Raw genomic sequence first — 132,708 nt, forward strand, 5'->3', positions numbered from 1 at the left:
TCCTCTTTATCTTCTGGGTGCACTCTGTGAGAAGTTACAGCAAAGAGGCCCTTATCTGTCACAATACTTTTCTTCCTTCTCCTTTTATTTCTCGTGACCTTCTGTCATATCTAGGTCCCATTTTAGCACAGATTTTGTAAATTCTCTTAATGCTTTCTTTGTTGTTTAGTTTTAATAACCTTCTAATGAACCACTAGGTCCTTGAGAACCTTTGCTTGTGTCACATTACTGATATCAAAAAAGTTAGCAAGCAGTTGTTGATTGCATGGTTTCCTTGGTAGCACGGGTTAAAGATAGCATCTCTGAATTGTAGGGTGATTACAAATGTAAGAAATTCCCCCAGGCAGCTTTTTAGTTTCATTAACTGTACAGATCTACATGTCTTCCAGCTTTCCTCCTATGTTCTTTTTGCACACTTAGGGAAGACGTTCCTGCATTCTTGCAGTTCCTATTTATTGCATCATGCAGCACTGCATTTATTGCTGGGAAGGCTGCATAGGATCACAGGTCACGGGGCCTAGATGTGATCCTTAATAAAATGACCAACAAGAGAGGGGCAGGGCTGGGATGAGGTCTGGGGAGTGGGGATGGGGGTTAGGAGAAGTGAATCCAGAGAGGCCAAGTGAGGGATTTGGGGCTGTGGCTTGCATGATAGAGCATGTGATCCAGAAAGAGCAAACAAAATATTTTTGTGTGTTAAAGCTAATAAGGGTGACAAAGTTGGATGTACTGCTACTATTAATGTTATTTCCTGACATAGTGCATAGCTGGAAGGACACAACTATTTATCTGGGGAAGGCAACCTGTTATCTTGTAATGCTGACTCCGTAACAGAGTGCCTTGTGCCTTGATAGTAGTTTGTTAAAACAAAAAGTTAATGCTTTTGCAGAGTTTATTGAAATCTTCTGGTACGTGTTGAAAGATGAATTGCATAGCAAATGTGCCCTAGTCTTGCATACTGATTTCATGTGGAAGCCAGATCAATGTAATTTATAAATGAATCAAGAAGGGTTTTGTTTTCATTCAGGTCTGTCAGGGAGTTGGTGGGTGGACGCTGGCATGGCTGGCAGCACAGTGTGTAGCACGCTTGGAAAGAAGAGCAGGGAGACAGAGGGCCCGTTACACAGATACGGAGTAAAATCCCTCAGGACTGTCCCTCAGGGGCAACAGAACTTTTGTCTAGCGTGTCAGGGAGTTGGAAAGCAGATCCACTTGAGGTAGCGCCATTCAGCAGTGTGAAGGAGATCGGAAGCAGAGAGCTGCACGTCTCATCTCGTGCTGATGGGTATCTGTGAATGTGTAGCGTGCTTGCTGTTGGCCATTGGCAACATACTCTGGAGCAGGAATTGGTTTTTTTTGGAGTTAAGAGGAAGGTGTAGGTGACCAGCTCACTTTTTATTTGCCTAAGGCCTTGTGGAGAGCTGCTGGCTGTGGTGATGGAAGGAGTTAGGTCTTCCTGCAAGCTGGCCAGGCTTCCTGCCAGGGGCAGGTTCTTGCTTTCTGAGCTCTCTGCTCATCGAGGTCTTTTGAGACAGTTGTTGCTTTCTGCTTGGTCTCTTCTGCTTAAACTCCAAGCGCTGTGCCTATCTCCTCCTGAGAGCTGAAGCTATGGGCTTGTGTTACGTAGTGTGGGAGCATGGAGTTATGTTCATGGTCTTGCTGCGCTTCAAACCGTTCTCCATGTCTGACACAAAATGAAGTCTGTACTGACCTCTTGTGCCAGAAATTTCCATTCCTTTAGAGTATGGACAAGTGGCTGATGGTTTGCCACGTGCGTGGATTTATTTAATTGATTTACAGACAACTTTGTAGTTTTGCATGATGTCCTATCTTGGGGTCATTGTGGCCATTGCCCATCTTGGCTTCCTAAAAACCTTTCTGTGTTGAATCATGACGGTTTCCTGTGCTGTCTGTCTTCCTTTCCAAGGATGAAGAGATCCCTATGGGATCAGCTGATAAAAACCAAATGGATAGATGGATATGCTGTTAAGCTTAATTGCTAAAATATCCAAGTGGAAAGGTGCAAAACTGGAGAGTATATAAGCATTTTAGACAAATGTAGGCAGGACCCCAAGGCTCCTGTCAAACCTCTTCGTTCACGCAGAATGGCAGGGAACAGAAACCTTCTGTGGATTCCTGTGGGCTCCCACAGAAGATTTTCTTTCATAGACCTTGCATAAATACTGTAAAGCCCAAAGAAAGGAATTCAAAACAGAATGAAACCAGCTGGAATTCAGGAAATAGGCTTGTGGGTGTCCGTGGCTAGCATAGTGCTTTGAATAAAGGCTTTGTCTAATATACAGAGAATTGGATTAAGCTTGTTACTACCATAATATCTATTGTTCATCTGATGTAGGTGTAAGGTACACAAATTGTCAGGAACATAATACGTTGGTGTTACCGATCTCAGCAAAGATAGCTGACAAGTAGGGGTTAAATACCAGGTTTAAATAAATTCCACTCAAAATAGGGTGGTTTGAGATCCTAATTCTGGCCATTGGCATCATAACAAACTTCATAACTAAGACTTCAGCAAGGCTTTTGACACGGTTTCCCATAGGATCCTACTGGACAAAATGTCCACCATACAGCTAAATAAAAACATCATACAATGGGTGAGCAATTGGCTAACGGGCAGGGCCCAAAGGGTTATGGTAAATGGGGCTGCGTCAGGCTGGCGGGCGGTCACCAGTGGTGTCCCTCAAGGCTCCATTTTAGGGCCGGTACTTTTCAATATTTTTATAAACGATCTGGATGTAGGAATAGAAGGTATTTTGAGCAAGTTTGCTGATGACACCAAACTTGGAGGAGTTGTGGACTCGAATGAGGGTGGAAAGGCCTTGCAGAGGGATCTGGATAGGTTAGAGAGCTGGGCGATCACCAACCGCATGAAGTTCAATAAGAGCAAGTGCCGGGTCCTGCACCTGGGACGGGGAAACCCTGGCTGCACGTACAGACTGGGCGATGAGACGCTAGAGAGCAGCCTAGAAGAGAGGGATCTGGGGGTTGTGGCTGACAGCAAGTTGAACATGAGCCAGCAGTGTGCCCTGGCAGCCAGGAGGGCCAACCGTGTCCTGGGGTGCATCAAGCACGGCATCGCTAGTAGGTCAAGGGAGGTGATTGTCCCGCTCTACTCTGCGCTGGTGCGGCCTCACCTCGAGTACTGTGTGCAGTTCTGGGCACCACAGTATAAAAAGGACATGAAACTGTTGGAGAGTGTCCAGAGGAGGGCTACAAAGATGGTGAAAGGCCTGGAGGGGAAGACGTACGAGGAACGGCTGAGGTCACTGGGCCTGTTCAGCCTGGAGAAGAGGAGGCTGAGGGGAGACCTCATCACAGTCTACAGCTTCCTCGTAAGGGGGTGTCGAGAGGCAGGAGACCTTTTCTCCATTAACACCAGTGACAGGACCCGCGGGAACGGGGTTAAGCTGAGGCAGGGGAAATTTAGGCTCGACATCAGGAGGGGGTTCTTCACAGAGAGGGTGGTTGCACACTGGAACAGGCTCCCCAGGGAAGTGGTCACTGCACCGAGCCTGTCTGAATTTAAGAAGAGATTGGACTGTGCACTTAGTCACATGGTCTGAACTTTTGGGTAGACCTGTGCGGTATCAAGAGTTGGACTTGATGATCCTTAAGGGTCCCTTCCAACTCTATGATTCTATGATTCTAAGACAAAGCTGTTGTCAATTTGCACTCACCCAGGACACGGAAACTAAAGCAATCCTGCATTATAAAGGTGAGTTGTTCTTTAACAACTTTAACTTCTATTTTAACAACATTGCCCCAAGAGTGGTTTGTAGAAGAGAGTGTAGTATCAGCCAGAAACTGAAGCATCTCACTCTCGTTGTCTTCTACAGTTCTCACTGACCTGGGTTTAGGAGCTAGGCTGATCAGGAACTGTGATGGGTGAAATTCGTTCATTTGATACATGCACTCAGAGTACATCATGGAAACATACAGACAGAGAAGCAGCGGCAGCCCCATCCTAGAAAAGAAACGTGCATAGATGAATAGACTAGCACTGAATGCAGCACTGGAAAAAATAGGACTCTGGAGATATGACAGTAACACGGTGAAACGGTAGTAATAACATTTTGAAATGATGCGTAATTTCTCCACAGGCTGTTGGAATTGATCATGTGGAATGGGTGGAATAATGTGATGAGACGGTACTTGAAGTGATGATAATTACGGGGCTCAGCAACTTATTCCCACTTTCCGAAGGCTTCCTTGTAGATGATATTGCAAAAAAAAAAAAAAAAATGAAAAAAGCTGTTTAAGGAAACTTAGTACAGTGGGAAGTCATTTGGGGAAAAAAAAATCAAGTAAAGGAATAATTAATTGTTCTCAGCACAAAAACCCAGTAGTGACAGTGTCCTACTAACAGCTGTTAGAAGCAAAGACATAAAAGTGCTTGCTACAGCAATGCTGTGCAGTTTGCTAATGCTTGCAGAAACTTTTCAAGAGTAAATGTTGGATGCAACTCACAGTAGTCACACCAAAAGCAAATAGGCTTTGAGGAAAAATCAAAATTGTTTGGAAGTTTCCAAGCTCTACGTTGTCAGTAACTCGTATATATATACGGTATTGCATTCTGCCTACCCTAAAATAGCAATTTTGACAAACTTTAATGAAGCAGTTTCATGTTATGATAGAGCATCTATGTTCATTTGATGAATCTTGAAGAACCAGAACTCGAAATGGGAGAACGTGAAGTGGAAAAAAACGTAAGCAGCTTTTAAAATGAGCAAGTCCACCGTGCGTTTTACAGAAAAAACACAGCAGGGAGGTTGTCGCCACCCAGCGAAAATCGCTGTTCTGGGTTTTCCTGCTTTTAGTTCCCAGTAGCCGGGGCGTTTCAGCCGGGACGAGGGCCGTACGTGAGCACCACCTAGAGGAAATATCCTTAAGGGGTTTTCTGGTGCCTCCCCTCTCATTCTTTCAGGTCCGATCCTTGACCCTTACTGCCGAAGAGGTAAAGTGGAAGGAGAAAAAAAGAAACCGAGGCGTTGATTTTACACACGGGGGGGCCGGGGGGTGGCCCAGGCTCTCCCTTTGAGTATGGCCCCGAGGCGGGCGCTGCCTTTTTGTGTGTAAACACAACAGAAGCTCCAGCCAACACCCTCATCTCGTCAGGGGAGGCCGAACCGGAGGGCCGGGCAGGGAGAAAGGGCCGCGGCGGCGGGACGAGGAGGAGGAGGAGGAGGAGCTGGAGCGGCAGGAAGGGTGTTTCCCTGCGCGGCTCCCGCTCCCGGTGACTCAGGCAGGAAACTCCCCGCCCGGCGCGGCCCAGGAGCGGAGCCGCCCGCCTGAAGCCCCCCTCTCGGCCCCCCGGAGCCGGGCCGGGCCCCCCGGAGCCGGCAGCGCCCAGCGGGTGAGAGCGGTGGCGGCGGCGGAGCCTCCCCGGGCTGCGGACCGGGGGCGGCCCCGGGCTGCGGGCCCCGGCGGCGGCGCCTCGGGTGCGGCCTCGCCCCCTGCCCGGCTTACGGGCGCCGTGCCCCTTCCACCCGCGGCGGGAGGTGGCCTCGTTTGGGGGCTTTTAGTTTATTTTACTTTATTTTCGCGGCGTCCCCGTTTCTCGTAGTGCGGCGGGCCGCGCCTGCTGCTCGCGGGTGGGCGCCTAAAAGCCGGCCTTTTCCTCGCTTAGTGCAGAAAGTCCAAATTCTCGCCTCGGCGACCGTGATCCGTCGTGAGGGCTCGGGTTTTGCTTCCTGGGCTGTCCCCTAGCGGGTTGGGTGGGGGAAACCCCTCAGGAGCAAGCAAAAATCGTGTGTAAGTCCACCCTGCTCTTCCCATCAAGGGGGCGATCCCGTCGGTCTGCAGCCATAGGGTAGGGCTTTTGGGGAAGTCGAGCTTTATCCAGTTAAAGGAGTGATGTGTCAGTGAAAACAGCGGCATAAAGGGGTTGCTGGGTGGTGGCGTGCTGCTCTTGGACATCTTGTACACACCTCAGATGTGTTTCTGACAGACGGGGACTGAAACGCATTTCATCCCTTCGAGTATTTCTTTCACCCCATGAGGTGTTCCTCCAGCTCCTCAGCAGCTCCGTGAAGCGTCTGTACCTTTCGGTAAGCTCTCGCTGCCTTGCTTTTTTATTCCTGCGCCGTCTGATGGTAGGTTTGAGTGGCATTTAGACATGTAAATTGTTATTTATGCCAGGGAGACGTGCTACAGGAAAGTCGTCTTGGAGCCTGCCCGGAGTGGTGGCTCCCCTTTCGGGGAGGAAAGCTGCCTGGAAGGGTTTCTCCTTAATTACGCGGTCCTACAGCACGCTGCTGTAAACTGTGGGAGATGCAAAGCTTAGGTTAGGCTCTCTAATGAGCGAGGTCCTTATTGCATTCCCATTATTTGTCACAATTGTATTAACTTACTGAAAACTTCCACGTGCGGTGTCCCTGGTTAGTGTGTTTTTCAGAGCGGAGCTTCTAATAATACCCTAAGATAACTTTTTGTTTCCCGCATTACGTTGGTATCAGTTGCGTGTGTACAAACAGCTTTATGCACAGGCTGAGTCGGTACGCTCTGTGCTCAAAGCCGTGCTGCCAGTCCTCACAAAGGTTCTTGCTTCTTAGTTTTACCTAACTCCTGCTTTTTACCCTTTCAGAAACTCTTCTTGTCTCTTTCCTCCTGACCTAATGTAAAAGACTTTTTAGCATTCCCAAACAACTGGTCCGTGAAGCCTGGCTGGTACGGGCAGCCAGCGTTGCTGTGGCTGCCCAGAAGGAGGAGGAGGAGGAAGAGATATTTGGAAACAGCCTGCAGAATATCGGGGTACAGCAGGAAGGCTCAAGTGCAGCAGCATCAAAGCTTGCTCGAGGAAATGTGCAGTTCAATTTTTTTTTTTCCTTTAAAGGGTAATGATGCAATTGATAGAATATCCCTGTAATTTCTAGTTTTCAGATTGTTGCACCGGATTTTTTTCCCTTAATTTTAAATGAAAAACCTCCTAGAGTCTTAAACAAACCAAAACCAACTCCAAACAACAACAAAAACAAACAAAAACCAACCCAGGGCCTCCCCTGAACTTCATCACTGATGAAGAAGTGTAAGACCGCGTTGTTTGCAGACCTTGGGTTTGGTCAGCTCTTGTTCAGGGTGATGAGGTGGAGAGTGGAGCAGTGTTTGAGATGTGTTCAGACCTCTTCTAACTGAGGTCTGAATATTGTGTTATCTATTAAAGGGATTTGAATCGTGAAACTTGTTTTTAAAAATCCATATGAGAAAGGGAACGTTCCACAAACAATCCATACTCTTCGTTTCTTAACTCCTGAATGCCTGTTTGACTTACAAAAAATTGTAGCTCTTTAGTGCACAATGTACATATGCTATCTAGAGCATTTGTTAACAAAATCCTCATTTTTTCAGTTTGCTCTAGGTGGAAAACTGCCCCTAGGCTTGAACCCACAATCTCTCTTGACCAACTACACAGACCTTAAAGTATAATTAAATAATTAAGAGATACCTGTTCTAGCTGCACGATTATATTAGAAGTTTGTCTGATATGCTGCTCAGTTTTGTTTAATGCTTTCTTTATTCTCTCTGAAAGAGAGGTATCTTGGAAGGTGACAAGTTCCTGAGAGCAGGCGTCATGATCTTTACATAAAAGTCTGATGATTCTGAGAAGAAGGTTATTTTTATTTATTTATTTATTTATTTATGCATGAGAAGAACTTCTGAGACATTCAGATCAAGGCTTGTTTAAAGAGTGGAGACTTCGGGGCAGTTGTGCCGGATCTACAAAGTTACATAAGACAGAACAAAAAACCCTTACAAAGCTCCTTTTCGTGGATTCAGTTTTATTCATCAGTTGGCCAGAAAGCTGCTAGAATCACTTGCAGTGTTATACCAGAGAAAATTAATTTTAGGATAATTTCCACATGCATTTATGTATGAGTCAAGACAATTTCATTTTACAGTCATTGCTCCGCATTCTCGGGGCAAATTCTTAATGTGGTTCCTTTACTGTACCAACAAGTAAAAGTAAACTTTAATGTTGGGCAGTGTGTTACACCGTAGTGAATCAGAAGTCAAGATATGATTGGCTTGGCTTCTCTTGAAACAGCAACAGTGAGAGTTTCTGAATTTTTGTTGTCTATATATTTTTAAACAGCTGTGGTTACTATGGCAAGCCCCAACTCAGTAAGCAGTTGCTCATGAACTGCATTAGGTGCTTGTTTCTGTAGGGGTTCTGCAGGAGCTTGACACAAACTGAGCACAAATGGCCAGCGAAGTGGTTCGGATGGATCCATGCGTGCACATGGGAATGTGATTCATTTAAATGCTTCTGAGTTTCCCCTTGGACATGCTCTCGATTAGATCACTTGGTAATTTGAGAGCAAGAAGTAAATAGAATGGGTTTGGAAACCCCTGATATGCAGAACATATAACTTGTTATAAGTGGCCTCTGATAGACTAAAGGTATTTTGGAGTATTGGTATTTGGGGGTATATTGGGGTATTTTGGTAGTTTTTGACTACACCATTACTTTATATAAATAAAGCTACCTATATTTGGCTTTTTTTTTTTTTTTGTGGATGTGTGCAGCTCTGGCACAGGAACACCAAAGAAGGACATTTCAAAATTGTGAAATGTGATTGTATTCCCACAAAAACGCACTGAGAATTTAGTAGTGGTGCTACTTGTATTTTAAGCTACAGACATCAGCTTAGGATTCTTCCGTGCTATTCATTTGGCCTCAGAGGCTGACGTTTCGTTTATAGGGCTCAGGGGTGTACTTTGCTGCGTAACACTGATAGCTCGCAGTGTGCATTGGTTTCTCGTTTTAAGTGTACTCGCATTAATCAACATCATCTGTCTTTGCAGTGATAAAATGAATGGGTGATGCACTGATGTGACTTGCATCTCTTCTCAGGAGGCGTGTGAGAGAAGTAAAGGCGAATGTGATGGTCCTCGGGCTGGGCAGCTGCTCCCTGGTCCTGCAGGCACATTGCTGGGAGAGGTGCCCTGGCACAGCTTGAAATGCATACCCTTCACGAGAGGTGAAGGGTATTCATTTTACCTACTACCTTTAATGCTTTTCTTATTTCAGATAACTGGGTAACACTAACATGTAAGTAGCTGGGACTTAAGGTTCGACTTTTGTTAGGAGCAAGCGCCAGGCCAGCAGGCTGTGATGTGCCCCGTTGCCCATTTTGTGAGTGCTGATTGCTGACGAAGCCGTGACTCCACTCGTTGTGGAGCGAATCGCACAAGTATGTTGTACTTGGACTGGACACTGGGAATTAAATTTTTTCCAGTTTAGTGGCGTCTCCCTCAGCAGGCCTCTCACAGGACTTGTTTCTGCAGGTCTGCTTTTCTGGAGTGTTGATCAGGAGGTGATAGAACGACCAAACACGTTTTTAAAGCCAAGAATTACTCAATTGGAGCATAAAATGCCTTTTCCCCTCCCCTTACTCCACCCAAAGGCATCTTAATATTTTAGAGAAAGTGTAGACTTACGCTGTTTAGATGACTGCTTCTACAAATGGTCATCAGTGGTGAGTCTCTGTAATGCTTTTATGAACGAATACAGTAGAAAGTGTAAGAAAAATAAATAGTGCTGTTGGTTTTAGAAAAAAACACTAAACACTTGTTTTTCAAAGCCAGCACTATGTTAGGACATGGAGAAGGCTCTTGGGAGATCTCACTGTGGCCTTCCAGTACCTAAGGGGGGCCTACAGGAGGCAGGGGAGGGACTCTTTGTCAGGGAGTGGAGTGACAGGACAAGGGGGAATGGCTTTAAACTAGAAGAGGGTAGATTTAAATTAGATATTGGGAACAAATTCTTCACTCAGAGGGTGGTGAGGCCCTGGCCCAGGTTGCCCAGAGAAGCTGTGGGTGCCCCATCGCTGGAGGTGTTCAAGGCCAGGTTGGATGGGGCTTTGGGCAACCTGGTCTGGTGGGAGGTGTCCCTGCCCATGGCAGGGGGTTGGAACTGGGTGGGCTTTAAGGTCCCTTCCAACCCAAACCATTCTGTGGTTCCCTGACATGAGCCTTAAGAGTTGATGTGCTAGGTAGTGATTCCAGAAGCCGCGTCTGGAAAATGACTTGGAAAGAGTGCATCCCCCTCTCCCTGGAGGAAAACAATGTTTTCTTCCCCACCCCGGCCCCTGATCTTGTGAAATCAAAGCATGGTTCAAGACCTTACATGCTTAAATAAGCGGTTTGTTTAACAAGAGGGGTTGTGTTATTGCTTGGACCGAAATGGAAAGACTCCATCCAGACTCAGTCAGTTGTTCAGTCCTTGTGGGTCATTTCCCTCACCTGTAGCATGGCAGACTGGTGCTCTACCCACCATCCTGCCTGCAACTTTCAGTGTCTGTGTGCAGGTGCACCCTCATTTGATTAAAATAACAGCAACGTGTCGTTGGATAAGGATAACCCACCGAACCTATGTGGAATGGGCACTTCGTGAGCAACGTGTGCCAGCAGTCTTTCCTCAGGACGAAAGGTGCTGTGTCTGAGGAACGCACACCCGCTTTCTCCTCTTCTTTCTGGGGTCATGGTGGTTCTTGCTGTTTTTTTTCTTTGTACTTTGCAGAATTCTTAAATTGGGAATCTTCTCCTTGCTGAGAAATGAGGCTGCTGAGCATGCCTTAAGTTCAGTGCTTTAGTGCGTAGCTGCTGTGCCAAGTTTTAGGTGTTCCCAAAGCAACGCCGAGCAGCATTGCCTCCTAACACATCTGCGTGGCAGAGCAGGAGCTGGTTTACAGAGCTCCTGCAGCAGCAGGAGGAATCTGAAACACCAGCGTGGAAAACACGCAAATTGAGAGTAGCTGCAGGAGATACGGAAAAATGCCCAACGCAGCAAAACAAGAAGAGAAGATCAGACCAACAGGGGAGGAGTGAACTGTGTGAGAGGAAAAGCACATGAAAAAGGGAAGGGGAGTTAGCCAAGAAGCAATCAAAAGAAAGAACTGGAAGTCAAAGGACAGCAAAACGTAAGTTGCGCTTGCTGCAATTCAAAGACGTAGCATCAGAGAGTGTTAAAGGGGTGAGGGAAATGAGTGCAGCAGAACCTAACCTAGAGTGAGAGGATAGAGCTTCAACTTCCTTCTGTCCTGAGGAGGGGGTAAATACTGCAGAAGGGTTTTTAATATGTGCATAAGTTGAAGATTCATTAATTTTTTAATTTCATATTCACACACTCAGCTTGGTAAGAATTAATGAGCAAATCAACACAAGCCTCCTCAGCCATCCAGCCCCACTAGTAGTGGGTATGTATTTTTTATTATTTTTTTAGACAGAGGGGCTTGTATTTTGGGCTTGAGGCGGAGTTACACAGATAAGCCAAACCAAGGAAAACACCTGTGAATTCCTGTCGTGCAAGTGCTGTTGCAGAGCAGCTGCGTGCTGCAGCCCGGGCCGCAGGGACAGGCCTTCCCTCCTTGTCCACGTGCGTGGGATTCCTTCGGAGCGAGGAGTTGCAGGGCTGGGCCCCTGCCGTGCCCTTGTTATGGATTTACAAACAAAACGGGCAGCGATGAGCAGAACCAGGTTCCCATTTTCGAAGCGTGTGGGTCACGCTGCGCTTGAGATTCACGCGTGGGGATAGGATCCGACCCTAGGTTTGATCATCAGGGTGCTGCGTCTCTCCCGCAGGGCTCCAGGATGCGTGGCAGTGCTCGCCGGGCTGCCCGCTGAAACACCCAGCAACTGTGAGCTGTCTGCTGCAGGTACTGCTGCTGTAGGGGCGGCGTGCGCCCAGCCACGCGCTGCTGCCGGCCCAGCGCAGAGATAAGCCTTCCCTTCGGCTGACTTGCTAGGCCGTGAGACCACGGTAGGAGGCTGGTAGCTCTGGAGGGGGGACGCCTGCAATTCCTCCACAAGCGTGACTGATTCTCAGCTGCCTGCTGCTGCGTGTGTCAGCCAGCAGCCGCTTCGTCTCGCTGACCGCGGTGTTGGCAGCGGCGTCCTCCTGACCTTGGTGGTGCCGTGGCGGGGGGGGAGGGAGGGAGGGACGGTCCTGACTCACGGCAGCGTGGGTTTTGGGTTCCACGCGCGTGGCGCAGCGGCTGCTTCCCCGAGCATCCGGCACCGCACCGAGTTCGGTGTCGGTGGGGCTGAGGATGCTGTCGCTGAGCACCTGGACATTGCTTAAAGAAAGGGGAGTTCAGTGGTGTAAATAACAAAGTTATGAGGTATTTACCTGCACGGGATAGCTGCAGGCTATCTTAATAAAGAAGGGTTTGCCCGCTTTTGCCTGGTTCCTCCTCTGCACCCTTGCAATGCCGGGGCAGGAAATGTGAGCCACCCCGCAAGAGTCTAATACTGAATTAACTGCGGCTGTTGTGGGACCGTTCCTCCGGGGTTTGCTGTGCTGCTGGCGGGGGATAATTGTCTTGTGTTTTTTTATTTTTTATTATTTTCCTTTTTACACTTCCTGAGCCTTTTTTATTCCAAATACAGACTTTATGAAAGCTTAACTGCGTGTCAGATCTGTTGCAGAAAGGACTGTCAGCTGCTGTTCGCTTCCTTCTGCCCCTTACTTTAATAAGGTGGGTCAGTAAATGAAGTGAAAGGACTTTTTCTTTGCTCCCTCAGCTTATGCAAAACTGTTGCTTAGGAACGAAGAGGAGCTCCAATCCTGAAAAAAACACCCCAAACCCACACTGCATTAATCCCCTTCGCAAAAAGGCAGATCCTGCCGTCAGAGCACTGAAAAAGAGCATTCAGACGGGACAGATCCAGCATATTGCTGTTCTCTAAAGCAGTTTAGTTATCAATTTGTTAAAATCACTTCTGCTCAGTCTGAATCGATAGATCCACAGTTGATCAGCTGCCAATTTTGAAACATAATTAAGTTAAAAGAAAACTAAAAGTAAAATTTTGAAAGAGATCTTGGAAGTTTGAAAGAAAAGTGAGGATCACAGTTGTTGCTGTACTGTTCTTGGAAGAGAAAATCAGTCCCTTTTGTTAGCTCTTGCCTTCATAAGGGCCTTTTGTGTTCGGTCTCATGGTTTAACTTGTTGGAACATTACGAGGAATATTGAATCAATTTATCTTCATAGAAAAATGATCCAATTGATTTTCTGCAAGCCAATAACATGCAAGAATGGCACAAGGGAACGGAAGAAATGAGAAAAATGTTGCGTTGCTATAGGGATAGAACTGAACACCGGCTGCCTAGAGCCAGCCTGTTCCTGTGGGAGTGTTGTCACTGATTCCTATGGAGTTTGCTGAGGTCCCAGTTCATTAGATCACTCGCTTGTCTTTTTAAGTTTATGCCTATTTTAATTTCTCTCCTACTGTGGATGGTCTGCTTGAATACCTTCGTGCCTCTTTTTTGGAGGATGTGCTTCTTTTCCCCTTCCTTAGCTGCTGCACTTAGAATTATCCGATTTTCATCATTGCATCCTGCCCTGTAAAGTAGGGTAAGCTTTTTTAAGCCTATTTTTAAAAATCAAAACAACTCATGCAAAGGTATTTCAATTCACAGATTGCACTGCAATCGTAATTTTCGGAATCCGTGCTAGGCTTAGTTTAAGACTCCTGGTTTAATTTGCAATTCAAAGATGCTTTTGGAGACTTAGGAAAGAAAAGAGCCAGTGTCAAAGGAAGTGCTGTTTAAAGTGCAGACAGACTTCCTCCTTGTTTTATTTTGAGCCTGGGAACATGCACAAGCACTTGGAGATGCAGTGCGTCTGTTCAAAAACAAAATGAAAAAATGTGTCCAGTGGACTGCAAAAAGGCACAGGGAATCCCCTCCCAGCACCTGCCTTCAGTCAGATATAACAGTGTTCTCGTCTGTGAAATCATAAAATTTTCTAGAGCTTGTGTAATCCAGCAGTTTTTTGATAAGTCATTTAAAGCCACCCTTATTTATCTCAGACTTTTGCATGATTCTTCAGTTTTTTTGGATAAGAAATATTTTTTTAAGGAAGTTTTTATTTATATCACTTCCTTTTTTAAATGCATTTGTGGATTTCACAGCTGTCAGGCTGTTTGAAGCATAACTGTATTTTTGATGGATTCATGCTTTTAAAAGTTCAAGCATGCTCAGAACTCACGGTTAAATGAAAATAAGTACTTTTCTTTCTTTTTTTTTTTTTTTGAGATAAGTCTTTAAGATACTGGTGTAGATACAGATGAGTCCCTGTGGTCTGACTTGTGTAGTTTGTAAAGCCATGCATGGTTGACAGAAATGGTGCAGTATTCAAGCAAAGATCCAGGCATGTTACTGCATCTGCAACAGTTCCTGGAGCTCATGGCTTCGATAGAAACCAGATGCCAGAAAGTGCACACAGGGAAGAGAGCAGCACGTCGACCTCTGGGTGCTCTGGCAACCTTGTTAAACTGGGAGGAAAAAACCTCAGGCAGAAGTGAAAAACAGATACGCTGCACCTCTTGCAGCTCTCTAGCGCAGCTGTCTCCCAGATGCCACGTGAAGCTGCAGATCAGCGAGTGCGTGCAAGCAGCCCGTCAGCGGGGTGGCTCGGTTTTGACCAGGCGTGGAGGTGGTGCTGAACCCCTGCTCGTCACACGTCCTGTGCTGCACACTCTGCTCCTACCTAACAGGCAACGATTTTTATCGAATACTTTTTGCGGAGAAGGGCTTTGTTCTTCATCTGTAAGTAGATCACCAAGCCCGGTTAGGAGGTTGAACTGTTCATGTTGACAGTCAGTGTCCTTGCAAAGTTCAGATGGATAGATCCTGAAGGCCATTAGAGGCTGTTCCTGGGGGAAGTCTTGCCCAAATGTTTTGTGGCAGAAGCTTAAAAGGAACTGCTTGGTAATTTCTGCGCTTACAAGGAGGTCTCAGGAAGCCTACAGTTACTTAAGTTCATTTGCTTTACCCTTCTTTTTCTTTTTTTTTTTTTTTTTTTAAGACTTAGTTGCCAGCTACAAGTTACATCCTCTGGATCTCGGGTGCTGTTGCTGACATGTTTAAGAGCTATCTCCTATCATCTACCAACGTTTTCCTGTTTTAGGTATTTATAGACTATTTGTGAGTTGTCGCTTATCTTCTGCTTGATAAATAGTTTGCCTTGCATAACTCTGTCACTGGGAGAAATCTTAAAAACTCAAAGGTGGTGTTTTTATGTGTTTTTTTTTTCCTGCCTCCTTAATTCCTTAGGATTTGGGTGGTTTTTTGTTTGTTTATTTTTAAAATTTTGAGCTTGAAAGTGGAATTGTATTACAGCAGTCTTCGTTTTTTTCATAGTGATTGTGGAGTTAATGCACTTTTCTCTACCCTCTGATTTCTCAGTCCTTACATTCTATTTTTTATTATTTTCTTCTGGTAACTTCTGATTTGTTGTTGCTGTTCAAAAGAAAGACACAGGAGGAAATTACGGGATTTATTTATTTATTTTTTATTCCAAATAGTTTGAAACTTCAGAAGGGCCTAAAGAGCAAGCTGAAAAGTGCATGCTGGGCATTTTCTGATATGCTTGGAATTAATCTTATGCAATTATGTTATTCTGTAGGGATGGAGATGTGGAACAGGCGTATTGATTGCTGTTAGGATCGACCTCATCTCTAAATATCAGAGCAATGTTGAGCAGGGCACTGTGTGCCATGCCACTGCATGACTGTGAACGATGTACAGAATGATGACACTTAAGATAGATCAGCAAACCTTTTGTCTGAATACGTTGCCGAATAATAAGCAAGTTCCTAAGTCAGATCAAAATGTAAATAATGCTAAAGGAGCTTCAAGGTCTGCTGCCTTTCCTGGTTTTGTTTGTCTTGTGGACAAATGTCATGGAGACAGCACAGTACGCTCTGTAGCATAAGCTTTTCTGGGCAGGTCAGGCCAATGCTTGTCTACTTCAGCAATGAAAGAGAAGAAGCATATCTTAATTAAAGCTAGTCAGTGACCTTGTGCTAGCATACACAAAGTTTCCCTAAAGAAAACCCTGTGATTGATGCCTCTTACCTTTGGACGTGATGGGACTTTGCACTGTAAGACTAAAGCTTTTCTGTACAGGAGACAGAGATTTTTAGTGTGCTGGGTTTGAAATCCAGAAAAAGAGGCTGGGAATCGGCCCAGACGCTGCTGTCTCAGTTAGGAAGCTGAGTGTGCTCATCAGACACCAACATCTAGCTAACCAGCATGTAGGTGCGTGGGAGTCCCTCTCCTGGAGGGAGGATGAAAGGTAATGAATGCTTGTTTGTTTTTATTAAGTTGTATACTTCTAGGAAAACGTGTTCCTGGAATGCATTTTGACTTTAGTGCTGTAATGCTGGGTTGTGATGCAAAGATCACAACAAGGGAAAGAAAAAAAAAAAAAGGATAACTTCAAAAGTAATTCATACATGTCTTCTACTTGAGAAAAACAATCCTGGAAAACCTCAGGTAGGTGCAAAGCTGAAAACACAGCATCACAGGAATGTAGTAAGAAAGTAAACCTCACACCTTGGGTAAATTGACTCGTATAACTATAATTATCAGAGTAACTATGGTGTTTTAATTTGTTCTCATTTAGGTAAACTCCTAATCAGACTGGCTTATGATTTTTTAAGGAGGTCTTTGAAGTTTCTTATGTTCTCTGCCAAAATGCTGGTGCTGCTGCCCGGTAATTTCACCTGTAACTTCACTCAGACTGAATGAGTCTCAAGGAAGCAAAACCATCCAGTTTCGTGTCTTGGGAATTTTAGCTTCCTTAATTTAATTTTCCTGATACTTGAGGGGGGGGAAGCCCAAACCTGTTTTTGCCAGCCATTCGTGTTTGTACATTATAAATAACTTTTGTCTTTTGGAGCTGGTTTTATTAACATCAGCAGGAAAAAAGGAAGTGGGGGGGAAGCAACGTTGAAGAAAATCTTTGCTGCCCGGGTCGTAGGGCTCATGCATCAGGAGCTTTTGCGGCCCTGGCCTTCTCGCTGCTCTCAGGCCTCTGCTGCTCGGTCCCAGGGGCTGAGGGCGAGCAGAGCCGGTCCCTCGCCACGTCTGCAGATGTGTCAGAGATGGGCAGGAAGGAGCTTCTTCCTCTTTCACGTCTTGCTAGATAATAGAATAAAAAAGCGGGGAACTGGTGCGCTGAAATGCTGGCTTGGCCAACCAAGCACCAGGCATGCGGATCAAAATTACCAAATGAGGCCGTGAGCGACCTTAAAACACGGCCTTTGTAACAGTCTGCACGCCATTAGTTACGTTCTCCTGGTTCCAGAAATGCTGAGTTATCTTTGTGAAATCATGCCGAAGGGCTTGGAAAAAATGCGCTGTCCTGTATTTCTTCTCACAGTCCAGGGGCAGCAGGAAGCCTTTGTTCCCCTGCCTCACACGTCCCGCCTGCTGAGAGGGGTTTCTCTAAAGTGTGCTGTTAAATAGGTGGTGGCAGTGTAAGTGAGAAGGGATTTGGGTTTTGCTTATATTTTGGTTAATATTTTAAATTTACTTTCCGGGTATTTATATTCTTGGCTCTCTTCTGTGCTGGGGAACTGGGATGTGTTTGAGGTGGAGGAACACGGAGTGGCTGAGGCTGTCAGGGCCCTCTGGAGGCCACCAGCCCCAAGCCCTGCCCCAGCAGGGCCACCCAGCGCAGGCTGCCCAGGCCCATCTCCAGGCGGCTTTTGGAGATCCCCAAGGAGGAGACCCCACAGCCTCTCTGGGCAGCCTGTGCCAGGGCTCCTCACCCGCACAGCACAGAAGTGCTCCTGGTGCTCAGAGGGAGCCTCCTGTTTGTGCCCAGGGCCTCTGGTCCCGGCACTGGGCACCACTGGAAGGAGCCTGGCTCCATCTTATTTGCACTGTCCCTTCAGGTGTTTGTAGGCACCGATGAGATCCCCGTGAGCCTCCTCCCCTCCAGGCTGAGCAGCCCCAGCTCTCTCAGCTTGCTCATAGGAGAGGGGCTCCAGCCCTTTGATCATCTTGGTGGCCCAGTGCTGGACTCTTTCCAGTACATCCTTGTCTCTCTTGTACTGGGGGACCCGGAACTGGACACAGTGCTCCAAACATCCTTACAAGTGCTGGTGAGGATGTATGGACTGAGTCAGAGCACCTTGTCACTTTTCTTCCATAAAGTGACAACTCCCCTTTATGTGGTTAAGTGGAGTAACTTTTAGCTTGAAATGGGGAACCCTTATTTCTCTATGGGTTTTGAGTATGGGTGGAGGAGGTTTTTGTAGCGGTTTGTGGCTGTTCACCTGTCCCATGCCGCAGCACGGAGGGAGCTGGGCAAGTGGGGATTTCTGCTCTGGTAGTGAGTCTGTGGGGAGGGGAAGTTTCAAGTTGGAAGGAGCCTCTCAGTTAAACTATTGCAGGTAAAGCGCGTTGGCTTTTATTTTAGCTAAGGCTTCATCTATAGATACTCAGAACAAAAATATTAAAATAACGTTTATTTGCGGTGCTCTGACTTCTTAGCAACTCTCATCCATTGCCTTCAGGCTAAAACTGTTAAAGAGTTCAACCTCCTCACTGGACTTGTGCCCGGACATGATTTTTTTTTTTTTGACATTTGTTTATTTATCAGAGGGAAGATGCCATGTTTTTTTACCTGCCTCTCATTGGGAATAACCATGGTGGATGTGAAGAAGCTCAAGCTGGGTGTGGGATGGTGTTGGGCAAGCGTCCCAGGGCAGCTCTGCCAGTGAGCACTCCTGTCAGTCCAGTCCTTCATCATTTTTCAGCAGGGATTGCAAACTGCATGATAAGGATGCTGCTTGTTTATTTATTTTAATGAAACCTCACGTGCTCGGGCTTGAAGCAAAGCTGGAGCGGTGGTTTCAAGAAGCAAAAGGCCTGCAGATCTTTCCGATGGTAGCTGTTTGAATTTGCTGGCAAGCTCTCTCCATCTGTGGTTTGTTGGTTTTGCCGCTACAGCTTCGGATACCGGTTGGTCTCTGAGGGCAGGTAGCTTATCTGTTCTGAGCGTTTCCTTCCTTTTGCTTTGGTTTTTGTTTTTGCTTTTTTTTGGTGGTGGTGGTTTGTTTGTTTATTTACAGCTTCAGGTTGTCGTCACATGGCCTTACGGTTAGATTTGAGGGCAGTACTTCTGTTTTGTGCATTCGAGGTCATTTTTTCCTCTGTTTTTGCTGCATTTCTGGTGTGCAGCAGTGGGGAAGGAGAAACATTTCTCGAATCATAAAAGTAAGGAGGAGGTTGTCAGTCCTAAAAGTCTTTTCTAAACTTGCATGCTAAAACTGAGTTCCAGTTTTACTATTTCCCTTCCATTATGGTGTCTAGTACATGTCTTTATTCATGGGAAACTGCGTATTTCCCCCAACAGTAGGAGTTCACAGAGCTTTTCTACATGTACATGCATGTATACACACACATACACACATATATATATTGTTTTGTTTTAAACCACAGGTGCAAAATGACTGCTCAAGTAACACTGGAGGATGCCTTGTCCAATGTGGATCTCTTGGAAGAGTTACCATTGCCGGATCAGCAACCATGTATTGAACCCCCACCATCATCTCTGCTTTACCAGGTCTGTGGTCATTTTAGGAAAAAGTATTTTTGCAGATCTTTTGCATGAGTGTACGCTATTAAAAAGCAAACAAATGAACAAAACAACAGCAATCGAAAAAAAAACAAAACACAAACATGTTTGTATTTACAATATATATAAATTCTTTTCTCCACCAAGGGTTTGATTCTATCTTTTTTCTCTGCAGCCAAACTTCAACACTAACTTTGAGGACAGAAATGCATTTGTCACTGGTATTGCAAGATATATTGAGCAAGCTACAGTCCACTCTAGCATGGTAAGTAGTTGTTCAGATACGTACTTTCTCTTTTACCTGGAATAAAAGGAGAAGAACATTTCCTCTTGCGTTTCGTTATTGTGGTCACAGAAAATGAATCCAGGTTACCTACAACGCTTTGAGGAGGCAATAAGATGAAAAAGCATGTGGCATTTCTTTTTGTACATGTACTTCTTGATAATTTTAGAATTTACTTTTTTCTTGATCAACCAACGTTGATCAAAAGTTTCTTGCTTTCTCTGTGCATTTTCCCAGTATTCTGAGGCGAGTTAGTTGTGTTTGCAGCTTTCTGTTGTAACTTAAATGAAAAATTAAAAATTTCCATCCTCCCAAATTTCTTCTGCTTCTCTGTCGGGTTAGTGGTGTTGAAGGGTTTTTGTTGGCTTCTTCACTCTAGAGTGTATATGTTAGCGGTTTATTGGCGTGTTTTTGGATAAGGTCTTTGTGGTGAGTGTATATGTTAGTGGTTTATTGGCACGCTTTTGTATAAGTTCTTCTGTGGTTTTTAACAGTTCCACAACAGAAGATAAGCCTTCATACTAGTAATGCCATCTCTGCTGACAGTATTGCTATTGTGGGATACAAAAGAACTTACAGGTTGCAAACACTTGTCTGTACTGAACTTTCAGTTGTTTCATGCACTTTTGAAAAATGAGGAATAATATGTCTTGTAGTTCTAGAAGCTAGTTCACAAACTGTGGAATGGATATGTTAAGCACCTGATTACATGCTACTGAAAACTATGTGAATTTACACCAGTCTACCTTTAAAATTATCTGGTGACTCCTTACCCGTCTTTTGATTGTGTGCATGTTGTCAGTCCTCTTCCTGGACATGTAAATTAAGATACTGCTTTGCATGTTCTGATTCTTCCATCCTTGAACATTCTACCTGCAGTCCCCAGCTTTTATTTATAGATCATAGTGTCTTTAGTTTTGGGAAGAACAAAGCCAAAGATAATTTGATCTGGGGAGATTCTTATCAGTAAGTAGGTGCAATTGCTGCAGTTGTCAACTAGTGATCTCATAGGTGTTTGCTGGCTGAAGTGGTACGAAGATTTTCTCAGAATTAGGTTGGATGGTAAAACGTGACTGAGAATAGATGGAATTTTTCTATCTGTTGGATTATAGGCAAGCTGGGTTTCTATAACTGATTAATTCAAATATGTTTATTTCAGTGGTACAGACAGCTCTGATGCATGTAATGTGCCAGCTGCACCTATTTATTATGGTCATGCTATTTTACATACAGGTAGTATGACATATTCAGTTTGTAATATACATGTGTTTGTACATACACATTCCGATAAGAGAAATAGGTTTGTTTGGAACAATGGCAGACAAGTGGATTTAACCCTTTTGTTTTACAATGCCTAATTATTACTGAATGTCTTTCTTACAGAATGAAATGTTAGAAGAGGGTCAGGAATATGCTGTAATGTTATACACCTGGAGAAGCTGCTCAAGAGCCATTCCACAGGTAAAGGATCAAAACTGAACTGTCATGCAGGATGTGAACTTCTTTCTTGTTTTGAATACATTTTTTTTTTAAACAAGCTCTGAAATTTATGGTGTTCCTGAATTCAGACTCCTGAATTAGCAAGCTTGGCATGCCATAGCGTAGTGTCTTTTATCACTTGGGAACCAGTTAGCCTTTTTTTTTTTTTCTCAAATATTTAAATTCAGAACAGGTTAAACATGTGATATGGCAAGTAATAATTAACATTTAGGTTATGCATTTAGGTTTGTAGATATCCTAGGCAGTCATTTTCTAAATCTCAACTATGCAGTGTTTCCTTGATCTGTATATGAAAACAAACCCCTGTGAATAGATGACAAGTCTATAGGCAGCCTCAGGTATCTGGGAATGGTTGTGCAAGCATGGAGTGGGAAGAATGTTAAGATACATCAGAAGACTGAACAAAATTATAACCTCGAGTTGACAACAGCATGCTTTTTAAGGAATGTGTAATGCAATTATTTTTGCACTGAAATGCAAGGTTTATTCCATAGTTTAAATATTTAGAGTGGAAATCAAGTAATCTGATTTATCTTCTAGTTCTGGCCCTATTTTAGTGCATGACTTTGAGCAAATGGCTTAATAATGTGGAAAGAATATTGTTCTTACCATACAGAAGTGTTTGAAAACTAAATTATTTGCTGTGAGGTATTAGAAAAATCTTAATTCCTTTTTTTTTTTTTAAACATGCACTGTATCTTAGAGAACAATCATAGAATTACCAAACCAAGCAATTTATGCCTTAAATTTGTATCTTCAGAATGATAATATATTTTCCGAAGTTGTTGTTTGGATTCTTAGTTTGTGAGGCTTTGTCAGGGAAAGCTGTAAGTGTAACGATCTCTTTAATTTTCTTCAGGTCAAGTGCAACGAACAGCCTAACAGAGTAGAAATTTATGAGAAAACAGTGGAAGTTCTGGAACCAGAAGTCACAAAACTGATGAATTTTATGTATTTTCAGGTAAAAGGAATGGAAACAAAGTTTGTTAGTAAGCTTCTATGTTTATATTCCTGTTTGGTATGGTTAATAGTATGTGCTCAGATACTCAACCTAATCATTATACTTTTTGGAGAAAAAAAAGTCTCATAGAAGGATAGCATTTCTAACACCTGTCTTAAAAACTTCAGGCAATCCTGAAGGCATAAGACCTTCAGCATAAAATAGAAGGTAATTGCTTGTGGTCCCTGCCCAGCACATGCTGACAGCTCTGGCACTTTAGGAGGAAAGGAAATAGAAACGTAATACACTTCACATGTATCCGTGAGAGTGTTGCAGCACAGGAATCATTTGTTGGAGAGCAAGGGATCCACAAGTCTGGGCATCATAGCAGCTGGTACAACTTTGCTACAGAAATTTGTAGTAGAGGCAAGCTAACCCAGTTTTTCTGACCTGTCAGCTACGCAAACTAAACATGGACTGGAGGACAGCCATCTGTCTTGCTTTCTCCTCCCGTGCTGGCAGCTTGCCGTTTTGTTCAATGGGCTGAGGATGTTTCCAGGCATTATTCTGAGGCAGCCGGAGCAGTTAGAGCCTGCAAGCCCCAGAGCATGTAGGAAGAGGAGAATGAATGCAGTGTGACATTTCCTGTCATCTTCCTGAACTGGTGGATCTTACTGACTACGAACAGTCTCCTTTCATTCAAGATCGTTGCCCTAAACTAAGAACAGATTCCTCTTTACATTTGAAGCTTTTGTATCTTCGTACTTTTAATCTCCATCTCAAACGGCCCTAGTGTGCACTTGGAAATAAGGCCTCAACCACGTGCAAGGATGTTTTTGCAAATTGGCATGTAGTACTGCTAATCACTGGTGTTTTTTTTTTTAAGAGAACATACCTATAATCTGCCTTTTAATGCGTATATGTTTCCTCACTAAAGAATATGAAATCATTTGTTTCAAAGGGATTTGAAAATTGTATGACTTCAGTTTGCAAAGAGTATTTCTCATTGTGCCGGGTATGTTCTGTGGCTAAAATCACTCGTGACACTTGTGCACACAGGTGGAACTGGAAAGCTTGTGCCTGGTGCCTTGTTGGCCTTGCATGCTTTTTTTCTACTTCAGTGGTGCTTTTCACTGGACCCTGTAGATGCACCAAAAGTGGTCTGTTGTGACAGTGAAAGAACCTGCATAGAGGGGAAGACAGACAGGTGTCAGATCTCCAGTTGTGTGATAAAACTTTTTCCTGGAAACATCATGGCTTTCACTCCCTGACTCCTCTTTTTTTTCCCCCCCGTTAGCGAAATGCAATTGAACGGTTTTGCGGGGAGGTGAGACGCTTGTGCCACGCAGAAAGGAGAAAAGACTTTGTCTCTGAAGCATATCTGATCACACTGGGCAAATTTATCAACATGTTTGCAGTTTTAGATGAGCTTAAAAACATGAAGTGCAGCGTGAAGAACGACCATTCGGCCTACAAGCGGTAAGCTGAATGTGCAGGACCAGGGTCTCTGCTGCTGGGAGGCAGACCTCCCACGAGATGGCAGCAGTTGCTCCTTTTTTGGACAGAATTCTCTTCAAACGTAGTCCCTTCACAGGTAAAACAGATAACCTTGAAAGCAGAGGTACGATGACTGCAGCTAAGCAGTTGAGTAAATCTCCTTTCTTTATGCTGTTCTTCAAGCAACAGAAGGTTCTTCTGTCTTTTAATGTAAAACTATGAAATGCTTCTATCTTGGTGAACACTGAATGCATTGAATATACGTTGCTCAATGCAGCTTTTGTTTTCAAGTTTCAGAGAAAACTGACTTTCTGGTCACTTGTGCTGCTCCTATTTTTGGCATCCAGTTTTGATATTTGTTAGCTGAGAGTTGTTCTGAAGACATCTCAGCATTGCTGTTAAGAGGTGGTGGCTGCGGGTGTAGCAGGAAGGGGAGGAGGGCAGAGTATCAGCAGCTGAGTGTTCTGCTGGGACAGCCAGATGATAGCAGTTAGCTTTTGTTGGACACAGTGGTCAGGGCAGCAGGGGAAGATAGTCTATCTTTATGCTGGCTCTAGCATCTGTGGTCTTTCATAAAGAAAAGCATTCAGACAAGTAGTTAATTTTATCTGTGTCGATCCACTTATGTGAGATTTATTTATTTACCCCTACCAGTAGGTGCCCTTTGTAGTTGTTGTGTCTGGAGACCTCTTAAACTTATTTGTTTTGCCTTTTTTTCTTTGGAGGCATGCTGTTGGAGGATAAATTCTGGTTTTGGAGGGCTGCATTTTCCTGGGTTGTTACGTGGCTTGGATCTGTAGAGTCATCGCCACCTGCATCGGTTGGGAAATTCACCAAATAGTTTTTAGTTTGGGTTGAACTGGGTCTTTTAACTAGGGTGCAGTGGGACTGATTGAAAAGCAGTTAATTCAGGATATATTGTATCTGTATATCTCTCATAGGGAACTTTCACCTTTCTTTTCAGCTGTTTTCTTAAAAAGCCTTCCCTCTTTTGTAAAAAAGCCTTCCCCTGTGCCAAGGCTCTTGGCACAGCTTTATAGAATCCATAGCCTGTGTTTGGTTAGTACAGTTTTATAAAGCTGTGGCAACAAAGTAGAGACCATGTCTCTCAGGTTCTCTTTCTGCTTGATTCAGGGGTTTGGAGGTGGGAGATGCACTGATGGTATTGCCATTATACTGACAGGTACAAGTTTGTTGACAACTTGCAGTTCCGCTGACTGTCTGGTAGATATGAAGATAAGCGTGTTTTAATTGAGAGGGGATAAATTTACTTACAAGCAGTGCCACTGAAGGAAAATACTGTTGGTTTTTTTTTTTCTTCTGTTTACAAAGAGCTGCTCAGTTCCTACGGAAAATGGCAGATCCTCAGTCCATCCAAGAATCCCAGAATCTCTCCATGTTCCTTGCTAACCACAACAAGATAACACAAGTAAGCTCAAATTATCTTTTTGCAAAATACTGAATGCTTTACAAAATCATTAAAATCCTTTTAGTTTGGTAGTAACCGTTGATCCTGTGGTAGTGTAACTCTTTGACTAATGCTTTCTTCTTTTTTTTCCAGTCTTTACAGCAGCAGTTGGAAGTGATTGTTGGCTATGAAGAACTGCTTGCAGATATTGTGAATTTATGTGTGGACTACTATGAAAACAAAATGTATCTAACACCCAGCGAGAAGCATATGCTTTTGAAAGTAGGTTTCTTTTCAGTACAAACTTAAAGAAAGATTGAAGCAGGATGTAAATGAATTCCTGTTGTTTTTTGCTTCCTTATGCCAGAACCAGATGAATTGAGTAATTCAGATGATTCCTGTTTTTTAATTCTCCGTTGTTTGTTTGTTTTTTAATATTACATGCTAAATATTTATGAAGTTTCTAATCCATTTTTGTTCATAAATTGAAGTTGACCCAACTGAATTGTAGCCTTGCTAGGAAACTAATTCTATGGAAGTGAGGTCAATATTACCAGTTGCGTGTACTGGCAGTGGAAGAAAAGGTATAGAGTGAAAATTGAGAATTTGTCTCGTGACAAATATTTTCAATCACTTTGGTGTTTAACTTCTAAAAAACTCAATTTATTGTGACCAAACTAAAGCACACAACTAGAACATTTGCATTCTGTCTGTAGAAATATCTGGCATCTTTCATATTTAGGCCTTTTGTTCAGTAAATGTGTGCTTTGAACACACTAAGTTTCTAATGCTCAGCTCTTGTAAATACTCAATTACAGGTTTATGTTAATGAATAATTTGGACAAAATATAAATAGTTGGTTTTTTTTGGATGTTTCTGAGCTCTTGTGCTTATAATTCAGAGAGATACTGAAGGCCATAAAAAGGAACAGCTCAGAGATGTTAGTCCTAAACTTCGGTTAGATATCTGTTTGCACATAAAGAATTTTAATAAAATGGAAGTGGAAAAAAAAATGTGTTAAAATAGCTGGACTCTTGAGGGTTTTTGGTTGGTTGTTTGGTTGTTTTTTTTTTTTTGCTAAGCCCTTTATAAATAAGAAACATCATTTAAGGATAATGAATCAGGCTATTAATGTTGGAACTATTAATATCATAAAAGAACTCTTCCCAATGTGTGCATTTTAATTTTGTTTTTGTATTTAAGTTTGTTTTTCCTGAGAAGGAAGCTTTAAAATATCTTCTATTTAAAGGGGAGTAGTTGTCTCTGGACTCTGTTTTTTGAACTTTTTTTTATTGATATGAAGAACAATGTTACTGTAGCAGGTTTTTACCTCTGAGGTCCTTATGCAGAGAGGTTTGTTTTTTTTTTTCCTTTTCCAGGTTATGGGCTTTGGATTGTACTTGATGGATGGAAGTGTCAGTAACATCTATAAGCTGGATGCAAAGAAAAGGATAAATTTAGCCAAGATAGACAAGTTCTTTAAGGTTGGTTAAGAGAAGCATTTCATAATGTGTAATTTTAAAGGTAACTGCTCTTGCATTTTAAATATGCACACAGTTTTATATAATTAAAAAAAAGATCACTTTGGACTTTAATGTGGGTAAATAACTGTTTCCTTTCACTAAGATTTGTGTTTAATCATTTATTCTGATTTTTTTTCTGTTCCCTGCGTACAGCAATTGCAGGTTGTCCCACTCTTTGGTGACATGCAGATTGAACTTGCAAGATACATTAAGACCAGTGCCCATTATGAGGAAAATAAATCCAGGTAAGGAGAAGAGGGAAATAAAGAAGGGAGTGTCTGGGCTGGGGATAGTCAGATCCCCGTAGGGTATATTTTTATAATCACCTGTTAGTCTGCGGTCATTACTCTAATAGGATTTTCACCTTGGTTTACTTTTTGTTTTGGATATTTCACTATTAATGTACTTCACATAGTGAATGCAACTGAAAGGACAGGTTATTTAATGACCTTTCTATGGTGGTGAACTCGTTCTTGCATCTGTGACGTTGCTTATCACCTGGGTTGGAGGAAATATATTTTATCTTACACTAATACAATTTTTATTTTTTCCTTTAAATATGAAACTTTCTTTAAAAGAAATGAAGGATTATACTAAGCAAGGTGAGCAGTGGTGCATGGGAAAATAGGCATGTATATATTGTATATGGAGCAGCAACTTAGCTTGTGTCCTTTTTTTTTTTTTTTTGCTAGGAGTGCAACACAGCAAAACAGCTGGAGAATGCAGCCAGTTTTTATAGAAATGGTTCCATGGTTTATAGTTACTGCTTTGTTTTTAGTGGGCGTTTCTGTGTTCCTCTGAGACCTTCCCTCTATGCAGTTATGTAAATTTAGAATGTAGTGCTTTGCATTTTAATTCCTGCAGAAAAAACATATAACCTGCATGTAATTGCTAAGAGAAAATCAAGAGTAGCGAGCCTACTGAGCTACTAAAAGTGTGAGGCTATTTAACATGACACTCTTGGTAGCATGTCTTTTGTGTCCCTCTTGATAACATGTTAATAGTATTTAATAATACATTTTTTTTTTACTTGGGAGCGTACTATAGGCTCTTCTTAGTTAAACATGAATAAAGTAAAATACTCCGATACATTCTAAATGTATCTCATGGCCTTTACTTGTCCCTCTGCCCTGCCTATCAGTCCTTTTCGGTCCTGTTCATAAGTGTATGCTCTTGAAGAGAAATGGTGGTTTGTATTTCACAGTAGCAGCCTTAAAAAGCAAACGAACAAACAAAAAAACCCACCACCACCTAATCACATGCAAGAACAAAACAAACAAAAAACAAACAATACCACCACAACAAACAAGCTTGGAAGAAGTGCTTTGAACCCAGAGAGGCAATCCATCACTAATTTGCCATGTGCAGGGTTGGAGGTAGAGGTGAGAGGAGAGGAAAGGCCTCAAATGGACGAGAAGGAGGATTTAAAAAAAAAAAAAAAAAAAAAAAAGCCACGTGTTTTGGTTCTTTCTTTTTAGTAGCCGTTGTACTTTTTATTGCCTAAACTGATTTAGGTGGTTTTTTTTTGTCTTCTGGAACAGATGGACATGCACGTCTTCCAGCAGCAGTCCTCAATACAATATATGTGAGCAGATGATCCAAATCAGAGAAGACCATATGCGTTTCATATCAGAACTGGCTCGTTACAGCAACAGTGAGGTGTGTGGGATTAGAGCTATTTGTGCAGATTTCACATCACTGATAAGCAGCTATTGTTAAATGTCTGAAGACAAGACTAGTAGCCTTCTTTGCATGATATTTGCACTACTAAAATTTAAAATGCTATCCTCTGATACATCATACAAACTGCAGTGTTCTTCTGCCTTTATATATATATATGTATATCCCAGAATTTTTTTCCACGTCTCTTTTGAAATAGGTTGTCAAGCTCTTACTCCAAATGTGTGCTCATAATGCTTTGAATAAAGTTAAAAGTTAAGAGATTAGATAAAAAGTAAAATGAAATGAACATGTGTATATACACACATATATGCATATTTAAAATACATTGTATGAGGTTCATATATTTATATATATATAAATAGAATTTGTGTGTTTGGTGTCATGAATTTGTCTGCAACAATGTGGTTAGGAGTACCAGTGGTTTCTATCCCTTGACCAGAACCTGTGAAATTTAACTAGGTAATTCTCTAGAAGAAAAATGTGATATTAATATATTGTATGCAGGTGTTGATACGTAACGCTGTTTTAATGCTTAAAAGAAATCCGTTTAGAATATTGACTACAGATGCTGGACACAGCACGTTCTAAAGTTTTTTGTTTGTTTAATAATATTCTAGGTGGTGACTGGTTCTGGTCGACAGGAAGCTCAAAAAACAGATGCGGAGTATCGGAAGCTCTTTGATCTCTCTCTCCAAGGCTTGCAGCTTCTCTCTCAATGGAGTGCACATGTCATGGAAGTGGTATGTTTTCTGGGGAATAAAAGCAGATTAGAAAATAGTCTGTTTGGAGAGCGTGGACAGGTTTTGCTTTAACAGAACAAAAAATATATCTTGTGTTTTGTTCCCTTACTTCCTCTTTGCTCTTCCTTTGCTTCTTTTCTCCTCCTGCTCCAAACCATGTTATCAGAGAAAGGCAGCAAATAAGTTCTCAAAGGCTAGGAGTAGTATTGCAGCTTTGAAGACCCAATAGCCTGTACAATCCCATATTCCGCATATAACTTCTTATATTTAATGAACAGGTGATCGATCACCTGTGAGCTTTGGCCAGATGCTTTTGTATTGCTTTTCACATATGTTTTGTAGACTGACTTCATTCATTTTTCCAAAACCTGCAGCAGAGCCTAACCTAGAAATGGTTGAAACAGGTGACATGTATGAGAGAAGCCAGACTTTCTCCTGTTCCGTTTCTGATGTCTGAGGGAGTATCAAGCACTGCATGAATCCAGTGGACATATCCAGAGACCCAGTTTTCTTTCTGTTCTGTATTTTTAACTGCCTCTTTTGAAAACCAGTAGATGAGTTGTACTTTTTCCGAATTTATCCTGTTCTTATTTCGATCACCAGTGTATTTTATGGTGAAAACCTTGTTCTCCCTTTGTCCTTCTTAAGAGATGTTCCTGTCATCTGTTTCTGGCCTCCGCAATTCCCAGACCCATTCCCTTTATTTCTGTCATTACAATTACTGTATTCAGACTTTCTCTTCACAGGACAATGTTCCTATCTTATTATAACTTTGTAGAAAATTTCTCTTTCTTACCTCTATTTTTATCTTCCCAGTTCCGGAACAAACTTTCCCTGACGACCACATCAGGGTTTTTCACCCCTTATTACTGCCTCTTTTAGGTTCATGCTTTTCTTTGTCTTTCTGTTATATATGGATTCCTTTAAGTACTTCTCATGTAAGTTCATCTTCTCCCTGTCCTCCTGCTGCCCATCTATTCTGACATAGATTCACTCAATATGCATCACGTTCAGATAAAAAGTTTCAGCAAATGTTTGTTGTCCAACTTAACCCTGTAAACTTAATGACCCCAAATTACTTCATTTAATAATTTCTCCAGTGTCATCTTAGAACACTCAGATTGCAGGGTGTGATGCTTTTCTTTGCCATAGGGGATTTTATGAAATTATTAATCCACTATAGTAGGTGAATTTGTATTACTGTGTAATCTAGCACTTGTGCAAAGATATCAACCAGGATCTATTATTTGTTGTGAGAAAAATTGTATTTGAATGTAACTAGAATTTTTCACCAGATGTACCCCGATGGATATTTATGCAGGTTTTGAGTATAATACCAAATATTTTTCAGATGTTCTTGAAAACACTGGAGTATTTATAAGTGTATTATTTGTGTTCAGATATGTTTTGTGTTTCTCAGGCCTTTTTTTCCCGTCTTTTTTTTTTTTCCTCTTCTGCCATATGAACTGCAGTATTCGTGGAAGCTCGTGCACCCAACTGACAAATATTCTAATAAAGATTGTCCTGACAACGCAGAGGAGTATGAAAGAGCAACGAGATACAATTATACTAGTGAGGAAAAGTTTGCTTTGGTTGAGGTAAGATAAATCTTTTTTACAGGGATTTTCCAAAGATTAATCCTATCCAAAGGAGAATATTCTCTGTAACATTTTCTATACCGAGTGGAAAAAAGACAGCATGCCCTGTGTTGACTCTGAAAGAGCATGTTTTTCTCTATTTGATACCTAGAAGGAGTGCAGGAAAACTAGCTTCTTCAGAGTGACTTTCTCATTTATTTTTTGAACGTATTAATTTCCCTTTTTTCCTGTTCTGTATTTAAAAAAAAAAAAAAAAGGCTTTTAAAACAAATTACAGACAAAATTTTCAAAAATAGTTTTTTTTGTTTGTTTTTTTTTTTTTTTTTTTCAGGTGATTGCTATGATCAAGGGTCTTCAGGTGCTGATGGGAAGGATGGAAAGTGTTTTCAATCACGCCATTCGCCATACCATTTATGCAGCTCTTCAGGACTTTGCCCAGGTCACACTCAGAGAGCCATTAAGACAAGCCATTAAAAAGAAGAAAAATGTCATTCAGAGGTAACATTCTTGTTTTCATCTCTTCCTGTATTCTTTTCCCCCAGGTCTTATTAAATTTAATGCAGATTGTCCAAGTGACAAATTTTGCCTCTTCTGTCTGTTTTTCCTTTGTAGTTAGCTTGGTTGAATATGTATCGTGAGTCTAAGAAATGAAAAGCCCAGAGTCATAAATGAATGGCTGTCACTATGACTAAGGTGCGAATCTTGGACATCTTGAGCTTCTTAGCTCTACCTCAGGATTTATTCTATTGCCTGTAGTTTATGTTTATTTTAAAGAAAGACTAATTTTATTTTGAAGAAAGGTGTTACTGTCTACCTTTCTTACAATTCCAGTGTTTCCTTGCGTCTCATGTTTCTCTGATATAAAGGAGGAGGGCTCTGAACTATTTGTTATGAGGAAAAAGTGTAGAATGATTATTATGTGGATCAGGCTTTCTTGTAATTGTTAGCAAAATCATTTCTGGTTCCTTGAAGTTATGCTGAGCTCCAGAATCCTAAAAAGTAAAATGTTCCCATCAATGCAGTTGGATGCGTGTGGGTCTGAAGTAGTGTGAATTGTGTTCAGTGTTTTGCAGGCCATCAGGAAGACCGTCTGTGACTGGGAAGCAGGTCATGAACCTTTCAATGACCCAGCTCTAAGAGGAGAAAAAGACCCCAAAAGTGGTTTTGATATTAAAGTCCCGAGGCGTGCAGTGGGACCCTCCAGTACTCAGGTATTTTCCCGTCTAATGGTTGTGATATCCATCAATGATTATTGCATGTCATGTATTCTCTCTGGCCTGAACTACTTAAAAAATGCAGGTTTCTTCTAAAATGTTCAAAATCTACTTTGATTAGATTTGTATTTGCAAAAATGATGTATACTTAAAATCCTCTTTCTGGGATGCTGTCACTTTTTATTCTGATGTGTGATTTTTCCAAGTGTTCCATCTCCGTAATTTGACTCACTTAGAAATGTTTTCTCATTGAGCTCCTAATGTTTAAGATAGTATTTTGGAAAGATTTGATTATTTCTTGACTGATTCCTTTTTAGACTCTCTTTGGTGTGGCTGGTGGATTTCTTTCAGTCAAATCCCATAAATTATTGTTTTAAATGATATTTAAAATTCAAATACTCTCACATATTTAAATTATGACAAGATCTCTCATCTTGTTCAGTAATGAATAATGAAACTGCTCCTTAGAATCTGTTTAATATTGTGCTGCTACTAAAACAACAGGTCATTCAAGTGTGTTTTCCGTGGTAGTCATCAAAATCCCATGCTTAGATGTTGGTTCTGTTACCTCCACGTAATCCCCCCTTTTTATTTTATTTATGAATTTGTTTGGAGAGCATATGGCCTCATATTCGTAATTCAACTGAGCAAATGAGGTACTGAGCGCTTTGGGTGCAAAACCGAAGGCAACTGTGATATGTAAATAAAATATTTTTGTGCCTAAAACCTGTGGGGAAGAGAACACACCTGGATAATGATCTTGGGTAATAAAAGGTTGCTTAAATTTTTTACTCAGGTGGGTTTAATGAAGATTTTGGGTTGAATTCTAATTTTCTAAACAAACAAACACAACCTTTTTTTTTTTTTTTTTAAATATCACCACCGGTGTGCTTCTCCTACGATTGGTATGTTTAAGGGCTTCGTTTCAGTGGCTGGAACAAGCCCTTTGGAGTACCCGTTTGTCGTCTTTCTCTGCTCCTAGGCTGGCACGTGTTTGTCTCGGCTGATGTGAGGAGGGCAGGTCAAATATATCAATTTTAGAAACCTCTTTCTCAGTCTCACACAGCTCTAAAATGGCTATTTATGAATTGGTGGTGCTTGGAAATCTTTGCGAAATGACTCGAGAAGCTAATGGCTTGAGGGCCTGGCTCTGCATCTTCTGAGAGGAATGGGAACTTTTCCCTTCTCCTTTGGGAGCACCGGGTGGCCGTGATCATTCCGAATGAGGAAACCTCTCTGTTTTAGAGCGTACTACCTTCCTTTGCATGCTTACTGTGCTGCTTTTCATTTTTAACGAACTAACACGTTTCCTCTGCTTCTGTTTTCCCTTCCTTATTTACCCGTGTGTTTTTATTAACGGATTCTCTCTCCCCTGCCTGCCCCTGTCTGTTGGTTTTTAGCTCTACATGGTTCGCACTATGACAGAGTCCTTAAACTCTGCCGAGCTGTTGAAGCAGCTCAAGTCTCTGGGACTGGAAAAGCTATTGCATGTGACACACAAGTTTCTGAGGCAGTCCTACATCTATCCGCCTCTTTTAAACTTTGGTGGTAAGACATTACTTATTACTTCTACTACTTTTGTGGTGATGTGAACTGTTCCACGGCAAACGGTCTGCTGCCCGATGCCAGCGGAGGCCCCTTGGCATGGGCAGGCATTTGTGCTGGTGCCTAGGCTAGCGCTGCGTCTCTTCCTCCTGCCTCGAGGGCTTTTACCCACACGGTGCCACAAAGTTTTCCATTTGAAGTGGAGCGGTCGCTTGCTGATAGTAATTCTCAGTGTTGCTCAACTAATGTGCCATGTGTATTTTCCTTTTTCCCCCCCCCTTCCACCACAATTGTTTCCTTTAATGATACAGCTTTACATGGTGAGAACTATGTTAGAGTCCCTCATTGCTGACAAAAGTGGTTCCAAGAAAACCTTGAGAAGTAGCCTTGAGGGACCCACCATATTGGACATAGAAAAATTCCACCGCGAGTCTTTCTTCTACACTCATTTGATAAATTTCAGTGGTAAGATATGTAGATGATCAGTGTCCAGCTTAGCATGTCCTAACACCTCTAACACGACCTGGAAAATGTTTCCGATTGCCTAAGCCAACTTACCTTTGGTTTATTTATCAAAAACCTCGGTCTGGCCAAACTTTTTCTGAGACGTGATACTCAATATTGTGGTGGGATTTTTATTTTGCCTTGTTATACATTTCATTAAAATGGGTCAAATTTCATACTGTTGCCTCCCTTTTATATTTTTATGTATGTATTCATATAAGCAAGGGACAGATAAGTCTATATGCAATGAAACTGTAAAAAGGAAGTAGCTTTTGTATTTTGTTTTGGGGGGGCTGATTTTTTTATTTTTAAATACAGAGCAAATGAGTTCTCTGTTGTGGTAAATTTGATGTCATTTCACTACTCTTACTATTCAGTTAATTGTAATCGGAAACATGCTGTCCTAAAGAATTCACCTACTGACATTGAATGTATTTAGTCTTTGTCATCACCATGCTGTGTTGTCTTTCATTTTTGTTTTGTTACTGGACTCCTTTACCCTCAAAGAAGGGGGAGCCTGTTTATTTCGATGATAATGCTCCTGGTATAGAGCACTTTGGTCTTTGGAAGATTTTAATGTAAAAAGTTAATTTCTGTTTTGGGTCCCAAGCCTTCTGCAAAAGAAGGCTTGTGCTGAGCGTTTACTGGAGATGTGGGAAAAAGCATATCTGTGTCCCCGACAGTGGCCTTAGAAACTTTTTATTTTAATCCCTTCTTCATGTGTCTGTATGTCATTTCCTGCCCATTAAATCAACAGGAATGTGTGGAGTGATTCAGTCCTCCAGAGGGATAGGTGGTCCTGATGGTTCCAGTACAATGTTGTCTCCTTTGCCTTCTACTTCTGTGCACAGCTGAGAGCAGCCCCTAAATGAGAAATTAAGCTAGAAACTCCCCTGTAATGGTGAACATAGTTTTTCCATTTAACTGGTAGTCTCATCCATGGTATCTTCTGTAATAAGGCACCTCTTTGGGGGCCAACATGGAGTTCAGAGCTATTTGAAAAAGTCACGGGCTTTACGTTTTGAATTGAGTTTACACATCTGGCCTGTGAATGATTCACGCTTGCTTTTTTTGTTTCACATTGCATCATCAGAATCACAGTTGTGTTGTTCTTGATGTACTTCTATAAGAAGTTTAATTCTGCCTTATTTATCCTGTAAGAAACCCTGCAGCAGTGCTGTGATTTGTCCCAGCTGTGGTTCAGGGAATTCTTCTTAGAACTGACCATGGGCAGAAGAATCCAGTTTCCCATTGAGATGTCCATGCCTTGGATTCTGACGGACCATATTTTGGAGACAAAAGAGGCATCAATGATGGAGTAAGACCTAATTGTGCTCTTCCACCAAACCATTTTTCATAACGATTGCCACTCTGTGTTATAATGTTACTGCTTTAATTGGTTTTGACAACTTTCTCAGTAACTGAGAAGGTATTCTAAACCTTCATACAGTTTTCTTCCTGCATTTGCTGACTTCCAGAATTTTCAGCTTTCTTTTCCAAGTGAATAATTGAAATCTTAAATCTTTCATATAAGTATCATTGCACCAGCTGCTGTTCTCTGGATGAGTTCTTCTTCTGGCTTATTTTGTAGTATGCCTCCTTATTTATAATCAACATCATTGATTACTTACTGAGTGTAATCCACAGTAGTAAGAGCACGGTTCCATTTAACTAAAACTATATCTGTGAAACAAGTTTCAAACTCTAAACAAATCTATACAAATTCTTAAACTAACAAAAGACTTTTTTAAAGGAGCAAGTGTGGTTTTTTTTTTGTGTTGGAGTTTATATAAAAAAAATGTTTTTATGACATGTAGATCACTATTGGCTGGATTACAATATGTTGATTTTACTGTCTTGAAGAACCGTGATCTCTGCAGACGTGTAACTTGTTTTCTTTGTTCTTTTTCACTCAGGTATGTTCTCTATTCTTTGGACCTTTATAATGACAGTGCTCATTATGCACTTACTAAATTTAAGAAGCAGTTCCTCTATGATGAGATTGAGGCAGAGGTAAAGCAACCTTACCTACTGGAGAGAAGTAGTCTGTACCTTACTGTGAAAACTATGTTAAAGGCTAAGACCTATTGTAAGAGATACAGAACAGATGGGGATAAGGAACAAACTGAGAAGACAGAGGATGGGTAACTGGTCTGGCGATATGTTGCAAGGAAACTTGTTGAACTGTGCAAAACCACTTGCGTTAATACTCAAAGCTGATGTCATCTCGTGTGCTAGGAAATTTAGAAATGCTTACTCTCTTAATGATGTTTGCTAAGCAGTGGGAAGTCTTGGATTAAGTTCCCCTCTTCTAGTTCTAAGTAGCCATAAATGCTCATATTTTTTCCCCCCTAAGGTAAACCTGTGTTTTGACCAATTTGTCTACAAGCTGGCAGACCAGATATTTGCGTACTACAAGGCAATGGCTGGCAGGTAGATATTCCAGCAGCAACAACTTTTATTCATGCATTTCTGCTCAGGTTTGTCGTCTACTGTACTTAAGCACTTCCTTCTTTTTTTAATAGCCTGCTTTTGGATAAACGATTACGTTCAGAATGCAAGAATCAGGGAGCAAGCATTCAGTTGCTACAATCCAACCGCTATGAGACACTGCTGAAACAAAGACACGTCCAAGTGAGTTAACTCATTTTCTGTTGTGTTTGCTTTGCTTGGTGATTTTCCAGTGGTATTGATTTATGTAGATATGTAAAACTACTTCTGTGCTTTATGTTCTGCCATCTAAGTGGCAGAACTGACCTTTGAGATCATTTTTTTCTGTTGTACGAAGGAGTAAATTAACAAAAATCTTAACAGGTCATGTTTTAATGTGAATGTCTGTTGCAGTTAAGCAAACACAAGCCCAATAGAAATGTCTTGTGTGGTAGCATTGTCTTCCTAATTATGTCTTTCACCAGTTTTGAATGCATTGTTGGCACAATGTCATGGAAGCAATAGGACGCTGATATAAATACCTAGATGTAGATGCAACAGGTGATTTTACTTGTATTTGTGAGAACTGAGATGTAAAGTAGATCCATCTACTTTATTTCTTTGTATTTGCAATGCAAGTTCTCCATTTAAAAGTCTATTACTCTGTGGAACCTCATAGTTCCTGTACATCTTGTCTTGTAATTTGACATTCCGTTCAAAGCTTAAGAGCATTTTTTTTTCTTCCTTTAGCTTCTCGGTAGGTCGATAGACCTGAACCGACTGATCACTCAGCGAATTTCAGCAGCTATGTACAGGTCAATGGAGCTGGCAATTGGTCGATTTGAAAGCGAGGATTTGACTTCCATTGTGGTGAGTGTTGTGCTGCAGTTTTGTCAGAGCATCAGCACTGCAGCTGGGTGTCTAGAATGCTACATATTTTTTATTTGAGCAATAGGTTTTGTTTGCACTGAGACTGATAGACATCTAGCCTTCCCCCCCGCTTTTTTTCTCCTCATTATAAATGTGTGTTTTTATTAATGATAGAAGCCAAAAACATTTTCTGAGGTTTTGCTGAAGTCCTCTGGATGTTCTCTCAGCGGATAGATGCACAGTTACTCCTGTAGGAAGAAGAGGCTGAATTATTAAGAGGCAAACTTGTTTTATTGCAAACCTTAGTTAAACGTGTATGTGGGAAAGAATTTAAGCAGCCTTATAAGAAAAATAACAAAACTGTTCACTCTGATGTTTTGTTTTCATTTTTCTGTAGGTGTGAAATCACATGGTGCTATGGTTGATGTTTGTCTTGTTTACTAAATCTGGATTGACAACCACCCCCACTAGAGAAGCAGTTTGTTCTTGCAAAAGGCCTCCTTTTGTAGTGTAGTTAGTACGTCCAGCTACATCATAAAGTATACTTGCACATCCTCTGTTGCAATTGTAGTATATTGTAGACCCTTTTGATTCTGATGGGCTATGTTGTTTGTTTTTTTCTCCCTGTACCTTAAACTGTGTCTCTGTCCAGAACAAACCTTGGCCAGACCTGTCGCAGTGTTCTAGTGTGTGCTGCAGTGCAGGTGGCTATGCAAGTCCTATCCTGTTGAGGTTGAGAATTTTGTTTTTTCCTCACCCAGAAAAAAAATAAACCTGCTACAGGGAAGGACCTTGAGAGTTTTAAATTGTAAACAGCACCAGTAGAGAAAGCATTCTAGGCGATACGAGGAAAGAAGGAGGATGAGCATTGTCATCGTGTAAGCTTTTTGGAAGTGCACACTTCTGTCTGCACTTACACGTTAACTGCAGACCAAAACAAAACAGCATTGTGGCCGGTAGAACCAAAAGGAGTTTGTTTAACCAGGCAGCTTGGTTTTGTAGCTTGACAAAATCAAGGCAAATTTTTTGTGGAAGAATGAGATCTGACTTGTGCCTATGGAAGGAGAGCATCTGTGCAATATTGAGGTGTCCTTTTGAATTAGTTTCCTGATGAAAATGTTAACGAACAAATTTTATTTCCAGACAGCATGAATTTGACAAGTAAATATGCAGTCAACAAGAAAAATATCAGACGCATTCTGTTCTGCTGGAATGAAAAAAATTAAAAGTTGTGCAGGAAAGTTTACCATCAATCTTGTCGTAATGTTTTTTCACCTGTGAAATTTTGTCATGCAGTTAACTCCCTTGATTTTGTGTCATCCTTTACTGGAGATGAATCAAGTACTGGCCATAAAGATGGGCAGGAGTCTGGCTTTTCACACCACTTTGGTGCTGGGCATTGTAACCTTTGAATTACTTTCTTACTGGCTAAGTGAACAGAAACCATTGATACGTTTCTTAGGTCGTGGATTCTTACTCCTTGAGTTAGAAATTGGCAGGGCTAAGTTGCTGTCCATCCCACTTTCCCTCCTTTTTTTTTTTTTTCCCTCTTTGGTTTTATGCAAAAATAATTTTTTCTGAAAACTACTTAGCTTCCTCAGTAAGAAGCTGATACCAGTAGCTTAACTAATAAATATTTTCTGCTGTTCTACAAGCTAAATAAGTTAAGTGAAGTCAGTGGAAAGATTGAGCTATTTTAGCCCTCAGATTGGACTCAGTACTGTCATAACCATCATAGTGGTTCTTTTGGTTTGCTTTCGTAAAGTAACTGTCACAGGTTTGAAAACCCTTTGAGAAGTGGAGCTATTAAATCAGACACTGTATGGGAAGATGACCAGTAGTTTGCACAGTGGAATAAAGCCCAGTTTCCTTTGGACATTGCTTCATATGTAACTGCACAAATATGTCATTGCAAAATAAACAGTGCTTGTTGGTGTTCTTTGGAACAAGAGGTAGTGTTCTCTTTTTGATTCGTGGGCTGTTCTGTGCGTGTGTGGTTGTATTTTTTTTTTGTACCCACTAGTTAAAAGTTATACTGTGAGTTGCCTTGTAATTGCTAGACTAAGTCTGGTCATTGATGTGTTCGGTGTCCTGTTTCCAAAGTACTATTGTTTCAGCGTCTGATGTTAGGGATGGATAACTTGAATTTTGTTTGATTTAAAGAAAGTGCCAGAAACCATATTAGAAAACTTCTTGTCAAGAAGAGAAACATTATGAAAGGCAGTGCCCGTGCGTGGTTACATAGCCCATGGCTAGAGATTTCGTGGATACCTTCGCTACATTTATAAATGTCTAGTATTTCATTGCATCTTAGTGCAGTCTTTACCTGAGTAAACCAAGAGAAGGATTTATGGTAAATCTGATGTTGTCCTTAGTAGTGCTACTACAAGAGAGAGGTCACCAGCTCCCCTACCCAGCAGAAATGACCTTGTGATAGCTCGTAAGGTAGGAAATGCAGAAGCTGTCTCTTGGCCTGTTTCTGACCCCATGTAAACGGTGGAGTTTTAACTTGTGCTCAGTGAAAGAAGAGATGGCCCAGATCTGTGCTTGAGACAGCTGCAGGCAGTGTGGACAGATGTTACTGAGTGCCCTCAGTATCTCAGAGGGTTTTGGTGGGACACAAATATTAAACAATACTGAGAGCACAGATTCCTTCCAGCTTTATCATTAAAGTAAGAGATGGGAGAGCAGTCAGTTGTTTGTTTTGACTTCTAATCTCCTATTCGTCAAGGTTTTTTATGTACTTCGTTGAGGTTCTCCACTTTATTAAATATACTGCTCATTTTCTTTCCTCGTTTGTTTTTTGTAGGAGCTGGATGGCTTGATAGAAATAAACAAAATGACTCACAAGCTTCTGAGCAGATACATGACCTTGGATAGCTTCGATGCCATGTTCAGGGAAGCCAATCACAATGTGTCAGCCCCTTACGGACGAATCACTCTTCATGTATTTTGGGAACTGAATTATGATTTCCTTCCCAACTACTGCTACAATGGATCCACTAACAGGTTGGCACGGCAGCCTTTTGTTGATTAAAAAGTTCTTTGACTCTCCTGCAACTTCTCTCCCAGCAAATGCTGACAAAGTCCATCACTACTCATGCAGTGTATTTTCCACTCCTAATGCTTTATGTGAAATGAAGTGGAATGAGTCATTTTACTAAGTACTGTCAAGTGTATGAAAGACACTTATTAGTCCATGGTAGAAATGAGAAATTAACCTCAGCATCCAAATTCTATGACATTTTAATGACTCCGCTATGATATGCTGAAAATGAAGTGTGTCCAAAAAACACTGCAACGTGTATATCAGGAAGACGTTTTGGTAAATGGGATCCTCAGCTGTGAGATGATGAAATTAAAATGATATTGTTTGTTTCTGTATTATTGTGAAGAAAAAGGATTGCTTGCTGGAAGGGAAGAGTTCAGTGTTCGTTGGATATGGTTTTATCTATTGCTGCTCTTTTCCATGTCTCTGGAACTTCTGGCTATTTCGTGCCCATCAGTTGTGTGTTACAGAGCCTTCACAAGCCAGGGAAGTCTTGCAGTCTTATTCTGAAGTGTGAGTCCTTTTTGGAGCAGGGGACACTCATCTGACATCATTCAGAGAAGCTGTAAATTGTATTTCGTGTTATTTTTTTGGTCTCAGGTGGTTCGTGCTGTTTAAAAGTTTGTCTTTTCTAATTGAAAGCTTTTCTTGTTTCATTCACCTTATGTTAGCAGAAGACTCTAGGATATCTGTAGTGTTAGAGTTTTTTTCCAGGTGTCCTTTGTTCCTGCTGTTGCAGCTGTTAAGGAGAGTGAGTAATGGAAGAAGGAAGCAAAAGGTGGGATCCAGAATTTGAACGAGTGGAGGGCTCAGTAGTTGGACGTCCTGCTTGTGTGCTGTTTTTAGGATTTGTATTCCTTTTGGCTTTTAATTGGATTTTGCTGACAGCATTGTGAAGTGACAGCAAAGTGGTATTGAATACTGAGCTGTAGGAAGAGGAGAAAGCCCATTCTCATCTCTCACTCTCTCCATGGAGCGCTTCCTCTGTCTGACATCTTCTTGATGGTTATGTTGTATGTTGTGGTTTAGATCCAAGGTTCTGTCGGGAAGTAAAAAACAAAAAAGAGTGGGTTTTGTGTTTAAGGTTTAGGCAAGAAGCTTCTGTTACATGAATCTGTCTTCATAGCAGTGTTGAATATATTTCTGGGGAAGCTACGATGCGTGTTGACGTGTCTGGAAATCAGTATCACAGTGTGATGTGTTAAGAATCACATAAGCATAATATTAAAAGAAAGTTTTGATGCGGTGATGATGTTTCATGTGGCAGCCACAATGAGTGATGTTCAGAAGCTTGTAGAACAACATAGTCTCTGTCTGTCCTGGCTGGAAAGATTTTAGTGGTGCAGACCGCAGTGCTCAGGAGGCAAGTGTAGATGGACAAGGGTTGCTGCTTGTCTACTTAAAGGCTGTATGCACAAATTGAGTTAGGCTGATCCTTGAGCTTATCAGATAATTACATCAGGAAAATTAATTTCAGAGATGCTGAAGGGAGCCAGACCGTAGGCAGTGTCTGTACCACATGCCCAGTTTCATCACAGAATTGCTCTGGTTTCAGGTGACAACAGGAGTGTGGTGAGGATTAATGTTACTATGTGATACGGTGCTCACCTGATCCTTGGCAGAGGGAAGAGGTGATTCCTAGCACTTTATAGCTCTCAAGCATGTCCATTATTTCTGTTGCCTCCCTGCAGTTAGTATGAACTTCAGATTATCTCTGTATTTAACTTAGTACAGGGTATTGAGTACATGTACGTGAGTACCCAGTGACAAGCTCTGTATGAGCTGTCAGATCAATTCTTGACTCTTGATAGGTAATGTCTTGCGTGAAAACACGTCTAAGCAAGGGAAAGAAAGTAACAATAAAAGGCTGGGAGAAAGAGGAATGTGTATAATGAAAAGCAGAGATGTTGCTTGGAGTTGGGCACTGGAGGTAGAGGTCCCAGGAAACATGTAGTATCTGTGGCTTGCCTTTTGTTAATTCGAGTAGAGCTTGCGTGTCAGGATGGTTCTTCTAAAGCTAGTGTTTTGGCCAGATTAACTTGTGCCCAGTACCTTTTGAAGCTCTTTTCACAAGAATGCTTGAACTTCATGATTTCCATCATTCATAAGAGTTCAAACTTACAAGGCTGCAGGTTTCATACAAAGGCTAAGGTTGTTCACGCTGAAGTACTGAAACATGTTGCATCTTTAATTATTTGAGACTTATTTTGAGAATTGTTTTATATCTGAAAATGTACTGAGATTAAACAGCGAGGCTGTTATTAAAAGACCTAGCGATTTAATAATTGTAGTTGCCAATTTTCTGAATTTTAGTCTCCTGGCCAGCTGCGCAGCTGCAGGTGAGGCTTTTTGTGGAGGAGGAACTGAGAGATGAGCAGGAGGACCTCTGCGGGTGGGCAGTAGCAGTGAAGCCCAAGGGTGTTTTTAATCTGTGTGTTGTCAATCAAGAAAGAGAGGGAACAGGACTGTGGTTAACAGCATGAGAACTGCAGTAGTGGCTGAGGTCGCAGGACTCTCTGATCATGCGTCCTGACCCTGGCAGCAGCCATGTGGATGCTGAGTGTAAAAATAAGGAAGGCTTGTGGTGATTTTTCTCTCAGGAAACATGCCAGCCTCTAGCAACCATCAGGTGCTTCCCTAAAACAAAAATGGTGGGATGTTAGTGCATTTCTAACAGAACTTTTCTCCCGTTGCTTTGTCTAGTCCTTTTGTAAAGCAACAAAGCTTTTTGCATTCATGACTTGATGCAGAGGAGAGTTTGCAGGGAAGCTGCCTGCTGTAAAAAAAAAAATAAAAAAATGCTCTCTTTAGTTCATTCTGAACCTGTTGCTAGCCAGTTCTTACACTGAGAGTCTTCATGAGCAGCCATTTTCCCACTTCCCACTTGTCTTTTCTGTGCCGCTTGAGACTTTTTTTTTCAGGATCCTTTCCTCATGTTTCCCCTCAGTTGTACGTTTTTCCAAGCCAAAGGTCTTTCTGCACCATGAATCTTTTTCATGCATATGCCCATATCTGTACTTTTTTCATTCCCCTGAATCTTTGTGGAGTTAGGAGGACTAGGACTGTCCAGAGGATTCAAAAGGCCTGAGGACAACTTCCAGATTTTTTTTGTTCCTTTTCCGGTGTTTCTAGTCATGTTTCCTCTGTCATGTTTTCTCTGTTTACTAATCCTGAACTGATCTTTTCCTTCCATGATCCATGTTTTGTGCTCAGGGCTAACAGAGTGAGGCAAGTGTGAGACAACCTAGGTGTTTATTTGGATTGAGGGTTTTCTGTACTTTCTTGAAACACTAACGCAAGCTTCCCAAGACAGCAGTCAGACTTGTGGCTCCATCTCCTCTCAACACGTTATACAAATCTGTATTCTCTGCTAAAAATTCATGCGTACAGCACTCTTTTAAATGCAATCTGACATGTTTTTTTGGAGGATACAAAGTTATTACAGAATGAACAAAAAGACCAGTTTTTCCTTTCTTTTCCCCCTTCCTTTTGCGAGTTGTTTCTCTCTCTCTCTCTCTCTCTCTCTCTCTCTCTCTCTCTCTCATACTTCTTTTGAGACTAGTTTTCACAAGAGAACAGCTGTTGTCTTGTCTTGTATGTACCGTGTGATTGTCACTGCTCAGAAAAATTTCCAGCCCTCTCAGACACGCTGCTGGAACAAGTCTGAAAAGCAGCACTGGCTTTGGAAACAACTAGTTTCTGCTACAAAGAGCCAAATGGTGCTGTTGTGTAGGCTGATGTAAAGTAGGGTGGTTGTAGTCAAATAGTCCATCAAATTTGACAAGCATATTATCTTCTCTTGCTTTAAGAAAAAAAAATAGAATCTTTCTGCCAGGAGGGAAGGCCAGAAAGAACGGTGATAGGGATAGAGTTTTAGGTAGCCATTATTCTTTCATACTCTTTCGTCTTGTTGTTTCCTTGTGCTTCAGTTTTTAGCCTCCTGTTCTCTCTCTCTCTCTCTTAAATTGGGATTAAAGTTTCCTGGGGAAAGGTATGGTCTTGCCTGAATTCTGTAGGGAATCCCATATAAGCCTGTATGGGATGCTTTGACCTACCGAAGGATTTTAATATGATCCTGATTTTGGGATGGAATTTCTTTATCAATTTCTTTCTGCGTGGGCTAAATCCAACTATGATTATAACCACACCAAAAACAGGAATATTGAATATTGCACGAATGTTCATGTTTCTGTCATGAACGATATTCTGACATTTGGTGTTTAAAAAGATTAAGGCAAAGCATCTTTGCACCTACCCAAAGTCCGAAGCCTCGTTTTCTAGCTAAATATACACCTCATTCTGTTAGCTTTTTTCTCCAGTAGCACCTTCCTTGAGTGTTAACCAGTGCTAATTCTGTCCGTCTTCTCACCCTCCCTCACATCACCCTCTGCTCCCCCCCCAAGCACCGACTTTATAACAGTCTTCCCAGCTGTTTAGAAAAGGTTTGGTTGTAAAACAGCAGAGGGTGTGGATGATTACTGTGAGATAAAGTTCAGAAAGTTTGAGGTTGTCTGATCTTGTGCCTGCAGTAGCAAGGAAGTGGTCTCATTGACCAAGCAGTACCTCTCAGATTTCTCTGTATTTTCTTAAATAGATGTTGGCAGTTGGCTTGTAAAGCGCTCGCTATGAACTCCTTCCTGGTAGGTATCACAGAAACACTGATATAAAATTATTTGATGCCTAAAATGTTTACTTTGGGGCTCATGTTTCCATTTAGCAATCGTTGTTGCAAAGCTCTGGTAAGCCAGCAGGCTTTTCATCGCTTAATCTGCTTTGGCTGCTTACAACCCATGTTGATTAAAATGAACAAGTTACTATGAGATCATCAACAATGATTAAAAATGATTATCTTGTAACATGCCAAAACCTGCAGCCAGCAATATTGGAGTGAAAGTAAAAAATTTGCCTAGTTTTATTGTTGGTATTCCAAGAGCTAACTCTTCAGTCCTTGAAAGAGATATTTCTGTTCCTTGAAGGAGGAGCAGGAGGAAGCCAGCCTGCAGGATGTCAAAAAGAAAACATACCTGCACACCAAAGAAGTTTGAAGAGTAGCAGATGATGCTGAACTGTAATGGTTTCTATGTAGCTTTTAGTGTTGTGGGAAGAAATGTCTAAAATCTGAGTGATATATTGGAATTAGTCACACACCTCCTAGAACGATGCAGCCTATTTTCCCTGTTGGTTCTTTTGTACTTAGTCATAGCTCTTCTGTAAGATACCAAATAAGTGTCTTGCTGTCTCTTGCTCCTACTTCCTTTTCTTAACCTCTTTCTTCCTTGTGGCATCTTTCCCTCACACCCCCAAGAAAGTATAAAGTTAGTGTTTACTTCAAATATTTAAGAAACTTTTGAGGTTATTTTCCTGCTACTCTAAAACTTTACGGATGGAGAAACTCCCGTGAGTGTCAAGGAGCACAGGGAAAACATGCCGGAGTTACTTCAGCATGTACAAAGCTAGTAGCACTTGGGGACTTTGTCTTCAGACACTAATGACATTGTAATTCAAATATGTTCATAATACCTTTTTGGAAAAGGAAGGAAAAATAGCTGCAGCTCCCAAAGTCATGGGATGCACCTCCGTTTATATTCTGAAATGTTCTTTTCCTTGGGAGGCTTTTAATTTACCAATAACAAAGCAGCTCTTGCCCAATACTTCTGCACACAGAAAACCGATCTCCTCTCAAATGGCACGGTATCTCTTTTCACTTCTTTCATTTTAGAGGTTTTTTTAGGGCTTGAAAATTGATGTCAGTTTAGAAAGCAGTAGAATTTGGAGAGAAGGAAAAGGGAATAGAATAATCTGTGGGACTGTCATATGTTGCAGATCACTTTGAATTCCACCAAATGTTTACAACATCCCCAGTAAACTCGTTAATGGATCTATGCAGAGAACAGATTCAAGCAATCTGTAGAGGAAGTTTTCACTTGCTGTGTAAGTGAGGGAGAGGAGGGGAACTTATAAATTGAGGAAATCTAAATGGAAGGAGGTTTAACTAAAAAATTAAATATTTATAGTATCAAAACCTATACACATAGATGATTTTCCTCAAAAGCTCTAGATGCAAGCACTTCCTGGACTTTAGCAAGTGTAAGTACTTTTGGAAAGACAAGGCTAAGATACATGTAAACAAGCAGCTGTGAAACAGTTGGCATGCCTGGTTTTGAGCGGATTTAAACAAAACAAAACCCAACAACAACAAGAAAACCTTGCCCCTAAGTTGTAGATTCTCAGAAGAATGTTTCAGATTACTTGGGGCGGGGGGGGGGGAGGGAGTAATGGAAATAATTTTAAGCAACATAGTGCAATTTATACATGTTTGGGTGAAACAATTTTTGTTCCTGTTTTCAGCTTGAAATTTCTGATTTAAAAATAGAATACCTATGTACTTTCTAGGAAAAATGCTCAATGAATCATTTATTTTGTGTGTTAATTCAATTCAAACATTTAAAACAAAACCAGATTAGGATACAGTTGTATCTATTGTATCTTATGATGATATAATGTACTACAAACTTCCTTTCCTGAAACCTTTTCCTAAATGCAATTTGTTTAGACAGCTATCAGTTGGAACAGCTTGACCTGATAGAAATATTTGGCGTACAGTTCTTAAATGACTGCTTTTCCACTTCCTTGTGCCTCTGCAAATTTGCAGCATTTACCAAGAAATCCTTTTTGCCAGGTTTAAAAAAAGAAAAAATAAATAAGCCACCCACAGGCACCCCTCCCCACACACACAGTTATTTTGCTTGGTTTAGCAAAGTGAAAGCAGAATGAGAATTGTAGGAGATGTTGATTAACTTCTTCCTCCACCAAAACTGTACTGTTGTAAAATGTGAATCGCGTGGTTATCTGGCACTGTCAGAGGAGTAGCTGTGTTGTTCAGGAGAGGACCCAGATACTCAGCTTCTACTCAAATGTTGGATTTCAGGCTCTCAGAGCCCTCAGATCGGAGTGGACAGTTTGATCATATCTTTTGCAGGACTCCATAGATTTGTAGTTCTCTTACCCTTTTACAATATACAGTGGTAATGCTCTTCATTAAAGGTGATGTGTATTGCTACACACGCATTAGAACATCAGTAAAGTAGGATGAAATGTTTGGAACGCTTGTTTTGCTACAAGGATGGTACCCTTCATGCCTTTTTTTTTTTTTTAAGGTATTAACCTAATGTATTTTTCCTGTTGTGAGTTTCTGGTGGGAGGAGGAGATGAGCACAGACCAGCCATTTAATAGAAATGTTATTTGAAGCTGTAATTCATTCATTCCTAAGTGCTTCATTTCGGAAGCACGAGGAACTTGCTTACTCTCAATGAGAGGCTGTTGCTGCTTTGTTGGTTGCTTCTCTTTTTGCTGGGCTGGGCTGGAGTAGTGGTGAGAAATGGTTTTAGACCCTATGCTGCGCTGGGAAGAAGGGGGTCCCAGTAAGTGATGGAGAATTGCATTCTGAGTTGTGCCCCGGCGTTTGGGCAACGCAGGCTGTGTGCTTCCCTCTTCTCAGGGTTGGTCTGAAAGCCAACTGGCCTCTGGCTTTGATTTTGTACGTAGACAGAAACAGCAATATACGGGATATGAGGTACATTAGGCACAAGCCTCATAACTGAAGTGTGAATAATTATTTCTTTCTTTTGTTTTCATAGATTTGTTCGGACCGTGCTACCGTTTTCCCAGGAGTTTCAGAGGGATAAGCAGCCCAATGCACAGCCCCAGTATCTGTACGGATCAAAGGTTGGATTTTATTCCCTTTATAATTATGGTTTGCCAATATTTAAAGGCATCATTTTTAATTATAGAAATTATGGAATGTGGAAGTTTTTAAAAAGAGACTTGCATACGTTTTGTGACTATTTTCAGTTCAAGGTACCCTTTTTTCAGATTTTACTGTGAAGATCACCATATGTTTTAGCCAGAGTGTGATTAGTCTGATGGTTAGTCTTATTTGACATAGCTAAAAATAATTCCTTCCCTCAACCACCTTGCATTGCAGTTGCTCGTAGTGTCAGAGCAGACTTGAAAAAAAGAACAGTCAGCTGGGGGAGTGAGAATGAGAGCCCATCTTGGGTGCAGCTGCTCCCTTGCTACAGTGCTGAAGATTGTGGTAGCAGGAGAAAAGGGAGCAGATAGATAGGAAAAACTGCTTTAGTTATTATCTGACTTAAATTGTACAATTTAGACTGACTGTCCTAAACTATCAGGTATTAAGTACTTAAATTATTTTAAAGAAAATGTAGTATTTCTTTGGAATCTTCAACCCAAGGCTGTCAGTCTTTTTTCATGAAGTTGGCCTTCTGGCCATCTCATCTCCTGATCCTGTATCAGCATGGTCTTTGCTTTGCAAATTAGGAGTGCCTAGAAGGTTTATGCAAGTTTCCAATAGAAGCGTATGTGATTTGTAGTCTTGTACTCTGTGAAGCTACAAGTTTTAGTCCTAATGAATCTGCTGCTCTTGTAAAACTTTAATGCTTTAAAGTGCAGAAGAGTCGGAAAAGGATTCACATTTCTGTAGTACGGAAAGTTAACAACTGATCGTCTGGTCCTGTGAATAGTTTTTTATATAACTGTTCTCCAACTGGGAACAGTAAAATGTAGGAAAACAGGATTCTCTTACATTAGAGTTACTGTGTTCTTTACTATTTTGGGAATTCACCAGATGCTGTGTAAAGAGCAAAAAGCCCACTGAATTTAGTACAGATTGGTAACTTAATTTATCTAAGTGAAGATACAGTGGGCTGAGGGAGAGAGGATTTACTGGTGAACCTTTTTTTTTTTTTTTTCCATCAGTCAGGTTACATTATTAAAATGAGTTTAGTAACCTTTACTCTTAGAGCTAAATGTTTTTAGAAATCTGATTATTTTTCCATATTGCTATGGGCAGGAGCAATCAAAGGGATCCTAAGATGCATTTCTGGAGCTAATTCTGTAGCTAAATATGCCTTTGGTAGCAAATATTTCTGACTCTGTAGTTCTAAGTGTTTCTTCCATCTGGTGTATTTTAGAATTGAGGATACCTGAATGGAATTTTAAGAGGACGTTTCTCTTTATATAGCAAGTAACTGATAGTATTTCTTACATGATGGGTGCTACAAATTCCAGAGTGTGATATTATTGTGTGATACTATTCTGTGCACTATATAGAGAGGCTTGTCACAGAGTGCATCTAGTCTCTGTGTTATTAGAGTCCTTTAATTGTTAGACTGCTCAATTCCCTGATGTCTGGATAATAGAGGAATGCAGAGTAGCCATGTATGTTTGGTTTTATTGTCTTCTTTTTTGGATTTCTTGAACTATTGAAAATATCCAGGTAAGCACTTCCTATTGATCAGATCGCCAAGGAATGATTTCTTTTCTCATTGAACTTTGGTTGGTTGGTTTTGAGCAATCCATGGTGTTTATTTAGGTCAAGACAATGGCTTGGTGGTTTCCCGTGCAGGCACACACTCATACATGAACGTACTGGATTGTAAAGCTTAAACACTTGCTGTGCAGAAGTTTTTGCACAAGCGAAGTCTTGCTTAGGAATAATTAAAGATCTCTTTTTTTAATGTTGGTCTCGGGGGGGGTTCAGATGTCAGGTATTTCTACGTGGATCAAAGCATTTGATCTGTATTAATGCGTGTTCATGTTTGTCATAGACAGTTGAGTCCGCATTCTCTATTGCATCTAGTTTTCTGAGCATTATTTTCATCTGATTAGCAAAACAAAAGCCCACAGACACAACTTACTTCTCCTGGCTGGCATGGGAGCAGAGCTGTCAGGTAGGAAGGAGCTTGCCTGCAGAAGCTTGTCAGCCTTTTAAGTGAGCTGGCATACTTTGAAAGCTCATTGAGTGTGGTCATTGAAATCCCTTTACTCTCTTGAAATGTGTGTAGGATTAGCTAAATGAAATGAATGTCAGCAGACTGAAATTTGGAAACACGGGCCAGAGGCATAAAATATAGTGCATATATAACAACGAGTCTCTTCTAGGGATTTGAAACAACACCTTCCAAACGTTTTCATGTTTGTGTGTCTTCTGCGTTATGTTTATCTGCTGCTGGTGCACAAGTAAGCAGCATTTTGCACCATGTTGCATCTTGTTATCAGCTTTCTAGTCACTTAAAATGTTTGCCCTTTATTAGATGAGTGTTAAAAGCAGACAGTGAACTACCAAAACACAGGATTGCCAAAAGGAACCTGAGCAAGTCTGTAAAAAAGTTTTTCTGAGCAAGAGTTGAAGAATCCCGTAGCTCTGTGTGTGTGGGATATTCTTGAAAACCAGTGTAGAAGTCCTTAAATGACACTCTGGGTGCGCTCCTGTTTTCTGGTGGGAGCAAGATAATCCGTTGCTTGTGAAACGATACATTTGTCTAAGCAGTGCATAGTAAACTCCCAGAGTGGAATGGGTTTATATTTAGATGAAGGAAATCCCATTCCTGGGAGCGCTTCCATGTTAGCTCCTTACCTTCTCAGTGTGATGTGTTCATGCGTGTGTTTGTGTGCACGTGTTTTGTGCATAAACAATACATTCAGGAGTTGAATTGCCTCAGAGCTGCTTTAAGACTGCACTGCTCCTTGTGTTCTCAGTATGGGATACACACGTACATAATACACCAATGTTATGTAAATATATGGATAGGATTGCCTCAAAGTCCACATTAAGAAACAGAGATGCAGAAAAATAAACAGTCTTTTCCAAGGGCCCAAGATGTTGGCAGGGATGAGAATTTCTATCTCTTGGCTCCACACCTTTAACGTTAAAATCATATTTTCTCTCTTTTATGAATCCCTGGTCAGAGGAGTGTTAATTTAATTACAAGATCATGTGAAAGCATTTTTTCTGCCCCCTCCTCCCCAGCTGCCCCTTTTTGGGAAGGCAACCTGTCACGTTGCCTTCGTGTTCTGAAGGGAGTTTTTCGGGGTGTTTCATGAATCACCTGTTTTATGAATCACAGCAGCGCAGTGCTGTCATCTGCACAGTTTGTTTGAGACTGGTGTGTAAGACAAACGCTTGGCAGTTGGAGGAAGTGCTATGCAGGGATGGAGAACGTGGTATTGCTAACTTAACAAAGATTCCTTTGGAAGGCTTTCCTAAAAGTAATACTCTCCCTTCATTTGGCACACGTTTTCTGCATGTTTTACCTGTCCTAGGAGGGAAAAAGACGCATCAGGCTTAGGTCAGCTCCTGTATTCCTAGCAGGATGAGAGCTGAGGTCTTTTTCAAGTTGTGGCAAGTGCTGCCCAAACACGGTAGCTGCAGAGCCCCGTTGCCTGCTGTGAAATGTTCAGCCCATGCTCTCCTGTCGAACTCGTACACCAGCTCGGCTGCCAGACGCAGTGGAAGTGGGCGGCAGCTGCCCAGCCTGCTCCTGGTCCAACGGGGCCGGGTCAGTGAGAGCTGGCACTACGTGTAGGTTCCTACTGGTAGCACTTTACAAGGCCTGCAGTCACAGTGCGCCTTTGTTTTTAGAAATACCACATTGTACAGCAGTAGTAAGATTTATTACATTTTTACGGAACATAAATTCACTTCAGGGATTTAAAACAGAGTGACTTACACACATAAGCCAGACAAGATGCATCATTTTGCAAGGGAGAACAGATTTCTGTCTGAAGGGCTTTTCTTGGTACTTCTGTCTGAAGGGCTTTTTCTTGCCGTGACGTTCAAGGCGCAATTAGATGACTAGCAGATTGGATTGTTACAAAAATAAAATGCCTTTTGGCGTGTTTTTACTTCCTTGCCCCCTTGGTCATACAAAACTCACGGTATGGTTGGATAGAAACTTGTAGCTGATGAATGAGTTTTATTATTTAAAAGTGAAAGAGAAGGAGGAGGAAGGACCAGGAGCTGCTTCTCTGAGCCCTGGTGCCTCTACAGGGAGTCACTCGCCTGTGGAGCAGAAAGTACCTTCTGGTGGGTGCTGAAGAGCTCCAAGTAAGACATCCCAGGGTATTTGCTTGGGTTATTTGGAACTGTCCTTACAGAGTCGCTATATCGTGTATGTTTTTGGACTGAGGGGAAAGTTCAAAGATAGATGAAGGGATACCATTAAAATCCTGCTGAGTTTAGTGTACGTGCTGAGACCGAGCCCTCATTCAGAATGGGTGGTACCGAGAGCACTGTGGTCAGCCAAGTGTCTGGTTTGAGAAGCAGTCAGAAGTGCAGGGGTAACACTCGTGCCAGCAAGCCATCATGCTCAGGGTGTGTGTTTCAGTATGGCAATCTGGCTTTCCATGTGAAAAAACCTATTAGATTTTTATTTGCTCAAGTAATAAATCAATAAATTTTCAGGTTCAGGTTACCGCTTTCATTTGGTTTCCTTTCTTTTCTCAAGTAAAGGAAAGAAACCCAAACCAGCCCTCAAAATACAAACTGATGCATTTTGAAGCAGCAAATCGCAGCAGTTGTGGGCAGCCCAGACCTTTGCCTCTGAGTACTTGGGGCAGCATGAGGGTTTCGGACGGGGCCGTGACAGCGGCAGGCACAGACGGGAGCGCTGCAGAGAGCAGCCCCTGTCGCGAGTGGAGACAGAGCACGCGGTGGGGTTGAAGGAGTGGGATGTCCCAAGTGGCAGAAGGTCTCCTCCCTGCCAAAAGGCTTCTAATTGATGGCAGAGTACGGCCCAGCCCTTGGCACTCGTTCCCGGCTCTCGGAAGCGGGCCGGCAGGGCTCCTGGCAGGCTGACGGGTTCTCTATGATCGTGGCCAGCTGGATGCCGCCCGGCTGCTTCTCCTCGCTGTCCCGCCTCCGTTGGCCCTGCACGCCGAGCTCCTCGGGGGTGCCTGCTGCGCTTTTGGTCCACGTCTTCCCTGGGTCCCATTTGGAGGACCCGGCTCGCCCTCGCGTGCGCTCGCGCCTCCTGCGGCAGAGCAGGTGCAGGCAGCCGTAGAGGAGGACGGCGGCGATGATGAGGAGCAGGAGGCTGCTGGCCAGCCAGATGCCCAGCGCCAGCTCCTTCTTGGCGGTGCCGGCCGACGCCGGGTCTCGTTGCAGCGTGTTAAAGACCCTGCACTGGTCGCTGGAGGGGTTGGCGGACTGGCAGGTGACGCACAGGATGTACGTGGTCAGCGGAGTCAGGTTTTCGACCACGAAGGAGGAGCGGCTGGCGGGCACCCTCTCTTCCTTCTGGAAGCTCTTCCTCGAGTAGCTCGCCGGCACGCTCTTCCAGTTGGGGTGGTACATGACACTGTAAAAGCTGTCGGCGCAGCTGGCCATCTGGGGCCAAATCACCACCGCTGTGTTCCCTGTGATGTTCTGGACGGTTATTCCCATTGCCGTGCTGCTCGGGGGTTTTTCCTTTCCCAGGAGGGATCTTTGGAAAGGGGAGCTTACTGTTTCCCAGGGAGGCAACTGAGAGGTTGTGGTACTGGGGATACTGTGTGGATCGTAGAGCTCTGTAATTTAAAAGAAAAAAAAAGAGTTTATTAGGAAACAGTGCTCTTAGCTTTAAACCGTCTATTTCTTTGCCAAGTTAAAGGCTAAATACACAATTAGAGAAATTCAGCCAGAGCTGCTGCCTGTCCAGGTGATCAGCTGTAACTCGTCTCAGTTGTATCTCGTCTCCTTGAAAGGTGGTATATTTTGCAGGATTTGGATTTGGGGAGCCACTTCCTTCCAAAGCCGTTTTCAGATTACTCTGCTCTTGCAATTGGGATCCAGGGGATGCTGGCCCTCAACACCTCGTTGAAAATTTGCCTCTGTCATCTTTAGTATACGTGCTGTGTGCGCGAGTGCTACAGCCCCTAGAATAAAGTCACTGGATATTTTTGTCTAGAGGAATTTGCATTTAGGTGGCATTAAGTGAAACTCATCGAGATTTGTAAAGGAGAGCGGTAAACATCCTGTGCATTCTGACAGATACAGCCCTCCAAGAGGGAAAAAAATAATGATCATAAGTCTGAACAGATGCATCAGTACATGTCTCTCTTCTTTGGTGTGATGCCGGAGTATTCTGGTTAGTACAACAAACATTTTGATTAGGGGAAAAAAAAAAAAAGGCATAGTATTTAGCATAATTGTATGTTAAGAGACAAGCTCATGGAAAAAAAAATGACATTGAATTCTAAACAGAATTGAAACACTGTCTGGTTTGCCATTAAACTGAGGACAGACTGACTATCCAACTGATTAACCCTTTACCTGTGTTGATGGATGAATTTTTTTTATCTTAATTGGCAAGTGGTAGCAGAAATGGATATTGAAGGATAAACTCCTCTGGCCATCCCCAAGTCTTTGCTTTTTGCCAGTCATGATTAACTGTGAAACAAAACAGTGCGTAGAAACATCGCAGTTCCCATGCAGTTTCCTAAGTGCTTCTTTTAAGGAATATCTTCCTTCTGGGACAAAAAGTTGGCTTCTGCCTTGGTGTACTTTTGATTAAAATGGTTACTTTATAACGAAACAAATATTAATAACGGCCAGTAGATGTTTTTGTTTGGTTGGGAGGTTTGTTTTTTTGCTTTGCTATGATAGTAACTTTTTGAAAAGAGCCTCCCTAAGCAATTTCATCTGATTGTCTTTTGGTTTAATACTCAGTTTCCCATGGCAGTCATGCGGAAGTTTTTTTCCACTGTGAAAGTTCCTTGCTTTTTTGGGTACATAAATGCCGCCAGTAGCACTGTATTTCATTGTTTATGACTTCAGTATAAAAATGATTTTTTTTGATGATCAGTGTTAAGATGTTAAGTCTCCTGGCTAAACACCAATTTCCTGATGAAGAAAGCTCATAAAGTTTGCTTGTAATATATTCTGAGATTATTCTGTAATACTTTAATTGCATTTTATACTAGATGGGAGGCTGGCAAAATATATATTATTTTATTGGGACCTTGATAGTTGCATTGCATTAATAATACCTTTTATGTAGGAAAATTGTTGCTCAAGGCTTTTGGATTGTACTTAGATCTTCTCCCTACTTCCTAGTATGTTTATTTTCATTACAATATAAAACCTTAGGACTGATCTGGGTAGATGCTGCCTTTCTAATCATGGTCTAATTAGGGGCGCACTCTTTTTGATAAAGCAACAGGGTAAAGAAACTGAGTTTGCTATCACATAAACTTAATAGACAGGCATCTTGACATCTAACCAACTCCTGCAAATATTAAAATCAGGCACATTAGTAAGATCAGCGTTTCTACTTACTTTTTTTCTCCTTTTTTTAGTTGGTAGCTCCCAATTACTTAAAATTATATTTTTTAATAGAACACTTCCTTAATACTGTCTAGAAACAATAGCTTCTTCAGTGCAGCATTTTGTAAGTAGAGTGTTTGGGGTTTTATTAGTAATAGTAGTTTAATTAGTAACAGTAGTAATTTGTTTTGATTTTTATAAAACATCATCTGTTAGAAGATATATAGTTACTGGCAAGTAAATATTTGGAAACCACATTTGGTGTTTTAAAAAGTCAGTACTTACCATCGCTTCCTGACAGAGATTTCAGAACAGGATTTTCAGGTGCTGATGCAAAAATAACATAAACACTAATTGTTCTGTATCGTTTTCCACGGGAGTTATTTGCTTCATGATCTCTGCTTGCCAGTTTGCTTTTTCTTCCCCCTGGATTGAATCCTCATTGCTTGCTACTTCCAGGTTTTTTCCCCGATGCTGGTTGTGGCATGGCTTCTTCGTCTCTTCTACTGAAATTCATGCAAGAACACATCTTGTCTAAAAATGCCGTTTGCCTTGGTTTTCAAGGAACACAGAGGAGAAAAATAATGTCTTTTTCTCCCTCTGTTGCTTCCTTCTTGGACAGGGTACTGCCTGCACATCCCTGTTATATGCTCCTGTGCCTGTACCAGTGATGCTGTGAGTGATTAATGCTAGCACTTCGATGACATCAGCAACTAGCATCTCTTTTTTTTGTTAAATTTAAGTAGGGGAGGGAGCAAGCATAGCTTAAAAAACGTTTTGCTCCTTCCCTCTTTCCTCCTCTCCTTCCACCCGCAGCCTTGTTGCTGGCATTTTCCCTAAATACTTTGGTGTTGTGCATCATGGAGGTGTGTGCTGGTGTTTTCAAAATCCCTCGTCACTGTTCACAAAGCTCTGCTAACCCAGTGTTCGCAGGTGGACCACGTTAGGTGCTCCTCCACAAAGGTGACATTAAAGAAAGGTGTATTTTTAGATTGACTGACTTCTTACTGTTATGTATTGGTGAGTTATTTATGCTGAAACCACTCTCTTGGTGCTGTAGCTGAAATAGTTTGGATACGTTTAACTACCTGCCTGAAAACATCAAAGGAGAAGGATGAAATCCTGCCTTTGGGGGCATAACGGTGTATAGAATGCTTCATCTATTGGGACATTTATCTGCAAGTGTTTTTGTAATGTTTTATCAGTGTTCATTCCATTCAGTGCCCCCGATTTCCTTTCTGTAAGTGGAAAGCTACGCAAATAGGTACGTTGTACGTGAGGGACGGCAGCTTCAGGCTTCTGGCCAGCAGCGGTTGTTTGGAATCGAGCCTTTTTGTCAGCTCGGATCCAGTAGGAGTGTGAGCGTTGCATATGGAGGCTAATAATTAGCCAAGCATCTATTTTAGGTTATGTTCACAGAAAAGATGGCTGAGAATTTGAAAACAGCTCTCCTCCACAAAACCAACACGAGGACACTGTCCTTAGAACAAACTTCTACAGGCTGACAGAAGGCACCTTGGCCATCGTCTGTAGCAGGGTCATCTCCTGGAGGTTGCTCAGGGCCGTACCCGGTCAGGTCTTCAACATCTCCAAAGACAGAGACTCCGCAGCCTCTCCATTTGACCACTGTAACAGTAATACAGTTTTTTTCTGATGTTAAAATGGAGTTTCTCGTTTGTGCCCGCTGCCTCTTGTCCTGGCACTGGGCACCACTGAGCAGAGCCCAGCTCCTTCCTTTTTATTCCCCCCATCAGGTTATCAAACACACGGATAATGTCCTCCTGAGTTGCCTCCTCTCCAGGCTGAACAACGCAGCTGTCTCTCCTTGTAGGATAGATACTCCAGCACAATTTCTAAATCCCTGCATAGCATCCAGTCTGTATAGTTCTGCTCACTTTGAAGAAATGCACATTAATACGGCCAAGCACCAGACCCTCTTTATACAATTCCTGAAGAATTTCCATGAGGTTACACCCCAGGCTTGGATTTGCTTTGATGCTGTGTACAGCTAAGATGTTTGAAAAAGAGAGATCCGTACTGATTAGCTGCAGAGACCAGTCACTGCAAAAGGCTGTTTTCTTTTTTTTTTGTAATTGAGTCCTCAGAGGTTTAAAACACTTACTATGAACTGAAAATTGAAGTCACTTCTTTCAAGATGTTTTGTACGTAAAATGGGCTGTGTAGGAATAGAAGCTGTGCTTTGAGTTCATGTACTACTCATCCTTTTCTACCTGTGTAAGTAGAAAAATATGAGAGAGGAAAATTTCATGGCTCTATAAATGGCAAGTGAAGGATACCTGGTTAACAAATACGGTTTACAGGAACTCCCTTGCTAAGCAAGAAAAACCTGTCTTACAAACGAGAAGCTTTATGTTTTAACTTCCTGGATAGAGAGTGAGACACAAAGTTGTTGTTTTGCATTATTTTTTAATATGCTTAAAAATGCTGTCTAAGTGAGATTATTACTAAGATGCAGTCAGCTGAAATTTTCATTAATCGATTTATTTTTCTCATTTTAGGCACTGAATCTGGCGTATTCCAGTATCTACAGCAACTACAGGAATTTTGTTGGCCCCCCTCACTTTAAAGTCATCTGTAGGCTTCTCGGGTATCAGGGGATTGCTGTGGTGATGGAGGAGTTGCTGAAAGTCGTCAAGAGCTTGGTATGCCACTTGTCTTTCAGTATTATTATTCCAAATGGCTTCTGATAGGAAATATCTTAACAAAAGCAAAATGAAAGTAAGATTCCTAAGGAAAGTAAGATCTCGAGTAAAACTAAAGTGTTAAATTCACTGAAGTTCAGTATAAACTCTATTTGAGAGTACCCAATGCCTTGTGAAAGCAATAGAAGATGTGTTAATCTGAGCAGTGTTTTAAAAACCCTGGATTCGGGTTTGGGGATAATTTAATTTGCAGAGACTCACGCTGGTAGGACCAGGGTAAACTCTGGAAAAGTATAAATGTTTCAAATGAGTTGATTTACTTTCTCAGAATATCTGGAGCTGGAATGTGCTTTCTGCCTTCCCTAACTTCAGGGCTTTCATTAATAACAGCATTGACAGATGACGCTTAATAGCAAGGAAGGTTTAATCTCCACGCTTGATCTAGCAGAGGATAGCATCAAGCCTATTTAGAAGAGCGCTCAGACCAGATGTTGAAGAAGTTATCCACACAGCCCTTGTATCTAGTATTGGAAATGGCCTTATCTGTAACTAAAAGGAGACTGAGGGGCTCTTTGGTCACGGTACTGTTAATGTCTGCATACAGCTGTAACACATTGCATTTAACTTTAAGCTACAGAAATGGTCTTTTGTTCCCTGCCCCTGTTGCCTATAAGGAGCACGCTGCCAAAACAATCCAGCTGTAACAGGTGGAAAGCTGTAATATTCATAATCTCCTTTCACATACTTGACATGTTTGGTAGCTTGTCTGTTGCAATCCCCACAATGTTCTACATTTGTTTTTGAAATTCTAGAAAGGATGGAGCCTGCTTGAAGGGATGCCGTGGTATATTGTCAGGGAAAGATGGGCTTTGAGCAACCTGCTGTAGTGGGAGGTGTCCCTGCCCGTGGCAGGGGGGTTGGAATTAGATGGTCTTTAAGGTCCCTTCCAACACAAAGCACTCTATGATTCTATAAAAACAGACATAGTTTTCATGCTCTGGGGTTGAGTATTGGTTTGTTGTTTTGGGAGGGATGATGATTATTATTATTTGCAAATCATCTCCGTTCATTAAAGGTAGCGTGGAATGATTAGGCATTTATAAGGGAGGCTGAAAAGACTGAGGGGAGGTACCCTGCTGATGCTTGATGCAAATGTTCAGATATAGGGAGATGTATGTGTGTGTATATATATGTCTGGAATGTATAGATGTATTTATGTGTATGCCTGGAATGGCCAATTTAAGCTGTTACAGGCATACCTCATATTAAGGATTGAAAACATTCAGATGAACTTTTATTTCTTTTTTTCACCAAAAATCAAAAGGTTGGTCAGACAATAGAGACAGACTGTAAGAAAAGATGATGATTTCCCGTACTTCTTTTTTTTCCTTCCTGGCTTTAGCTGCTCTGCCACTTTTCCCATGGCAAAAAGCAGCTAATGCCATACGAAGGAACTGTATTACTGTGCAACTGTATTCATTGGGAGAAGTTGCTTTTTTGAAGATGACAACTGGCAGAGTTAAATGCATAATTTTTAGACCTTGTGCAATCCATATGCTTTTTGAACACAGTTGTTGTAAAGTTTCTCAGTTAATAACACTGACATAATAACGAGCACTTGTTTATTCTTAGTTACAAGGGACAATTCTTCAGTATGTCAAGACCCTAATGGAAGTGATGCCTAAGATCTGCAGGTTGCCAAGACATGAGTATGGTTCTCCAGGTTAGTTGATGTTTGATGTTACCATAGTAGCCTTAATGAGATTATACTAATTACTGTCTTCTGGATCATGCCTATCTCTATGTCCCTCCCCCTCTTCTTTGTCCCAGTAATTAGCACTTTTTTCCATAGCAAGAGCCATTAAAGGCTGGGCTTTCAGAAAGTGCTTAATAAAGGACTGTATGGTGTTTTAAAACTTACGTCCTTAGGGCAAATAAAAGGGTGGCAATTTGTTGATAGATAGACAGCCTTCTGATATAATTGAACTTGAGCTGGGATGTTCAGAGTAGTTTCTAATTCTAGGCTTTCTCATAAGCACATTGAGCTTTTCCTTTGCAAGTTAGCCTCTTGCAGCAGTTCTGTTCAAATGATTTAGGTAACACTGTCTCTCTGGAAAAGCTTTCATTCCCTCTTGCCTTTACTTTTCTGAAATGTAAGATAAAAGGAATGATGCTACTGAGAGGCAGACTGGTCCTGCCAGAGTAGTCATGTCAGGATGTGCGGGGAGCATCTTAGCCACTTAACAGGAGGCATGACAGTTGCAGAAGAAATGCCTTTGAAAGTTGCTTGCCACTATGGGGAAATAATTGGCTAATTAGTTTTTATCACATTGTTCACTGAAATTTTGAAACTGCTTCCCCCCTTCAAAATATTCCTCCTCCACAATGCCTAATTAACACAAATTAATCTTTCCATGTGCCACCCACCTCCTGAGTATATCTATTTTTCCAGAGTTGCTTAAGTTTATTAAATGCCACTCCAAGTGGAATGGGGTTGTTTTTTCTGCTTCCCACAGCTTGCTTGACACTCCTTGCCAATGTTAAATGAAATCGAGGACTTACTAAGTGTTTTCCTTCCTGTTTTTCTCCCTGGAGCGTAGAAATGGATGAATCATGGTAGTTAGAAGTATAAAAATAATCTAGCTAAGGTTTTTAGCCACTCATTAAGGCCTGACCACAAAAGCAGCATGTATTCTCACTGTGAGAGCATGGTGATTATGCATCACCAGGGTCTGAGGCGCTACAGGCGAGGTTAGGAAGCTTGTATTCTCTTGCTGGAGATCCTCACCTGTAAGAGTATTTGGTGGGAGATGCCCTGGGACATAAGCAAAAACTTTCTTCTAAGAATAAAAGGCAACCCGTCTTACAAGAAAGGAAAAACTTGACTTGTGTAATGGTAGCCTTCACACGGCTGATCTACACTTGCTACAGGACCTAAACCCTTTTAAATCCTTCATAACTTCCTTGTTTTGTATAGATCATGAACAATTTTGACCTTGTATTTGGAAAAACATCCCATATGTTCAGATGCCTGCTGTACCGAGAGGTCAGAGTAATTCTTCAGGTTACAGTATAAGATAGTAGCAACTAGAATTGGAATGGGTCTAGCAAAACCACTTGATTTCTGTGCTCCTTCAGCACCCCTGTGGCTGGCACACAGGCAGGTTTTGTCTTGGCACGTGTATTTTTCCTGTACTGAAACATTTCAGGCAAAGAACACTTAATAACTTCCCAGAGAGTCTCTTCCAAGAAGTGGCAGAGCCAACCTTTGTAGCGCTGTCACGTCTTCTCTCTGTACTCTTTTGAAGACACTAAACAGAAAATATGTGTGGAAGCTCAGGGCATTTTCATCTGACTGTAGCATCACTGAAGAATTGTGTTGCTGTCTCTGGAGCCTTTCCATCACGGAGCTGACTGCCCTCAGAGCAGATCCGACTGATAAGAGAAATCATTGTCTGTGATGGGAACGTGCTGTAAATTTTAGCCTTGGTCTGGCGTGCAGAGAGGAGCTGCCATAGTATACAAGGGGGAGGCTCAACCCATGCTTGATTTGAATCCCTGTCATCTCCTTTCTGTGTTAAATTCTCTGCAGCTGTCTGTGCCACGCCTTGTTTACTTGGTTTGCACTGAGAATACAAGCAAGTACACGCCAGCTGTCGTCTCTTCCTTCCTCTGCCTCCCAAAGCCTCCTGCATAAGTAGCGTTCAGTGGTTGTAGTAGTAAGTCTGCGTGTTCTGGAGCATGTTTGTATGCTGCTGCTTTTCTTTGCTGGCAAACCATCTAATCACTTCGTTATAATTGCCACTACCTACACATAAAGGCCAAAATGATGATTCTCATCTATAGATGAAGTTTGTAGATTCGTGTCTGTCTCAACGTAACATGCATTTATCAATTTAGAATTAATCCCCTGAGTCCATTCTCCACATGCAAAGCAATTTAAGTGTGCTCAGTAGTGCCCTGGCTGTTTCATGTGCCTTGAACCTTGATTGCGAGAGCTTTGTTTGGACTCCGCTGATTGCATCCTGTGAGCTCTGCGTACTCAGCCCTCTAGACCCGTGGATTTCTGAACAGAGATTTATTCTCGCTAAAAGGAGCGGAGCGCAGACAGTGGCATTAGTTGTTCAGGACTGCTGCTCGCCAATGGGTTTGTTTCCATAGAAACAATCTTAAAGCAGAGGGGAACTTGCTTCTCTTGTAGCCGTAAAAATATTTGTCTAAAAATACATAAAGCATAAGGATTTTTTAAAGGGACCTTTTAAAGTCTCTAAGCTTAGAGGAATATTGACTTATAAAAGTTTAAACTTGAGCTTTGATCTCGGAAATAACCTTTCCTGGTATTTTTCTCGTATTTGAATATAGCCTTCCTGCTTTTCATAAACAAGTATTTCATCTCCTGCCACTCTGAAATGTCTTTAGACATGGTGAGGAAAGGAGTTTGTCAGCTCCGCTGTGAGACGAGGCTTAGATTTGTGTCACTGCCACACCACCCCTACAGGGGAAAGCTTTGAAAGAAAATCCATGAGCTCAGCAAGGTATGAACTAGCCAAGAAGGTAGCCTAAGTGCAGGCTTTTTTCCTAAGTACAGCATTTCCATGTTTCTTATTTAAAAAAATAATACATAAAATAAAAGTTAATTTCTTGGTGGAACGCCATGGCTTGAATCCTCTTGGGGAAGAACAGGAAGGAAATATATTCATAGGTTTTTCTGGAACCCGTCCATTGCAGAAAGATTTGGAAAAGAATTTGGGGACAAGGGGAGATAAAAAGCAGGAAAAGACAGGAGGAGTGTTAAGAGACTTGCAGAAAAACAAAGGTCAGGCCACTTTCTGAGCTCTAATATCAGCTTACTCAGCAAAGCCAAACTTTCTCAAACTTCCCATGCCATGTTCGCTTCCGTCTGCTTTTGAATTTGCAACTTGCCATCCAGTTGCAAAAAGAAAGCCGAGGAATGCCATTGAAATCATTTAAAAAGCAGTGGTGTTGGAGGTGCCCTTCAAATGTCTACACTCAGTGGAAACAGAGGTAATCCCAGTTCACTGTCAAAAAAACTGCACAAGTTTAAATGGTGTTTTCATAAAATGAAGACCTAGATGATCTTGAAGGAGCAGTGAGCAATGCAGTGGGCATGAAGACCAACAGGATATTTATTTCTAGCAAAATAAATGGTGCACAGGCTGTGTGATATATGTGTATCCGCTTAAGTATGATGAACATTTCTGTTGAAAGCAATGGCGTGACTGCTGATATGCAAAGTTAATGATGTCTCTTGTGTGCCAAAGAAATAATCACAGACAGCATTTGAAGACGTGTAGGAAAGTGAACATAAAGTAAAGGTCATTGTAGCACCCAGTTTCTTGGGAACAGTTTTGCTGCTGCAGATTAGCAGATTTCATTTCAAGTCAGCGCTCTGCAGAAAACGAACCACAATGCGGCTAGACCAAAGATTGTTTTCAAGATCAAGTCTGTTGTTAGCTCACACTTGAGGTCTACGATTAGCAGCCAGTTTTCACCCAGTCTTTCAGGTACCAGCATTGGTGCAAGCTCTGGAACGTGTTTGGTTTGAGTCTCTAGGTGTGAACTGAGCTTGTTTCATAGAAAGGAAAAGATGGCTGAAGTGAAGAAATCCAACCAGCTTTGCAGTGCATGTGTTGATTTGGTCTGACTTCCTAAATTAATTAGTTTACGGGGCTGCACAGCTGAAACTTTACATCTGCTATTTGAGTGCTGTCGAGATGAGGTTTTGGAATCAGCGATGGAGCCTAATCCTTTACTAATCTTCTGTACTTTACCAGACCCCTTTTACATCAGCAGCCTTGCTTCTGTTGAGATCTGTGTAAATCAGGAATTGGGATTATATGACTAATTATCATTACACCTAACGTCATTCCATCTGCGGGAATAGAGGAGTTTAATTAAAATTGATTCCTTGGAAAGAAGGAGCAAATTGATTCAAAAATGCAAATGCAATGTGTCGGTAACTAATTCAGTAACTTAGAAATCGCACCAACAAAATAGGAGAAGGAGGAAGGTTGTGTGCAGTTGAATGAAATTTTCCAAAGACACTTGTTCTATTTCCAGGGCTTCATGGTGTGTATGTAGTCTCTCACAAAAATACACACTGCTGTGTGCAGTCCAAGTAGATGTAACCAGGAGTGCCGCTGCTCAAATATTAATGAGAACCAGATAATGTGTTTCTGCCACAGGACTCCACCGAGGAGCAGATGATGCTTTCAGCATTGTTTCTGTTCCATCAAAAATTGCTGTGTAGCTCTGTAAACTTTTATCTGTCTGGCCTGTAAATCGAGCACTTCATCTAAGGGGACGTAGCTGATACCGGCACTTGGAACAACTGCATACGGGATACAGGGCGTTGGGTTTCCAAAATACCCACACAATTTGTTCATGAATGCACTGTGTGGGTGTGTGCATTCATGTACCTGCACATGGTGACTGGGGCTTTCAGTGAAGAAACAGAGATCTTTGTTAAGGACTTTGAGAGGAACTCAGTAACTTGCAGTGCCTGTAAAAGACAGTACGTAATTTTCATGGTAGGAACCTCCAGGCTCTCTGACTTCTGCTGTCCTGCTGCTTTGGGTGGACTTCCAGCCTTGCTTTGGTTTCAGTTGCACCTTCAGCATGGATTTGGGTAGCAGCATTCCTTGTTGCTGTTCTCTGTGCTGTTCTTGGTTTCCCTGTGTGCCATCCTGCTCCTTTATATCTGCTGTAGGCGACATCGGTTATTCTCGGGATTTCACTTCGGAGCTGTCCATGCAACATTAGTAACATTTTCTTGCCATCTTTCCAGACATTGATCTCATTTCTGAAACTCCCCAGGAAATCCAGGGGCTGGCAGGGGATTGACGAGTGTCTGAAAATCCCACTCTTTTCCACCCCCTTTCATGACCACTGGCTGTTTCTGTTCTGCAGCAGCAGAATCATCCTTGCCTCTCTCCTCAGCTTCCATTTCTCACCAAACTGCTCCCCACTCATCAGACAGGCTAAAGGGGAAAAACACCCCAACGTCTGTCCATGTAGCCAATATCCTACTTGGTGACTATGTGGAGAAGTCTGCGGTTACTCGCTATGTTTTGGGGAGTCTTCCAGCCCTTTTGGCAGTTCACCATCCATTTCTGCGTACATGCCATGGGTATTACGAGCAGAATTGTTGGTAGATATTCTAGACTGGTTTCCTCTATGACACAGACTTAAATTCAGGCTAACACAATGGGCTTTCCCTCCCAGAAGAGCATCCAGTCCTGTGGTATGAGGGAATTATTTGACTTGACTTTTAGCTGTTGATCCTTAGAAGCCCTTTCCTTGACAGAGAAAGCCACAGAAACACTAAGTCATGTAACTGAGACACGCTATAGGCTTGTCATAGATTAATTCCTTCAGTGTGCCTTGATGTTTTTCTCTAGTGTCAAAAAGGTTTTGTGAACATTTTTGCTGTATCAATCTTTTGTTTTTAGCCTGAGGGGGTAGTTGATGTGTGCTGGTCTGACTTGTTTGCATTTAGGTATATTTCAGTGTGTTTTCCTTTGAATAAATCGAGCTCCATTCATTACGACTGACCAACCTCCATCAGCTTTTCAATTGTTTTTCTATTTAGTTGCTAACCTACTGGGGTTGGGTCTGACTGCAGATTTTCTGTTGACAAACAGATCTTTCAGATGTAACAAAGCTGGTTCTGGATCCCCTTACCATGCACTCTTCCTGATGTTTCGTTACTAAATTTAATGACATGAGGCTTTCTAGAGAAGTGTGTGGGTTAGTCGTACTGTTCCTTCCTCCACTGTAAATTCTCAAGTTCCTCTGCTTGAATCTGAGGGATTTCCTTGGCAGAGATACTCTCCAGCATGTATTTTATGTTTGTGTGCTCCCCCCGAGCTGTTGCCTTGTTGGGTAAATACAGAAGGCGCATCTCCTGTGCAGGAGGTGTTTGTCAGCCACATCCAAGGAGTGCATGGGGAGGTGTTGGGGGCTATCGGGTCTCTTTCCTTGCCTCCCCTCAACTTCTTTGTGTGATTGTGTATAGATTTAACTACAGGAATTGTTAATTGAGTGTAATGGAAGCTGCTCTAGATAGCATACAACTTGAAAGCTTTGCATGATATATTTTCTTTGTTTACCAGTCCTGAGGTTTTTGGTTTCATTTTAAAAAGGGCCAGGCTTATGCACACAGATGGAAAAATGCTGATGAAAATAAGTTACAAAGAGCCTGAACGCTGCCTGTCCTACCGCAGTTCTCTGCTCTTTCTCACCTGCCCTGCGCATGGCTTTAACCAGATGCCTCTGACCAGTAGATGACACTGCAGGAGCCACCTGAACCTGGGGCTCCCAGGGTTTGTCTGCAAACCAAGGGACCGTGCAACCTTTCCTTGGGGCGGGGAAGCGGCTAGAGGTCCACCAGTGCATCGAGCTTCACCTTTGTTCGGGAGAGGTTTGGCAGAAAAGATGTTCATATAAATGACGTGGCTTTGAAAATTGTAATTCTGATTGTTTTTGTTAACAGCTTTTGGCAACACTGACAGAAACAAGGTTCTGACTGTGCTTGTCAGCAGGAGCTGACACATCCTTGCCAGCAGATCTTGACTTGTGATTTCTGTATTTAATTGTTTGGTGAGGATACAGCTCGCTGCAGTGCTGTCGGGGCCCTAGCCTGACACCACTCGCCTTCCCTTCATCTTCAGCGCTCTGCTCCGTGCTGGTTCTGTAATCCTTGAAAACAACAGCTGTGAATTGAGCGTGTCGGGTGGTGCAGCAGGTTGGGGGACAGAAATAGAACCGAGAATAAGAGGCTGGAACAGGACTAATAGCAGACAAGAGCCCTATTCTGTCTTCCTGCTTCTGGAAATCGTTTTCTTACCTCCTACGCTAGCTGCTTTTTCCAGCAGAGAGAACCTAGGTGCTCCATTGTGCATGACTTAGCCAGCTGCAAAGGTTGGCACACCACTGCCTTACAACGTAATAACCTCTGATCGGCATTTATTTAAATACTGCTCCTTTCAGTTTCCTCTAGGCAGCACATCTGTAAATAAAAAAAATATTGTGAAGATACATGGAGAAAAAACTATAAACCTGCACCCTCGCTTTGTTGTGCTCTGATACAGTACACTTGTGCACATTCAGAGAAAGCCTTGAATAGGCGAATAGGTGAGAAAATCAGTGTGCTTTTGTGGTGGGAAGAAAAAATAGTTCTGATTCATATGACTCTTACCCACATGACCAGAGTCTTTTGTCTGCTTTCACAATAGGAGCACCTGGGTGATGATGACACAATTTCTTTCTGTCTTCTGAGGTGTTTTTTTTTTTTTTGCTTCTCTTTTGATTCCAGGTATCTTGGAGTTTTTCCACCATCAGCTGAAGGACATCGTTGAATATGCAGAGCTGAAGACCGTCTGCTTTCAGAATTTGCGGGAAGTGGGAAACGCTGTCCTGTTTTGCCTGCTCATTGAGCAGAGTCTGGTAGGTGCCTGCTGTGCTGGTTTACAACCCATCCGTGTCTCAGAATGCACCCTGACATTTCCGTTACTAGTGTCACAAAAAACAAGGGTGAAATTTGCAAGTTTTTCCCTTTCTTTACCTTGTGTCTTTGAGGTGGGGAGAGACTCCCCACCTGTGTGTACGTGTAAGCACATACTGCTGCTGAGGCTGGGCTGCCCATCAAGCAGAGATCTCTGCCGACTGCCAACCAGCTAAATTAATTCACTCAGCGAGCTGGCTGGGGGCCAGCTGTTGCTCAAAAAATAAATCCTCGTGTAAGAGCCCTTCTCTAGGGTGTTTTACAGCTGCTAACGTTAGCTGAGATGATGGAGACACGCTGTTCCTCCGGAGTCCTCTTCCCAGCGTTAGAGGGTGCCTCCCTAGTGGTAGGGAGTTAGGGGAGGGCCGGGTGTCGAGGAATGAAACCATACTCAGAAATGGGGTAACTGTCATGATGAGGAGAAACTGGGTTCCTGGAGTGGGCTTCAGGCTAGCAGGGCACGTGGTGAAAAACCAGGTGGGTGAAGGGAGAAGGCGATGGTGAACTGCTGCCTGGGAGGTTTTGTTTCGGGTGTAATGCAGTGACACCGGTCTGCTCCAAGAAGGGAGGAAGAAGTAGCAAAGTAACATGTCATCTTCTGGCCCTCTGCACTTTCTCTGCATGTACAGAAGCCAAGAACCAGGAGACGATCTGTTTTCCTTCCCTACCTTCCTTTCCTTTCCTAATCTTTAAGGATTAAGGATATAAAATAGCTCCTGAGAGGTGCTGTCGTGTCTCAGCCTGCCTTGCTGGGAGATGCGCCTGACATGATAATGGATTGTGGGAACAGTGCTGGTAAAAATAACCAGGCCGTGAGTCATCCTTCACAGTTCTGTTTGTCTGCACAGGATCCGTCTGCCACTTTCACACCGAAATTGCTCATCCTGAATTAGTCTTTTTAATAAATATCCTGTCCTTTAACAACTGCCAGCTCGGGGTGGGAGGAGAGCTGCTGGAGTTTATTTGTCAATCCGAGGTAACCTGGTGAAATCCAGTTGTCCTTGGATCTACTTCTGTGGAGAGAGTGCCCAGCAGGCAGCTACACGCGCTGCTCTGACAGCAGAGGCTGGCTGCCCTCTGCTGTTTGTTTCTTCTTCAGCATCAGTGTGTTTTTGGAAGCCCGGATTTCTGATCTGGCGTGGCTTGAGGATTCGTTGTTCCTAAGTGCCTCTTGTTTCCTTTTTGTTCTAGTCCCTAGAGGAAGTGTGTGACCTGCTGCACGCAGCACCGTTCCAAAACATCCTGCCCAGAGTTCACGTCAAAGGTACAGGCTAAATGGAAATAACTTCCTCGGGCAATGCTTTCCACTTTGCTTGCTTGCTGCTACATTTTTGGTAACCGTTTCCAGTCATCCTTTACACTGCTGTTAATTTTGTGACCTGAGCTAACTGATTCAAGCCCAAAAAATCTGTGCTCCTTAGCCAGGCTCAGTGCAAACTACAAGAGGAAGTTGAAGAATACCCTGACAAATAAGTGGGGTATTCAGGGCTGTATTAACAGTTCATTTCACCTTAATTTGGATATGGTGAGAGGCTTTTCAGAAATTCTTGTTTAGCTGATATGATTGTCAGTTAAATGGGGTAGGGTTGATCACACAAGGTACACAAAACCCACGAGCAGATGAATTACATGCAAGTGGTCCCTGTAGACTTTTTGTGTGCTTTTTTACTAAATTGGCATGCCGTGAATGCAGGATTGGTTCCTTCAGTATCTGCTTTTCTTATCCTTCATCATTAGGAAGTGAGCTTTTTTCCCCTCCCTCTTCTGCTTCTTCCTGTGCTGCTCCTCTGTCCCCTCTCCTCTCCATTTCTCACTGCCAGAGCAGCTGACTTGTTCTGCTTGGAGAAATCCCATCAGCTAAAAATCTTTGAGAATATTTTCAGCCTCTCTGTAGCTATTTGCGTTTCTGTACATAAAGCTAACCATTTGTTAGACCACTGTAAATAGTCTTTTCCCACTTGCCAGAGAACACTTCCTACTTGGCAGTGATGAGTGGGTGCCAGCTGCTTTTTTAAGCCTTACTATACATAAATTCCACCCTCGTTATAACCCACCTTCCAGAGGCAGGCATTTCGCCTATGATAAGGGCAATTTAGTTGGCTTAGTATAAGTGGGAGTCAAATATGTTAGTAGCAGCAGCATAATACAGCTTTATATTCTGTCTTGAATCTAGTAATTAATTAAATGTATTCCACTATAAATCCTTGGTTTCTTTTTTGTTTGAACATACCAAACAAAATTTAAAAAATATATATATTTTTAAAAGCACACTGAAGATTAACCAACTATTCAGAACTGAAATTACCTACAAAAAGAGAAACTTTTCCAGCTTTTTACTGCACTGAATAAAGATTGTGTAAAAATAAAGATTGTGTAACAATAAAGATGGTCAGACATCAATTAAATCAGATGAATCAGTGCTCTTCTTTTTCTTTTTTCTTTCAGAGGGTGAAAGGCTTGACGCTAAAATGAAGAGACTAGAATCAAAATATGCTCCACTACACTTAGTCCCTCTCATTGAAAGACTGGGAACACCACAGGTAATCTCTCATTTGTGTCAGAGGCAATTCAAGAAGCTTCTGGGCACTAACAAGCCTGGTCTTTCACACAGTGCTGATAGCTGTGTCAGAAATTCAACCTGCAGGTCCAGCTTGTTCACATAACAAGAATTGTATTAGGCTCATGGTTTGGTAAAGCTGTTAAAGCTCACAAGTTTAAAATATTTGAGACTGGCGGAGGGGACAGGTTTGGAGGAAAATTGCAATTTTTATGTATGTTTCTACGTGACACCCTCTTGGTTTAAGGGCCAGCCTGTGAGTTCCTAGTGCGAATTCTACCAAATGCAATCAGTTTTCTTGCGTGTGTTTGTCATTTTCCTAAAACAAGTTATTCCCCTCCCAGTCAGTAGACTAGAAAAGTCACTGAAAATGAGTTGTCATTTGCGTTTTCCTGTAAACTTAATGACCAAGGAGGACTTTCTCCGCTGCCTTTGCAGCTTCAGCACTATTTTCCTGTCAGTGTGAGGGGTACGTTAATTCCCTGCAAACTGTAGCAGTTTATGAGACACGAACAGTAGAAATGAAGAGCAGGGTGCTCTGAAGCAAAGCCTTCGGGCTGCTTTTATCGCGATGCATAGCGGTAGGTACTGCCACGCTGCAGAGGAGAGCTGGCAATGCGGTGGTGCCAGCTGGGACAAGCACTAACTGGTACTGCCGATTACTGGCTTTCTGCGAGTCTCTTTCTGCTGTCTTTGAAGATTTCCTAATGGCAGCAGGGTCAGGAGATGAAGCAGAGTACAGTCAGAGCTACTGCCCATACTTTCTTTTTGGCTTCAGGCTCCATACAGGCAAAAACCTCTTAAGTTCTTGGTGCAGAATTAGCATTACTGCAGTTAGCACTACTTAGTATGGCAACGGCCTACTTGAAAAGGTAGTTTATGGCCTATTTGAAAAGGTGTTTACAATTTTCTGAGCGTTTTTTCCACTGAACTGAACTCTGACTTCACTTAAAGTTGGGAGAAATGTCTAGAACAAACCAAGTGAAACTGAACTATGTTTGACTTTTTTTTGAGCTCCTACCGCGTATTTTCCGATCAGTGTGCTTCAAAGTAGAGCGCAGTATGGCAACTGGAGCATTTCGGTAAACCGTGCCGTGCTGTTAGCTCAGAGGGTACTTTTTTAGTTGACCTTGAATATGTCTGTAAACAGAAAGCTTTGTATAACCAGGATTTTGCGCTTTGTTTCTCTCCGTCTTAGCAAATAGCAATCGCGAGGGAAGGGGACTTGCTGACCAAAGAACGCCTGTGCTGCGGCCTGTCCATGTTTGAGGTTATCCTGACACGGATCCGATCCTTCCTGGACGACCCCATCTGGCGTGGGCCCCTGCCCAGCAACGGGGTGATGCACGTGGACGAGTGCGTGGAATTCCACCGCCTGTGGAGCGCGATGCAGTTCGTCTACTGCATCCCCGTGGGAACGCACGAGTTCACTGTGGAGTACGTGTCGGCAGCTGCCAGCGGCACACCTGCGCCCAACAGCCCCTCCTTTGTTCTCCCTGCAGCGGGAGGGGACACGGGCATTACAACAGGGGGGCTTGTTCGGGTGCCTGCGGTAGCTTAGTGCAGAACCAAGGGAAAGCGCTGCGCTCGCTGGGCGGGGCTCTTCGTGCATGCACACAGATATTCCTGTATCTTTACAGAAAATAACCCTCTGTTTTGACAGCGTCTGATGAATGATCCCACGCCAGACAGGCCCTAGCACACGTCTTTCAGCAGTTCTCATATCACTGCAGAAGCTGAACGTAAATAAAATAGCTGGACACATGCACACATTCCTAGCGAGTATTTTCTCATCTGAATCAAGAGCAAGGATGAGCACTTGAAAGTTAACAGGATTGAATTCTTGGTTTTGCTAATTTTGGTTTGTCCTTATCTTGAAAAACTGCTGCTGTCAAGTGCTTTTGACTGACCAGTTATGGAGGCAGCAATGTAAGACATTTGCCTCCTTTCGTGTCTGCAGTCCAAAGGAGAATAGTGGTGTTGAATTCCCCCTTTGTTTTCTTTGAAAATGAAATGTAATGCTGCTGGAGCCTAAGGGGGAGTACATGTACATTGTAGAAAAGTGGTAGGGGAGCTCCTGTTTTCTTTTGTTTTAAGCACCCATTTACATCTCCTGCAGTATCTGAAAAGAGACCCTGATTTACTAGAGCTTTTACAGTATTTTTTTAATTACTGTCTAACATATTCTAGAGTGATAGATAGGAATCAGACATTATACTAAAATACCTAAACTTTTCCTGTAGATATGTTGCTGAAAACCTTAAGTGACGCGTGACTTTAACGTCGTGTTTTCTGTTTCAGGCAGTGCTTTGGAGATGGCTTGCACTGGGCTGGCTGTATGATCATTGTGCTTTTGGGACAGCAGCGTCGCTTCGATGTGTTGGATTTCTGCTACCACCTGTTGAAAGTCCAAAAGCACGATGGCAAAGACGAAGTTATAAAGAATGTGGTACGTTGAAAACATCTGGTCTTTAGTCTCTATAACAGCAACAAAAATAATCAGAGGCAGTTGTGTTCAGGTGCAGCTTAGATGTAACAATAGCTTTTGAGAATGAAACGTTGAAAACGAGGGCACTGAGGTTTTTAGGAACAAAAGCTGGGACTAATACTGGAGTTTGAAAACTGGTCAACCAGAACTCAAATTTCCTGGCTATATGGGGTTTTCTTAACACTGCTCATCTCATACGCGTGCATGAAGATTATGACCAGGCTGTTGTAAATTGCCTTTTTTTTGTACAAAAAGCAGCACTGTCCAGAAAACTAGAATTTTTCACTGGGTTAGCAGTAGAATGGAAACTTTCATTCATAACATTCATAACACTGCTGTGAGTGGTGAGGTCACCATTTGGTGCTTTTTTCTGTTTGTTTTTTTTTTTTTTTTAAATCTCCAGAGCTAGTTCCTGTTTGTATGTTGTGGATTTTTATTTTCTTTTTTTGATGTTTGCAGCCTTTGAAGAAAATGGTTGAAAGAATTCGCAAGTTCCAGATTCTGAATGATGAAATAATTGCTATTTTGGACAAGTATTTGAAGTCTGGGGATGGAGAGAGCACACCCGTGGAACACGTGCGCTGCTTCCAGCCTCCTATTCATCAGTCCCTTGCCAGCAACTAGACTTCTCACCTGACAATTTTTTTCACCTATTTAGGCTAAAAGTATGAGAAACAAAAAACACACCAACACTTTTACTGGGGCTCCTACTTGTGTTTTTCAGTATGCCTGTACCATTTGAGTGGTGTGCTGTCCTCTTCAGTCTCCAAGCACAGTAACTGTATACAATCCATACTTATTTTTCTAGACTAAAATTTTGTATACTTTGATTAAAAGCCTGCAACTGTAAAAGGTTTGTTTTTGAAATCTCTTTGCATTCCTGTACTGAGGTGGCTATGTTAGACTGGATTTGGCATAACTTTCCCCCTGCGCTGTCAAAATAATGGCTGTGGAGGGGAAGAAACTGGGTTCTGTAGAAAATTTTTCTAGAAATCAATTCCTAATTGTATTAGAGCATAATTAATTGCTTAATTAGCCTTTATTAAAAAAAACACAACAAAAAAAAACACAACAACAAACTCTGGTGCTTCGTGAGTAATTTTTCTAGTCAGCTGATTTGTTTTTCCTCGTTATAAAACTTTTCTGTGATCAGCAATAATGGAAATGAAGGCTAATTAAGGTGGTGGTTATTTATCATGGAGGTGACTGATAGTATTCTGTTATTTTTAAATGGCAGTACTTTACTTGATTAGAATGGGATCTGCCTCCTTTTTTTTTTTTTTTTAATGAGAGCTTCTAACACAGCTTGTATTTTGGCTGGAGATAGATACCTGTCTAGCAAAATACGTGTTTACAACTGGTAAGGGGTTCTTATTTACAAGAATCTTGAACAGACTGATCAGATGTAATCTGTCTCAGTACATAAGTTCTAATGAGTATTAATCATGATTTACTTGCAAAAAATGTTTTATTACACTTAACTGTATTATGCAAACACTGCATCAGTAAAATCGTTTGTAAAACTTTGCAACTCTAAGACTTGAGTTTTAAAGCAGCCAGTTCACCTGAAAGTAGGAACTCCTGCTTCCTTACTGGGGGATCCTACCAGAACTGTTCAGTGGTGTCGTACAGCTAGTTAGCTGTTAGAATCAAGCCAAAACTATCTCACCCAAACAAATGGGAGTTAAGAGGGTTGGAACAGACACCGAGGAATAAGTAGATGTTTTATCCAGGACACTGACTTCTGGAGATGGTCTTTCATCAATGTTTCTAACCCATACTGTGAAACCAAGAAGGTATCCCTTTAAGAACCTATTTTTCTCCCATCCCTCTTACTCATTCAAGGTTAATTGACAACAGCTCCTTTTCTCCTGCTGAGCTCTTTCAAATGTTTTACAGTAACAAAACTGAGTCCAGTAACGGGTAGAAATAAGTGTCTGACAGGATGCAGGCAGAAAATAAGCAATGTGTAGGTACAGGAGTGGGTAACTATTTTTGAAGAAGAAATGGGATGAAATGCCTCAGCAAACTAGAGGCTAGATCATAATTGGTTTAGGAATAACTACTAAGTCACACATACCTGAGGCTTCAGCTTGGCCATGTGGTACATAAATGTTCCAGAAATAAAGCCTAATTTTTGGCTTAAGAACTACTTAAAAATAACTAACTGTGGTGTAATTAAAGTATGTTCTAATTCTTACTGGTTAATGGGCAGCAGTAAGAGACTTGATCTCTAACATCTTAAATGTACTGGCATTAATACAGCTATTAACGTGACCTTTTTCCCTTTAGTGAGGGTGTTCAAGAGACTTTCAGACGTTAGTCCTATGAGATGTTTGTTCCGTGTTTTCAGAGGTGGCTTACTATTTTTGTCAACCTGATTAAGATGGTAAGAGAGTGGGAAAAAAAAAACAGCACCAAAAACAAAGCGTACAAAAGGTGTAACTTTCTCATTTTAAATAATCAGTCATCAGATGTAAGGGGTGTGGAGTCCAAAGTGTCTTGAAACATAAAGCAACAGGTGCTGCAGCGTGAGATTTTTAACCTGCTCTTCGGGGTGGTGCTTTGGTACTAGAAGGGCCAACCAGGTGCTCAGTGACTCCTCCACCGCCTGATACCTTTCCTGCCACTCCCAGCTGTTACGGGCTTTGTTGCACAACCTTCAGAGGGCTGTGGTCTGTAGCTGAACAGCGCTGATGTCATGTTCCTTCCAACTAGTTAAAAGTTCAAATCCTGCTGTGCACCCAGAATTTAAAGAATCTCGTTTTCTTACTTGAGACCTTGGTCCCTCAGCCCCTCCTCCAGTGAACCAAAGCAAAGTTGGTTTCACAGGTGGGAGCTGGATTTGTTTTTTGGTCCTGATAATAAACTATACTCCTTATCAGTAAGTACTAAAACCAAACAGACTCCATGGGACCTCTTGCACAGAAGAGGAAATAGCTGCTGTGAAGCGCTATTAACTACTCAAATTTTTCCTCCTGCACGAGGTGGCATGACAGCTGGTGCTAGTGCCTTACCTAGCCAAGCAAAGCAGAAGCTCCTGCCTTCTTGCTGCTGCCACCCAGTTACGCTGATGGGGTAAGGTTGGTTTGGTTGATGTAAATCCTGCAAGTTTAACATAAAGCTTTAGTTCAGCAGTATTTTCAAAGGATTTACTCCTGCTTGGTTGTAGCTTTCCATTTCCTGTTTCAAAGCTGGAACAGCTCCAGTTTTAGTATGCTTACAGCCACTCAGCATGCATTCAGGGCATGAGTACAAAGGATTCAGTTTCACTGCAATCTGTTTACCACCAATGCAGAAATAAAGCCATTTATTTTTGATAAAATTGTCATTAGTGCAATACATCTGAAAACAGAAGAGTGAAATGAAAGTATTTACACATAACTTAAGCAACAAACCCAACTGTGGTCTGAGGTCATTTTAGTATTTTTTTAAAGTAAAAATAAGGCAAAATAAACCCCCTTCAGTGATTTTGATCCAAACTAATCAAACTTAAAAAATACAGATTGTCTACACGTACCGTTAAGAAGAACATGAGGTTCCAGACAAGCTCAGACATTTCACAGCAGAAAAAAAAAATAATCCAGAGTTACAGAATTGTTCCTTTCTTATTTAACACGTAGATATTTTCAGAAGGCTGACAGACTTCCATTTCTCCTGGCTGAGAGACTCTCAGTGGATTGCATTTCACCTACACAGGTAGAACTTTCTTCGTCATGATTAAAGCAGTCGTACGTGCTCAGCAAAGAACCATTTGCTGCTCTCTCATCTTTCCGCAAGGAGACGGGCAAATTTGCCAGGGTGAAATTAACATCTTTGAAGGCATGCAATAAAAAGATCCCCACAATAATAGTGAGGAAGCCACTGAAGGTGCCAATAATATCATCAGCCGCCATGTGCTGCCATTCCTTGAAAAGGATGGCGGAACAAGTTAAAACGGATGTCGTAAAGATTACATAATAGATCGGAGTCACTATCGAAGTGTTGAATATATCCAGAGCCCTGTTCAGATAGTTGATCTGCGTGCTCACACAGACAATAAGGCTTAGCAGCAGAATCCAAGACAAGGGATGCTTCAGCACTGGTTTTCCCGCAAAAAGTTCCTTGATAGCGATGCCCAAACCTTTTACACAGGAAACTGATAACGCTCCAATCACAGAGCAAATTGTTATGTACACGAGAATGTTGGTCTGTCCATGGCGAGGTCCCACCACAAATATTAGAATTAAAGACACAATGACAACAAGTGTTGCAAAGACCACAAAACCTGTGTTTGGGGAAATAAAAAAAGGCTTGTTATTGACGTATACGATCAAAAGCATCTCAGAGGTACCAAGAATACACGTTAACAAGGTGATTGGCTCAGCTTACACAGAAAAGATCAGGCTGCTTCTCACTCACTACTCCTTCAACAGCAAAGTTAAACACTTTTAGAGTGACCTTGCTAAAATAATGAAACTTAGGCATATTATATTACCTTTACTGTTCTATCAGCATGATGACTACAGGATTAGATTGCTATATTGCCTTACACACAGCCTCACGGAGGCACAGAGATACTGGATCCAGGCTTGTGGCTGAATGCTCTTAAGGAAGTATGTTTTGGCAGGCTGCTATGTTCATCAGCAGATTTCCAATAATCAGCTCATTCCGTAAGATCATCTTTTTAGTCTCTGTGCTGGACACTTCCTTGTGTTTAAAATGGGAATTGGCTCTGCAAGTATAGCATTTTGCAGAAGTGTATGTGAGTGCCTCATCTTCCATGTAAGCACATAAGGTAGCCTCAAGGATTACACTTCTCAGCAGACACCTACCACCAAACCTACTTCTTCACTTAAGGACAGATCAAAATTGGGCTTACAGAGACCGACACACTTGAGTTAAAATTTATAAAAGTTGTATTTATCCATCTGTGCTGCTGCGTTTCTTTAAACTGTTATCTCAGTGGTTCATATCAAAACGCTTTGTTCAAGGCCAAAGAAGTTCACTGGCATCACGCAAAGCACCCTATGGAAGTCCATCACAGAACTCAAAGCCCTAGTTCATTTTGACAAAAAGAAGCAGACAGGCTGCCTTCCTAGAACTTGAAAAAAGCAGTAATAAAACTATAACAAAGGAACAATGGGCTGCTTAGAGAAGAGCAAGCACACACATCTTTCTGCAATAGCTACTTAGAGATCAAGCCAGCATCTGTCTTACCTGGATCACCTAGTTTGTTGGACATTTCATTTAAAGTTTCTACTTCCTCCTCTTGTGGAGCGTGAATGACCATCACAGTTGATCCAAGTATACTTAGCAAACACCCTATTTTTCCGTGGAGATTAAGTTTTTCATTTAAAAAGAAGGATGACAGAATGGCACTAAGAAGAAAAAATACACACCAGCAAACATGGAGTTAGTAATATTGCATTAATTTGCTCATCCACGTACAGGTTGCTTTGACTGTACAGGTCACTCACATATACAACATGCAGCTTTTGGTGAGCAGGAACACTATTAATGTCCATTAACCCATTTTTTATGCTGCCTCCCAAAAACTCTGTATCTAGGCACATGTAAAAATCATTTTTAAAAGATAAATAAAAAGATAAATATCTTCAATTGGGAATAAAAATACTACTCTGTTGCATACAGCATATTTTTCAAATGGAGAAGGTGATAGCTTTTTGCAGACTGAGGTGCAGATTTCTCGAATCATTTTAGAACAGTCATTTTACATTTGGAGAAACTTAAGAGTTACTCCCGATGTTTGTACCCACCATTCATTCATAGTTAAGAACAAACCACATTTATTACTGTATATCTCAGTGACTTATTTCTAAATAAATATTTAACTTCTCTCTCTGAAACCCCACTGCTTTCTGTTGGTGTTTCTTACCTTACAAGAACACTGAGAGCTCCTAGAGGAGTCACTAACGTAGCTGGTGCAAAAGCGTAGGCAGCAAAGTTAGCTACTTCGCCAGCTCCCACTGCAGAGTAGTAATAATAATAACAAAGAAAAACAAGTTAGGGTGTCTTATGCAACAAACCTGTGAATCAGTGCAAGTGTTCTTTCAGACATGAACATTCAGTACAGAACAAAGGAAAAGTCTAATTCTGGTGCTCAGCTAACAGAACAAAAAACTTCATTACTATTTTGTAGAGCAGACTGGAGGACTACAACACGTACTAAAATTGATTCAGCCAAACTAGAAGATGTATTTTGGAGCGTCTACGTTCTGGCTCCCCAACCTGCTAACTTGAGTCATGAACTTTTGCATGGAGACCTCTGCAATACCAGGCTACAAAGCAAACATGTTACAGGGTACAATGTAAATTAAGCCAGTTTCATGATTACAGTCAGTAAGTCCAGAATTTAAGCAATTAAAAGTTCAGACGACAGACACCATCTCAAAATTTACTTACTTGAAAGAAGTCCAGCCCACCACAGCCACTCCTTAAGGTACGCATGACCACCTTGTCCTGAAATTGAAAGAATGCATGTTACTCCATGAAAACCATACCTCAACAAACAGTAACACTGCCAAAATAGTTTTCGTAGCCCACGCCCATAAAAACATGGGCTGCCTTCTCATAACTGTTAGCTATAAAGACTAAGTATCTTCAAGCTCTGATGCGCAGATGCCTCCTGCAGCCCACTTTGAAAACTAATTATTTGATTTCCTTCCTATTAAAAATGGCACGGATTGTTATTCTGGCTTTACACTAAAAAACAGTTCTTTCAACTCACTGCAATGACATGAAAAGCCAAATTACATGTCTCTTAAGAGACATGCGTGGCTTAGGTAGTTGATTACACATACAAATGTGTGAAGTGCAGTCACACTTCCCCATTCCAACCCAGAAAGCATGAATCACGTATCTCACTCAAGATCAACCATCTTTTACAAGCAGAGATGACAAGTGCTGAATTAAAACTACTCAGATTCAATCTTCTGGTTGCAGCATCCTTAGATCATTCATTCACACACTCATTGCACTCTGTTCCCAAGCTCTGACCTAGCATAACAATCACTCATTTCCTTTGCAGGAAATACAGAGCTGGGGCAAGCGGCTTTTAAGAACTTGAAAACATTAAGTTGGGCTCCTCCCTGATGTAGACAGAATTCTTTGCTACTAGATATTTCAGATATGAACCTCATTTACCAAACACAGTCAGCTGTAAGAAAAAAAATCTAGTTAGTGCAAATCAGCATTTTACTGTTCCAATCAAGTACATTGGCAAAAGGATGAAAAAAATCAGTTCCCAAAATAGTAACAGCTATACTGAGAGCTATTTAATTTTATTAAATGCAGTTCAACAAAATAAAGCTGGAAATACAAACAGTCCACTAAATTGGCTTTTTGTGCACTGGTAATATATTAATCCATAATTAAAACTGAACACTGTTCAGAATCTTCCTGGCTTAAAAACCAAACACTTTCAGCGGCTCCAAATAACAGACTGCAGCACAGTGCATCACCATACGTGATGCTGAGACGCAAAGGATAGTTCAGTGAGCGTCCTCACGGGGCACTATATGCAAACTGCATAGTATGCATCACACACTGAGTGAGACGTATGTGACACCGGAGGGAAATAAAACACCAGATACATATTTTAGGTTTCCTATATCTGAGTCGGAACAAAATCTTAAGTTTAGTGATCTTCTTTGGAGCGGTAAAACTTAGAAGTCAAGTTTCTGAAACACATTTACCTGCTCTCATGGAGCCTTTCCTAGCTAATCGGAGCAGCCCCTTCTTTTTCAGGATGAAGCTTCCTCCAATGAAGATGCTGGAGCTCATAGCCAATGCCAGACCAATGCAGAAGTCATATTTCCCACGGGTTTGGCTCATCTCGTAAACTACAAGTGACTGTCACATTGATCAACGAACAGCACAACTTCTGTTACTCAACACAAGATGATGCAACACCGAAACCTGAGCAAAACAAACACACCGATTAAATTGGTAGAAATATATAATGTGCAGACAAATCCTCAACAGCTCACATGGATGGTTCTTCCTGTGAAAGGTCTATGAAAATAATAAAAGGAGGAAAATAAACAGAAGAAAAAAAGGCAACCCTCGAAGCACGCGTAAGCTTGCATCACAGATGAGTGACTAAGAAGTCTGAATGCACACGAGGGCATCTGACCCAGAACATTAAAACTGAAACCCAAAACAAGAAAAGTCCTTTAAAAAAAAAGAAACCTAAGGAAACTTTAAGATGTGCAATTTATTCTTCTTTTCCTTAAGTACACAGATCATGCCCAGCACACCTCCTAACTGATGATACTGCTCAAATAATTACTTACATCAGAATCAGTTTGTAAGAGAGTTTGAGAACAGCCACAGCATCTCTTCCACAGAAACTCCCTAGAAAAGTGAAAGAGCAGAACTGTGTAATCATACCGTAACTTGTCTAACACGAGCAAACTTGAACGAACACACATGCACTGATCCTCTAACAAAGAGGGAATCTGGAACAAGAAAAGGCAGCTATTTGTTGATGCACTGTACAAAGAGTTTCCCACACGTGTATGAAGTATTTTTCCAGCTCACCTTCAGTAACAAGTACGAGTTTACCGTTGAAAAGCATTCACCCAACTTCCCAGGCTCCAAATTTAGTCATGCAAGACCTCCGAGTACAGCTTAGCAGGAGATGCTAACTTTCAGACTAGAAACCAAGATTTTACATACCCAACCTCTAGCTAAACACGGACCTTTAGTTCAGTGCAACACATAACAGGAGAAAAGACGTAATGGGGATACCTTGGATTCCATGTAACAGGTAAGGTTTCAAATTCCAAGCATCTCCATAAATCATTTTGAAAAAAAAAAAAACAAAAAAAACAAATCCTAAAGTACTTTCAAGGTGATTAACCTCTCTGTAGTACTGAGGCAAATGGAAACTATCTTTAGGCTTTGATTTTAAGGTAACAGGTAATTATGACTGTACAGAGAACTAGTCTAAAGGAAGAAAACACCTATAGATAAGACAATTTTATTTCCTGGGAGCACCTACCACTGATGTGCTCAGAAGAGCGTTTATTTCCCTAAGCAACCATTTTCCAGCTATTCAGAAGCACGGTGCGTGATGCAAGTTGTATCAACAAGCTTTTGATTTCGAAGGAAGACAGCAGCTCCAGGAGGAGGAGCACACCGCCAGCATCAACACACTGCGGCACCCAGCACCCAGGCTCTGGCAGAGAGGGACATACCACTGCAAGCCTAACACTCCATACAGGCATATTGCAGCCTGCCACTCAAGCTCACAGCTCCAATTCCTGTGCTTGTTTCTTCACAAACTTTTCTTCCAACGCTGCCTTTCCCTCTATGTTCCTGCTGCCAACTTGGATTAATGCACTGCACCACTAGGGAAGCCCAGCAGAGAGCCACAGGTAGGTTCACATTAACCCTGAACATAGATCCTCTTATTTGCATCCCGTTAGGCTGCAAAAAAGTGAAGGAAAGCAGTCCCATTTAATAAGAGCTCAACATGTCACTAATTCAAAATGCCGTAAGATCTCCTGTTCAAAACTCTCAAGCCCTCTTTGATTATCCTTACGTAAGTTTTAGTACCTTATTTTGTAAATAAATAAATAAATATAACTGTGAAGGTCTGTTTTCAGCTTCTAATGACTTTAAAACAACAACAACAACAAAAAACAACTTAAGTGGATTCTTGCATGATACAAAGACAGCCACCAAACAAAACCCCAGGGGACAAATGACTAGCGTGAGACAGAGCGGAACAAGTCACCTAACTGCATCAAGTACTTCTCTGGTTTTTAATTCAAAGCCACACTTCCAGTCCCCTGGAGAACAAAGGCATTTTTAATGCAAGGAAGAGGCACCTGGAGACGTTTGTGACCATTCTACCAGCCCTTCTGGCAGTCCCAAGACACGAAGCCGGTCATCGAGCTCTTCAGCTGCAGCCGATGCGCCGCGTGGTGCTGGTGCTGCACCAGCTTGCGGGAGGGCACCTCTCCTGCTCTAGCTGTGTCACTAACGAGAGCACTTTTACTAGGGGAGCTTGTTATTAAAACTGGACTTTAACTGCCAAAACCACCTTTTTTTTTTCCCCTCCAGCTTGCAGCGTTATCTACACAAAAACTTCTGATGGAGGTGAAGAGCATTACTCAGTCCCATCCTGCCACCCACTGCGTCTCAGAGACCAGGGAAGAAGCACATGCTGTTTTTCTTTGGAGTAGAAAAATATGATTGCAGATGACTGAGAAAAACTCGTGGTAGTTTTCTGAATTTAGACTTAAAAAATGCCCTAAGGATGCTATGTGCCAGAACTATTAATCCTACTTTCCCTCAAGTCCTAAATACATTAAAAGCATTTTGATTCCCCATCAACTGCTCTGTTAGCCTCCTAAACGATTCTAATCTTGACTACTTCTTCACATAGGTTAGCGCTAGCTTTTCTTTCTAAGCTGAGCTGTCCTCATAGACGTGGCCAGCCCGATCTCTGCTCAGACAGGATGGCCAGGCTTCCCTTTGCAGCTTATAGGGATGTCCGCAGTCGCAGGCACAGGAGAGCTCACGTTTTGGGCAGGCTGTACTTGAATTCTAACCCCGAGTTTCAGTAGAAGAGGACCTAAGACGTATTCATAAACATCGTCTAGAAAAGCTATCTATTACCTTTGGAAATATGAACAGAATGAAATGAAGTGAAAGGAGCATTTTCTGGAATAAGTACTCCTTTAAAGCTTCAGCTTTGGGACGCACTGAAACTGTCCTATTCCAGCAGCCCGGGCCACCACCAACTCACAAAAAGGAGAGAAGCCAGGAAATGCAGGAGGTAAGCGGAGCTGGCAGTGTTTTTCCTTGTACTTGGTACAGTTCTGCTGAGGGTCTTTAACTGAGTTCACAGCTGATTTTAACACCGAGAGTACTTCATCCATACATGACCAGCAGTTTCATGAAGGAATACAAGTTTGCTGCTCTTTCAGAGACCTAATGAGGGGATACGACGTTCTTACCTACATGCAACAGTATTTAAAATGTCCCAAAAAAACACCTATTTGGGATTTGCCTGTGGATCGTCTAACATCATAAGCCCTAGCTCTCAGAGCACAACAGCACAATGACAGACAGCACAAGGAGCCGACCAAGTTTGAGGGTTAGTGGGCAAGGAGAAAAGGCTTTCTGAAAAACTGGTGGGACTTAAGTAAGTCCAGATTAACCACAAAGCCCATTTGCTTAATTTAAGATGTAACTGGGGAGTATCGTAAATGGAAAATAAAGCTGCTGACAAGACAGAGTCTCTAGTCTAAAACACACAAATACTTTTATTCCTCTTTGCTCAAAAGTTCTTTGCTCCCCAAAGTAGCATGTGTGCGCACACAGAGCCCAGAAGATGTTAAATATTTACTGTAACAAATCAATTCTCTAAATGTTCAGAAACACTAACAGTAACACTGTGAGACGAAATATTATTTTCCATTTAAAAGCGGATACGCTCAAGCTATGGGGGAGTTACCAGCCAAAGACAATTAATTACCACCTCTAATAGTTGTACATTGTATGAAAGCAGTAATTACTGTCAGCAAAAGTGAACGTGGTGGATTTCTGAAACTTTGCCTACTTGGCCACCAGTAGACGATCTAAACGTAAGATAAAATACCTGATTGCAAGAACTCAGGGTTTACTCTCTAACAGCTGGTACTTTTAACAGTGAATGGGCCGGTGTCACTGCCAGCCCTTCCCTGCCCGATGCCATTAATTACTCTCTGTCCTTTGGGCAGATCACCAATACCAACCGGCAGACGATTCAGATATGACTCACACGGAAGGATTTTAAAACAAAGGTCTGTTTTGACAAGACATCGGCAATGGTTATGCCAGCTCCAGCCACCCAGAGTCTTCTGAACTGTTCTGTGGTGTTTTATTTTCCATTGCACTTATTTGTAAGAGCTCCATGAGAAGTTTTGTGTTTCTAGCATTGAAATAGCACACCTACTCAGTGCCCTCCTATCTGTGAAACTTTCCAAGGAAGAGAAGTGGGTTCAATCACCAAAAGCTTATAACAAATACACATTGACTATTACGTGTTTCCTTCTTCCTTTCCAGAGGCATAAATCCACAGGAAACAGAAACACTCCCTAACAACATAAATGTTCAACAATGAGCCTTTCAAATGCTCTTTACACGTACCAATTTTGTTCCAAAATCCAGACGCATTTGCTTTTTAAATATTTCAAATTTTAGGTTCCTAAAATATAAGTTCAAAAGAGTATTAACTGGCATTTTAAGAATTCAGCTAAAAAAATTACGTCCATAGTTTCACGCTCATCTCATTTTCATGCATGACACACAAGAGCATACATTGTCTTACCTATGCTTTAAAAAGGCAGAATTGCTGTTTCAAAAAACTCGAATAACAGAGTAGTGTGATTTTTAAATTTAATCTTCCCTACGTATGTCTGATCTGAAGCCTCAGTTATTCCATCCCTTTGCTTTTCATTTCGCTAATCAAAGAAATTAACTTGCAATCTAAGATATTCCTTTGAAAGCAACATGCTAAATTTGAGCTGAAATACTATCCTAGTCCTTTCAGTTCAGTAAGTTATGTGCTAAAGCACCTTTATCACAAAACAGTGATAGGAAATTTTAATTATTGGCTTTGGTATATTAAGTTCTTAATAGGACGTTCATATACAGAACTCCTACGGTGGAAAGAAGTACGAAAACAGATAAGTAATCTTCCTTAGAATAAGTCCACAAAATACAGCTAACTCTTTAATTCAAGTCTTTTCTCAGTCATGTTCTGTCCACTCCTGAACATCTCCCTGAAACACAGGTCGAGAGAACACCGGAAGGACAAGCATAACATCCCATTAAGACAAAACAGCTGCTGGTTGAAATGTTAGCCACATACATCTTTAAAAGGCCAAGATGTACGTACACATCCAGAACCCAAAGGTGCTACAGGAGTTATTTAGGACTTGCATGGCAAGTCAAACCCCAATGAAGTTTTCCAGCTTTGTCAACAAAGTTAAACGAGCGTGCAATCTGATGCATATTGTTTATATATCACGCAGACCAGGTAGTATGTTGTATCGTAGTATTTCATGTTTACAGAGATGTCATATATGTGTATGTATGTAGCATAACGTTAGAGGCACCAGCACAGGTATTCCAAGCAAAAGACATGTTAACAGGTTCAAAGTTGCCCATTTTTAAAGATTTTAAACAGCAGGGAGACTTACTCTTTTATACCAGATTTCTATTAATGAAGGAAAACCAATGAGCATTCCATTTTAAGGTACTAGGAGAAAACGAGAAAAGTTCCACACTTAAACTTTCTGCACGTCTTACTCTTTGTATTTGGTATTTGCACTTATTCTCTTCTATAAAAAGAATGATCTTCAATTAAAAGATTTTAACATAAAATGAAAAAGTATCTTCACTAAAACAGCGTGCTATTCATTAACTAAATGTAACTACAAAGGGTGCTTTGTAGCCAATACTGTCCGCGTTGACTGCGTTTCCCAGAAGTCCATCAAAATAGACTTAAAATTAGGAGTCAGTGATATGACTTGCCTCACCCTGGCTGTACCTATTGCACTGCTCCCATTCTCTGTAGGACGAGTAACCAGCAGGAGTTCACTGACGTGAACCTCTAGCATTTAAGATGGGCAGTTTCAAATATAAAAAAAAATTAGTAAGTCCAAGTCAGATCTAGACTTCAGACACACCTTTTCCTTTGGTGTGACCAAGGAGCACGTAACCTGCTTTCTATTTGTTATGATTTTACCTTGAGAAGGTTTAAGAGCTGTAATGAAAGCAGAACCAGTGTGACGCTGAAGTCTAAGCACAATGCGCATGAGAACTTACGCAGTAGTTTCCTACCAATGAACCTGTTACCTTTTCAGGAAAAAAAATACAGCATATATAAATAAATATATGTATATTTTATGTATGTATAATTATATATATGTAAAATGAGGCATATCAAAGCGTTCAGAAAGATGCAGGATGACTTATTGGGTCGAATTACATATAGCATTAGAGATATTGCAGCAAAATGGAGAAAATTAACAGGTAGACTGAAAAAGGTCTTAGAACAACCAAGGACCACGACGTCCGACCCAGCCTCCACCTTCACAGCACGGAAAACAAACACAAGGCACCCTCCTGACCTACAGAGCAAGCCAAAACGCCGCATGACGCCCCAAACCAAAGCGCAGCCGGGCGGTTCAGCAGCCGACCCGGAGGCCCCAGCTCCCCTCACCGTGACCCCCCCGAGGGCCGCCCGGCCCCGCCCCGCGGCACACCTCAGCGCTGCCCCAGCCGGCTCCGGGGGTACCGGGGGGGGCTCCGCGTCCCCTCAGCTCCGGGGACCCCGGGCACGAAGCCGGCGCCGCTCCCCCGAGGCGCCCCCTGCACGTGGGGGCGGGGCCCGGGCGGAGGGGGCGTGGCCTACCAGAAGCCCCACCCACACGCCCACCACCCCACGAGGCCCCGCCCCCTCCCCTCGCCCCGCCGCCCCTCCCCCCCCGTTACCTGCCGCCACCGCCCCTCACACCCCCGCCGGGAGGGGCCCCGCGGCCGCCGCCGCTCGCGGACGAAGAGGAGGAGGAGGGGGAGGCCGGAGCGGGCGGAGGGAGGGGCCGGCAGCCGTGCGCTGCTCCGCCATGAGGGGAGGGGAGCGGGGAACGGCGGCGAGGCGAGGCGAGGAGGGAGGTGATGGCGGGCGGCGTCCCCGCGCCCGGCCGCCCCCTCCCCGCTGGTCCCGGCAGCGCCCGCCGGAAGGGGCGCGGCCGCCTCGCTCTGGGCCCCGCCGCTCGTCACGTGACCCCCCGCGAGCCCGCCCTTCCCCCAGGGCTGGCGGGGAGCGGCCCTCCCTCTGACGTCACCGCCGGCGGCCGTTAATGGCCCCGCCCTCGGTGCCCGTCACCCTCACGGCTGAGGGGGATGGCGGTAACTGCCTGGTCTCGGGCCTGGGCAGAAATTCGTATTGAAACGAGCGCGTTTTAACCCAGTTTTGCTTTCTAGTAGGGTCAGCTTCATCTGAAAGTTATATACCCTCTGATGCATTGCAGCACAGCCATGCGTCGTTCATCACCGTTTCTTACCCCAAGCACTCCTCCTACAAATACGTGTTACCCATGTTTTATACTCTTACAGAAAATAAAGTCTTACAAACCCTACACAATAATGAAAAAAAAACACATTTTACAGAGTTTGGTAAATTGTACTGTTTATTAATCCTTTTAATTCAGATCGCACTCTCCTAATGCACGCTTTACAACCAAATACACTTTGATGTCATACAGCTGACCCATGTTTCTAGGCGAGCATTTCTCACCCTGTAGTGAAGACTGGAACAGTTCTAAGGAGAGGCAAGCTCCAGGCTCACAGCGCCCTTCAGTTCCTTCAAAACTATCTAAATACACTTTCCAAAACTGAACATTACTCTAGACAACCCAAAAATGTGGTAGCTCCACACAGGAGATGCAACTTCACCTTTTCAAATAGAGCTAACCTGTTTTATCACATCCCCTAGTGACAACAGTTTCTACTTTTATCTCTTCTTTCTCATGGTTTGTGTCGACTTTACCAGAATCTGCACAAGCTGCTTAAGTTTTGTGTAAATGAAGTAACAAAACCAGAGAAGCAATCTTGGCCTTTCCTCACAGGATACGCATAACAAAACTACTCTTCTTCACATTACAGGTTGTAGTCTTACTCATCAACTGAATCAAAATGGCCCCTCACTGTCAGTAAATCCTTGTAGTTTCCAGGCCACTCAAGTGAATCGATCAGTTTTAGGCTTATTTTATTCCCTAAGACAACATTCTATTCTCCAATTTGAAACTAGTCTAGTGGCCATGACATCAACATTGCACATGTCAAGTAGTTTTTATGTATGGGTACATATATATAATACACATACACGAAGCAAGAAACAGATGTTAGCTAAGTAATACACAGTAGGAGGCTAGCTTTTCTGTGTTTTTCAAGATACAAACTGTGAAGTCTTTGAAAAAGGTCAACAGCTGATTAACCTCTTCCTCCTGCTTTTTCAACTGCTTGTTCTGATCAACATACTGTTACCTGTTCACACAAAATACAACAGTTTTAAGTGCTCTCAATTCATCACAAATCATTAAATCCTTATTTCACAGCCAGGGGTTGTGTTCACTAACAGAAAATAATCAAAGCATCTCTGAATAATTTACAAGAGATGTACCAGGCATGTTTTCAGAGTATCTGGAAAGAACTCTGAAAAGAAGAACAATGGTAAACTAAGCACAACCCAGCTTTGTGCTCAGTGAATTTCACAGGAAAGGTCTGCTAGTCCAGGTACTTCTGCAAGACTACGGACAGAACTTTCAGGTCTCAGTATCTACTGCCTATATAAACATTCCTCAAGGTTTAAGAGGGACAAAGAGCAAAACTTCCACCCTTGGGAAACATTAACAGGTTAGCAGTTATCCTGCTTTGTGTTGCATACTTGTTGACTCTTGTGCAACGATCTCCAACTCCATACATACTGTGAAAGGATCACGATAAAAGCTATCTACCCAAAGCTGCTATCTGGTACACAGTCCCTTGGCAGAATACCACCAGCTGGCAGAGTTTTAAAGCATCCCACCAGGGTGCTAAATTCAGTGATGTCTGTACATGCCAGAAAATTGATTAGGAAATCAGGCAGCTGGAGCAGGGTCTCTCGTGGCCACGTCCCTGCTGCATTTAACAAAGACAGCTGAGCAGAACAAAGGATCCATGTCTGCAAGTATATTCATACAACAGTTGCGCTGCCAGATGCAACTTAAGGGACTCTGCTTTACACATAAGATCTCAAAACAAAGCTCATAAAAAAAAAGAAAATCAACAGCACTTTTTCTCCCCACTTCTTGGTTAAAAAAGAAAAAAAAAGAGCTGTGGGGCTGAGATATGTATGCTCAGAATTGGTTATGTCACAGACTTCAGTAGTAACAGTGGTATAGGCAGCACAATGGCTTTTACCACAATGATGCCTTAAAAGCTCTAACTGCAGAGTACACAGTAAGAGAACAACGGAGTTGAATTTTATTGGGGAAAAAAAAAAAACATTCCCAAAATACATACTCCTTGTTTACTTACAAAATTAAAATAAAAAATAAAAGAAAACCAGAGATGCTGCATGTAGAAAAGAAAGGTTCTCTAGTTTTCTGGTCTTCCTATCTTGGTATAGCATATTAACATCATCAATACCTTTAAAAATAACATTTTCAACACATATTTTGTAAAGAATCCACAACGTTTTCCAATGCGCACAATGTTTTACACTGGAAAGGAGCTACTTTGCTTGTTTTAAAGTAACATTTAAATTTGACCAGTAATAATACTGATGCATCCCCTAAAACACAGCGCAAAGACTGAAAGAGCTCCTAATCAAAATCCTGCCATTTGAAGAAAAACCGCATGCCTGAAAATTGTGCTTATGTGCCAGTACCTGAGGAGCTATGAATCTCAGATGAAGGATTAGATGGTTGGGCTCCACAATTTTCCTTTCCTTCCACAGAAAGCTCTTGTAACAGTACATGAGACTGGTGACTGGTGACCCAGGCTTCCTTAAGACACAGAGTCATAGAACAGTTTGGGTTGGAAGGGACCTTAAAGTCCATGTAGTTCCAACACAGTTTGAAACGACTCAGGTCCCAACAAGCATTTCTGCCAGAGAAGTGTTTAGTTCACCCGTAAGCAAATTTCTATGTAATTAAGGCCTTAAGACTGTGGGTTGTTTTTTGGCAGATGCCACCATATGGTGACTGAGCCCTTCATATGGTGATTGACCTGTACACAGGTAAGAAGCTTCTACTACCAGTAAAAGCAACACCGCTATTTTAGAAAAAGGTAAGGAAAATAGTTTGGGTTTATGAGTTGGGATTAGGCTGTACAGCAGATAGATGTGTGGGAAAATATTTTTTTCCCCTGTGTAATAAAGAGGAGGAGTCACAAAACAAGTGTTGAGCTAGAAATAAATCATTTATTTTAAAACATTACAGGTTAATAAATAGATTAGTTTTCAGAAAACTTAATAATAAATAGCCTTTTATAATTTACACAAGGCAAATACAACATGCCTATAACTATTTTTTAAAAAGCAAAGAAAGCTTGACTTGTAAGCCATTAACAAAGAGATATATATACACTGTTCAGAAGCTAATAAAATAAATCATTTTTATGTAATCTGTAGTGACTATATTGCAGTAGCATTGAAGCAACCCAACCTGACACTGTGTATTTGCTGCCATCCACTTTTTTCCCCATGTCCCATCAGAACTGTTTTTTACATTCCAAGAAAAGAGAAGTGGTTAAAAAAAAATCCACAGTTAAAAAAAAGAATTAACTTAAAAAATACCCCTTTTGTGTAACATTTTCTACTCTCTAGAGCAACCATCTGGGAAAAAAAGCAACAAAAATAAACACAGAAAACTTATTTGCAGCTTTTAAAAAAGATTTCTTAATCTGTAACTTTGTAATCATTTCAACATTGATGTCTGAAACACTTGGGCACTAGTAATAACTTTTGACATCATTGCTGCCTAACACAGTAGACTAAAATCCCGCATCACTTAAGCCCATATTCAGCAGCACCAAAGAATTATTACAAAGACTAATCTCTGTAAAGAAAAGATATCAGGTAATAGATAAATTATTGATAATATTTGATTTAACAGTAAAACTTCAGCTGTTACATCATCACAAGACAACTGAGGAAGATCTGTAGAGTCCTTAATGTTTTATATTTAAGGTAAGATGGGTATAACGTGCAAAGCCCCATTTTAAGCACCCCATACTTAATAACCCGAGATCCTTCTTCAAATACAAACCCTCTATTTTTTTTTTAAATAAAAAGCAAAGCTAAACCTCACAGATTCTAGTATTTCAACAAACAAAATCCAGTGTTTTCATTTTCCAGTGCCAGTTACTTCAGAAAAATACCTATGTTAAATATAAACCAAGATTATTAGTAGGAAGCCTCACTTGTCAAACTGTGTGATATGACAGGTCCTCATTCACGTTAGTTTCAGTTCACCAATAAATAGGCTCTATTTACACATACAGTGTCCCGGAAAGTCAATACAGCAGATAACTTTGTTTAAATATATTTTTTTTTTTTACATAAGTATTTAAGGTAGCAAATTTTTTTTTTTTGGTTGTATCAAAAAGGTTTCTATTCTCCTACTGAACACTTGAGGGATTTTTGTATTTGACACCTAATAAAGATCAGGAGTGACACATGTAAATCCTCCATACACTGAAGGGATAATGATCAAAGAGCTGTCTTCATGTAAGTAAGTATGTTTGGTAAGTACGATAGAAGCCAGACATACAGAGTGAAACGTCTTTCATGTGGATTTGAATTTAATTCAAAATGCACCCCACCCCTGTCATCAGTCCACTTTACGTTATGTGTAACCTCCGTCACTTCTACATTGGAATCACAACACAAATCATCTGGCTTGTAGCTATCAGCACACGTAATGCAAAGAGAAGGTGGGCAGACCCACGAGGGACACCAAAGCTCAGGAGACAACTATGCACATTTGCTCCCTGAGATGATGGAACTCAGATGTCTTATTCAAAGTTACTTGTAAAGGGGTGGAAAAGAGGAAACAGCTAAAATTCAGCTTCAGCAGTGCCTCCTCTTAAGTCAGAAAAGCAATGGGAAAAGACTAAAAGAGGTAGGACACCTAGAATGAGGAGGGCGTAGGATGGAAGAAAGAAGTACCATACCAACAGTGACAAAATAAAATGTTAGTGCACTCTTCAGTTAGAATTGAACCAGATCAGGTACAGCAGAACTCAGAAGAACACTTATGAACAAAGTAGCAAAACATTAAGGCTTCCATTATTTAGCATTCATGATGTGAAAGGCTGGAGATATAAAGATGTGCAAGGCCACAAGAATCTCTTTCACCTTATGTGCTGGCTTTTGACATCTGTTTTAAACAAGATTAACTGGACGTTTCTAGAAAGCTCATCACAGATGAGGAGCAGCTGGGGAGAAGACACCTATGCAGACATTTATCAGCTATAAGAATGGCCACAAGACCACAGAACATGGCTGCTACTTAATTCTTACTCTGCATAGAGAGTGTTCATCAAGTAAACTTGTTTGTGTGGTGCAGAAAATGGCAAGGTTTAGACAGGGCAGTCAAGTTTTTTTTGGATATAATATTTACTAATGATTTGCATATGCACCTAACATACTAGGATAGGCACTTTCTAAATAAATAGGAGTAAATTTTAAAACAAAACACACAAATATGGCCAGAGGTCTGAGAACACAAATGTTTTCACTTTAACCTAAAGAAAGATTTTCATGGAACTGTTCAGAGACCAAATGCTAGTACAAAACCAACATGTAACTCATGAACTCTGAATGTGGATTTTGAAAAGACAACTTGACTGCTTCAGAAAACAGCTAACATGGTTTTAAAAATGTAGGTCACTACAGGTCTCATAACTTATGTACAATTCAGGTTTCAATAAAAAATGGAACTAGTATGACAAAACATACTTGTCTGCTGATAACCAATATACCATCTTCCAACCCCTAAAGGATAGGGTTTAGTATTATCCATCTTTCATAGCCCAATTCCCCTCATTTACAGTCCTGAAACTTTCTAGAAGTCATACGTAGTATCTGCAAATCCAGAGATGGCCCCTTCTCTGCTAGTGCTATTTTATTCCACCAAGACACCTGGCTTCTGTGCCAGTCTATAGTAACATATGTTTCTGCTAGTTCAGACTCAGAGTCAATTCAGAATCACTCCCACACAATTTGGGGTTGTAAAACTAGCTTCCAAATGACATCCTGGGGCTCTTATTCCCTCAGAATATTCCCTTCAGAATAGTAAGTCTTTGAGAGTAAGTCTTCATGTTTATTGCTGCCATCAGAAGGGCTTTTAACATTTCTCTGAAATTAAAATAGAGTCTGAGTTTTAAAGTAGCATTAATTCAGGTCAAAAAAACACTTCATGAGAGTAGACACTATTACTCCCCATTAATCAACATCTGCATTACCCTCAGCCAGCCACAAAGCTAGATTCATGATTTCTTGATAAGGTGTCATGAACTTTCTCAAATGGTCTCATAATCACTTTGTGTGTTTTGTTTGTTTGTTCAAGAGACATCCTGACATAGAGGTGTTGACTTCCACTGTACAATTTCCATTTTTGTACTTAAAATGGTAACATTCATTACTTTTCAAGCTTGCCTTACAATTTTTTGACTCGTGGTATTTTAACTAACAAATATAAACACAACATGAAAGTTAGCTATTTTTTGGAAATACCAATATTCTTTAAAAGGTTTAAACTAAACAGTCCAGAATCATTCCAATCACAGCTTAACCTATTTTATACTACCTGTCAAAATATTATTGCTGAACTATTCACACAGGTCTGTAAGTCAGCAGATCTGATTCTATGTTCCTGTTGTTTTTCTGAAACTCAGCTCTCTGAATGCCTATGCTTTTTCAGTCTTCAACCGCTTTTCCCACGTAAGAGGATGAGGCCATCTTTTCTTCTGAGCTCTGAGAAATCTCATTCTCTTTTGTCTTCTAAACATTTATTTTGTTTTTGCTGCTTATTAACTACTTCACAAAATGGTTTCCTGTCTAGTCACTTCACTAGAATCAAGGTATGTTGGTCATCTTTGAATGGCCCTCTTGTAGGCTACCTCTTCCCATTATGACTACGTTTTTTTTTAAGAAGCTGTCAAGGCATCTAAGAGTTTCAATTCAGGTTTCTGTATTCTGCCAAAAATACATGGCTCCTTCTGAATGCTTTACATGCTTAGAATTTGAATACAGTATTATAGACAGTGAAACTGAATTATTAAACCAATGTAGGCCATCTGAAACAAATACATTCACATTTATGCAGTATTTTTGGATTACAAAGGCACTGAAATAGTTCTGAGCTGCTTACAAATAAGCCACCATATAGGCAATGAGTCTGTGATCGTTTCCACATCCTTCACAGTCTTTCTGTCTGTTCCCAATTAAAAACTCTCAGGTGAATGTGGTATGTCTTAATGCACATGTTACAAAGAAAAATGCATACCTGGACACTACCATCAGCTGATAAGGAAATAGTGAAGGATTTTAAGGGTCCACTGCTCTGTGTAAAGAATTCAATTTAAAACTCCCCAGTGTCTTCACCACATGGCAGACCATGCTGCTAAGACAGTCACTAAAAAGGTCAAATCTGCAGTCCACAGTTCAGCCAATGTTTGTCTCAGAATTCACAGCCTTGACGGTGAACACATTGCAGTATTAACAAATTGCTCTACTCACCTCCCCCTCCCCCCTTATTTTTAAGGTATACATCACCCATGAAAGGTATCAGATTGAGTGCATTAGGAACTGATGTTCTCTACCCACATCAGCCACCATAACACAAGCATTCACACACAGGTCTGTCAGGATACCCACAAATCTTTTCTGACTTATCACCCTTTACTTTAAGGAAATACATCGGTCCCTATGCTGACTCAATCAACGGTTCCAATTAAGGTCATTTATTGTGTTGACTGGGGTACATGGACAACTGCTCCTTTGAAACTGGATGGAGGCCTCCAATTCATTTCATGTAGGCCACCAAATTGTCAGAGGGCAACTACCAACCTGAACCATATTTGAATCAGTGACCTAGAAATGAAAGGCTCCGTATCATTCCCTGAGCCATCCAGTTTCCCCTCAAAAAATATTTTAATCTGTCTTCATGTTAGGTTTATTTAAATCTCCGATATTGAAGTTGAACTCCTTGAAGACTTGTATAAGAACAATTCCAATAGACACTGTGGTGAATCCACATGCCATTCCCAAGAAATCTACCACTCCTACATTACTCCATTCCCTGAAAAGGATAGCTGAAGCCAGCAGGACTAGAGTGGTAAACACAACGTAGTAGATGGCTCCAAACACAGAGGAGTCAAAACATTCCAGTGCCTTATTGATGTATCTGAACTGAATGATAATGCTACATCCTAATACTGCCAGAAGTACCAGACAGAGGTACAGAGCCCTTTGACTTGACGGGTTATTGTGAAAGATATCTTGAGCAGCCAGCCCAATGCCTTTTGTGCTGGGAACAGTGAAACTGCCCAAGAGAGAGCAAATGCTGATGTAAACCATGATATTAGTAGGTCCATGAGCTGGAGCTATCCAGAAGATAAGCAGGAGAAGCATTAGCAGTACTATGCAGAGATAACCCACGAAAACTGGAAAACAAAAAGAAAACAAGATAACAGCACGGTAAGAACTCTTGGCATTCTTGACATTTTAGCAGGCAAGTCACGTCTTACCAACGAACCTAAGGCATACACCACAACTGAGATTTACTGTTGTATATAGACCTACATCGCTGTGCTTTTAGTGATGGTGTGGGCACCTGAAACTGGTGATGTTCTCACATGCTTTGTGTAAAGCGAATCATCAAGTAGTAAAATACATGGCTGCACATTTGAACTGAAGGTGGCTTTTTTTTTTTTTTTTAATGCTCTCTTCCATCAGGGTTATACTCCTTAAAGTCCTGTACAACAGACAGCTATGACAACACCTTATTCATAACCTGGTGGACCCAGCAAGGAGCTTAGGCATAAAGTTAGATCCCATTTAGCTGAGTGGGATGAGAAGGGGCAGCTGGAAGAACCGGGAGGCCATATCATTTATATTACAGTTTTTGTATACAAAAATATTGTGTGCTTTAAAGTTTTAAAGAAATATATTTCCAATTCATTTCAGTCAGACAAAGTGTAAATTTAGACCAGGGTATTTGTTTTGTTCTCTTTGTTTGCAATTTTTTTTTTTGCTTTGCTTTTTTTCCCCTCTCATCCTTAATTTTGGATAGCTGATGTTGTTAGGTTTCAGTTTCTCTCACTTAAAGCAAATGAGTATTTTTTTGTTTGTTTTTTTTTTTTTTTCAAAACAACGTAAATTGAGGTCCTAGAATTACGCCTTTCATCTCTAAGATGCAAGATACACTTTTTCAAGATTTTAGAATATTACAAGTTCAAAAGGCCATTGCTCTAATCTTGTTGTGAAGGAGAACGTTTTCAAAAGCATTTGTGTTTTCCTTTTGGCACACATTTATCAATAAATCTGAGAAATTCTAAGTTCAGCAAGTCATAGTTTTCCTACACAAAAACCATATTGGTTTGCCTCAATTATGACATATTTTCTTCAGAAGTCAATTTTCCTATTTCATGGAAGTGGCATGTCCCCTCCTCATGTGTGCTCTCAGTCTCACAAAATCATTCTGAGTTAAGAAAAGAACAAAGTACCTGGATTTGTTAGCTTCTCTTCAAGCTCAGCCTGAGTTGTTACGCTCTCAGACTTTGGGGAATGAATGATGAGCACAACAGATCCAGCGCAGCTCAGCAAACATCCCAGCTTGCCAAGAATGTTCAGTTTTTCTTTCAGCAAGTAAGAAGCTAAAATGGACCTTTCACAAAAAAAGAAAGAATATTAAAAGCGTGAATACTTCCCGTTACTAATGCTCTAACACCTACTTTCCACTATAATTTCCTTCTTAAAGAAATTATTACCAGATGTTAGCAAATTTTCAAATAGCCCTCAAAATGCACTTCTGACTTATTTTAGGGAAGATTCACCCAGTCTCAGCCTTACTCAATCTTTCATGTTTCATCTCAGGAAAAACAGCCCCCCCCCCCCCCCCCCAAATAAAAAGAAACAAAATGCCCTCCAAACAAGCAAACAGAACCCCCCCCCAAAAACCATAGCCCCCTACTACTCCAAAAACAAACAAACAAACAACAAATGAAAAAAAAAAAAATGAAGGAAGGAACAAGCAGGTATCCGGCAGCCCTGAGACAGACATCTACCTGTTAATGGTTTGTTGAGATACCAGTAACCCACATTTTTTATATGTTATGCAATCATGAGATAAAAATCAGCTCTGGTTACAAAGATCCCAAGGCTCAGACATGTAGCTGAACAAAATATACAAAATTATGTGGCCTAGGCTAAAGTAATAGGTGGTGAGTAAAGCACCACTGTGCCTCACAGAGTATAAAACTAAAGACAGACATGAAGCCTACACAAAGCAATTTATAAAGTAGATGACCAAAGCAGATAGATAATTCAGCAAACAACAGTGGGTAACAGGAAAAAAAAAATCTCAGGCAATGCACAGCATTGTTTTTAAATAACTGTACTTTTTCCACTGTCGCAGCTTCACAGATAGTGCTTAGCTATTCACAGAATATTTAGCTGTAAATTAAACTCCATTCAGGAGCACTTGATGCCTTTTCTTGCCCTCTCTCCCCTCAAACAAGCATCACGCTGAAGAAGCTGTGGGCAGCCATATGAAGGGAACTTCAGGAAGCTGGGCCAAACCCACTTAAATTAAAATCAGCATCAATAAACACATGGGTTGTGGATAGCAGGGCAGAGAATGTGAAACAATGAGAAAGACCTACATAAGGACGGGACTGTGAATAAGAGAATAAACAGAAGAGTCCAGAATAATCAAAGTGAAGGAAAAGTCATTTATCTATTCCGGATCATAGTGACAGTTAAACAGAAGATACTCAGAAACCCTCTCTTCACTGTTCTCCCACCACCACCACCCCAACACACACACTTTACTGGGCAAAACAGGAATAGGTGGCATTGTAACGCATCATTAAAGCTCATAAGCCTGACACCTTTTTAGGGGACCTCCAGTGATCATGAAGTCTCTTTGATGCTTTGCTCAGTAGTAACAGCATTCAAAGAAAAACAAAAAAAGCAAACTCTTACCCAAATGGAACGCCAAGTGCTCCCAAGGGAGTCACTAACACGGTTGGGACTGCAGTGTAGGCCAAGAAATTCCCTATTTGACCCAGAGCCACTGTCAAGAGAAACAGAAATAAGCCTTTAAATCCCTTTGTAAAAAGAAGGAATGAAAACTTACCCAATACTGCTTGAGAAAGACTGATCTAACTGGAAAACAGATGTTACAGATCTGCTCTGCTCCGTTAATTTTGCACTAACACAAAATGGCCAGAATTTTTATACATTAATACAGGATTTATATTTGCCATAGAAGATGATCCGAGAGGATACAGTAAATCTTATTTATACTCCACCAAGAGGACTTGCAAATAAGACTATCTAATCATGTGTTAGAAACACATGGATTACACTCGGATATCTTAACAGGGAGTGCTAAAAGCATATCTAAGCCACAATTTCAACTTTAGAACATGCATACACCTAACACAAATGCACTTGCTTATAGTTTCTAACAGCAGTGTTCCCTTCTTGGTGGAAGATAAGGACAGGAAACTCATCTAATAATGAGACACTAAGCACATGCGTAAAAGCTCCTCGACATACAGTAGACTGTGTCAACTTTTCAAAGCCCTGTATAACACGAGAAGAAATTCCTGACCACTGTAAGAAGAACAGATCCGTGCCAAGTCACAGTAAAAGCCTCAAGATCTTATTCTCTCCCCTCTGCCCCAAGAAAGCCAATTCCTAAATTTACCACACTACTGCACACCACAGCTGTGATAAATACTTCATGTGTTCAAGCTTTCAGCAAAAAAAAAAAAAAAAAAAAAGAAAAACAGCTTGATGGTTTTGCAAGTGCTGGCAAGTTTATAACAGGCCAACATGATGCTTGCCTAGTGACAGTCTGGTAACTGGTGAGAACCCTGAGGCTGAACCCAAGTTACACACAGCTCGCGTTTCAAGCTGATTTTAAGAGCCATTATTAGCATTTAAAAACATACCAAGAAGCCAAACTCTTTCTGCTCAGACTGGCATTGCCCTTGACTATCAAATATTGTTATCACCCTGCTCTTCACACCTGCAAAGCGCTGTGCAAACATTAATTAATTACTGAATTAGCTCAGTGAAGCTGAAGACCTGTGTAACCTACATGGAACATGAAGGAGACAAACAAACTCACAGAACTGCAGAGCACGGCAAAATTAATCTAATTCAAGGCACCGAGGCTCTCTCTGTATGCCGGAACAAGCCAGAGAAGTTAATGAGCACCACTGCTAGAGCACAGGAGTCAGTGGTGGTATTCTGAATATTTTTTGCCCCTAGGAATGGAGTAACTCAGCTACCAGCCTCAGTTTTGTCCTTCAGCAGGCACACGCGGATACCTTCAAGGCATCCAACAGCCCTGAGGAACACCTTGCACAGAGGGCAGGGCACACCTGGCACACCATGTTTCTGCTGATTCCGTACATTTTCAAGTTATTCTGGCAATAACTTGTTTGTTTGTTTCTTTTTTGTAGGCCAGGTGCCTTATCTTTCTGAGGACAGAACACTAATAGATGGCACCAACACCGATACATAAATTAGGACTCCGAAGCTTTGGTCACACTGCATGTATTATAAGCCCTCTGAACTCACCAAGAGTTTTCAGTAGTACTGTGGAATAATAGTAGCAGTCTCTCACCACTGTGAACAACAGGCCAGGATTAACAAAGACCAATTATAAAAAGAATCTGAGTAATGGCTACCATCTGCCTGTTGTTGAAGACCTTTGCTGCCAACCTACTCAGTCCTCAGTGGATAGAAATCCGTCTCCAGATACATCAGGGCTGTAAATCAAGACGTGACTTCAGCTCTTGATGGCACACCAAGCTGACTTTGCAAAAGGAGTACCGATATCCCAGAAGTTATTGCAACACAAACCCTGGTGCACAGACATGTCTACATCAGCAAGGAGACCAGTAAGAGCAGATCTGAACAGCAAAAGATGTCTGCTCCATGCATCTCAGGGGTTTTATTGCAGACTCAGTTTAGCCTGCTCCCACAGACCAAGTCTGTTTGCAGCTGATGTGCATCAGCCATGTCCCTAGAAAGCACCTTCCAGCCTCGTTTCATCGTAAAGGAGCTCAGTTCAAAAGCTCCAACACTGCTTCACAATGTGAACTAAAGCACAGTGAGGGGAGACAAACAGGAGACTTCCTTCCCAAGTGCACTCCTGTTCTGCAATAACGTGCTAAGACATATGCATCCACTGTAAAAACAGTCACAAATACCAGATCCATGCAGCTATCAAACCCTGCACTGAAACTAATTCTTTAGCTAATGAGTTTAATGCTAACTGGAATATCTGTAATCACTGTTTGACTACAGTGTAAAAAAAAAAAAAAGTCCCTTAGCAGAATCTGTAGGCCTTCATTTGAAGTCTTCCAGTAGATCCTATTGCCACAAAATAGCTAGGCAGTGTTATTTCAAGCCAGCATGCCAACTCAGAAATGCTTGTTCATTGTCTGAACAAATATTGTGAAAACAAGTTGGTAGAGTTTATGCTGGTTTTGTTAGTCATCCTGACCCCAAATTCCATACTTGAGAAAACAGTATCAGCTACTATAATTTCACCCAGATTACTGGGGATATTGCTAACCCCCAAAACACCGCCTCTCCCTGGATCCCATAGCTGCCTACCTGGCCCTTGCTATTGCAGTTTGTGGCAGTGTTGCAATACCGAACCTGTAACGTCCTTAAGGAATCCTTACTTTGGTTCCTTTGTGAAATAATTGAGGCTGTGTTTTGAAATACCTGCACCTAGCTGATAGACAGAAGCCGAAGGAAACCTTTCCCTGCAGCTATTTTGCCTTCAGGCAGCTTTTAAGCAGGAAATCTTTTCTTCTAATTCACCAAGATAAGCTCCAGTAATAAAAACTCTCGTTTTAACTCCTGTTCTGAAATTCAAGTCAGAAGCCTCACAAAGGATAAACAATAGTGACCAAAGCATAAATTTTTTTGCTGCTTAGGCAGCAGTGATCACAGCAAAGTCAGAAGCCCACAAAGAACTGCTTAAGCTCATCTTAAATTAGCTGAGGACTTGCCTCTGAAGCTCTGCTGGCTTCTACATTTGCTGCAGGCTTTGTCCTTTGAGGGATCTATCAACGTCCATTCCCTGTGTACAGCATGAAAACAACAAAAAATACCTTGCTGCATCAAAACATTTCCATATAATCCACAAAAGGCTGGACTAGTGTCTGTAAGTGGGGTTTGATTTTAAACTCCCGTGGTAAAACTAGGGCTGAACTTAAAAAGGAAAAAGCTAGTTACTCCACATGCTGCATTCAAGTTGGAGACTGAACATAGTGTGAGGATGGCTTACAAAAATACTCTGATGAAAACTGTACAGATCTCATAATCAGCCCCGTATATGGCTTCATATTAATCTTGCAGATTTAAAACAACACCCAAACTGGAACTGTCAAACTAGAAATCAAAAAATGTGGGGTTTTTTTGTTTGTTTTGGTTTTTTTAATTGAGACTGGCTAACTGCTTTCTGATCTAAAACATAATGTGCTCAATGAGCCCTTTTGTGCAGAACTACAATTTCTTATTCAGCTTTGACTTTTATTAAAAACTGGGCACAGCAGTACAATCCAAAGACACAAAACATGCAAGAATCCAGAGTCAGAGCAGTGTGTGGGTGCCAGGGGCTACAAGCATCAAATGGTTCAGAAAATCTGGAAAGAAGTCTAACTTGGGTTTATCCCAGCTCTTTGCCTTTTCTAACACCATCAGACATAACAATCAGAGAGACAGTTTAGTAAGGGTGAGATATTCCCAAGGGAAAGGAATTTCACTACAAGTGAGTGCCAGATTCAAGATCAGAACCAGATTTTCTGATGTCTCATTTTGCCACCTAACCACAACTTCCCCCTTCAAAAAAAAGGAGCCATTTAAGATACTTACTTGCAATAGTGCCAGACCACCATACTATATCTGTCAAGTATGAAGTACCTGGGAGAGGAAGTATAGGAAGATATATTAGAAAAATATGAAACTGCAATATTGGGGCAACAAAATAGAATGATTTCCATACTCTCAGCTATTTAGGACCTTTATCTTAATCCTTTTCCTCAAGGCAGCTGAGCGAGCAGAAAACAAGGGAGGACAGAAGTTGCCCAGATTTGGCCTAGGTGTCCAAGTCAGACCTTCTTAAGGCAATGTGTTAGACGCTCTGGTGTCCAGTCTGAAGTACCTATGCGATACTAATGCTGCATTACTTTGAAGAGCGTCCAAAATGTCAGCAAATGAGAAAAAAACTCTGAAGGTGCCACTTAACATACACATTGGAGCCACTACTAGAAGAATGGGAAACCTATGGAAACAAGACACAATTTACATAAATTAGTTCGCTCAAGTAGCCTGAATGAAGTTGTATCACAGAAGTTGTTCTGGCACGCAGTTTTGGCAGTACGGGAGCATGGACGGATCCTCCTGCATGTGAACGTTTGGGAAACACTATGACTGAAGCCTCTGAATTACTGACATAATGCCACATCTCCAAGAGCGGAATAAAAACTCTGGATTGTCCTCTAGTGCCTCCCGAGCTCAAGGATGACTGTTTCCATTGTCAGATGATAGACTCTTGACCCAGAGCGCACCGGGGAGCCCATACACCACATTTTATCAGCTCTACTTCTGTAGAGCATCAAGGCTAATCACTACTTACTAAACCAAAGACTAGCCCCGCTGAACGTGACCTTGGCATCACGTCATTCTCTCACATTCTGCTCCTCTTTCTAGCAATCCAGCTCTGCATTTACTTGGGAAGATGCTTTCTTAAGGCCTGGTGGAGCAATAGGCAATATTGTACCTACAGCTAGCACTCTGAAATCCCAAATAAAAGAAAGATACAGTAATCTGCAACTCTGGAGACTTATAAAATATTAAATGCTTGGAAATCACACTATATAATTGAAGTGAGATGGAAAATGACTAATGAAAATGGCCAGCTTTAGAGTGGGTGTAATCATTTTTTGGACTTTTGTTATTGCATATAAAATAAAAACACTGTTGGGAGCACAAATTACAGAAAATATTGACTCAAGTAAGATAACTTTGCAAAATATTTGCCACCCGCTGCTGTTTCTAACTAAGCGAGGATTACTAATTGCATTGATACAATGTTATTGATTTGGGAGAGAACAGAGAAAAGACTTGAAGTGCCTCCTTGTTAATTATACAACACCTACTGAAGGCAATGGAAAAAAAGACATCATCTGACATCGACCATCTTGGGCTCCTAGTTCTGACCGCTAGGTTCAAGGAAGAGCCGCATGGCTTCAGAACATTGAATGGAGAGGGACGTAGGGTATTTGCTACCCCAAGCATGGCACTAGGAAATGCTTGGCAAGGTACACAGATAAAAGTCAGTAAAATCTTCAAAGCGGGTGTTTGGCAGGTGCAACACTCGGACACCAGCACCAAGCACACGGATGCACGCCCATCGCCCACTTAACCCAGCGCACAGCTGAAGCGATGAGACCCAACTATAGACCAAAATGGAAAGTTCCTTTAACTAGGCCGGGCTGGAAAGTCACTCCTTTTTTCTCTCTCATTTCCCCATTGTTTCCCTTACAAAAAGATTTGCATTTATGATGCAAACGTTATCTCTCTGTGGACAATAAAAATGGATTACAGCCATCTTGCAGGGACAGCAGCTTGCAAAACGGCGGCCTGTCCGGGACCCTTAACTGTAAGGTCATTGTAGAAAACGCAGAACAAACTTGCTAGCTCATGCTGCCAGCCGGTCGTAACAGAGCTGCAAGTTTGTGCTGCTCCACTGCACCCAGCCTGAGCGTGCCGCGGGCAGCGGGAAGGCGCCGCTGCTCTGACACAAGCCACCTCCAACAAGGAAAATCATATGCATGTGCACACACACGGAGGAAATACGGAATACGTTATGGTTGTTAATACGGGTTTGTCCACGAGGAAGAGCTCCAGGGGGCTATGCACGCTCGCACACAGACACCACCTGCCCACCGACTGCCTCCTGACCCCAGGAATAACACCAGGCAGCCTGCCCCCACAACTTTCCTCGCGAATAAGGCGTGACAGCGAGAAAACACACGCACACAGCCGCCGTCCCACCCCCGGAGCGCCGAGCCGCCGCCACCACCACACCGCCTCCCGTCAGCCGCGAGCCCCGGGGGGCTCCATTTTAGAGCCGGGCCCCCCTCCCTCGGCGAGGCCCCGGGGCTGTCGGACGGACCCCAGCGGGCAGCAGCCCCCGCGCTGCTTTCTGGGGATGCCCGGGGGTGGTGGTGGTGGTGACGGCGTCGGCAGCGCGGCCCTACCTCTCCCGCGGGCCCGCACGATGCCCTTCTTCTGCAGGACGAAGGTGGAGCCGTTCACCAGGCTGGACACCACGGCCACGCTCAGGCCCAGCGACACGGCGGCGGGGCCGGGCCCGGGCCCGGGCCCGGGGCTCTGCGCTGCCCCCTCGCCCGCTGCCGCACCGGCCGCCATCCGCATCGCCCCCGCCGACAGCTGCTGGCGCCGCGGCTCCGCCGGCCCGGCCCTCCCGGCACCGGCACCGCCCTGCGGGGGGCGGGCACCGCGGGGACCCGCCCCGAAACCGGGGGGGGGGGGTTGGGGGGAGTGGGGCTGTGCCGGCGGCACGGTGGCGTCATGGCAGGGCCCCCGCTGTGGCGTCGCGGCCGGGCCGCCGAGGGGTCCCTGAGGGGTCCCTGAGGGGTCCCTGAGGGGTCCCTGAGGGGTGGCGCGGGGCTGCGGGGTGGCGGGGGTCCCGCAGAGGGGCGGCGGGTTGTAGGGGAAGCGTGAGCTGCCTGGGCTGCTGCAGGCCTTCAAAATGCCGTGTGAGCGGCGTGGGGAGCCTCCCGGTGCCGAGCTGGCGGCAGGCTTCCCCCCTCGGCGGGAGCAGCGTGGAGGGCATGCTCCCCTGCGGTGCCTGCCCTTCCTGAAATAAGCCATAAAAGGGTTACAGCGACAACATCTGCCCGAGGAGATGGTGTCTTAGCTGGCAGTATCTGCAATATCCGCCCGAGGAGATCTTAGCTAGCTGCAAATAAAAGTTCATTTTTCTGTCACTCCTATCAGTCAGTACTTTGCATCCATTTTAGTGCTCCCAGGAAATACAAGTTCAGAAAAACTCCTGAAAATGTTTCTCTCTGTTTGCCTACTCTGCTTGAAGCAGCTGCCTCAGGAAGGCACAGGAAGGCTGAAGTGTGTTTTCGCCTATGTTTAGCAGTAAAAAGATGCAATGCTTACTGCTGTGCTGCCTATAGTTCCACCTGCGTTGCTTCAGCAGGTCACCGTATAAATATTTAATACTATGGAAGGGAGGATTTGTCCTTGCGAGCCTCTCAGGATCCGCAAAATGAGAACATACGAGGTGGAAGAACAGTTATGCACAGCAACCCTTTGAATTGTGCAAAGCACTAAACAAGGACAGAGGTGAGGACAAATACTGGCTAGTTACAAATACCAGTTTCTGATCTGCATGCAGCCTGCTAGCATGTACAATGAAATTTACTACAGGAAATGATTGATGTTTGCACAGCGGAAAGATGAGATATATTTAACAGCCTTCACAACTAATTACCAAGCACGTTTTTGAACAAAGCTCAAACCTGAGCAACTGTTAAACTCAAAATCTCTCTGCATTGTGGTCAAACAGAGACAAACAAAACAGATATTAGAGATCTTAAGAAAACAATTTATTACTCTCTAGCCATGTTATTTTAATCTCCAAATTGTAAAACTTAGAAATGTCTCTCTAAAATACACTTTTGGATGGGTAATTCCAAATACAGTTAGCGTGCCTTGTTCCGTTGGTTACTATTACCCTTGCCAGCTAATAGTTGTAGTGTTCTTAAGGACTAGTCAGAGACTAAAATAAGAAACACAGTGTTGATAAATATTAACTTTGCACATATATTGAAAAACAGAGCCTGACTGCACTAACGTCTTCTAAGATCAATTGATGCAAAAAATCTGCATTATGTAGTTTACAAACATATTGAACCAAAACATGAAGGTACCTCAAAAATAACAGCTCTTATAATTAATGGAGACTAGATGACCTTCCTTAAACTATCACATATGCCCAACATACAAAACCCTAAGGTACATCCAATCTTCTGAGACTGAGTTTTGTTGTGATAGCATCATTCGTCCTGCCAAAGCTGTCTGATCCTGTTTGTAGTATTGCAAAACAACATGCTTTGGGTTAGTTTGGCTTGGACATGGCGGTGCTGCAGTACAGCTGATATCACTGTGGTCTGAAGTCTCATGAACACACAAATTGCACTGTAGGAACATCAGAACTTATGTGGCATTTCCTCTAACAAACTCTGCTCCTGTCCATCACTTCTTTCCAACCCCAGTCTCATATTATTGCTAGTTCCGCACTTTTTGGCCACGTTTTGCTTATTTCAAACAATATGTGAGAACTGGTGTAAAAACTGTACAGGTTTTTTTATAGAAGTAGCTAACTCTACTCTGCAACACAATAGCAATGTGGGTGTTCAGGATCAGTCAAGACGAATATGCTGTATTTAGTTGTCTTACGCAGGGCTCCTACCCAGACAAAGGGATGAATGATTGAGGTAGGACTCTTGGGAAGGGGTGAGCAAGGTTGGTGGAGGTCCACCACTTTTTGTTTTGCTTCCTTTGCATTTTTTGTTTGGTTGATTGTTTTTCTGGGTAAAGGGAGGATGTCAGGGTGGAACTTTTCTGGTTAGGATGGGTTTTTCCCTGATCTGAAGGGGAAAGAAAAATGCTTCAGATCTGCCTGATCTGAAGGAATGTGTTGTTTCCTATGTAATGGTTTGGATTCCTCTGTTACGATTGTTTTATGTAGGTAAAATAAATTTTATTTTGAAATTAAAGCAGTTGTTGGAGTGTTTTATCTAGGCTAGAGGAAAATCAGATCATCCTGTATCTGACGCAGAATGAGAACACAGTAGCTGTGCCCAGAAGGTGATCTGAGTCTTCTGATAAAGTAGCTGGGAGAGCAGGGTGGATGTCTACCAACAGCTGTATCAGGCCCTGAGGCAACAGCAGTAATTCTGCTTGGCAGAAGCACTGTAAAGATCAACTTTGCCAGCAACTGAAGCAGTAAGAACTGAGACTGCAGAGAAAACAGCAAGAAGACAGTGGAAGAAGACTATGTTTTCTGGCTCTTGAGAACGAAAGACCACAGTAAGCAAAGTTATATGAGGACTGTTATGTAATGGTCCACTGAACCTCGGCCTGAAGATAACCTAAAAGCCCTTTCTAAGGAGTCTTGAGGATTTGGCTGGAGTCTGGAAGTGGATTTGGTACAAGGGGGCCATTGCTGGTACAAGTTGGCCTGCTTTGGAAAGGAAGTGACTTGAATCTTGGTGGTAATCCAGCTCTTGGCTTGTGGTGGGCATGGATCCTGTCAGCTCTTTTGCTCTCCTCTCTGCTCCGTGAATAAGGACTTCACTGAACTGTTCCAGAGAAGACAGCGTGCAGTCTTTGGGCCCAGGTTTGGACGTTTAAATCCTTAGTGGCCTTTGTGAAATTAAACTGTAGCTCTGAGCTCTACTGCGCTGTAGGCCATGGTCACAAGGCTCCTGAAGTCACAAGGCCGTGGTCACAAGACTCCTGGGGCTGGAACTGAAGAAAATCAGGCTTAGCCCTGATGTCTGATACTGACAGTCTGAAACTGCAACAATATGCCACCTTATACCCTGTCTGCAATATGGGAGGTCTCACAAGCATCCACGGTCTCTCTGTCCTGCGGGTTACCACAAGGAAGGCAGCCCTTGGGTATACTGGCTGCCTTCCAGGGCAGAACAATGGGCTGCAAATAAGCACGACCCACTGCAGTCTGAAATTGGGTGGAAAAATGAGGACGGGAGATTTCCTTTGATCCTTTGTCCGAGGTTCCTGCCGTGGAGCTGCTATCAGTGTGCAACAAAGTCTGGACTGAATGAGTTTTGCTTTCTCTTTTGCCTATGGAAAATAAATTCTCAGCTAAATGGCAGCTTCCTTCCCAGAGAGATGGTGCAAGGCTGATGGCAGGTTATTGACAGAGGAAGCACGGCAGGTGTACTGCAGATAGATCGGTCACTTTCAGCTCTCCTGCAGGGAAACAGGTCTCTTCAGAGGAAATCTGTCTGTTGTGCAGCCAGCAGAAGCTAGGCAGCTAGTTCTGATGTATGTTCATTAACAGGCTGCAGAGAACCCAATTTAATTAACACCATGTGTGCTCCCACATGCTGTGCAGAAATCAATTCTAGATCCCCTGTGACTGGGGAACACAGGAAAAAGCACAGATTTTCCAGTTAATCTTGCGGCAGATGGTATGGTCCACCTACATTAGTTGCAAAGTCTGACTGGGGCATGGTCTCTTATACTGACTTTCCACTAATGTGTTGCATATAGTGTATGTATATCCAGCTCTTCGTGTATTAGAATGATGGTGAAAGTCTGGTATGTATTAGCATTTTGGCATTAACCTTTAGAACAAGTCTTCCAATGAAGGTATGATAATCACAATCATTAGAAAAGCAGGCTCTATCACAGTCTTGGGTGCAAAGAATCTGCCTGACTTTCCCATACCTTGGCTGTTAATTGGAGTTAACAGTTGGGAGTTCTGGACTGTGCTTCAGACTTACATATGTTGCTGTCAGCTTTGATGTGGTGACCTATACCACCACTTCATCAGCTGCACACCAAACTAGTGTGTTATAATCATTGAATTTCCTGTAGTGATGATCTCTTCCTTTTAAACTGGTCAGCTGCTCAATTGAGCAAGTGGAGACTAAGTTTCAGGGTATACCTTGGAGAGTTGGGCAATTCAAATTCTCTCACAAGTGAAGAACTTCAGAGGCATTCCTCTCACTAACCAAGTAAACTCTGTCATGAGATTTGGTGAGTAGTTTCAACAGTATGCATCTGGATTTTCTACTACATTGCTGCTCAGAAAATAGTCTTTTCCAGCAGACATCTCAGGGAATATAACAGTCAACTGCCTGCTTGGAGATCAATCTTTGTAAGGTAGAGTGCATCCTTCCTTACAATCCTGCACTCCAAAGCCTGAATTTCACTGTAAAGTTTATTTTTATGTAGATGTTTTTGAATGGGATTTCAAGGCAATGTTGTTGCATGACTATATATGCACTGCAATGTATTTGAACTGGATTTTTTTGTCACCCAAACAATTTTTTTTTATTATTTTTATTTTTTTTGTCAAACAATGGGGAACCAATTTCAATAAGAGAATAAGGCTTATATCCTAAACTACTTTCCACTTGAAGCTTGACTTTCAATCAACCATGCCTTTGCAAACTGTAAGCCATTGGGCTTGCAGTACCTATCTGGAACCCTGGGATTTAATTCCATGTGTTTACCTAGGTGTTTATGTCACCATTCTAGGAATATGTTTTATCTACTAAATACCTGCCTTCTCAGCAGCAAAGCTGCATCTCCAAGCTCACTCACCTTTGTCACCAGAGAAGTTTCCCCCAGACCCCTGTTCTCCTCTGGGAGAACAGTACCCAGAAGCTGGGGTGCCCAGCTGATGGGCTTGAGCAGGGTCCTAGCAGAAGGGGTGAAACACTGACGGGAGCTGTTTCCACAGAGATTCTACCAAAACCATCATGGTGCAAGAAGGCTTTCCATGAAATTCCTCTGCCCCAAACTGGAGCAGCTGCAGTGCCAGCTACTTTGATATTTAAAACTTTGTTTAATATTTAAAACAGAGCTGGTTTGAGAGTTGTAATGGAAGGTGGCTGTGGTTTCTACTTATCTAAGCTGGAAGGAAACCAGTTGGCATGAAGTTAGTCTCACTGTGTTTGTCAGATGTTCAGTGCTGTAACACAATCGTCACACCTGCTGATTTGCACCTTTTAATAAGACAGGGCTATATTTATACTAAGCGTAACTTTAAGATTTTAGACAATGTCAGAAAGTCATTGTCACCTCCTAGGGAAATTCATTCATCTTCTGTAAATCCTGTCTATGTCTACACTGAAAAGTCATTTTTCTTAGTAGTCAAAGTGCCTAGTATATGATAGATCGATATTAATGCCCTGTTGTATGTCATGGTTCCTAACATAAAGTGAGCTTTAGTAATGACTAAAATGCTTGGGTTGAATTTGGTCTGAATTCACACAAAGCAGCAGAAAGGAATGCTAGCTAACTTATGTTAAATTGGAAGTCTTGTTTCATGTTGTTAGCAGATGAGGTACCAGGGATGCAGGACAATTATTAGACTCACTCACTGAGTTTCTTCTTATTTCAGCTCTTCCACTTCTGTATTTTACATACATCTGTCTTACAGATTTCTTTGATGTTGCCTGCTCTTCAAATACTTAATTCAAAGGGGTCAGTCCCTTTTGCAGTTCTGCTACTAGTTGGCACAGTGTTATGTTTGTACTGGATGTATGAAGATATACAACAACAATCGACCCGCACACAAAAGGTTTTAGAGTCACTAAACTGTCAGAATGAGGTCTGAGAACAGGAATCCCTGTGTTTGGCTGTCACTAACTTGAAAGTACCTAGAAACATTTACTGGCTATACATGATATCCAACAAATATTGTAGAGTACGCCAACCTTCAGGGCAAGTCTTCCTGTGTACAGACTGCAAGCAGACTGCAGTCTTTGATGTACGTCATACTATCTCTAGTTTTAATGATAAAGACCATTTTAATAATGATTTTAGTGATAACCACGACTGAAATGAGATCTTGTGGCTCAGTCATGGCTGACTGTAACAAATAATAATGTCTCTGGTCTAATGATCTAATCTTAAACTCAATGAAACGATGAGGTTCCTTTGTCAAGTAAATGTGACTTAAAAAAAGAAAGAGAACAAAACAACTCTTTAAAAAAGGAACCTGCGAACAAAAGAGTATTTTTAAATCTTTTGTCTCAGGATGTCTTTCCTTCAAACGATGCTGACTGCATAATAGCACTGTGCAAGGCAGATATGATAATTGCTACTTCAGCATGTCTAGCAATAGAACAGCAAGAATGTCTTAAGCCTCTTCCTCTCCGTGAGTGAGCAAGTATCTGAAACAGAATCATTCTCTGCCTTAATGTTTCTTTTGGACTCTGTTTGGCTGACTTCAGTTTTGCCAACCCCAAAAATTAATATTTGGGAGGCTTCCCTCCTCTGGCCCTTAAATAAATCATTGGTTTGTCTGTTTGTTTATTTGTCTCCTTTTTAACTTCTTCTGCCCCGCTTTGAGCTCACAGAGGACGGTAGGTGTGTAATACCTAACACAGAGTTAGAGCAGGGAAGGCTTTCAACCACCATGGTCAGAGTTCCCTCTCCTCGAAAAGAAAAAAACACAGGCTTGGATCCAAAAAGGAAAAAGCCAGCTGGATTTTGAGATGGGCATTGTTCACATGCACAGGGAGAAGAAAATGCACCAGATGTAGTATCAAGTCAGAAGGCAGAAATCTTAGCTCAGGAACCAGAAATACGCTTCACTAATACTGCACTGGACCCAGGGCTTTCTTTCTGCAGGTGCCTACACCCACGCCAATTCCTCCTGCTGTAGGAACAGCTGAGGAGCACTGTGTATACAAGCTGTCCTGATGTGGGTCAAACACAAATTAGCTCATTAACCCTAACCTAATTCCTTCTGTCTTTGCAGTGAGAGTGTAGCCAACTGGTTGCTGACCCTATAGTGGGATGTGAAAGTGCTCTTCTCTGTAGAGCCTGGGCACCTGTGTTGTAAAAACACAGACTCTTATCAAACGATCTAAATAATCAGTAGCAGAATCAAAGCCACGGCCTGTTTTCTGCTGGAAGGCAGGTAGGCCACAGCCATGCAGTAGTTTGAGGAAATGGCCACCGTGCTGTGATTCTGAGACAAAGTAGATTTTTTTTCTCTGTCAAGTGAGAAAACAGCCTGCTATTTGCATTAGTGCTTAAAGCAAATGCAAGCAAATGCTTCTTGCACATCTGAACTGTGAAATACACATTACAGTTAGTCTCTGACGTTTCCATACTGGGCCTTTCTCAGTATTAATTCTCAGTATATCAAGATTAAGTATGTGGATCAACTGACATCAGCGTGTGAAATGAGAAGTGGAACACCTAAACGGCACTTGAGTGTCTGGGCTGTGATCCTCCCTTTCCACTGGTTCACTAGCAGCTGGGTGCAGGGCGACGTGTTACCACACAGTTGGTCAGGCACGTTCAAAAACACCAGGCCTTGCTGCTCCTTGGAGCAGGCTCATCCTCTGTCTTGCTGAGTTGCTGTCTTCTAACCGCCTTTTTATTTATTTTTTCCTTTTTTTTCCCGCCATCTTGCGGAATCTTTTGATCCATCTGCGCATCTTTTATAACTATCACATTAGTGGTTTTCCCCCGAGGCCTTGATTTGATAACTAATATGAGTCAACAATTTCACTTTTGTTTGTGTGTGTGCTTTTTTATCTTGCCTGGCTCTCTCACTGCTTGAAAACAAATTTCTTCAGTAAAGCCACATATCTTAATTAATTAACTGGGCTCTGGGCTGTAGGCTACAGTTTATGACCTTCGGAGAGGACATGGCATTTCAGTATAGCTATTTTCCAACAGACAATGATTGCTGCATTATGGACCCGGGCAATGCATCTGCTAGTGCGGGGAGGTGGCCTGTCCCTGGGGAGCTGCTGAGGGATGGGGAGGGAGGGAAGGAAAAAGATGGCCTGGGAATGGAGCCAGGAGATGAAGATGGGATCTTATTAATGATATCTTAAGTGTGGGAGACAGAGGGATTTGGCCAACCTCTTTTCAGTGGTTTGTGGGGACAGGACAAGGGGCAATGGCCACAAGATGGAGCACAGGAAGTTCCGCACACGCATGCGAAAGAACTTCTTCACGGTGAGGGTGACGGAGCACTGGAACAGGCTGCCCAGGGAGGTTGTGGAGGCTCCTTCTCTGGAGATATTCAAGGCCCGTCTGGACGCCTACCTGGGCACCCTGCTCTAGGGAACCTGCTTTGGCAGGGGGGTTGGACCCGATGATCTCTTGAGGTCCCTTCCTTCCAACCCCTACAATTTTGTGATTCTGTGATGTGCTTGTAAGGTTCCTTCTGGGTGAGGAGACAGCCAGCACCAATAAGTGTGGCTGAGGCAACACGCAGATTTTGAGAGCTGTTGGGAAAAGCCTTCTTCTCCTGTTGCCTCTGGTGTCCTTACTGAGGGGCACTGTTTTGGCTCTGTGGCTTGCAGCAGTCACAGACTTCTACTTCCTTTCTCAACCTGGCTGTCAGGAGCTCGTTTGCCCTCTGCATGCCATGTCCGCTGTTGCTCTCCAGCCAGCAGTCCCCCTGCACCCATTCAAACCAAAATGTGCTGTGCCGCATGGCTGCAGGGTGACCTCAGCCAGCTCCATGTAACAGAGGCACCTGCAGCAGCCCCCACCTGGTACTGGCAACTGTGCCACCTGGGTGGCCTTGCCTTGATCTACAAGCGCAGCAACAGGTTCTCATGTGAGCATCCTTTCTGTTTGTCAGTAAAAATGACAAATAGGGTTGTTTTCTTATAAGAAATTTCAGTAATATCTCCTATGACCAAAATGGTGTAACCTTTTCTATGGATGGGTCCTGCATGGTATGCTGTTCATGGATCAGAGACCTGACTGATGCTGGGTAACTCAGGGTTCACAACATCTAAAGGGATGCAAGATTATCTCTAGTATTCCCTCTTTCTTTCATAGAGTCATAGAATCACAGAATGACTTGGGTTGGAAGGGACCTTAAAGCCCATCTAATTCCAACCCCTGTGCCATGGGCAGGGACACCTCCCACCAGACCAGGCTGCCCAAAGCCCCATCCAGCCTGGCCTTGAACACCTCCAGGGATGGGGCATCCACAGCTTTTCTGGGCAACCTGTGCCAGGGCCTCACTACCCGTACAGTGAAGAATTTCTTCTTAATGTCTAATCTAAATCTCCCCTCTTTTAGGACCATTCCCCCTTATCCTATCGTTATCTACCTGAGTAGAGAGTCCTAATATGCCTTACCATCACCCTCCCAGGTGGGTGCAGTACTCAAACCATGGCTCTGCTGAACCTGGGGGCTTCTGTAGTTTTGTGGCCTCTGAGTTTGTCCAGAATGCCCAGACCCCTACTGAGCCCCAGCCCACTTAGTGGCAGTCATTGCTGGAGAAAGGAAGAGCACCCAAGGGGGGCAGGGTATTAAAAATGAGACTTCTTTTTAGAGTAACTGTGCACCTGGACTCCTTCCCGTCATGCATGTGCTCTTTCCAGTCATCCTCAGGCTGTCCTGGTTATGGAACCACAACTTTATCATTGACTGGCTTCCTTTTGGGATGCAACTGGGATCCTTCTGCTCCTCCTCAGTCAGGGGACACTTGGAGTCTGAGGGCAAGAGCCAGCCCCTGGGGCTGCCACCCCACCACAGGACACTGTATGGGGTGGTTCCCAGATCTCCCTCTGCCTGCCTTGATGGGACCCCTATGCTTTTCTTCTCAAGAAGGATGGGATCTTAGTCCCAGTGTAAATTACAGGGGTCTATATTGGCATCACTGTGCAGAACTGGTACCCTCTGTTTCTCGCCCTGAAGCTCTGTGAATGTCCGCATGCGACTTGCTGGTTCACAAAACTGGAGCTGAGACGGGCATATGGTTTGCTCCAAATCTGGCAGGGGAACAAGTGGAGAAAGCACTCTCTGCACCACATGCAGCCACAGAAAGCATCTTGTGATGCCATTTGATCTCTGTAATGCTCCAGCCACCTTTCAGCGTTTTGTAAAAGACATCTTGAATTATTTTACAATTGTGTTGTAGAATACATAGACTGCATTTTTTTATTCTCCACCATTCAAGACATACATAGACCATTCCTGGAAGGTCTTGAATCACTTGCACAACAACAACTATGACAAATTCAAGAGACGCTCCTTCCACAGGGTGGAAGCATGGGGTGGAGGTCCTGCAGTATCTGGTGAGCACCTGTGGCTTTTTTAAGTACTCCAGGGGAGGTTGAAACGATTGTGAGCGTGGGGTGGAATGTCTCTCAGCATTTGCCAGCACTATTGATGGTTCATAAAGGTTTTTCCTGGACTGTGGCTCCCATAATGGCTGCCTGCCTTGCCCAGTGAACCTCCACCAATTCACGTTTCCCCTTCACTTTCATATGTGTCTGAGGAAACAGAATTGCAAGGCAGACAGCTTACCATGGAAGAACAACTCAGATTTGGAGGCACATCTTGTGCATGCGCCCCTGCACTCTTTTTACCAAGACACCTCATTCTCAAGCAAAGGTTGAACTTACTGAAGAAGTTACTGAACTTACTGAAGAAGCCAGGATACTGCAAGTGACCGTTCTCGGCACAACATCATGCTGTGGCAAGCAGATCCACATCCCATACGAACCACTGTGCGTGCAGGTCCTCCACCAGTCTCATGACGCACCTGCAGCTGGACATAGGCCCACTGGAAGATGAAGCACCTGATTACCTGGACCTATGCGTGGTCCATGGTACAGGCAGATGTTGCTGGCTATATCTACTCGTGTGATACCTGTGCTTATGCCAAAAAGCCTCTGCAAAGATATGAGCCACTTCCTAATCCCAACCAGCCATGGCAGTTTGGGACCATGGATTTCACAGCAGCCTGTGCCCCTTACAGGAGAACATGGTTGTCCTAGTAGTGTAAAGTCACCTGGACGGGATGCTCTGTTTCCCTCAGGAAGCTGCTTACAGCCCCTTGGTCTGTCTGACTCTTTCTTCAGCATGTTTTTCAATTCCACACAGCATCATTATTGATCAGGGATCCCAGTCCATTGCCAGACTTGGGAAAGAGCTCATGGCTTTCCTCCAAGTGCAAGACCACCTCCCTTCCTCCTGCCACCCCCAAGTTAATGGGCAAAAGGAGGGGATAAAATTGATGCTTCAACAGCACTCCTGGTGTTAAAGTAACTTTCCCCAAGATCCCTGAGTGAGAAGTTGTAAGAAGTGGTGCATCTCCAAAATGGTTGGGACTGGAGCATGTGACTTACAAAGAAAGGCTGAGAGACTGTGTCTGTTCAAGACTTAAGAAAAGTCTAAAGGGGAGTTGTTCGTGTCTACATCTACCTGATCAGAGAATACAGAGAAGACAGAAGACCTTGTCTGATTAGATCTTCTGTGAGCAGGTGCACAGATAACCTTTAAAGTCCTTTCCTTGTATGTTTCTATGGCTGGTGGGAATACTAGACTAAATTAAATAGCTGTGAAAGTCGTCTGATTTGTGAATAGTTTTAAAGGTATCAGCCTTGGAGAGTTTAGGGAGAAAACATAACATTTAATTGAATTTCTCTTTTGTGCAGCCTAAGATGCAAACTTTCATTGTACAAGCCTCTTCTTTTGCTGAAGGCTCATCTTATTTGTAAGATGCTGCCTCAGCATCTGTTTTTCACCATGTGAGCACACTGTGGAGTGACAAAGAGATGGGCCAAAGCTGCAGTGTCAGAGTGGGAAGGAAGGAAGGGAAGGCTTAACTTTAGCTAGGTTTTGATGGAGGACAAGCATGGAAGATTAAAGGGCAGTGAAAAAGGTGATGGCTGGCCTGTTGACTGTAAGGGAACAAAGGGATTGTGATTAGGAAAAAGGTCACTAGACTGGCAACTGCAAAAGAAGTGAGACTCAAAGCCAGAGAGAAAACGCATAGGTCAGCACGGGGTGATGAGAAGGGGTGATTCTGAGATTAAAAAGTGCTCACCATCCAGGGGTGGCGGAATTTGGCCTCAAGAGAAAAGGTATCACAGGGAATAGGCTGGCCACTGTCTCTAACAGGGCGGAAGAAATTAGTGTTGCTTTTTTTTTTTTTTAAATTAAGGTTTTTTGCCAGGTACAAAATTGGCACAAGAAAATGTCACCCAATCACTGCACACAAACAAAATGCCACGGTACTAAGCGACTTCATTTTTAAAGGTTATGGCACGCTGGTTCTCATATCCCATATTTCAGTTAACTAATATAAAGTGTCTCCTTTATTACCTTTTCTTTAAAATAAGGAAGGTAAGCATGTCCCTTAGGATAAGACACTTCAGATCTTAATGTCTAAAACAGATGGAGGAACTAAACAGATATGAAAATGACAGCATAAAAAATCCTAGTACAAGCACTTTCTAAGTAAATCATCACTTCATTGAGATGAAAACATTTACTAGCTTCAGATTAAGTTGTTTTTTTGATGCTGATCAGCGCCTTTGTCTCAAAATGTCTAACCTTGCCTTCATTTTATCTGGGTATGTGGTTAAATACCTGGTTGAACTGAGATCTCTGAATCACTCGCCACACATTCCTGTGCTATGCCTTTCTCTAAGAGCTGAAATGCTTGGGAAAAGTAGAGTAAAACAATGTTTCTGCCAAAAGTCTATCCCTTTCAAGAGATTAGAGTTTTGTTGGACACTCCCACCATTAGAAAACGATCGGTGAAATAGCAGAGAAAATTTGATGCAATGCTCTCTCTTTTCGGCATGCCTTGGTTTTGTTGCTCATTGTGCACGTTCCTCCCACAACGTGGAGCTCTCTCACCAGGGAAATGGGAGGATGGGCTGCCAAATCCCAGACTTGCACTGAAGAGCAGTGCTATGCAAAATTCTTGGGCAGTGGGCCATCGCTTGGGAAGGGAGGGTGGTTAATGAAGAGGAAAGCATCTGTGCTATATTTGGTGACTTTGTCTAATGCCTTAAATGATTTTCTCTTCACTTAGTGAAGGAAATCTAATGTTTAAGGTAAGCAATCAGCTGCAAATCATCAGGTGAATATGTCCAGCTTTCAAGTTAGTTGCAGCCCTTCATCTGCGGGGTCTCCTTCCCTTCCTCACACAGCACTGAATGCAGTTTTATCAATATTTGTCAATTACTCACGGGCAAGATGTCAGAAAGTTCAGCAGCTCAAAGACAAAGGCAGCTCTTGCGAGATATGCAAGAAATAGGTTCCTAAGTGCATACCTGAGAGGAACGGTTAACATTTCTTTATGGAAGATAACTTATTTGAAATCCTTAGGAGCTAAGAACTGACCCCAAATCCTGACAAATCTCATTGTAAGCCATTCAGAATGGCTTACATATGCCAGCATCTGTGTCTGTACTGCATGGTTCAACATTCCTGAACAGGCTGGTTACAACAGTGTGTGGCTTTCCACCCCTCCTTTATGGCAAAGAAAGGGAAATGTATCTGACAGATTTTGGATGTTTACAAGTCTTGATATATTTTAATCCTGTGCTATGTGGCTACGAAAGTGGAGAATGCTAGTATGAGTTTGAAGCATTATCCCCGTGACAGAATTATTTTTAACTTGCCTAAGCTTCAGTGAGGGGATATTGCACATTGTATACCTACTAAAAAGTCGTGTCTGTGGGCAGCACGGAGAAGAGCTGCCTGTTTGCCTTCTCCCCAGCTGTGGAGCTTCAGTGATGCTGAACCTTGCGGAAGGGAGAGGGACCACAGTCCCTGAGGAAGGACCAGCACAAGGTACTTGCCGGCAAAGCACGGAGGAGAGCAGTCAGCAAGAGAGGAACAAGTACAAAGCGGGGAGAAACTCTGGCCAAAACGGGGAACCTGTCTCTGCAGAAAGCAGGCCCACAGACATGTTTCAGAGGCCATGTGGAAGAGTTTTCGCGAAGTCTTCTCTGTGTCCCTCTGTGCTTGATTTACACAAAAAGTGACCGTGAAGTGCTTTTAGACTGCAGAAAAACGGGGGTCTACAACACCACTGTTCAAAGGCCACATTTTCAAACCTTATGAATACGGCTCTCCCAGAAGATCTGAGCCTTCTCGTTTACTATTATAACACACAAAGTTTGCATGGAAGCCCTTTGGCATGTTTTTACTTCAGGAGAAAGGGAGGAAGGAGGAAAATCCGGTGCTGCCGCTGGCTGACTCATGGTCCCCTGAGCCGTGGAGAAAGGTGTAGCCTCCAAACAGTGTGCAAGATGCTCATGGTCTAGTCTGTGAAAAAAAAAAAAGAAAAAAAAAGAAAAAAAATCAACTATGCAATCTTTCATACAATTGCTAAGATGTATACGAGGTAAATACTTTTTACATTCTGGTATCTGTGGAATGATTCACTTTGGCTCAAATCTTTCACTTCTGGTCTCAATACAATGGGGACTCAGTTAAGAGTAGTGGGTTGCATTTTCAAAAACAGATTCCTGTACTGAGAATTTAACAACATGCAATATTACTGCAATGCTTTTTCTGCCTTAGAAAAAACTTAAAAGAAGATCTGTATTGTTACAGAGATAAGGTTCAAAGCTTTAATACATCAGACAGAAGACAGAAGCAAATACATATAATTCTTATAGTATTAACCTAAGTGCAAATACATGTGTAGCCTGCTCTCCCTTAAGCCTGAAGGAAAGTTTTAAAACAAGGAAGCCTCAGATGGGAATCCCCGTTCCCCAGGCTCCCTGCGAGCCCTTCCCTGAAGTCTGGAGCATCAGCAGTAGGAAGGAGACTGGAGGCTAAAGGCAGGCAGATGTTATTAGATGATAATTAATCATCCCTATGCTGCTCAAGGATTCTTGGCTGCCGGTAACTGTAGAAGCTGAACTATTTTCTGGAGCACTCGCTTGCCTATTGAGGAGCAAGATTTGCGGGAGGTTTGCTTTTAGTAAAAAAAATCAGCGGATGTGGCTGAGGACATCGGACATGTGTTTGAGCGGCAGGGCCTATCTATAGCAGGAGCTAAAAACAGCACGGGCAGGTGAGTCCCCGACAGCGCAGCGTGGTGCAGCCGCCCTGCCAGAAGGGCAGCCGGCTATGGCCCTCGCTGCTTCTTGTGGGCAGGGAGCAGTCAGAAACGTACATCCCTAATAGCCCTGGCTTCCTCGGGATCCCTGGGAAAAGTAAAGCTGGAGGATAATCCCTGTTAGCACAGGCAGGAGTCCTTTGCCTGTCCCTCACAAATACTCTTTCCCCCACCCCGATCCAGTTCCTGACTGGATTCCAGGTGGAAGAGTTGAAGATGAGACCTAGCTGGCCCTGAAGCATAAAGTAAAAAGGGAAAATGTTTGTATAACTCCTTTTTCCCTCAAATTCCAGGTACAAACAGAAGTTGAATTCTTTTTTGCTAGAATAACTAACTCCCTTCTTTTCTGGACTGGAAAAGGAGCTGGTAGTCTCTGAGAACACAGAGGTAAAAATGAACTCATCCCCCAATTTTAGTGAGACTAATGCTGACAGAGGCACTGAATCACTTGTTTTCCTGCTCGCAGTGGTATCGTACGTATAAATCAATAATTATAATTCTTGGCTTGATCTCTGGTGTGATGAAGTTGGAACAATATCTGATGTTGCTGAAAATGTGCCGCATTAAAGCAGCAGCTGTAAAGTCAAAGAGTGTGCACGAGACGCAGCTGGGGGGCAGCTGGTGGGGAACAAAGGCCAAGTGCTGGCCTCTGCTGTGCCCCTTCAAAAAGAAGGAGGCTAAAACCCATCACCAATTACAGGTCAGAGAACGAGGCACCTTCCTCCCTTTCTGGGAATAAAGGCTGGTCAGTCAGCTCCAGAGAGTTTGGGGGCAAATGTACGCCACTGGTAGGGATGTGCTATGGTGCTAGTCAGTCAGAGGAGCAGCAGGCAAGATCTTGAGCTTTCTGGCTGTTATACCAAAAGTGGATCCAGCCATTTCCCCAATCAAAGGTTCAAGATAATTTTGAGTGTTATTAAGAATACTTAATCTACTACAAAACATGATTTTAGGCTGAGGCTAACAAATATTAGGACAATACCCAGTGTGAATATTGCAATCTCAAAGTGCTGTTCCTTTTTGATTAACTCCTGAAGGCTGCTGCAGGAATAGCTGCAGGTAAGTGGCTAGGAAAACACGAGCAATAGCTAGGTTTAAAATCAGAGGTTGCAGAACTCCCCAAACAATCCCAAATAAATTCATACTTCTGAAAAGCACGATAAAGAAATAAAAGCAGGAGGACAAGATGGGATATGACTTAAATTTGCTTCATTAGAGAGACACATGATACTGGCACCTGTCCAGACATGTAGTTTAGAGAGGCTGAAAGAAAATATTAAGAAATAAATCAGACTGAAGTATAGATGCGTTGGTGTCCTGAGAGTGTGTAAGGGATTCTGGAAAGATGATGGGCAGGGGAAATAGGCAGAGCTTCTGACATTATGAAAGAAAAATTAAACCCATTCTTCATTGTCTGTGATTAAGAGTACAAATCTAAGCTATGCTGGAAAACGGGTGCAGTTGAATCTATTAGCCCTGTCTCTATTCAGTAGGTAAGGCACTTTCCTGCCTATTTATTATGCAAATAAATCTGGGAGTACTGTGAAAATTAAAGAAAAAATGGTTGTTAATGTTGGTCTGGCCTTAGGACACCTCACCTACCCTTTTTGGATAATTAGTTTTGTTGGATTGACATTGATCCTGGGAAAAATAACAGGGGGAAAAACTGATACAGCATTACACTACAGAAGTGTTAAAAGGGAAGGGATCAATATAAGATTTGGAAAGCTTCCTTGTTAAGCAAAACAGATCTTTGTCTTTGCTGACATGACAAATCTGATAAAAGTAATCGTATATGTTTAATAAACTTAGCTTTCCTAAGATGTTTGACTTTGTTATGACCAGAAAATACTTCTGTACAGCATTAGACAAGTACATACCAGGTAAAAATAACTGTGGTGCAGCTGAGAGATATCAAGATCACTAACGTACACTAATTCAGCTGTCCTTGTGGAGTCACTGAATAGACGTGCTCCCAGTGGGGCTCTGCGCTGTTCCCACAGGGCAGGTAATGAAGGCAAAATGCCCTGCTCTCACCATTCAGAGAAACCTGCACCGTCAGGTAATCTGGGTTTTGTCAAATTTGGCCAAAGAGAAAGGACGGCCAATTACCACTTGCAGGATGGGGGTGGGAGCTGGGGAAGAAGAGGAAGGGGAGGTATATCTTCAAAGGCAACTTGCTGTGAGCAGGATTAGGCACCTTAGTGGACAAGCACCTGCACATGCAATCTTGGTATGCCAGAGTAAAGAGGAGTTATGGAAGTAGGTAATGGGAGACAAAATAGCATCTCTGTATGAGGCCCTGCATATAGCATACTGAAACGGGATGCGTAGTTCTGCTCATAATGTTTTAAAAGCATGATGAAAAGCTTGTGATGTATCTTGTAAATTACTTGAGAGATAAAAGAAAATGTCCGAGACTGAACAACTTCAATAGCTTAGTTTCCATCTCAGCAGGCAATCAAGGGGTGATTTGTTCAAAACCAACATTCCCTTCCTCCATGGGGAGGAGGTACTGGTGTTTTTCAGTTCAGTGGGGAAAAACAAAACAAAACAAAACGACAACAACAACAAAAACAAAAGCACAGCAAGACTGAATAGTTCCTAGTTAGAAAGAAGAGCATGTCTTTGATTTTGCTTAGCAGTGGTGATGAACTGCTGAGCGAACTCCCAAGGGCAGTAATGGAAGAACTGTTCAGGGAGCAGCAGCCATGAACAGCTCCGTAAAGGAAGGGGAGCCGGGTGTGCCAGCAGGACAGGCAGGGTGGTCACCTTACTGACAAGGGGTGCAGTCCCACGTTAGGGTGACCAGGTTTATCCAACAGTCCAGATCACCGGACAAGTCCATAGCGGTGAGTCAGGTCTGAGGTCAAGCCTGGAAGTCAAGACAAATTCAGGGTGGGTACCTGATTTCAACATGTCAGATATTGTGGAACTGCTGTGAAGCTTAGACCGAAGGTGTCACCAAGAAATCGCCTCCTTTGAGGGGTTTATTACAGTTCTGATCAAAGGCTGGACAGCTGCAATACAGATTAGCCCGAAGCCCAAGCAGCCAAATCCCAGGAGCTGGGGGAGGATTCCCCTTATAGATCTTTGTCTTTTGATGGCTTCACATTTAGGGTTCATATTTTATGTCATCCACATTCGATCCCCAATAAAATAAAATAAATAATAAATAAATTATATTTAAAATTTTACAGCCTATGCTATACTGAAGAATAGACTGGGGGATATAATCTGAAATTATGGCCATGGCCCTTTCTATTAAAAAAACAAAAGGTGAATATTTCAGCTGCTTTTTTTTTTTTTTTTTTTTCTATCATGGTGAGGCCTAAGAACTCTTATATAAGAAGGGCATTGAATCAATCACTTAAGTGGGGTCCCCATCCCCAGACCTCTTACATGCTTGAAGTTAAGGAAGGCTTTTGTGATTATAGTGGAAACATCCTGGTTTCATCACAATGGGAAGCCCCTCAGTGTCTTAGAAATTAACAGGCCTTTAGCAATTTATATCTATTTCATATATTTTTCTTTTAACTACTGCAGTGTAATTCCACCTCTAAATATATAGGTAAGGTTCTGGAAATAAGAATCTGATTACTTGTAATGTGTCCAGCTGTTGCTGCAGCTCCTAACATCTTTCTTCTGTCCAGCCGCGGTAGAGCAGGCAATAACCACTCTCTCCTGTCCTTGATCTCTGCAATGCCCGGGGTCGAGCGAAGTGGATGAGTTCCAAAATACGCAAAGCTGTTAACCCCAGTTGTTGAGCAGTTTCAAATGCAATGGTTGCATAAATCTCTGGCACTTCTCCCAGGCATCGATCCTGTACTCCAATAAGCCTATTTGAGAGCCGGAGAGGGTTTTTTTTCAAGTTCATTGAGATCATCTGGGATTTTTCTCAGAATATTTTTGCACACTGTGATAACATGGTGTGCTTAAAACTTGTAGCAGTCCAGATGTGGTCTCGGACTCGGCCATCTGGCTGCTGCAGCTCAGAAATCTTTAATTGATTCTTGTCAAAGTGCTCTGGAGGTCATTCATCTGCTTACGCAGTGTACTGTAAATGCTGGTGAATGTTTTTAGCGATCTAAGTAATTTATGAGAGGTTCTGTTCAAAATATGCGGCGGTAAAACTGTTCCAGACTTAGCCATGACACAGCAGTACCTGCAGGATGGGAGATGCAGTGTTTGAATGATGTGATTTGTGAAGGCAAGGTCTATAAGCACCTCTTCCAAGTAGGTAGTGGTCAAACAGCTGGCTACCATCCAGCTTTTCCTGCAGGAGTTTTGGCCGTGCTGTTTAGTTCCAATTTTCAGTTTTCCTTTGTGCTATTTCGATGGTCACTGCACTGAAACTGCTCTTCTGTACTTTTCTTAGCTTTGTTGGTACACTCTGGTAATACATCAGCTTCTGAATGTATTTCAGAATAAATGTTTACATTAATGTTTGCAAAACAAAATAGGAAAAAAAAATAGACACTTTCTAGTTTGGAACTGCACCATATTGAAAGAAAAAAATCATACAGAAATTGACCGATAGATTTGAAGTCCACAACAAAGTGCTATACATGATGATAATAGTAAATAGTGATGATAATAGTAAAGCTTGTGTGGTCTGCATAGCGTTCAAAAAGACTTAGCTGAAAAACAGAAGATCAGGACTGCTCAAGAATTGTGATCTTTAACTTATGGGGGAATTCTGTTATAAACTTAAGATGGCTATGCAAGATGCTTTCGTTATAAATGGTGCTGATCAGTCCAAAAAATGGGTTGTTTGCTGCTTTATTTACCAGTCGGCTTGTGAATGGAGATTAACTGTAGACCATTTGTCATTTGTTCTTATGCAAGGAGTAGATGTGTCAAGGAAATTCATGGGGTACTGCTGACAGCTAACTTTGAATGTAATATTTGTGTAACACAGACAAAAATGCCTTAACATGTAAAATCATATTTACTCTGTATCACCGGCAGAGTTCTGAAACAAGGCTCTGAAAGCCTAAATAGCAGAGCTGTACTAATACATGCAAAACAACTTTCATTCGCAGAGTTAGTTGTTTTGTACTCTTTCCATTCCTCTTCTTCTTTATTTTGCTGTTGTACTATTTTAGACATATTAAAATTAGTGAAGTGTTAATTTTTATTGCTGTTATAGGATGGACATTTAATGCTTTAAGGGTTAATTCTGACTTAATTTAGCCCAGCAGCAGCCCTTTCCAGATAAATGAATCTAACAAGACTGTCATTTAGATTTAATATCAGGAGCTATTTGCCAGTGAAGTAAGGCAAAGCATTACTCAGGGTCTATCCAAATTGTTTGTCTTCATGATCGCTGTAATCTAAAATACATCCAAATTACCAGAGAATAGTTTAGTAATACAAAAGGAGCTGTAGAAGAACCGGGGCTAAAATTCTTTTTTTTTTTTTTTTGTATTAGAGCAGTGAAATATTAAAGCTACATCAATGCCCTTGTCACTACTAAAATTTCACTTGAACAGAGTGTAGTGTCAGCAATCAGCAAATCTTTGCTGTATGCAGAGGCATCAGTGATGTGTTAGCTGCTGAAATGGTATCTGTTAGTATAAATGCAAATCTTCAAAACTTCTGCCCTTAATTAGTTTTTACCACTCAAAGTATCATCTGTGAAGCCACTTATGCCACTTAGGCTTGTTAGCTGAAGGTCATTGATCTTATAAAGAGATAAGATGTTGGCTGCTGTTGGCTGCATTGACCTCTGTCAGGCACGTCAACTTGCAGCTAAGTGTGTAACTCTTCCACAGAACAGCAAAGGATGCTAAAATCAGATCTAAAGTACAAGTTCATTCAAAATGATGATGATAATTAAAACTTGCACTGATTTCTGAGCCTGTATATGTATGTGCAGCACCTCCTACCTTACTATTCTTGTTTTCAGTAGGGGATTGACAGAGAGGTGAGGATATTACCTCAGCATTGTCTCCGCTACTCCAGACAATCTGTAAAGGCTGAAAAATCAGGGCACGAGTGGGTCGATGTGCAGCACCATGGGTGTGGGTAGGCCTTTTTAACTCTTGCCTTTTGCTTCCAGTTCAGTCCATTTGCCTTCACCCCACGACAGCTAAGCTTCATATCAACTTCTCTGAGCTGTGGTGTTTTTTCCCCACTGTGCCGTATGGTGGAGGAACGCCCTGAACTTCACAGCAGGACCTAAGGGGACGTTATCTTCTTGGACTGTGGTCTGAGCAACTCCTGTGTCTGCTACCCAGGAGGACAAATAGCAGGAAATTACTATTAATTTCACAGTTAATGAATAACGCAAATAGACACCAGGCTCTTTGCAGCCTCCTTTTGTATCCAAAGACAGAATGAAGCAAATAAGTAGGATAACTGCAAGGAACAAGCTGCACTGCTGTGGCTATAGGATTAAAGGATGTGATTTTTCCCCAAGAGGATCCCAAGTGGAGCGAGTAACTGCTTTGTTATCCAGGCTGTCATCTTGTATTTTGGAATTAATTTTTCCTAACTTGCTTTTTAGGTACATATGAAATACTTTATCCTAGCTTGTTATTTTGCTATTAAACAATGAAAACTTACCGTGAGAAGAAGCAATGCACTTGTGTTGCTATTTTTGCTGTGGTGGCGTGGGTTAATAAAATTTGTTTAAACTTGGGTAGCATAAACTCTCTGCTGGAAAACTATTCTGATGCTTCAGGGAAGATTTAGTGACAGTTTTGAGCTACCAATTTCTGACCAGAAAATTCTACTGTGAAACAAACAAACACATAAAATGTGAACTACGTCTAGTTTGTAATTTCCTGTGAGTAAGCCAGGTCTAACATAATGTAACAGGACTGGCATAGCTGGAGTGAGTGGAGATGATTTATTAACAGAATTGATTGTAGAAATGAGATTGGAGTCCTGTGACCTTCCTTCTTTAAACAAACAAACAAATAAAAAAATGCCTATTTTTTCTTAAAGGTCACTGAGAGAGCCACGTCAGGATTTTACTCTCAACACCATCAGTGTAATTCCGTTCTTTCAGCCTGACACTCTTGCTCCACAACTCACTTCGCCATCTTTCTTTACTGTGGATGAGATGCCTGCATTTCTGAGTGTGATTCCTCCATCTTGCTGAGGGTGGAATGAGCGGCATTTGAGGTGTTTATTCCTTGCCACTGGCAGTAGATGTAGTCCAAGGAACTAGCCTAGAACAGCTGATACTAGCCTCAGTCAATGCTGTATTTTAAAATAGCATAAGTGGGAGAAGTATTGAGGGTCACTGATTATAATAAAAAGAGTATGCTCTGCAGGGTTGTTTCTGATAGTTTTCTATTTTAGATGTGCAATCCTGGTGACCCCCCTCCAATTACATCTAGTATGTACCACTGTAAATCAGTTATATCTGATTTACTCGACATCAAACTTTGTGCCTGCCATTGTATTGCCCAGATAAGAAGTAAAGGCAACCACAGATTTCAGATGGGACTGGGAGCTGCCTGTTCTCAAAACAGGAAGGAAGCTTGAGTAACTCATAAAAGTCAAGGGATCTTTTCACCTACAAAAAGTTATTTATTAATAACATATCGATAAAAAACTTCATTGATGTCAGCCTCAGAACTAGCTTGTTTTAAATGTGCCAGGCTGTAAACTAGATTTACCTTTTGGATCTGGTTTCAAGCATAGTATATTAGCTCCAAAGACAGCTCCCATTTTCTCAGCTCCTCTTGAGGCTATGTTAATAAATACCACTATAAAAGAGAAAAGAGGATATAGAAGTGAAAAGAATTTAGATGCCATCAGTAATGGAGAAAGGTTGATGGTATGAGTGGAAAAGGCTAAAAACTTTATAAAACATTGATATCTCAAATGTATTATGTTGAAAGCTAGAATCCATCTGGGACAGATATAGGAACAAGAATCACACTCTTTCGGGGGAGGAGTGTGGGGGGGAAGATCTGCCTTCATTGTTTTAAAATGCATGTGGGGCCAAAACTACATGCATATAGTAGGGGCTGTTGTGTGAGGGGCAGAGATCCTATAGGAGAAGGTCCCTAAACTTTACGATAAAGCTGGAGTCTTACCATCACAGCACAGACATCACAGCTTTACATCATACCAGTCAGTCAACTTTATAGAAAAGGTTTCATAAATGTTTATTAAAATCTTATTTACTGTCTGCAAATGGACTAGAAATTCAAAATTGGTAGGGAAGAGAAGATTCATAACAGCTCATTTCCCAGTGTTGCAGTTTTCATGGCTATAATATTCTTCAAAGTGTTATGAACAAGGTAAGATGAAAAAGACTTTCAAGGTCTAATTTTTCAAAAATACTGATCATTGAGATGATGCAGTAACAGAGTGTAGAGACAAAACTGTGATCAGGTTGAGAAATAAGAAAAAACTACTGCTCTGAAGAAAGCATTAAGAGCTGGGTACAACCACTATATAGGACTTAGCAGTGTTAATGCTCTCATCCCAAAGCAGAAGAAAACCAGGTGTGAATGCTGTTGGTTGCAACACTTGGTTGTGTTTGCTCCGAACATAAAATACCACAAATGCAACAGAGGCTAGTGTAGGAACAAGCCGAAGCACACACTGTCTTGGTGGACTGTTTTCCTTCCTATTTGAACTAATTACTTCATTTTAGACCATTCACGCTGTTGGCATCCCCTTAGGGTGCAAACCACATTAGCATGTCTGAAATATCATGTGATTCTCCTTCAAGGATAAAATACTTTCTGAAATTGTAATAAATGCTGTGGGATTGGAAAAACAGACTAGAAGGAACAAAGTCTCCCTTTATAATTGGAACATTAGAGAAACACAACAGAGATTGTCCACGACCGTTCGTATACATCTGAGGAAAGGGAGTTGTGTTCGGTTTCCTGATTCATAAGCCAAGTAGATTGCTGGTGCTTTGGGTTCATATTCATTTTATGTATTAAGGACAGACCCAATAAGTTGTCCTGATTCTCTTCCCTCCTGCCCCCCAACCTGGGCTTGTGCTTTGACCAACCTGTCCTTGACCTTTCTATTTGGCTGTTAATACCTCACCCAACACCAGGCAGCAAGGACAAAACATGGCATAAGTCCAACTCAAACACTTTTTTAAGTAAGTTTTTTTTTTTTTCCTTATGAAGCATTTTTGTATGGAAGGATACCATATGGCTCTAGGTTAACAAACCCTTTATAGAAATACTGCTTCCTTTCCTGTTTAAATGAGTAAAGATTCCCATCAGCATTCATAAAGTGTTTCCCTATATATTAAGCAATGTAAAAAAGCTAAAGTGTTTTTGGCCACCTTCCAAGCATTAGGAGAAACTCAATACTTGGTAGTTTCTAAATGGAAAGAATTAAAATTAGCATCATGCTGTCTTCTTATATTGTAGGAGATTTTTCTCATGCTTTGATTATTGGCTAAAGGATACCGTTCCTCTCTTTGTCTAGTAAAATTTCATCCTTCTGCATCCACCTACACTATCTAAAGGGCATAGATTAAAAAAGTCTAGATCTTTAAGAGATCTAGTGCTTTTCTCATTTTGCCAAATAATTTCCATTTTGTTCCTAAGTCCTCTGCAATGAACTATGCATTCTAATTTGGAGGGGGAGGGAGCAACATTTTTGTTTATCTGCTTAAACTCAAAATTCAAAATGTCCTTGCAGTTCAAAATGCACGCTAAACATCCCTCCATCACGTTACGTGATTGTGAAGCATGTTGCAGTGCCCACTGATGGGTTATTTTCTAAATGCTAACTGGGCAACTAGCCTCCTGTCAGACAGAATAGGTTCAAATACTGATAATATATTTGCATATATAGACTATATATACTGATAATCTATTTGCATAATACAGACTCCTTCTGCCCTCAATATATAGGTCAGTATAATAGTGAGGTTATATTTCGATTTCTAGCATTTCTAGCATAACTGTAGCATTGTCTTGATGTTTTGGTGGATTTTAAAATTTTACCTTGATGATTTTACAGATCTAATTTTTGTGGGTGAACTGTTTTATGAGCACAGCTTAGTACTGTAATCTTTAGGTCCCATAATAGATGGCATTATTAGCAAATCTTATTTCCTGTATAGAATATTCCTGTAACTGAGAATCCCTTTTAAATTCAAACATATCCTGCTTGGCTTTAAGTAATTAATTGTATTTAATATGAAAATGATACAGAGCTTATGGAGGTTGCTAATTTTAGTGCATGGAATGCATATATTTCCTATCTGAATTTCTGACCTGTCCTTTGCTGTATACCAGATACTTTTCGTTTTCATAGGTCTGTAATGGATATCTGAGTATTTATGCAGTATTTATTTCCAAAGTCTTCTGAAGATCTGCTTAACGAGCATATTCAAGCTGTCATTTCCAAAGCTACTTTGCGAGTCAGAGAACAACATCCATCTCGAAGATTTTATGAAATAATTATTTTGAATTTATAATTGAAAGAAATATAAGGAAAGAATTAATTTATTATTGTTGTTGAGTTCAGAGATGCAAATCAGATCAGACTGGTTTGGGCTGTAAAGCAAGAGTCTTCCTGGACAGAAAAACTGGGGCTGGCCTGGGGAAGCAAAACAATCCTTTTTCTCTGTAATGGAAGACGCTACCTCGAGAATGAACTGTTGGGATATCATTTTTCTGGGAGACCAGAAACACTCGTGGTTGGCATTGGATGAGCAAAATAAAGGGTAGATGAGGCTGAATTTTGAGCTTACTGAAGTCAATGAAACTTTACTGCTTGCTTTAACAAGGACAGGACTTACCCTCATTTTAAAAATAATTAACTATGCAAAATGTAATTAACAACAGAGTCTAATTAGCTACCTTTGCAAAGTGTGGTTTTATTGTGACAGGTTTTAGTTGCTATGTCCTTCATTTTTCTTAACACTGTGAATTGCTTTTCCAACACCACCTCTGCAATTGAGCTGTGTCAGCTGTACAATGTGCTGTGACTCACAGGTCGAAGACTCCACAAAGAAAAACTGTCACGAGAGAAGGACTTGTTGAAGCTCTGTGTGTAAGCAATATTCGTCATTTAAGATCAGGGCTAAGAAAAAGGAGGGGCAGGGTTAACCTAATTCTGTTTAATATTGGAACAATACAGTTTCCAAGCTCAAATGGGTATGTGTCACTGCCTAATAAAGGTAGGAGTGAAATCATCTTGGAAGTGTGGATGAATGTGAAGGCTTTGGGTTAGAATAAAGATATGTCAGAGAAAAAGATGAGAAACAGCAGGGCTGTGACCACTGCAGGTGAGAAAGGACCAGAAAGCCATGCATGGAGGAAGAAGATGTTTCATTGTCCTGAAGAGGCTTAAGGAAAGAGGGTTGGGATATTGATGGCAAGAGGTTTGGGGTTTTGAACAAAAAAGCTGCTTCCTTTGTTTGGTTGTTCTGCTTATGTAAGTATATATTTTTTCCAGTAATTAAAATGGCTAGGAGAAAGCATCATTATGACTATTTAGAAATACTGGTGTGTGGGGGAAGGAGGAGAATCCTTTTATGTCCTTACTCTGTCCTGTTTTCCCTCTGAAGAAAGCACTGGTGTGGAATAATATGTACTGACCAATGTGAACTGACGGCATTCATTGCAAATAATGTAATAAAGAAGTAATGGGCCTCATTATGATCTTTTAATTGCATAAAACTGAAATTTTGGCCAACAGTTCAGTTCAGAGTGTCTTAAAATAAAAAAAGCTACTTGTAAAATTTTCTCACTTTCTTTGGGAAAGCCTTCATCACAGAGAATTAGCCAGGAAATTCTTTGTGACCTGTTTTAAGCCCAGAGTGGACTGGATTTTGTATTTTGTGGATGATAACACACAAAGACTTCTAACTCAGTGGGAGAGCTCAACACAAATGGCTCTTGAAAAAAATTACAAACAAAAAAAGCCATTGTCTCGCCGTGAACAGTTGGGCACTGCTCTTACAGAGATGGTTTTGTGTCCCTTTCACATGAGTAACAATTATTGAGAGAAAATGAGAGAAAAGGAATGTCCCACATTTTGCTGCTGTTAGAACAAGAACAGACTCCCTAGAGCTCATACATTTAAAATAATTATTAATTAGTAAAGATTTGACCGTTATACCTAGAACGCCTGCGGGTAGGGCAGGGTACTGGTTATATGTAAACATATTCTTTAATATTTGAGGTCCTTTATGAATAAAAAAGTTTATTCTCATCTTTTGTTCATTGGTTGTTAAGGTTTTGGATTTAGTCACTTGAGAATGCAATTGTCTCATTTTTTGTGACTGATCTTGTCATTGCTTATGATCTCATTGGCACAGGTGAAATAAAAACAAATATTGTGCTGCCTAGATTGTTCAGAGACACTTCTTTTCCTTCTGTCTGTTCTGCTTTAGATTATTAGTATTAGTATTAGTTTATTCAGTTAGTTTCTGTTCTTCCCTGTCTCCTTAGACCTCTCTGACTGTAACTGCAAGTGCATGGAGGTGAGGGGAGGGCACCATCCATGCTAACAACCCTATGTTTTCCAGCCTTGCATGTGTACCACCATCCTACTTTTCCCCTATCTCCTGTACCCCGAAAGTGCCTCTTCTCTGGTATGTCTCCTCCGCCACATTTACAGCAAAAGGGAGGTCTCCTGCCCAGAGCCAGGCATTTTTAGAGCGCACTCTATTGTTTGTAAGTGCTCTACTAAGTGCAACAGAGAATAAGACCCTATTAGAAGGCATTCTGATATATTTACTTATTGCTTTAGTCTG

The 132,708-nt window shown here is 42.0% G+C and overlaps 4 protein-coding genes across 13 annotated transcripts; 1 reads left to right on the forward strand and 3 right to left on the reverse strand.

Annotated features, from left to right (window-relative positions):
- The first annotated feature begins 4,953 nt into the window (after nt 1-4,953).
- CYFIP1 (cytoplasmic FMR1 interacting protein 1) lies at nt 4,954-78,491 on the forward strand. Of its 7 annotated transcripts, XM_048051194.2 has the most exons (32): nt 5,181-5,374; nt 5,969-6,068; nt 19,259-19,382; nt 19,570-19,659; nt 21,061-21,138; nt 22,037-22,138; nt 23,415-23,596; nt 24,947-25,043; nt 25,176-25,304; nt 26,402-26,506; nt 26,699-26,790; nt 28,087-28,204; nt 28,846-28,968; nt 30,441-30,566; nt 30,898-31,064; nt 31,630-31,777; nt 33,637-33,790; nt 34,991-35,147; nt 35,746-35,842; nt 36,186-36,262; nt 36,355-36,463; nt 37,010-37,129; nt 39,939-40,138; nt 47,817-47,904; nt 57,805-57,948; nt 59,581-59,671; nt 67,286-67,416; nt 68,666-68,738; nt 69,920-70,014; nt 71,230-71,468; nt 72,333-72,480; nt 72,979-78,491. In XM_048051194.2, the coding sequence occupies exons 3-32, from the start codon at nt 19,266-19,268 to the stop codon at nt 73,141-73,143; spliced, it is 3,762 nt and encodes a 1,253-aa protein (XP_047907151.1). In that variant the 5' UTR covers nt 5,181-5,374; nt 5,969-6,068; nt 19,259-19,265; the 3' UTR covers nt 73,144-78,491. The 7 variants fall into 7 exon arrangements, with proteins under 7 accessions (XP_013036143.1, XP_047907151.1, XP_047907150.1 ...); XM_013180689.3 differs by lacking the exons at nt 5,181-5,374; nt 5,969-6,068 and adding an exon at nt 4,954-4,975; XM_048051193.2 differs by lacking the exon at nt 5,969-6,068.
- LOC125180539 (fibronectin type III domain-containing protein 9-like) lies at nt 50,674-57,731 on the reverse strand. Its single transcript, XM_048051199.2, has 2 exons — nt 55,571-57,731; nt 50,674-53,547 (listed from the first exon to the last, which is right to left on the reverse strand). The coding sequence occupies exon 2, from the start codon at nt 53,423-53,425 to the stop codon at nt 52,754-52,756; it is 672 nt and encodes a 223-aa protein (XP_047907156.2). The 5' UTR covers nt 53,426-53,547; nt 55,571-57,731; the 3' UTR covers nt 50,674-52,753.
- Nucleotides 75,800-87,287, reverse strand: NIPA2 (NIPA magnesium transporter 2). 4 transcript variants are annotated; one of them, XM_066983381.1, is made up of 7 exons: nt 87,019-87,286; nt 80,817-80,877; nt 80,217-80,439; nt 78,925-78,981; nt 78,398-78,488; nt 77,719-77,879; nt 75,800-76,786 (listed from the first exon to the last, which is right to left on the reverse strand). In XM_066983381.1, the coding sequence occupies exons 3-7, from the start codon at nt 80,353-80,355 to the stop codon at nt 76,149-76,151; spliced, it is 1,086 nt and encodes a 361-aa protein (XP_066839482.1). In that variant the 5' UTR covers nt 80,356-80,439; nt 80,817-80,877; nt 87,019-87,286; the 3' UTR covers nt 75,800-76,148. The 4 variants fall into 4 exon arrangements, with proteins under 4 accessions (XP_066839482.1, XP_047907152.1, XP_066839495.1 ...); XM_048051195.2 differs by lacking the exon at nt 87,019-87,286 and adding an exon at nt 86,790-86,877; XM_066983394.1 differs by lacking the exon at nt 80,817-80,877 and having other exon boundaries at nt 87,019-87,287.
- A 3,181-nt stretch (nt 87,288-90,468) lies between these two features.
- On the reverse strand, nt 90,469-104,822 carry NIPA1 (NIPA magnesium transporter 1). The gene is made up of 5 exons (XM_048051198.2): nt 104,596-104,822; nt 102,206-102,253; nt 98,282-98,372; nt 96,802-96,962; nt 90,469-95,739 (listed from the first exon to the last, which is right to left on the reverse strand). Exons 1-5 carry the CDS (start codon nt 104,771-104,773, stop codon nt 95,228-95,230), a joined length of 990 nt encoding a protein of 329 aa, XP_047907155.2. The 5' UTR covers nt 104,774-104,822; the 3' UTR covers nt 90,469-95,227.
- Between the last annotated feature and the right edge of the window lie 27,886 nt (nt 104,823-132,708).

The sequence above is a fragment of the Anser cygnoides genome, chromosome 1 (genome assembly GCF_040182565.1).
Source record: "Anser cygnoides isolate HZ-2024a breed goose chromosome 1, Taihu_goose_T2T_genome, whole genome shotgun sequence".
In the NCBI taxonomy this organism is placed as follows: domain Eukaryota; kingdom Metazoa; phylum Chordata; class Aves; order Anseriformes; family Anatidae; genus Anser; species Anser cygnoides.

Excerpts from the sequence above, each read along its gene's own strand:
- LOC125180539 (XM_048051199.2), bottom strand. The coding sequence starts at position 53,425 with ATGGGAATAACCGTCCAGAACATCACAGGGAACACAGCGGTGGTGATT.
- NIPA2 (XM_066983394.1), bottom strand. The coding sequence starts at position 80,355 with ATGAGCCAAACCCGTGGGAAATATGACTTCTGCATTGGTCTGGCATTG. Across the intron at positions 77,880-78,397 it reads GCTCTCAGTGTTCTTGTAAG|TGCCATTCTGTCATCCTTCT; the intron begins GTAAGAAACACC and ends TTTTCTTCTTAG. Across the intron at positions 76,787-77,718 it reads CAACAAACTAGGTGATCCAG|GTTTTGTGGTCTTTGCAACA; the intron begins GTAAGACAGATG and ends CCCCAAACACAG.
- NIPA1 (XM_048051198.2), bottom strand. The coding sequence starts at position 104,773 with ATGCGGATGGCGGCCGGTGCGGCAGCGGGCGAGGGGGCAGCGCAGAGC. Across the intron at positions 96,963-98,281 it reads GCACTTGGCGTTCCATTTGG|GTCCATTTTAGCTTCTTACT; the intron begins GTAAGAGTTTGC and ends TTTTTGTGAAAG. Across the intron at positions 95,740-96,801 it reads AGAGAAGCTAACAAATCCAG|TTTTCGTGGGTTATCTCTGC; the intron begins GTACTTTGTTCT and ends TTTGTTTTCCAG.
- CYFIP1 (XM_013180689.3), top strand. The coding sequence starts at position 19,266 with ATGACTGCTCAAGTAACACTGGAGGATGCCTTGTCCAATGTGGATCTC. Across the intron at positions 23,597-24,946 it reads GACCATTCGGCCTACAAGCG|AGCTGCTCAGTTCCTACGGA; the intron begins GTAAGCTGAATG and ends CTGTTTACAAAG. Across the intron at positions 70,015-71,229 it reads AAAGACTGGGAACACCACAG|CAAATAGCAATCGCGAGGGA; the intron begins GTAATCTCTCAT and ends TCTCCGTCTTAG.